This window comes from Phycodurus eques, chromosome 1, assembly GCF_024500275.1.
Source record: "Phycodurus eques isolate BA_2022a chromosome 1, UOR_Pequ_1.1, whole genome shotgun sequence".
NCBI lineage: Eukaryota > Metazoa > Chordata > Actinopteri > Syngnathiformes > Syngnathidae > Phycodurus > Phycodurus eques.
In genome coordinates, this window is record NC_084525.1 from 50,118,803 (window position 1) to 50,262,981 (window position 144,179).

Here is a 144,179-nt window from a genome sequence, read left to right on the forward strand (position 1 = left end):
ACCCTGAACTGGTTGCCAGCCAATCGCAGGGCACATACAAACAAACAACCATTCGCACTCACAGTCACACCTAGGGGCAATTGAGAGTTGTCAATGAACCTAGCATGCATGTTTTTGGGATGTAGGAGGAAACCGGAGAGCCTGGAGAAAACCCACGTAGGCACAGGAAGAACATGCAAACTCCACACAGGCGGGGCCGGGGATTGAACCCGGATCCTCAGAACTGTGAGGCTGATGCTCTAACCAGTCGTCCACCGTGCCGCCGCTGGGACGTTGTGTTAAACATAAATAAAAACAGAATACAATGATTTTCAAATCATGTTCAACCTATATTGAATTGAATACACTACAAAGGCAAGATCAGAATCAGAATCAGAATCATCTTTATTTGCCAAGTATGTCCAAAACACACAAGGAATTTGTCTCCGGTAGTTGGAGCCGCTCTAGTACAACAGACAGTCAATTTACAGAACACTTTGGAGACATAAAGACATTGACAAAAAACAATTGTGCAAAAAGAATCAGAGTCCTCTCGCACTTAGAGCAGTTCGAATGACTAATCTTGCAATAGTCCGGTGCAATGACCATTGTGCAAAGGGCGCTGAGACTTCAAGGAGTGTATGCGGTTTAAAGTGACGAGTAGTGTGATCATCTGGGACAATGTTGGTTGTGCAAATGTTACAGATACTCCTCAATCAGTGTGCAAATGGAGCAGATGCTACTCTGGCATGAGTGGCCAGTATATGCAAATAGTGCAGCATGGGGAGACAACAACAGTGAGTGCACGAGTAATACATAATTGGCCCCACAGAAATGTGACAACGAACTCAAGTCAAAAAATTGCCAGCTTATTGTAATGGAATTATAGGTTAGGTGTTTAAGAAGTTGATCGCAAGAGGGAAGAAGCTGTTGGAATGTCTACTAGTTCTAGTTTGCATTGATCAGTAGCGCCTACCTGAGGGAAGGAGCTGGAAGAGCTGCTGACCGGGGTGTGGTGGGTCCGAGAGGATTTTGGATGCCCTTGTCGTAGTTCTGGCAGCGTGCAAGTCCTCAAGGGTGGGTAGGGGGGTACCGACAATCCTTTCAGCAGTTTTGATTGTCCGTTGCAGTCGGAGTTTGTCCTTTTTTGGAGCAGCACCAAACCAGACTGTGGTTTATATTAACATATTTAATGTTCAAACTGAAAAACCAAGCCATAAAATTCTAAGTTTGCTAAAAACAATAAAGTTTATCAGTTTGAACGTTAAATATCTTGTCTTTGCAGTGTATTCAATTAAATATAGGTTGAACATGATTTGCAAATCATTGTATTCTGTTTTTGCTTATGTTTAACACAACGTCCCAACTTCATTGGAATTGGGGTTATACTTCTATCAGTTTCTAGTTATTAGACCACTGTGGGTTTTTCTTTTTTGCCATTTTTCAACCTTTTATGAACAATTTCATTTCCATTTTCTACCGCCTATCCGAGGTCGGCTCGCGGGGGCAGTAGCTTGTATCCGGGATCTGGGAACAATTTCATCTACTTGTAATTCTGTTCTGTCTATGGAATGTCATTTACTGTATCATGAACATCATCTTACTTCTAAATGGACTTACAAAAATGGAAAACCAGTGCACTTTTAAGTGCGTTGTCATATCATAAATAAAAAAAAAGCTCTCTCAACAACAAGAGTGTCACATAATGCAACATGACATTCTGCATTAGATTCAGGCCAAACCTCAGAAGTCAAATGTCAGCATTCTGGGTTATTAAGAGGTAGATTTTTCATGACTACTGGGTGCGTACTTAATGTTACGACATATCACTGTAAAAGTATATACAGTACTATGCCCCATAAAACTAGTAGTGATTTATTGTTACCGAAAAGAAGTGCTTAATCTTGATAACGCCACCCGTGAATGTGACCGTGACGAAACGTTGACAGTGTGGCCTTCACGTGAGGAACAGATCTCACTCACCGTCTCATTGTGTTTCTCTTCATTGCCTGTTGTGTCACTCTTGGTGATTTTGTTCAAGGACAATTTGTTGAGAATGACAATCCCAAGATTATTTTATATAAATGCTTGACAGAGAACATTTTAAACATTCAGTGATAAAACGTGCACATCTCTCAATTTATGTACGTAGCAGTAATGCTATTTATTCACACGCAATATTTTAATGGGACTCAAGTTGAACATGCAATACCCAGAACATCCATCCATCTATCCATCCATTATCTGAGCCGCTTATCCTCACAAGGGGTCGCGGGATCCCCAGAGCAGTCCAGCTCTATTTTAGCGGTAATGAAAGTTTGAAATGGTAAATGTGCTTCTGTATGCAAGAAAATGAGGTTGTGCTAATCTCTCAAACAAGAAGCTGAGTAACTTGTTCTCCTCTATCTATGGGCAACCACGTGGGTTTTGCAGCTGATCGCTACAGATAGAGGCCACTGACTTTAGCGATGCCGATGCATCGCAATCATGAATAAAGGCTGCTTAACATACATCACACACCTGTATACTTACAGGGCTCAACACAAGCAGGGGGGACGAGGGAGATTAGACCGGTGCTGGATACCAAAATGGAAACATGACAAATGCTGCTTTTCTTGAATTACTGTCAGTACCTGAGTGTTTATACTTTTTATCAGCACTAATAAATTTATCATGGGATACAATTGTTAAAGTTGTTGTTAGTGTGTACTGTAGTAGAACTAGACTATTGTACATCCTACTGAGAGATATTATCTAAATTGTTGCCGCTCTTGTGTGCCTAACCGAGGTTAAAATTTGGCAGCTGAACAAAGGCCCACATTCGAAATGCACCACTTCAACACTTCATTATGCAAACTGTAGTTGGCAGAGCAGTGTTTGGGACATGCCAAAATCATGTACATCCAATGAAAAAAAAAATTGAAAATGAAGGAAAAACATTTTAAGAGACTTATTCTTGTCCTGATATGTGTGCCAATGTTTAGCCACTTACAATAAGAGTTCAGAGTTGATTTTTCTCTGCTACATTTTCATAATAACGGAGTAATTTTGATGAGGACACCAGAGGGAATTTATAGTGATACTGATCCCCTTTGTGTTCAACTAAAAAGGCCCAGAATTCACACTGAATAAATATGTCTGTGACTATCTGTGTGGCTTAATAAAGGTTGGGAAACACTGCAGTACAGTGTACCGTGGCTCCTCTATCGATCACAAATTGTTGCCGTGATTTGTTGCCGTGAACATCCTCCTGGACAAGCAGCCTCTCACCTCTACTTAAAAACTGAACATAAAAGCAACAAGCAGACCACTCTGGCGTAAAATATCGATGTGCACCCCAATGCAAAGGTAGTCCGTAACATTTCCAAGATCTGGCATCAAAAATGTTGCAGATATTGAATTGTGTTATTGACTCAAGGTGCGAAGATTGAGCAGTACTTGAGATGCGCAGGTTTCAACCACGAGAAAAGCACGGAGAAACTCCAAAGTGCACGGATGGCCTGGAAATGTCAATAAGCATCCAAGACTTATGTAAACGAGGATCCGAGTACTAATATCTAATTAGCTCAAAAAACATGAACCTACAGGTGTATACAGGGTGCTATTGATTGCACTCATTGGCACTAACGACTTTATCCCTGCTGTTGCTGCTGAGTGTTCAATTTAACCCCATCACATTCACGACATGTTCTTCACGTTTGTCAGTTCATCCTTTTTACACACACGTGCGCAGACAAAGACTCACAAGCGTGTCTCAGGTGGACTGAAAAAAATGGCAATAAGACTGTTTTAAAAAAAAGGGAAAAAATGCAATGTTTTGCTCAACTTTTCACTTTGGGAAAAGTATGTAAAGTATGCATCAATCCTTGACAACACCATCAGTGAAGAAGAAAGGTTTGAGGAGAATGCAGACTTGGCTATCAAGAAAAATTCTGCTTCAAATGAGGCTGGTTCCAGTAGAATTTTTCCAAGGACCACATGAACCCTCTATAGCCTGAAGGATGAATAGGTTGTTTCTGAAAGCCTTCAGGGTTGCAGTTGAAAAGCTATTTGATGTGGACAGTCTTTCAATGGCTTTTTTATTTAAATAAAAATGAAAAAAGAACAGTACAAGTGGCAGAGATGGCCTCAATTCAAGCGCTTGTCAGACACCTTGCAGATTTTTTTTTCATGAAAAGTAGCCTGTATAAATGTTGGTGCCATGTAATCAGTGCCCTTTGCCCTTTGTAAGACCACATGATTAGGTATATTTTGCATCAAAAACGTCCATCTGTTCACTGGTATCACTGTGATCCAGTTTTAAAGTAACAACAGCTCTGTCGAGCCAATAATTTTTAAGCCTTTAAGCTCCTCTCCGTTTGTAAGGTATCGATAGACGATGTTTCCGCAAAGCTCTCAATGTCATCACAGTGTTTTGCTTATGCTGAAATCAACGTAAGTCATCGTTTAATGCCTAATTTAGAATTTTATACCGTGCATCACTCAGACTCAGCTCATCCATGTAGATGCTTTTGTAATTTTGTTTACACTTCTCTGGAGCCACTGTATCTATCACTGTGTTTGCATTTTAAAGACTATATTAAATTAAAAGATTTTCAGAGTTTGTTTGTCTAATAGCCATCCATCCATCCATTTTCTGTACCACTTTATCCTCACTTATATTTAAAAATGAATAGAATTTCTGCAAAAACAATGTTTACAATGTTGACCCTTTTCAGAACTTTTTATATATTTCTAACATCTCATTGCAGCAATATAGACAGCTTGATTCACAAACATGAAAACTGAATCAGATAAGTTAGAGTAAGACAAAAAATGGAAATTGAGGCAGGTGAGAACCACAAATTTCCATTTTCTCTTAAATGTGGGTCAACTTATCTGAATTAAAAGGTAAATGTTTGTTTACCTTACCTTTGTTTTCCCCGTTAACTCCGTGATGCGGTCTGCTCGGTGAAGATGAAAGCCAGGAAGCATGACGGCGCCATCGGGTATAGCCTCACAAACCCAAGTCTCCATAAAGCACATGGCGGCAGAACGTCCGAAGTCTTTACTGGTCTTTATCAGAAGAAACTGAGCGGATTTGCGAAAGTCGGTGAAAGAAAGTCCGGAGTAGCCTCCTTGATGGTTAGCAAGTCTCCCCTTGTGTAAGTGAGTCGTGTAATGTCTCCAAAGATAAACGAAAAACATCCATCCATCCATCCATTTTCTGAGCCACTTCTCCTCACTAGGGTCGCAGGCGTGCTGGAGCCTATCCCAGCTATCATCGGGCAGGAGGCGGGGTACACCCTGAACCGGTTGCCAGCCAATCGCAGGGCACATACAAACAAACAACCATTCGCACTCACATTCACACCTACGGGCAATTTAGAGTCTCCAATGCATGCATGTTTTTGGGATGTGGGAGGAAACCGGAGTGCCCGGAGAAAACCCACGCAAGCACGGGGAGAACATGCAAACTCCACACAGGCGAGGCTGGGGATTGAACCCCACACCTCAGAACTGTGAGGCTGACGCTCTAACCAGTCGGCCACCGTGCCGCCTAACGAAAAACGCAAAAACAAAAAAACATGGATGTTTATTGCAGAAAGTATGAGAATGGAAATCAGATAAGGGTGCGGGAGTGTGTTGCAAGGAAAGATCCCAGCAGGGTGCATGTGGAGGCTACAAAGAACAGATGTCGGAAAAGACAATGGCTGCGGGGGGTTGCTGTAAACATGAGGAGACCGCGTCTGGAGCCAGCAGCAAATGGCCATCATTCTGCAGAGCAATGATCACGTCAGATGGGACCATGGACCAATCAGACGACAGCGATTCCATAATTCCTCTTTTAAACATTGTATAAGTCGGGGGCAGGAACAGATAGCTTTGTTCAGTCTGCGCTGTCTCTGCTGAAGCTAGGATAAATGTAGCTGGTGACCCAGAGCTCTGTAAAATGCATAGACTCCTCTGTCAGGAATAAATTGGTTGACTTTTAACATGTCGTTATAATTGTAGTTCTTTCACGAAAACGAACACGTATGGAACCTCGAGAGTAATAGGTGATTATAAAATTCAGGTTCCTTCAAATGGTGACCCCCGTACGTGATCCTGGAAGGGCATTAGATAAAAAGAGGAGTGGACAACGATTCAGTTGGACTGCAAATCTCCCCGGTGCACCGGAAAAAAAAAAAAAAAAAGGTCAGCAGAAACCTGTTTGATTAAATCATGAATTCTGCACATTGGAAATTGTAAAATTTGGGAGACTTGTGGTACAGTTGTTTCATTGTCAATAGTTACTAGGACGTTGTGTTGTTATTGTTGTGCTAATCCAAAGTCAGGGTAACAAGGTTCCTGACACACCAGGATAATATAAGATCCTAGGAGAAAGCAGGGTAACAAGGTACCTGCTTGTCCCATCGTAGGCTGACTTGAAATCGGAGGCGGTTTCATATTGTAACGTTTCGGTAGACGTTGGGGATTTTGGGACCCCCAAAAAACGATTTAGAATAAGATGAGTGTGCCACCAAAACCCTGGGGTGTGTATTGGACAGTCGAGTGTAGAGGTAATGAATGCGATAGGTATCAGAGTGATTACCAGAAGTCATTGGAGGATTTGTGGATTGAAATAGAAGGTCAGTTGTTCGCTGACATTGACAGAAACAAGCAGGATTTAGAAGTGTGTGGCCAAAGTGGCAAAAGGAAAAGTTGGACGCTGCAGGGTGGATGGAGAAAAGAGATTTGAATAAGAAAATAGAAGAGAATGAAAAATTGAGTAGAAAAATGTATGAGATTTTTGTGGTGTCCACTGCCATGGCAGCTGTTCGGCAAAAAAAAAAAAAAAAAAAAAAAGAGCGACAAATTCCCCCACTAAATCCAATTACAGACCTTCCCAAACGCGGCACCCCAGTGGCTTCCCTTAAGCTTTGCCGGTCGAGGGAGCTGCTCAAATGACAGACCAGTTGTTGAGGGGAAATAAAACTCCCATCAATTCCACACACCAAAAATTTAAAAGATTTTGAGTTTTTACAGAAACGGCTTCCCGGACTGGGTGCTGGCGGTGAAATGTGGATCCAGGCGTTGAAAAAGTTGACAGACAGCATGAGCCTGGCATGTGGTGATGCAGTGAGATTGATTCGCGCCTGTTGCATTTCGGTTCATTAATCGGATGATATTTTGACACGGTCTGCTGTGAATAATGTAAAAACTGAAATTTTATTTGCCGCTGGTTCCTCCAGTGTTTGCTTCAAATCTCTCATGGATCCCAGTTCTCACTTCAATAATTGCATACGTATTTGGACAGATAAGACAGGGTCACATCCCTCCCGTTTAAGGGAGGCAAATTTTATTTATAAAATTGCTTTGCTTGACACATTGCCAGCTGAAGTTAGAACTGAACTTATTAAAGACCCTGATCTCATGGAAGGGGGAGATAGCTACTTTAATCGTCATGTGTCTCACCATTTGAAAAGTTTTGTCAACAGACAACACAAATCATCAGACGAGGTAAAGGGCATGCAGGAACAACTTTTGAAGTTGTAATTGGCCCAGGCCCGAAAAGTGGCCATTGACAACAAACAAAACAAATAAAATGGAAGCAGAAAAGCAGATGTGGATGGCACAGGGGTCAACGGGGAGACGAGGCGGGAGTCGTGACAGGGGATACACCAATGGGGGCAGGGGAAGCACTCGCCGACCTCCACCAGACCAAGCATGCTTCAACTGTGGTCAGTACGGACACTGGTATCGTCAATGTGCTGCTCCCCAACTGATGCAACAGAGACCTCCAGTGAGATCCGGAGAGGCCCCACCTCACAGAGGAAACTACAGAGCTCCACGCGGCAGAGGTGGACGCAGCCTGGCACTCAGGCAACAGCAACCGCAGCAGGCTCCACAGCAACAACAGCCATCTAGCCAGTTCTACTGCGATGAGGATCGGTCCGAATACCCAATGAGCCCGGAGCCAGGGGACGGAGGAAAGGCAGAGTCTCTTATCCCCGCTAAGGGAAGACGACCACCTTAATGAGCTTTGCATGAGTGCCCATGAGTCTGCCGATTTCGACACCATTAAAGACTGAAATTGCTGGACAGACACATGAACATCAGTTTGTCCTGATGAAAAAGGGGGGGGGGGGGGGCTCCAGTGAATCTGATGGGCAGAGATCTGCTTATCAAAACCAGGCCAACCATCCTTTGCAGCCCGGACGGACTGACGATACGGTTCCCACATGAGATCGTGATGAACTGAGAGTGGATAATTGTCCCCCGGGTGGAACATGGTGCGACATGAACTTCCGGAAGCGACCACTAACATATATTGACCTATATATTGACTTAAACCAGAAACAAAGGAAGGAGGCGGTGTCTACTCGGCCTTCCTGCGGTGGAAGCCCTGAATCAACTCTCTTGCCTTTTACAGCCCTCCGATCAATCCCCTCCATCTCACACTGTACTATGATAAAAATTAAGATTTTGTTTACAGAGAAGCCTTTGAGTCAATACAGGATGAAAACTGGATGCTCAATAGTATAGGTATACATAGGGAAGCAAGGTGTGACAGCTGTCTCCACCTTGACGCCAGAGCAGAGTTAGTGGTTTATGATGAGTTCGACATCTTTTCCACACATTTCACTTGCACTTGCACTAGGTCACGAAGCCTGAGAACTGGGACCCATGGTAAGGAAATGTTATTTGGCAAATGATTGGCAACAAGGTCAAATACCCAATGTGTTGTACTCTCCTAGTACTGAATGTTTTTGTATTCAGGGTGCCACAGTGGACGGGGAATGTTGGAGTATGTGACTTTGGCGCGATTTTATGGAAGAGAGCTCTCGGACCATGAGGACGCCACACAGCTGTTGAATTCGCTGCCGGATTCACTGTGGTCCAAGGGGCTTGCTGATGGGGGACTATATACATCCGTGACTCCGGTAACATTTGAGGTAGACCCAACTGCTTTTGTTAACGTGCCATAGTATCCCTGTAAACAAGAGGCCGTTGAAGACATCACGGAGACCCAAATTCTGAATTCCAAACGCTTTGGTCCACAAATGATTTTGTGAAAAAAATCAAGCCTGCTGGCAATGTGCAGGGCACTGGAGTTATCTGAAGGTCAGCGTCTTACTCTTTATTAATGGTGCGGCTGATGCCGTGGCTTAAAAAAAAAAAAGTAGTAGGCTATCAAATGGATGATGAAGGACAATATGTTGTTAAACATGATCAGTTGATTGAAGTAACAGTTGATGTAGTGCGACCTCCAAAAGGCGGCGCCAGAGGAAGACAAATGTGAGTGGCAAAAGAAAGATGCTGCGTATGACGACAAGGAGAAGCTGTGGTTTGGCCCTAGGAGAAGCCTTTGGAGACTGGTCTTAACTTCTGAAAAGTTCATGTGGTTAGTGGTTGAGGAAGCACACGCCCCGGCACATGAGAGTTATGTGTCAAAGCTGTACAAGCTGCGCTTTTGGTGGCACCTTGATCTTCTGCGTAAGGTAAAAGATTTTTGTGTTTTTTGTGATATATGTCAAGATTTCAGTGTTGGCCCTATAACGAAGAGGCAACTGCAACACACTGAGATGGGCCGATGCCTGAATGATGTGGTGGTAATGGACTGAACCGTCAATGGTGGTCCCAGTCCAAGGCATAAGGTACTTATTAATGATTGTCGACACTTTTTCTGGATGGCCCAAAGCCTATCCTTGTGCAAAAGAGGACGCGCGGTCTGTCGTCAAAGCACTGGGTAGCCATTGTATCCCGACACGTGAGTTTCCACGAGTAACACAAGTGGTTCTACGTGTCACAGACACGTCCTGCGCAAGCCTCTATTTTAGAGAAGAAACAAAAAATGTGGACAAAGTGTGAATGGTATAAATATTCTGTGTGATACATTTTATAAATTGTGTACACAATATAAAGTAAACCCAAGAACTATGATGAATATAATTATATGAATATATATGTAAATATTTATAAAGCGCTTTAAAGGGTACCCATTATATTTATTACATAAATAAATAAGGTATACGTATGGTGTGTATACATAGGTATGCATACAATATTCTGGAAGATTAATTAAATAATAGATAAATTAACGCGTGTGCGCAGCGGATGTGTTAACTTGTGTGTCAGAGGGAGTCATTTTTCATTTTCACGGAGTGGCACACAACTAAGCGGCTGGAAGACTGCAAATGGGAATATAAAGAGAGTCTGTAATTTTTGTAAGTAGATATACATAGAAGTTCCTGTTGGTGGGAAATCGGATTAAGAAAATTACACAAGGGACACCAGTCAACTAAAGACATCCTTACAATATTGAGTTGATACTGTATGGTGAATATTAATACAGCATAGCGAATCCAATCCTTTCCATTCACAAAAGTGGGCGGATTTGCCAGAGGTGTCAAGTGAGTTGCTACTTACGCTACATACGCCATGAGACTGTGCCTAATTTGCATCATGTACAAGGGAAATGATGTGGAGTACATGTCTTTGAGAATGACTAATATGGTATGAGGATTAATCTGTTTGATTGTCTCCCCAGATTCAGCATTAGCGCTGGGAGGACAAAGAGGATTTTTCATGTGTCAGGCAAGTAAATTTTGAGAAAGCTTTATTTATTTGCATTCTGTCTCCTAAGTCAGGTTGATAATTTGTGGACAAGCGGAGAGCTTGTGGACAAGCGGAGAGCTACTTTTTGAGTAAAAGGGTAATAGTAAAGCACAATATATAGATAAATAAGTACGAGTTAAGGCTTCTTCAAAAATAGCAGACAGAAGAATCTGGGAAGTCTTTCTGTGCCCCAGAGCTCTAAAATCACAGGAAACTGGCACCGAATTGTTTATGACAGGACACAGGCGTCCCAGCTGGGGGGGCCAGCTTCACGACTGGGCGCGTGTGTGAGGTTTACGATCGGGAGAGCATATGGTATTGCAAAGGCCAGGGAAAGATTTACAATAGGGTCGCTGAATTAATGCAATGGATAGAGGCCTGGGCTGGAGTAGTAGAGGGTGACATGATTTGATAATTTGCCAGATGTAATATTGGGAATTAGGGGACTTAGGCAAACAGTTAGTTACGACATATTACCGAAAGCAATGAAGGACACCTGTAGACTTGTAAAGATACCTGGGGAAAATGATGCACAGTAACGTGAGGTTAGCTGAGCGACATCTAAGCAAGCCACTTCTTTTACACTTGGATAGTGATACAAAGGAATCATTATTTGCCAGAGGTGTTTTTAAATTGTCACTTTAGCAGAAATATCGCTTTAGTGAGGAGGAAGACCTAGTGTAGTGATTGTAATATTTGTTTCAAACCTATCAACCTTCGAATACAAGCTGCATGTTTGCAGGGGATAAGTTAACTGTTTGCCCAAACAGGAACGAGGGAAGTTGGATATTAATTGCGTTACAGAAGCCTCAGCTGGCTGTACAAGTTTCATAACTCTCAAATTATGGATGCTTCAAAATGGGATGGTTAGGTGTTATGGTTCAACCAATAAGTGTTCTGTGTTCCGTTTTGTCTGTATGTTGTAAGTGGGAAGGGACATCCACTCCTGGGTCCAGGTCAATGTTATTGTCTGAGAAGTCTCGCTTGTCATGTCATGTTAATTGTTTATGTTTTGTGTTTAATGTTTGTGTCGTATTAATTAAAAGTAGAAATAGAGCACCAATGAAGCCGGTTAACAGAAGTAATGAAGGATGTGATCACGTGCAAGAGACTACAGACCTTTAGTTACCAAGGACAGTGTGACTGACAAGAGAATACGGTCTACACAGACTGTTGAATGACTGACCTTTGCGACTGTGTACATAATGACGAGGGTGTGACTGATTTGTTGAAATAACATTATTTTTCAGGACACCGAGGAGGATGCAGCTTGATAGTGTTGTTGTATTGCAGGTTGTTGGTGTGCTGACTTAACGCTGATTTCTATGTGATTCTTGGTCTATTGATATTAACACTTTTGTGAACCAGGTTAATGATTGATTGGGAAATAATATCACTGTTGGGTGACAATTGGGCGGCACGGTGGACGACTGGTTAGAGCGTCAGCCTCACAGTTCTGAGGACCTGGGTTCAATCCCCGGTCCCGCCTGTGTGGAGTTTGCATGTTCTCCCCGTGCCTGCGTGGGTTTTCTCCGGGCACTCTGGTTTCCTCCCACATCTCAACAACATGCATGAATTGGAGACTCTAAATTGCCCGTAGGTGTGACTGTGAGTGCGAATGATTGTTTGTTTGTATGTGCTCTGCGATTGGCTGGCAACCAGTTCAGGGTGTACCCCGCCTCCTGCCCGATGACAGCTGGGATGGGCGCCAGCACGCCCGCGACCCTAGTGAGGAGAAGCGGCTCAGAAAATGGATGGATGGATGGGTGACAATTGCAGACTTGTCCCTTCTCTGGAGTATGTATACAGGAATTATGTAGTCCACCCCTTTGGCAGGACTATCTTTTGCAGAGTTGTGATTAATTTATCAGAATCAGAATCATCTTTATTTGCCAAGTATGTCCAAAAACACACAAGGAATTTGTCTCCGGTAGTTGGAGCCGCTCGAGTACGACAACAGAACACTTTGGAGACATAAAGACATTGACAAAAAAACAGTCACTGAGCAGTAAAGGGTTGCTAGTTATCTGGTAATGCCGGTACATTTTTTTTTTTTTTTTTTTGACAATTGTGCAAAAAGATGCAGAGTCCTCTCGCACTTAGAGTAGTTCGAATGACTAATATTGCAATAGTCCGGTGCAATGACCATTGTGCAAAGGGCGCCGAGACTTCAAGGAGTGTATGCGGTTTAAAGTGACGAGTAGTGTGATAATCTGGGACAATGTTGGTTGTGCAAATGTTGCAGATACTCCTCAATCAGTGTATAAATGGAGCAGATGCTACTCGAGCATGAGTGGCCAGTATATGCAAATAGTGCAGCATGGCGAGACAACTACAGTGAGTGCACGAGTAATGTATGATTGGCCCCACAGAAATGTGACAACGAACTCAAGTCAAAAAATTGCCAGCATGTTGTAATGGAATTGTAGGTTAGGTGTTTAAGAAGTTGATCAAAAGAGGGAAGAAGCTGTTGGAATGTCTGCTAGTTCTAGTTTGCATTGATCGGTAGCACCTACCTGACGGAAGGAGCTGGAAGAGCTGGTGACCGGGATGCGGACGGTCCGAGAGGATTTTGCACGCTCTTGTCTTAGTTCTGGCAGCGTGCAAGTCATAAATGGTGGGTGGGGGGGTACCGACAATCCTTTCAGCAGTTTTGATTCTCCGTTGCAGTCTGAGTTTGTCCTTTTTTGTAGGAGCACCAAACCAGACTCTGATGGAAGAACACAGGACTGATTCGATGACCGCTGTGTAGAACTGTCTCAGCAGCTCCGGTGGCAGGCCGTGCTTTCTCAGAAGCCGCAGGAAGTACATCCTCTGCTGGGCCTTTTTGAGGACGGAGTTGATGTTGGTCGCCCACTTCAGGTCCTGAGAGACTGTCATTCCCAGGAACTTGAAGGTCTCGACGTTTGACACAAGGCAGCTGGACAACATGAGGGGCAGCTGTGGTGAAGGATGCCTCCTGAAGTCCACGATCATCTCTACAGTCTTGAGAGTGTTCAGCTCCAGGTTGTGTCGGCCGCACCACAGCTCCATCCGCTCCGCTTCCTGTCGATATGCAGACTCGTCACCGTCCTTGATGAGGCCGATGACAGTCGTGTCATCTGCAAACTTCAGGAGTTTGACAGTCGGGTGCGCTGAGGTGCAGTCGTTCGTGTAGAGAGAGAAGAGCAGCGGAGAGAGGACAGAACCTTGGGGCGCCCCAGTGCTGATGCTGCGTGTGGATGAGGTGGCATCCCCCAGCCTGACCTGCTGTGTCCTGCACGTCAGAAAGCTGTAAATCCACTGGCAGATGGCAGGTGAGACGCTGAGCTGGAGAAGCTTGGAGGAAAGGAGTTCAGGGATGATGGTGTTGAACGCTAAGCTGAAGGTCCCTGCACTGTCGAGGTGTTCTAGGATGAAGTGCAGTCCCATGTTGACTGCATCATCCGCAGACCTGTTCGCTCGGTAGGCAAACTGCAGGGGGTCCAGCAGGGGTCCTGTGACACTCTTGAGGTGGTCCAGCACGAGACGTTCAAAGGACTTCATGACCACAGATGTCAAAGCGACAGGCCTGTAGTCATTGAGAACCGAGATTGCAGGTTTCTTGGGGACTGGAATGATGGTGGAGCGTTTGAAACAGGATGGTACTTCGCACAGTTCCAGAGATCTGTTGAAGATCTGTGTGAAGACTGGAGTGACCTGTCCGCGCAGACTTTGAGGCAGGATGGGGACACATGGTCTGGGCCTGCCGCTTTGTTAATCTTTTGTTGTTTGAAGATGCGTCTCACATCCTGTTCATGGATGGGTAACGCAAAAGTCAGAGGTGTGATTGTGGTCGGGGTGCGGCCGGGTGGGTGTGTGGTGTGAAACTGTCCTTTTCAAATCTGCAGTCGAAGGTATTCAAGTCGTTGGCTAGTGTGCTTTTGTTCTCAGCTCGGGGGGATCGTCGCTTGTAATTAGTCAGCGATTGGAATACATGCCAGACTGATTTAGAGACGCTAGCGCTAAACTGTTTTTCCAACTTTGCTGCATAGTTCCTCTTTGCAATGTTAATTTCTTTAGTCAGCTGGTTTCTAGCTCGATTATACAGGGCCCTGCCCCCGCTCTGATATGCGTCCTTCTTAGCTTGCCGAAGCTGCTTAAGTTTAGCAGTGAACCACGGCTTGTTGTTGTTGAATGTGGAAAATGATTTTGTTGGTACACACACATCTTCACAGAAACTGATATAGGATGTAACAGTGTCCGTATATTCATCCAGGCTGCCAGCTGAATTTTCAAAGACACTCCAGTCTGTGCAGTCTAAACAGCTTTAAAGTTCCATCTTGGCTTCATTGGTCCACTTTTTCACTGTTTACACTGTAAGCTTCGCGCATTTAAGTTCTTGCCTGTACGTCGGTATTAAGTAAATTAAGCAGTGATCAGACGAGCCCAGGGCGGCACGAGGTATAGCACGGTATGCGGTTTTTAGCGTAGTATAGCAGTGGTCTAAAATGTTATTTTCCCTGGTAGGACAGTAGATGTGCTGCTTGTATTTAGGGAGTTCATGGTTGAGTTTATCTTTGTTAAAGTCCCCGAGAATAATGAGGGGTGAGTCCGGGTGTTTTTTTTCAATTTCGTTGACGTGTTCGGCGAGCGTTAGCAGTGCGGCGTTCGTGTTAGCTTAAGGTGGAATATAGGCGCCAGCGAGAATGAATTATGTGAACTCACGCGGCGATTAGAATGGCTTACAGTTCAAAAACAGCGACTCCAAATGCGGGCTGCAGTGTGTGCTGAGCTCCGTGACGTCCGTACACCATTTTTCGTTGATATCGAAGCATATCCCACCGCCCTTTGTTTTCCCCGATGATTCCATGTCGCGGTCCGCTCGATGAATATGGAAGCCGGAAAGCATGACGGCGCCATCGGGTACAGCGTCACAAAGCCAGGTCTCCGTGAAGCAAATGGCGGGTGAACGTCCGAATTCTTTACTGGTCTTTAACAGAAGATGAAGCTCATCCATTTTGTTGGGTAGGGAACGTATATTCGCGAGGTGGATCGACGGGAACGCCAATCTGTGTCCTCTCTTGCGGAGTTTCACCTGAATGCCGGCTCGCTTCCCTCTGTGGCGCCATTTCCGTCTCCATGCGCCGAAAACCGCAGACGCCGCCCCGGTAAGTAACTCGGGGAAAAAACTGAGCGGATTTGCGAAAGTTGGTGAAAGAAAGTCTGAGTAGCCTCCTTGATGGTTAGCAAGTCTGCCCTTGTGTAAGTGCGTCGTGTAATGTCTCCAAAGACGAACGAAAAACACAAAAACAAAAACAATACTAGAGAGTGCGTTACCGAGGCGACCACACTGGTAGGCGCCATCTTGGTCTCTGTATATATATATATATATATATATATATATATAAGTGTTTGTTTGCAGGTCTTGTCAGCTGGGCCTCTGCGACGGGGATGACGACCTGTTTAATTGTATATGGATATTGTGTTTTGGTGTTAAATTGGTCATTTAACATGGGGGAAATATGTACATCCTATATGTCTGGCCGAAGAAGGTCATAATCATGACTCTGGTGATCTCCCTGATTATAGTTACAGGAATCTATTTCAGAATGCTTTCAAAACAAGAAGAACAATAAGTGGAAAAGAGAGCCGTCAAGCCAACAGGGGCCCGAGAGTTGAATTACACGCTGGATGAAAGGACGCTGGAAGCAGGAAAATTTTAATGCTGCTACTAAGTTTGAGTCTACCTGTGCCTACCAGCTGATGCCTATTGACAATCTGGTGGGTGAGTGCCAGCGCTGGGACCACGTGTATCCTCTAACTAAGGTAAAAGGCGCTCCCTCCATGATTTCAAAATGGTCCCGTCCCTACCTTGTATCTCCCAATATAAGAGTGAGGTAACTTTTGGCCCCAATAACAAACTTTCCCGATCAATTTGCCACCCGGATCCACAGTTTTGTAAATTCACACTTTTTATTACCTATTATGATGCGGCCCGATTGAGTAAGATGAGGTCTGATTTGTGGTTGATGTGTGGTGATGGTCTGTTGTGGGTCTTGCTACCCAGTGGATGGACAGGCACTTGTGCATTGGTTTCTATGATAACCCCCACAGTGATCAAGCGTCTCTCTGAGCAGGAAATCAACCATATGGCAGATTTCACCTGGGAGCGTGACTGGTGTGGGGGGTGTATTATTCCTTTTCTCAGGAGTCTTGTCCTCAGGATTGCTCTCAAGGCCTTTGAAGGGAAGTATCCCCACGGCAAATATCTGCAGCTGCCACTGAAAGAGGACGTGGAGATCATGAACGCGCTCGCTCTGTTGAATGTCGCCTTTGTATCCTCTTCTTAAGTTTTTGAGATATTTGCTGTATTCAGTTTGGGCTTTATTGAGTATTGTCGTGAACTAGGCTGCATGTTTAGAGGATGTTGATCTCTGAAAAACAATGATAAAAAAGGGGCATTAAAGGGTTTTATTGTGAACTGGTCTAGGGGTAATCAGAATCAGAATAATCTTTATTTGCCAAGTATGTCCAAAAAACACACAAGGAATTTGTCTCCGGTAATTGGAGCCGCTCAAGTGCGACAACAGAACACTTTTGAGACATAAAGACATTGAGAATAACAGTCACTGAGCAATAAAGGGTTGCTAGTTATTTGGTGTTGCCGGTACATTTTTTTTTTTTCAACAATTGTGCAAATTGTCCTCTAGCACTTAGAGCAGTTTGAATGACTAATATTGCAATAGTCCAGTGCACTGACTATTGTACAAAGGGCGCCGAGACTTCACGAGTAGTACGATAATCTGGGACAATGTTGATTCTGCAAATGTTACAGATACTCCTCAGTCAGTGTGCAAATGGAGCAGATGCTGCTCTGGCATGAGTGGCCAGTATTGGTCAACAACAGATATGCAAATAGTGCAGCGTGGTGAGACTACTACAGTGAGTGCATGATTAACATATAATTGGCCCGACAGAAATGTGACAACAAACTCAAGATAAAAAGACAAAAGATTGCTAGCATGTTGCAATGGAATTGTAGGTTAGGTGTTTAAGAAGTTGATTGCAAGTGGGAAGAAGCTGTTGGAATGTCTGCTAGTTCTAGTTTGCATTGATCGGTAGAGCCTACCTGAGGGAAGGAGCTGGAAGAGCTGGTGACCGGGATGTGGAGGGTCCGAGAGGATTTTGCACGCTCTTGTCTTAGTTCTGGCAGCGTGCAAGTCCTCATGGGTGGGTAGGGGAGTACTGACAATCCTTTCAGAAGTTTTGATTGTCCGTTGCAGTCGGAGTTTGTCTTTTTTTGTAGCAGGACCAAACCAGACTGTGATGGAAGAACACAGGACTGATTCGATGACCGCCATGTAGAACTGCCTCAGCAGCTCCTGTAGCAGGCCGTGCTTTCGCAGAAGCCGCAGGAAGTATATCTTCTGCTGGGCCTTGTTGAGGACGTAGTTGAAGTTGATCGCCCACTTCAGGTCCTGAGAGTCTGTAATTCCCAGGAATTTGAAGGTCTCGACAGTTGACACAAGGCAGCTGGACAGCGTGAGGGGCAGCTGTGGCGAAGGATGCCTCCTGAAGTCCACGATCATCTCAACAGTCTTGAGAGTGTTCAGCTCCAGGTTGTGTCGGCCGCACCACAGCTTGAGCCGCTCCACTTCCTGTCGATATGCAAACTCGTCACCGTCCTTGATGAGGCCGATGACAGTGATCTCATCTGCAAACTTCAGGAATTTGACAGCCGGGTGCGTTGAGGTGCAGTCATTCGTTTAGAGAGAGAAGAGCAGCGGAGAGAGGACACAACCTTGGGGCGCCCCAGTGCTAATGCTGCATGTGGATGAGGTGGCCTCCCCCAGCCTCACCTGCTGTGTTCTGCCCGTCAGGAAGCTGTAAATCCACTGGTAGATGGCAGGTGAGACGCTGAGCTGGAGAAGCTTGAAGGAAAGGAGTTCAGGGATGATGGTGTTGAACGCTGAACTGAAGTCCACAGGATCCTCGCGTAGGTCCCTGCACTGCCGAGGTGTTCTAGGATGAAGTGCAGTCCCATGTTGACTGCATCATCCACAGACCTGTTTGCTCGGTAGACAAACTGCAGAGGGTCCAGCAGGGGACCTGTGACGCTCTTGAGGTGGTCCAGCATGAGACGTTCAAAGGACTTCATGACCACAGATGTCAATGCGACAGGCCTGTAGTCATTTAGACCCGAGATCGCAGGTTTCTTGGGGACTGGAATGATGGTGGAGCGTTTGAAACAGGATGGTACATTGCACAGTTCCAGAGATCTATTGAATATCTGAGTGAAGACTGGAGCGTGCTGGTCCGCGCAGACTTTGAGGCAGGATGGGGACACATAGTCTGGGCCTGCTGCTTTGTTAATCTTTTGTTGTTTGAAGATGCGTCTCACATCCTGTTCCCGGATTGTTAACGCAGAAGTCGGTGGTGTGATAGTGGTGTCCTTTTCAAATCTGCAGTAGAAAGTATTCAAATCATTGGCTAGTGTGCTATTGTTCTCAGCTTGAGGGGATCGTCGTTTGTAATTTGTCAGCGATTGGAATGCATGCCAGACTGATTTAGAGTCGTTTGCGCTGAACTGTTTTTCCAACTTTGCTGCATAGTTCCTCTTTGCAATGTTAATTTCTTTAGTCAGCTGGTTTCTAGCTTGATTATACAGGACCCTGTCCCCGCTTTAATATGCGTCCTCCTTAGCTTGGCGAAGCTGCTTAAGTTGTTGTTAAATGTGTGCAATGACTTTGTTGGTACACACACATCTTCACAGAAACTGATATAGGATGTGACAGTGTCCGTATATTCATCCAGGCTGCCAGCTGAATTTTCAAAGACACTCCAGTCTGTGCAGTCTAAACAGCTTTGAAGTTCCATCTTTGCTTCATTGGTCCACTTTTTCACTGTTTTCACTGTAGGCTTCGCACATTTAACTTCTTGCCTGTAATTAAGTGAATCGGACGAGCCCAGTGCTCCATGAGGTTTGGCACGGTATGCGTTTTTTAGCGTAGTATAGCAGTGGTCCAAAATTTTATTTTCCCTGGTAGGACAGTCGATGTGCTGCTTGTATTTAGGGAGTTCGTGGTTGAGTTTAGCTTTGTTAAAGTCCTCGAGAATAATGAGGGGTGAGTCTGGGTGTTTTTTTCAAGTTCGTTGATTTGTTTGGCGAGCATTAGCAGTGCGGCGTTCGTGTTAGCCTGAGGCGGAATGTACACGCCAGCCAGTATGAATGGTGCAAATTCACGCAGCAAGTAGAATGGCTTACAGTAATAAAACAGCGACTCCAAATGCGGGCTGCAGTGTGTGCTGAGCTCCGTGACGTCCGTACACCATTTTTAGTTGATATAGAAGCATATCCCGCCTCCCTTTGTTTTCCCCGTTAACTCCGTGATGCGGTCTGCTCGGTGAAGATGAAAGCTAGGAAGCATGACGGCGCCATCGGGTATAACCTCACAAAGCCAAGTCTCCATAAAGCACATGGCGGCAGAACGTACGAAGTCTTTACTGGTCTTTATCAGAAGATGAAGCTCGTCCATTTTGTTGGGTACGGAGCGTACATTCGCGCGGTGGATCGACGGGAACGCCAATCTGTATCCTCTCTTGCGGAGTTTCACCTGGATGCTGGTTCGCTTCCCTCTCTGGCATCGCCTTCGCCTCCATGCGCCAAAGACTGCGATCGCCGCTCCGGTGAGTAACTTGGGGGACAAAACTGACCGATTTGCGAAAGAAAGTCCAGAGTAGCCTCCTTGATTGTTAGCAAGTCTCCCCTTGTCTAAGTGAGTAGTGTAATGTCTCCAAAGACGAACGAAAAACACAAAAACAAAACACAAAAACAAACAAAACAAGGGTGTTTATTGCAGAAAGTATGAGAATGGAAATCAGATAAGGGTGTGGGAGTGTGTTGCAGGAAAGCTCCCAGCAGGGTGCATGTGCAGGCCACAAAGAACAGATGTCGGAGAAGACAATGGCTGCAGGGGGTTGCTGTAAACATGAGGAGACCGCGTCTGGAGCCAGTGGCAAAATGGCCATCATTCTGCAGAGCAATGATGACGTCAGATGGGACCATGGACCAATCAGACAACAGCGATTCCATACTTTCTCTTGTAAACATTAAAAAAGGAACAGATAGCTTTGTTCAGTCTGCGCTGTCTCTGCTGAGGCTAGGATAAGCGTAGCTGCTGACCCAGAGCTCTGTAAAATGTATAGACTCCTCTGTCAGGAATAAATTGGTTGACTTTTAACACGTCGTTATAATTGTAGTTCTTTCACGAAAACAAACACGCATGGAACCTCGAGAGTAATAGGTGATTATAAAATTCAGGTTCCTTCAATTGAAAATAAAAGGACCTTTATTTGAAACATGAGCATATTACCTTATTTTCGTGACCATAAGGCGCACTTCAAAATCTTAAATTTTCTCCAAAATGGACGGGGCGCCTTATAATGCGGCGCGCCTTATGTGTTCCAAAATCTGTAAATGTTGTCGTGTGACTTTGATGAGCGCTCCGACTGGGGGCATTTTCTGCCGACAAGGTGCTGATATAGAGGAAAGGCGGACGTGACTGAGGACAGCATGCGGACGTTAAAGGGGGAAGGGTGCTAAAGGCACGCCCCCAGTAGGTATATAGTGCCGATATGTGCAAACATCGCTTTGGCTCAGGACCCCCGAAAATGGCACCTACGAAAAGACACGCTTACGAAGCACAGTTTAAACTGCAAGCTATCAGTTACACAGAGGAACATGGGAATCGAGCAGCCGCGAGAGAATTCAACAAATCAACAAATCCATGGTTCACAAGTGGAGGAAGCAGGAAAACGCCAGCATCATTGCTGAACAACCCCCCGGCAACGAGACTGACGAGAGGAAACCAGACATGTTTGATGGAGAACTTGCCCAGCTGTTCATTTCGGATACAGAAGATGAGGACTTTGTTGGATTTGTGGATAAGGATTGATAAAAAAATAACGTGAGTACATTGTTAAATACTTCAATAAAGTCCGACCGAACTCAGTTTTGCTCCCACTGCCTTTTTAAAAACATACGATAGCATGCATGGTAGCGTATGTTTTAGCATGCATGCATGCTACCATATGTTTTAAGATAGCGTATGTTTTACCATGGCTGCGCCCAATAATACCTTATGTATGTGTTAAATACAGAAATAGACCCCGTAACTGAGACTGCGCCTTTTAATACGGTGCGCCTTATGGTCACGAATATACATTAAGTCTTTATTTTCGGAGTCCTCAAGCACTCTTTTGTCTCAATTTGGCCTGTCAGTGACACAGGGTGAGTGTGACTTAGGACCCAAATGGGTCCAACTTTCCCAGTGAGGATTTTAATAATCAATTTGAAATCACCTGTGTCAGGACATATCAAAACCAGCATACACTTCAGTTAAGTGCAGTCAACTTTAAAATTCACAGTTGAGAGGGCCAGGCTTTGAAGAACAGCCAAAGTGATGCAGGACCTTGTAATCCACACATAGCGGGTCAGGAAATGCTCAGATTTCACTGCTTTCTTAATCCACGATTCATGGGGAGCACAATGAGTACCTCACACTCTTAGCAGAATCCCCAACAGCCACGGGGACAGGAACAGGCAAATGTCAAACGGCAGAACTCTCACTGGGTCATGCTGTAGTGTTGTTTGTCGAACACTATAACACTGGCTGCATCATCAACAAGGCCTTAAATATGGAGGGGTCACTGACTCTGGCTAGTAGTACGTGATTGGCTCACAGATTGGCTGTCTAGTAGAACGCGATTGGCTGAGGTGACGGAAGAAATGGCACACTGTGACAGTTAGTATAAAACACACACCACTGACACTACATGCAGAGATTCTCATTGCAGGATTAATTTTAACAGAGGGCCAGAGGTGGGTAGTAACGAGCTACATTTACTCAGGTAAATTTACTTCAGTAACCTTATGGATTAATTGTACTTTTAGAGTACTTTTGAGGCAACATACGTTTTACTTTTGCTTAAACATATATTTTTTGAAAAACACTACTTTTTCTCCATTATATTGAGCTACATGCTGCTTGCTACTTGTAAGTTTTAATTATAGATATTTATTATTGCTTGCATGATCATTTTTGGTTTTTCAGTGAGACTTCTGTCACATGACTGTCATCAATCATCAAAGACTGTAACTACTAGTGACATTTGACTCCATTTCACATGATCGCACACAGAAGCAAAGTTTTCAAAAGTGACTTATTTATGTAAAACATGGCAGAAATGTATATTTTTCTTACAGACAAGCTTCAGCTAACCTGTGACCGGAGTGAGGGGAAATTGTGAGGAAAATGGATGGATGGACAAAGAAAAAGAACAACTACAGTATGTCATGAGCTGTCATCTGTGTCTGCCTAAAAATGGCAACATTTTAGCCTACAAGAACTCCACTTGGAACTTGAGAAACAGACAAGAGGCCGTCTCTATTTGTGTTTGTAAAATGGAATGGTCTATTTAATTAAACCAGCAGGTCAACCACAGCGTGTCAGAATCAGAATCAGAATCATCTTTATTTTGTCACGTATGTAAAAAAAAAAAAAAAAAAAAGGAATTTATCTCCGGTTGTTGGAGCTGCTCGTACAACAGCAGACAGTCAATTGACAGAGAATACTTTGGAGACATAAAGACATTAAGAAAAACAGTCACTGAGCAATAAAAGGTTGCTAATAATCTGGTAATTCCGGTACAATTTTTTAATTATTTTTTTTGACAATTGTGCAAAAAGATGCAGAGTCCTCTAGCAATTAGAGCAGTTTGAATGACTAATATAGCAATAGTCCGGTGCAATGACCGAGATTTCAAGGAATGTACGCAGTTTAAAGTGACGAGTAGTGCGATAATCTGGGACAATGTCGATTGTGCAAATGTTGCAGATACTCCTCAGTCAGTGTGCAAATGGAGCAGATGCTACTCTGGCATGAGTGGCCAGTATTGGTCAACAACAGATATGCAAATAGTCCAGCATGGCGAGACTACTACAGTGAGTGCACGAGTAATGTATAATTGACCCGACAGAAACGTGACAACAAACGCCAGACAAAAAATTGGCAGCAGGTTGCAATGGAATTGTTAGCTGATGTTAGCTAATGCAAATTGCAGTTCCTCCGACCCAATCAGACCTGTTGGAGTTCCTTGAAGTTCAACACTGTAAAATCAAATTTTACACGATTGATTATATGATGATTACAAGCGTATAATTAATCACTACAAAGCAGGTGGCAGCATTTTCTTCTGATTTCCTTTTTATTTTGAATTAGAAAACAAATACATGATTGGAAATTTCTACTCATCTGGTGAATGAAAGCTCTCCCAGGGCAGCAGGTTTCAATTCAGGCTTGTTCCTTGCTTAATTGCATTGCTTTGTGATTAGCATATTAATAATTGTCACGTCCAAGGAGTTCTCATTGATGTTTGCAAAATTATGCAAACACAGATTTGCTATATTTCCGTACTTGGCAGAGTGCCAGATCATGGGCCAAAGTAGAACCGATCGATTCACGCCATTGCAAGGGCATGTACTGGAATCGTATCCATTGAATAATGCATTCACAATTGTAAATTAATGAATATCCAGACGTTTTGGTGATGATTCCAAGAAAAGTAGAGTTCAGCCTTGGCGTGGGCTGCCACTGAATTCCATTATTGTCACCTCTGCCAAAGAAGTCTTTTTTTTTTTTTACCTTTGTGTGTGTGGGCGTTAAAGAAACATATCTTGACCAATCTCCGCAGAATGGTGTTGAGTTTGGCCATGGTATTTCTCCTCAATGTGTATTGATGTTATCCAGAACATTCTCTCTTATTCAAAAATAGAATTGCATTCCAGCAGAGAATGGAAGCAAATATGAATGGGACACGTTATTGAAAAAAAGTGAGCAGTGACTCACCATGTTGATGTTGTTCTGAGGTTCATGCTAGAAGGAACTTTTTTTTTTACTTTAATAACGTTCCATTATATTTGTTCAAGTCCCATAACTTGTTATTTTGGACCCGTCGTGCTAACTAGCACGCTAGAGCCGACACGATGAAGTGCCTTTTATGTCTTTGCCTTGAACAAGTGTCCAGATGCTCATTACTGCCTGTCTAAATTGCTGCAGGTCCAATGCTAAACAGTAACATTTGCTTTACATGCACTTTTTCATGGAAATACTGAACAAGTGCTTATAATAAGATGCTGTCAACACGTCAGCAAGTTACGGTATTAGATTCTCACATAATTCAGCCAACATACTGTTTGGAAGGGGATTGTTTGAACTCACTCGTTTCAATATAAGCCTGAAATGATTCAAACTCGTCAAATTTGAGTTGAAGTGAATTTCTATTTCTTATTTGTAGTTTCTTCCCCTCGGCCATCAGACTGACGAACACACAAATAAACCAGTATCACCCATTAAAACTCCACCTGATGCTTGTTGCACACTGTTTATACGTATTGCACATGGGTTATTTTTCTTCTTCTTAGTCTATTTATATTAGAATTTTTATTTTTGCCATCTATGTTTCATGTTCCACCATCGGACCGAGAAAGATTCCGACTTGTGAATGTACCTTTCACTGATAATGGCAATAAAACGATTGTGATTCTTATTTGTTAAAAATTATTCTTTTTTTTTTTTGCTGTAAATGATACAAGGGAGTGTCGAAAGAATGTACGTCATTTACCATTTTAGTTTTTTTTTTTACAGTTTGACAATATGGAGGAAAAAACTGCACCACTGAAAAGGATCTGGAAACCTCTTGCATAGTATAGCGCAGGGATGTCGTTTTCCACTGACGGCCACATTCAGAAACATGCAAGGGAGAAGGGAGGATACTTAACTTTGCGGTGACGTGATGACACAAAATAAATAAATAAATAAACAAGTGTGCTTGAGGTCAACATATGCTAAGCAGTTAAACAGAGAAGACAAAACAAAAACAAAAAATCTCTGTTTGGTGTGATTGGTGACAAAGCAAAAAGTTATTACCGATTGTGTGATGTCTGCATTGTTTTAATTAAAAAATGCATGATATCTTGTAATTTTGTCATTTATTTCAAATGTTCAATTTAACTGACTTTCTATTTACATTTTTAAAACACTACTTGTAGAGCCCTTTCAATCCCCGGCCCCGCCTGTGTGGAGTTTGCATGTTCTCCCCGTGCCTGCGTGGGTTTTCTCCGGGCACTCCGGTTTCCTCCCACATCCCAAAAACATGCATCAATTGGAGACTCTAAATTGGTGTGAATGGTTGTTTGTTTATATGTGCCCTGCCGTTGGCTGGCAACCAGTTCAGGATGTACCCCGCCTCCTGCCCGATGATGGCTGGGATAGGCTCCAGCACTCCCGCGACCCTTGTGAGGATAAGCGGCTCGGAAAATGGATGGATGGAAGGACATGTTGCTTCAAATTGGCGACTTATTCACGGCAGACTGGACAGTTTGCTGGCCCGGCTGGACATTTCCCATCTCGGCTGGAGCCCAACTTTGTGCCTTACACACTTTTGTTGACTCCCCAGACTTTGCCTTGTTTATCTGCGCTTCTCCAGAAGCACTTAAGTAGCACACCTGGAAGCACCAGTCCTCCTGTGGAGCATGGGGGTGAGGACCCTTTTTTTTTTTTTTTTTTTTTTTTAATAAATTCTCTTACCACATTTGGTTACTTTCTTAATTGTAGCTTTTTAATCACTCAACCTAAGACACTGTTTCCCTCCTCCTAGCAGAGATGGGATTCGTGATACAGTTCTGCTCCACATAGCATTGCATAGCATAACATATTTTGATTGTTACTCTAAGTTCTGCTTCATGTGGCTAAATTAAAGACCTTAAAAACGCAATATCTTTTCAGCTGACTGATTGCAGTTGGACTGCGTCATTCATTTCATTACATTTCACATCTGTGAGTTGTTGCATGCAAAACAAGGAGGTTATCAAGAAATATTGATGAAAATGATGAAGAATTACCGACCCAAACAAATACTGTGGCGTTGCTCGTCCATAGACCGATGCTGTGGATTTAGACTCCCCCTAACGGTCGCAAAAGTGCATTCCAAAGTGAAAGCTCAATACTGTATAGACTCACACACAGGGATACTCACAACACTCAAAACAGCAATAAACTTTCAATTTTGCGTTATTGTTTCTCAAGTCATTTTTTTTTTTTCATCCATAAACTAAATGAGGTCACAGTAGACGCATGGTTTGCACGCTTTGGTTAGTTCAGGTATATCAGATTTTGCCTCACTCAAACATATGTATAAATGGGGTTAACCTGTCGGATTGGTGCGAATTAAGTTTCTGCAATGAACCTTATACAATGTACAGGTGAATCTCAATTGAAATATCGAGGAAAACTTTTAATTTCGGTTCAATATATTATTATTTTTTTTAAATTAGAATCCTGGATTATTTGTTTCATAGTCTGATATCATTGTAGGTCAAATTAAAAACATTTCCTTGTGTTGTAGATGAAGTTCATGAGCTTCTCCTTCCTTTTCTTTGCGTTTCGAAAGTCCCTCAGTCTAAAGAGACATTATTGCCAGCAGAGGTGGGTAGAGTAGCCAAATATTGTACTCAAGTTTATATTTACTTGAGTAAGAGTAAGAAAGTACTCAATGAAAAAAACAACTCAAGTAGAGAGTAACTTGTGAGTAACTTCTAATTGTTTTTTTTTTTTTAAATGAATAAGAGCATGAACATCAAATAAAATAAAAAATAATAATATATGGGAGTCGGCACACACCTGCCACCATTTAAATTTTTAATTTTTCAATCCCCCCCTTAAAATAAGTCCTTTTGATTGGCTCGTGAAGGCTACCTACGCGGTCATGTGACTGCCTTGTGTCGTCTGATTGGTGAATTGGAGTCAAATGAAGTCAACGGGCGCCCTATGCTGAAGTCGAAAATGGAGTCTAAAAATAGACGCACACGCTAGAATGCATAAATAAAAGTAGCGAACGGCATGTCGATCATTGAAACTGAGTAAAAGTATTGATCCTTCTTCACATAAATACTCAAGTAAAAGTAAAAAGTACAATGCATTTAAAGTACTCAGACAAGTATAGTTTATCGAAAATGTTATTTGTAAAAAATGTGACGGAGTAATTGTAGGATACCGTCTCACCTCACACTTTACCTGCCTTTTTATGCTATCAGCAAAATTAAACATGTAAAACACTCGAGGCAGGATACCGTCTGCCTCACCTCACACTTTATCTGCCGTTTTATGTGATCAGCAAAATTAAACGTAAACCTCACCTCACACTTTATCTGCCGTTTTATGTGATCAGCAAAATTAAACGTAAAACACAAATTTCAAATACATTAGCCTGATTTTGGAAAATCAGAATTCATATTACACGAGGCTGATTATACTGGAGATGTCGAGACAACGTGCACTTGCCGATCAGCCTCCTGTTGTAGTACAGCAATTTGACCAATAGACTGTGCTGTTGTGCTGTGCGTGTTCTGCTTTTTTAGTGAGAGATTACACAATCTTGAGTTGAGGGTGTCTGCTCTTGCCACACTTCCTATCTGCCCCATGTATTTGAGCAGGAAATACAAAAAAAAAAAAAAAAAAAAAAAAAAAAGCTAATTGAACAATCATTGTTTTAAAAAAGAAAATGAATAGAAAAGAAAGATCACAGAACTAAAATGGGAATAATTTATGTAGGCCTTATCAGTTTATGAACGCCTCACATGCCTGCACATCCCAAAGCAATTCATGCAAAAGGAGTGCCAACCAAGTATTGACTGCATATGAATAAAAAAAAAAAATGTAGCAGGCATTTTTTCTATATTAAAAGTAATTTTGAATGGCTATGTAATACTGCTTTTTTTTTTTAGATGGTGTATTATGGTGAAAATCTAATAAAATCTTGCAGTATTCCACTGTGTAGTGAATCTTTTTAAACTTTGAACAACTGAAATAGTTTTCCACATTATAATGAAACAATCTGCAATATAAAACATTATTTATTGAGATGTACCTATGTACCGCATTGATGTTAAATAAGATCTTGTAAAATGTCTCTGTTACAAAAATAAACATTTGAGAACTCTTTACGACTTATGAGATGTTTTTCTCTCTCTCTCATTGCTTGAGGCGAATGTATAAAAGCATTGTACACACACACACACACACACAGAGAGACAAGATAAATAAATAAAAAGGAATTCATTGGTGTCAAAATCTACAGTAAAATCACCAGCAGCCACAATTCCAGTTGTATTTAACGCAGTGCAGTGACGGTAAGCTTGCCTGGGGATGCAAATAAACATTGAACATCCCATCTGGGAGCCAGACTCAGAAATGATTTTAGCTTCTGTAGTCTTCAGTTAGGTTGTTTTGTTGTTTTTTTTCTCTCTCGTGATTTTGTTGCCAAGGAGCTGGAGCGAAATATAGATTCACTGAAGTGATATTACTTCACATTCTTCACCTGGACACAAAGTAAACTTTCAAACATGGACCAGTGTAAAAAACAAAAAGGTACTCTTGTATTTCTTTACATTCAACAAGTCTGTCCCTTCAAGTGGCAAATGTACAGAACTTTCCATGTTCCGTCCAACATTAGTGATCAGATTCGTGCGCTTATTATACTGCAGACAATATGGCACTGAAGTAAGGAACAATCCTTTTTCACAGAAATATTTTGTCTCCAGTGCGGTTTTTCTGAAAATACCCCATGATACGATACTTCCCAGCAGACTCTTCACATAACCACGCTGGCAGCAAATCAACAAGTGCATGTGACTGACTTCCAAGTCTTTTGTGACTCTCACATGCCATGGCATGATGTGCACGATAGTATTAATGTGCTTAAAAAAGTGCACACATTTCACAGAAGTTCTGCCTCGTCGTCGTCATCCTCTGATCCTGAGGGACCCTGACGAACTTCTTCATACCACTTGTTGGTGAGCGTCTTCATCTGTATCCTTCCGTGCATCAGGTCCTGTTGGGAAAAAAAAAAGTTACAAGTTAGCTGATGTGTACATGTACATTATCCAAACAGGGCTGTCAAAATCCAGAAGGTTTTCAGTTGTATTATTAAAGCAGTGAAAATGTTTCATTTTCTAGTTTGGCAAATGTAAAAAAAAAAAAAAAATTCAGTTCCTTGCAAAGTCATCATCTCCACACATTGGGGCTAAACTACAAAAACTCTGGACATCTTTAGAATGTTCTCATGCATTCTGATACACAAGTGAACAACAGCACAATCATAACGTACAGTAGTTGCTCTCCCTCGTGGGGACATTCACAAATTACAGTTAACTTAAAAATGTCACAAATATATCACAACTGAAAAGGTGTGGAGATCTTATTCTTGATAGGAATGGATACAATTAAACAGCAGAAGACGAGTTTGGCTATATCAGAAAAAAAACAAAAAACATCTTCATAAATCATTTAGTAATTTCTAATAAGTTGCTTTGTACTTTTGGACAGGCACTTTTTTTTTTTTTTTTTTTTTTTTTTTTTACTGAATGCTGTGTATACTTATGCTTGAAAAATCCATCATTCAATCATACACAGAGTTCTTTAGTTGCCTTAAAGGATTGCAGGCAAAGTGATGAAGCAGCCTCCAATGTGATAGAGGATTTCTGTGTCTCTCGCCATCTCTTACCTCCTGGGTGAGCCTCCGGGTGAAGAAGGGGTTAAGGTACTTAGCATCAAGCCACATGAAGCCCTTCAGATCCTGCCTCTGGTATATGTGAGCCTCATATTCCTCCTCCGTCAGTTCTGATAGATGCTCCGACTCAACAGTATTCCCCTGGTGGTAGAGAGAAGTGGGTGAGGGGTGCAGATAAATATAGAGAAATGGAAGAGAGGCCGACTAACAAGCGAGAGGGAAAAAATTATGAAGGGCAGCAAGGTGGGCCATGAAAAAAATAAAAAATAAAGTCAAGATCACACACCGTCTCAAAGACAGTATTTTAGTTGAATAAGGAGGCAAGCTTCATTGATCTTGTTCCCCTGAAGAGGGCAGCATTCACACTAGAAGACCTCAAATAAGCAAATGCTGTACAAAATATATATACAGACCAACCACCCCAATGACTTGGAGCAGTCACACTGACTCATCAAACAAGTTGTTGGTGTTTACTTGTGATTTCACTCTGTGTAATGCGAGTGGTTTACACTGTGCTAATCTGGTACCCTTCACAAAAACCATCTCCAACCCTCTTTTTCCCTCTCAAGACAAAAGCCAATAGTCTGACGGCGGAAGAAGAAGCGGATGGCGCAGCTTGTATCAACAAGACACGTGCACATGGGTGTGGGTGTGTGTGTGTGTATGCGTTACCATTTTCTGTGTCTTGCTGAGATTGATGTCCTTCTTGTTCTTGCGCCGTGACTGGTTATCCTCAATGTCCATGATGCGGATGAGTGGCATGGTCCCGCCCCCGAGGAAGAGGATCGTAAAAAGGACGATGATGATGGTGGTGGTGCCAATGAGTTGCCGCTTCTCAATGGGCTCTAGGCCAAGATGGAGGCTCAAGGCATAGGGAATTGCTCCTCTCAAACCTCAAAGATGCAGGAATAAAGGAATAAAATAAAGAGGCCATTATTGTTGTTGTTTTTTGCACCAAATAGAACCTATAAAGTAGGGCTGGGCAATTATGGAAAAAATAATAATTAATAATAATGATTGTGATTCATATTGAAATCTTGATTGATGAACACAATTATTCAGTGATTTCAAAACTTACTATTTATTAACCTGCCAACCAGAAAATAAATTATCACGTAAAAAAAATAATAATAATAATACTAGCAATAATAAGAAAATCATATAAATAAATTTTTAAAAACTTGCTGCTGCTATGCATGCCTTGGCCTTTTAGGGGCAGTGTGGTGCACGAATTGATAAAAAAAAAAAAAAAAGAAAGGTACGTCAGATAAAAAGCCGAGGAACAAATTATCAACAACTTCATTAACTAGTTTGTCACATATTAGGATGTATAAATACCTCTCATTATTGTCATACTGCCTGTCTGTATGTGTTACTGCAGCATTTGTGTGTGAATATTCGTTATTTGAAGATATATCACTCCCATGAGTTAATGCTAATTTTTGTTAGCCCGTCAATACGGTTGTTCATTGTGTGCTAGCATTAAGATGGCGATTTTCAGGAATGAAGCTAAAACTAAGCATGTGTTGTACTTAAATATACAATATGTGTGCATTTCATTTTGTTGTTGTGTGTTTAGTTTTACAGTACACTCCAACTGGAGTGTCAATAAACAGCTTAACGCATGCTCAAGGAGGGCAGAATAACATGTCAAATGGTACATTCGGGGTGCTTTTTACCGTACCGTTCCAGCATGTTCATAATTTTTCTTCAATTATGTGTGATGATCGTGAGAAGCCCAAATTGAAAAATTTAAATTACATTTTGATCAATCCCCCAGCCCTACTTTCTACATCACCTCTCTGTGAAAATGTTCCATTCACTAAATTGTCTGTAGGTGAGATTGTGAACAGTCTGTCACCACATATCAGCTTTCCACGACACACTGAACTGGATAAGCAGGAAACAAAATTGATGGATGGATGTTGTATTATACATATGGTGTCAATTGGTTACATGAGCAACCAGTTCAGGGTGTACCCTGCCTCCTTCCCTAGCTGGGATAGGCTGAAGCACTACCCCGACCCGCTTGAGGATAAGCGGTTCAGAAAATGGATGGTTACATGAGTCAAAAATACTCACAACAGCTCTCAGTGTGATGCAGTGCAATTGTACACCAGTGCATATTACAACCAGAATAACAAATTTTGTTTTTTTTCAATAAATACCTCTTCAAATTTGAGCATAAGTATCTTTGTAAAGGCAGAATATTTGACAGACCACTAGTACTGGATCACCCAATGTTGTGCACAGCATAATCATGTTGTGGCTGGTCAGTGTGTAACAATAATCCCTAAACGTTTGAAGACTGGTTGAAAACCAAAAACCTGACCTCAGCTCAGGCCGGATCTGACAGGAGGTGGCCTAATTTGTCTTTGTGTGGTTGTTTTCGACACCAACACATTATGGCTTGACTCGCTGTTGTTCTTTTGGAAAAAGAAAAAAATGTTGACTGTCTCATCTCACCACTGAACCACATGATGAACATCATCTTGGGTGTGATCTTGTGATCTCTGCAAAAGTTAAGCAGGAATGACAGAGGGAAGATGTTGACGGCACGGCCCAGAAGAACCAGGACCTGGGGAGAGGCAAGCTATAGTTACGCTGGGGATAATGGGAGGCATAAACCACTGCCAGCAATGTCAAGATAACAAAAGCACTTACGATGCACCAAATGACAAACGATATTTCAAAGTTGTGAGGGAAGCTGAAGATGGATAGACCGAGAAAGGCAAACACACACGTCTCTGGGGGGAAAAGGAAAAAAAACAGTTAACGGCAACAATTGCGATTAGTGATGGGGAAATTATGGAAAGTGGTGGCTAATAACTGACCGCACATAAAGGCCACCGTGCGCAGTGTCTGTTGCATGAGGATCTGGGTGACAGGAGACAGGTTGTGATGGGTGTAATGAGACATCACGATTCCCGCGAACAGGATGGACATAATTCCTACGGATGGAGAGGGCCAAGGTCCAAATGAGATATTAAAACCATACATTAAAAAATTTTTTTTTTTGAAAGTTTATCAGTCATTTGCACCGACCAGACAGTTTAATACCCTCTGCCAGGCCGTAGGGAAGGTAAGCAAAGATTATCATCATGCCAAACTCCAGTGATGGTGTCTTTCTCAAGTCAAAGTGTTTTAGGAACTGGTTTGCAAGTTAGGGAACATCAATAAGACTGCTTGAAAATAGATGTTCATGTAGTAAATGTACAAAAACACAGCCAAAATATGTGGATACAAGAGCGGAGATGAGTCCAGTGAGGGTCCCCAAGGCAGCAGAACCAAAGAACATTTTGAGGAAATAACCCACTGCTTGCAAAAATGTCTCCCAGCCCGTTACCCTGGTTGTGTCTGAGCGGGAAAAGAAGCCCTCTGCAGTGCTGATAACGACAGACAGAGAGAAAACAAAATGTTGACAAAGACAAGTAATACCTTCGACTCACCCTAGAGGGTAGACAAGCGCCATTTTTCAACTGTGCAAACGCAAAGTGTGTCTAGATTAAAGTGGGCATAATCCCATCAAAATCATGTTTATTTAACTGAGATCAGCTGTAGCACATCAGGCTTTTAATGCCTTAAAAGGGGAGGGCAATGAAAGGATTTACAGTCAAGTGTATAGAATATTCCCACATTAAAACACTTCAATTAGCAAGTTGTGACAACATTCAAACCAAATAAAATATGTGATGTTTCACAACAGTTTTGCAAGTTAGCAAACAAAGTCTCATATTGTAATTATTGTTGAGACATATTTCACAGCATGAGTGGTGTTCTATTGCTATAAGTGATATTAGACTTCTTTCTAAACTCAAATCAAATACAGCTACCAAGACAACAGCGTGAACAGAACAATGTTACTGACTCGTGTTTGTAGTTCATTTACGTTCCAGGCAGGAAGAGACATTTCGTCACATTTTATGTTTAACTGTTTGTGATTAGAACATAGGGAGGCAGAACATATTTCTGTCATACTTGTCTATCATCTGGCGCGTGTGTGTGCGCGCGCGTGTGTGTGTGTGTGAGACAGAGTTGGTATGTCTTCAACATGGGGGAAAAAAAATCATCATTATCAATGGCTGTCAGGCATAGACCGTCAGGTGGAGATATAGCCAAAATAAATCACTTTATTTTGGGAGAAAATATATTATGTATATTGCACAAACTGAAATGTATCTTTTTTCTGCTCACACCTATTACATTTCTTTTAGTGAAAAACTGTCACATGAGCTTGGGCAAGTGCATATAATTTGCTGGTGTGTGGCAAAAGGTGAAACATTTGCTAAGCCAGAAGAGAAGTGAGAGGGGAATCTTACTTTGTGAGGACGATAGAGACTGCGTCGTTTAGGATGCTCTCACCGAATACCAACATGTTCAGGACGGGGTCTACGTTGAGGGCGTTAAAGATAGCTATGGTAGCAACTGGGTCAACGGCGGAGATGAGTGAGCCAAAGGCAAAACTACAGCAAAAGAAAGGTCATTTCAAGCAAACACATTTCATCGGCGATGTGTAAAAAAAAATAAAAAAAATAAAATAAAAATAAAAAAAAATAAAAAACACATTGATAGACCAGATACAGTTGAAGTAAGAAAATAAACTATTCCTATTTCAAAATATAAATTGAGTACAGAAATCTGAGTGCTGATATAACACGTCTGGTATTACTAGGAGATAAACTAGGTAAAGGCTGGCTTTTTGTAAATTATAGTGATGCAAAAAAGGCACGGGTGTGTTAAAAAAAAATAATAATAATAACTCACCTATCTGTCATGGTCATCTTGTAGATCACATCTGCCTGAGGGTGGAAAAGAATGCAACAAGGAAATAAAAATCTCACCATCTATACAGCCGGAAGGATTAATCACTGAGTAACACGAGTAATGAAGAAACACATCACCCTTTTGAGACCTTTTTCATTTTCTTTGACCAAATGTGGCCTGAGCACATTACCTGTCCAAGGAAGTAGATGCCTCCTCCAACTATAAAGGCGGAGATGGCCGTGCCAATCACAGCAAAAAGTGTGATGGAGCCAATGTTCTGGAAGAAGTTACCCTGAACACACATGGAGGCACAGTTTAAGTATTCCTGGTATGATTTCAACAGTGAGGCAATGTTGCAAGACAATACACGACACGTTTGGACAAATGCGTCACAATGCAACTATCAACAAATAACATCACTATGACTGGAACCATTTAAATTATCAGTTTGCGTTGTGTATGTGTGACTTGCATTGAAACAGCTTTGACATATGACAACAAACAAAAAAGTGATTTTTCTTTTTTTTTTCTGATCTTCACTGTTTAGCAAAACAAGAAAGAAGCAGTTTATTCTCCATCACTCCGGGTTACATACAGTATAACAGAGGCTTGTTTCTGGTTGTACACACTTTGAAGTTACACAATACATTACCTTATGTAAAGAGTATCCCGATTCAAAGATAATAGGTGGGAGGAGCAAAAGGAAGAACATATTGGGTCGGAACATTTCCTCCTCCTTTTGGAAAACAAAGAGAGGAAAATTCAAAATCAACATTTCAACTCATATAAGCAACAGCAAAAAGTCTAACCTATGTCAACATTTATAAATTAAGAGAAAATAAGTGAACACTACTAAGCTCTAGGGAAATTCAACATGCAAATTAGCATCAACATCTTGAAATTAAAAACCAACAAACTTAAAAGGAGAATAATGTGATAGAACATTTTGAGGAAGTTAATTCGATAGGATTTGTTACTTTACTGAACTGGTTTACTTCCGCACATTTGTCTGCATAAACACCTGCAAACATTGCTTTTATCAAAATAGTGATCTCGATTCGAATCAGCACAGAAAATTAATTAGACACGATTCTTTTAATACTTAATACAAAACCAGTATTTCTGATTTATTTCAATAGTGGCAACGATAGTCAGCTGACTTTATACTTGGCAGCTGATGGGGGCGGGGGGGGGGGGGGAATAGAGGAAGAGATTTATCTGACCGGGTATGTTGGTTGGCATGTTGGTTTCTGGACGACTGGCCTGTGCACGTATGTGCGTATTCATTCGCTCGCTCGCTCACTCACTCACTCACAAAAGTGAATGCCAGCGAATTCATGCATGCTTTAAACTGAACTACAAACAGATTCAAATACATATGCTATAAAAAGACACGTGAATTCTTCCCCTAAGAATAATACACACATACACAGTCCCCCCCTGACTTTAGCTTTCTGATTATTTTGGTGGTATAATGAAATCATTGTTGCATCTCAGCTAAATGGGCCAGCCTCCTAGGTCAGGCGTAGGCATCATCTGACCGTTGCATTGCTCTCTGCTTGTCAGTGAGTCTTTGCGTGATAGACCATGTGTTCTTGCATGAACAAGTTTACTGTATATGCACATATGTGAACACACACAGGCAAGATGATGTAATGCACATCCATTACGTTCACTATAAAGTGGATCTAAAAAGAAGCTATAAATTGAGCAAGAAGGGGGTGACCAACAAACTGTGCAGCAGAATGTCCATAATTCTTCTGAGTGCACATTAAACTCAATACACTGGCGTGCATTAGGCGCAAAAAAGGACCGATCTATTTCTGGGTGTTGGCTGACTGGACATTTGTATCAGTTTTCTGTCAGAAAGATCGAAGCCGGCCGGTCCATATTTAGTCCATCTAGTCAACAATCTCTCCCTTTGTGTACAGGCAGCAGTCTTGACAGCTTGTTCGAGCCTCTGTGCCCCAATGACCCGGCGAGCAGATGGAGGCGAACACAGTCTACAGTCATCAGCTCCAGGCACGGCACACCCATGAAGAACAGGGATAGAAAACAGACCCCTTCTGGGGAAGGCGGCCAATAGTTCTAGCTTTTGATACCTGCCAAAGCACACGTTGTGTGAGGTTATGTTTAAATTGTTTGTTTGTTCATCCGTTTTTGGGATTATGCCAAAACTAAATCCACTATACTCTGTAGAGAGGTGGCATGGAGGGCCAAAGAAGGACCCATTCAATTGCCATGCCACCAGGTAACTTCGACTAAAGCAGCTTTTTTTTTTTTGCAAACCTATATGAAAAAGGGAGCATCTCATTAAGAAAAATGAGAATAAACAATACAGTACATCTGGAAATTAGCAGGAGGCAATTTCTTGCAATTATTTTAAAATGATCTCCTAATGTTCAGCATTTCTTTCCCCATCTATTTTTCTCCATTTTATCACTCATTCAGGACTTAAACCCCAAAACAGCATGTGGACACAAATCAACGCTACTCTAACTACAAGCTGTTTAAAAGTAGGTCAAGCGCAGGGATTGCCTACAGAGAATGTATGCTACTCTTTTGCATACTTCCTTACTCAGACGCGACAAAAAGCGGGCATTCAGAGATTCTTGTAAATTACCACGCTACCGGAACTTTGCCTTTCAGGGAACGTGAAAGGTCAAATATGAATATTAACATCTGTGAATGAGGATGCATGCACAGCAGTTTGACAGCCATATTCTGGATGCATGCACGTTTAATAGAAAAATAAAGAATGTGTGCTGGAGTGACTAAGCACGCACATGTGCACGCACGCACACACACACACACACACACACACACACACACACACACGTAAAGATAATCTGCAACATTTGAAAGGTAAACCAAAATATTACTAAACAGAACTAAAAACGACAATGAAAAATAGATTAGATGACCGAGATTTTTTTTTATTTTATTTTTTTTTAAATTTTTTTTAAACTGTTCAAGATTATGTGAACACACTTCCAAGAGGACTTGTCCACAACAGAAAAACACCAGCAGGGACGATGAGATACTTTTGCACAGGTTCCCTTGAGGTTCAACTGTGATATCACTTCATGAGGAAAAACAGCCCTGAAACCACAATTAAAACTCCTCTGTCTGTGTTGGTCTCTTTTCTTGGTGTGGAAAAAAAAAATCCAATAAAAAAAATATGTACTTCCCTTCGGCACTTAAAACACACCACAATATTCACAGAGGAAAACCCATGAGCCCGCAACAAAGACACAACTAAATTAGGAGACGGGAGATTGTATTCAGTAATGTAAGTTGCTGTATGTGCTTTGCTCAAAAAGATAAACCGCTGCCAGAGATACTTTCTAGCAGCATTCCAGTTTTTTAGACCTCAAGGCAAATTTGAAAAAAAAAAAAAAAGTATTTTATTTTTTTTGTTTTTTTTGTTTTAAATGAGCTGGACAGTGGGGAGACAACTGCAGACTGGAGACTTTGTCGGAAAGGGCAACAAAAGCAGATCGGTAGTGAAAAGTAAGGGCAAAGCCTGCAATGCCAGGATGCGGCTGCCGCGGGGGTTTGTGCACCGTTGCTAGTTCGTGGAGCGATGCTGAAGGCTTGATAGATTAGTAAAATGGGGCAACTTTGGAAATGTACTCGCTGAGGGACAGAGAATGTCTGCTTTTAGGCATAAAAGAGAATCCACAACGCACATTTAACATAAAAATAAAAGATTTATTAAAAAAATAGTATTAAGTGATATGTTATCTTCATATAAATAGTGAAACAGGGTTCATTGTTTTGCAACATTTCAGAAGATTTTGTGACATAGTTTGACTGACCGGGTTACCAAGTGTGATTATATTGGTTAGGCGCATCTTGTTCTTTAAAGTGAACTCCATTTTATCAATGACGTGTTTGCTATATATGATCTCTTTTTACTTGAGTAACATAACAATAAGGTACAAGTTTGGAGAATCACTTCCTGATTTATAGAATTTTACGAAACATAATTTCAATTTAGGCCGCCATTGGTTTTTCGTCGCAGTGCATTCTGGGTAGTGACGTCAAATGGGGATGTGTCCGACACGCGGACTTTTTATCAGTAGCCACAGTAGCAGCCCCTGGCAATGCAGCCCTATGGGGGGCACAAGCCAGTGCAAACTGTAGGCCGGTCCCAAGCCCGGATAAATGCACAGGGTTGCGTCAGGAAGGGCATCCGTCTTAAAACTTTGGCAAACAAATATGAGCGTTCATCCAAAGAATTCCACACCGGATGGGTGTACAACAACGTCCGCCACAGGCATGACATGATGATCAGGAGAAAGGTTGATATATTGTGTGTCCAGGAGACGAGGTGGAAAGGCAGTAAGGCTAGAAGTTTAGGGGCAGGGTTTAAATTATTTTACCATGGTGTAGATGGGAAGAGAAATGGAGTCGGGGTTATTTTAAAAGAAGAGTTGGCTAAGAATCTCTCACAGGTGAAAAGAGTATCAGATTGAGTGATGAGGCTGAAAGTTGAAATTGAGGGTGTTATGTATAATGTGATTAGTGGCTATGCCCCACAGGTAGGATGTGACCTAGAGGTGAAAGAGAAATTCTGGAAGGAGCTAGACGAAGTAGTTCTGAGCATCCCAGACAGAGAGAGTGTCGTGATTGGTGCAGATTGTAATGGACATGTTGGTGAAGGAAACAGGGGTGACAAAGAAGTGATGGGTAAGTACGGCCTCCAGAAATGGAACTTGGAAGGACAGATGGTGGTAGACTTTGCAAAAAGGATGCAGATGGCTGTTGTGAACACTTTTTTCCAGAAGTGGCAGGAATATTGGGTGACCGACAAGAGCGGAGGTAGAAGCACGAAGGTGGATTACATCTTGTGCAGACGATGTAATCTGAAGGAGGTTACCGACTGTAAGGTTGTTGGTCGGGGAGAATGTGGCTAGACAGCATAGGATGGTGGTGTGTAACGATGACTCTGGTGGTGGGGAGGAAGATTAGGAAGACAAAGGCAGAGCAGAGAACCATGTGGTGGAAGCTGAGACAGGACGAGTGTTGTGCAGCTTTTTGGGAAGAGGTGAGACAGGCTCTCGGTGGACAGGAGGAGCTTCCAGAAGACTGGACCACTGCAGCCAAGGTGATCAGAGAGGCAGGCAGGAGAGTACTTGGTGTATCTTCTGGCAGGAAAGGAGAGAAGGAGACTTGGTGGTGGAACCTCACAGTACAGGAAATCATACAAGGAAAAAGGTTAGCTAAGAAGAAGTGGGACACTGAGAGGACCGAAGAGAGGCGAAAGGAATACATTGAGATGCGTCAGAGGGCAAAGGTAGAGGTGGCAAAGGCCAAACGAGGCATCTGATGACATGTAGGGCAGGTTGGACACTAAAGAAGGAGAAAATGATCTATACAGGCTGGCCAGACAGTGATAGAGATGGGAAGGATGTGCAGCAGGTTAGGGTGATTAAGGATAGAGATGGATACATGTTGACTGGTGCCAGCAGTGTGCTAGCTAGATGGAAAGAATACTTTGAAGAGTTGATGAATGAGGAAAATGATAGAGAAGGGAGAGTAGAAGAGGCAACTGTGGTGGACCAGGAAGTGGCAATGATTAGTAAGGGGGAAGTTAGAAAGGCCTTAAAGAGGATGAAAAATGGAAAGGCAGTTGGTCCTGATTTATATTCCTGTGGAGGTATGGAAGCATCTCGGAGAGGTGGCTGTGGAGTTTTGGACCAGCTTGTTCAATAGAATTCTAGCGTGTGAGAAGATGCCTGAGGAATGGAGGAAAAGTGTGCTGGTGCCCATTTTTAAGAACAAGGGTGATGTGCACATCAGTTATGGGAACTATAGAGGAATAAAGTTCATGAGCCACACAATGAAGTTATGGGAAAGAGTAGTGGAGGCTAGACTCAGGACAGAAGTGAGTATTTGCGAGCAACAGTATGGTTTCATGCCGAGAAAGAGTACCACAGATGCATTTTTTGCCTTGAGGATGTTGATGGAAAAGTACAGAGAAGGTCAGAAGGAGCTACATTTTGTCTTTGTAGATCTCGAGAAAGCCAGAGAGGAACTGTGGTACTGCATGCGCAAGTCTGGAGTGGCAGAGAAGTACGGTAGAATAATACAGGACATGTACGAGGGCAGCAGAACAGCAGTGAGGTGTGCTGTAGGTGTGACAGGCGAATTTAAGGTGGAGGTGGGACTGCATCAGGGATAAGCCCTGAGCCCCTTCCTGTTTGTAGTGGTGATGGATAGGCTGGCAGATGAGGTTAGACTGGTATCCCCGTGGACCATGATGTTTGCAGATGACATTGTGATCTGCAGCGAAAGCTGGGAGCAGGTGGAGGAACAGTTAGACAGATGGAGGCATGCACTGGAAAGCAGAGGAATGAAGATTAGCCGAAGTAAGACAAACTATATGTGCATGAATGAGAGGGGTGGTGGGGGAAGAGTGAAGCTACAGAGATAGCAAGGGGGGAGGACTTTAGATACTTGGGGTCAACCGTCCAGAACAATGGTGAGTGTGGTTAGGAAGTGAAGAAACGGGTCCAAGCAGGTTGGAACGGGTGGAGGAAGGTGTCAGGTGTGTTATGTGACAGAAGAGTCTCTGCTAGGATAAAGGGCAAAGTTTATAAAACAGTGGTGAGGCCAGCCATGATGTACGGATTAGAGACAGTGGCACTGAAGAGACAACAGGAAGCCGAGCTTGAGGTGGCGGAAATTAAGATGTTGAGGTTCGCTCTCGGAGTGACCAGGTTGGATAAAATTAGAAATGAGCTCATCAGAGGGACAGCCAAGGTTCGAAGCTTTGGAGACAAAGTTAGAGAGAGCAGACTTAGATGGTTTGGACACGTCCAGAGGAGAAATAGTGAGTATGTTGGTAGAAGGATGATGATAATGGAGCTGCCAGGCAAGAGAGCTAGAGGAATACCAAAGAGAAGGTTGATGGATGTGGTGAGGGAAGACATGAGGGCATTTGGTGTTCGAGAGGAGGATGCAGGGCATAGGCTTAACATGGAAAAGGATGCCGCGCTGTGGTGACCCCTAAAGGGACAAGCCGAAAGGAAAAGAAGACAGCAGCAGGCCCTGGCATCGATGAACGCTGTTCAGCCATTTAAGTTCGAGCCAGAGTGTCATCATGAAAATGAGGAGAGAGATGAAGAAACAAGAAATGAGGATGAAGATGACAGGTGTGAAGAAACTCGAGTTGGTCATTTTCAGTGGTGTATTTGTAGCTACTGCTTCCCAATGCCGACTGAGAACGAGAGTATCTGTTGTAAAGAGCTCCGTTTCATTTCTGCTGCTGCCCATGGTACTTGTTCGTTTTGCCCGATGTTACAAATGTATTCAGTAGTAACAGAGTAAAGTTATATGCATACCTATTTTCCTATTTTTCACTGCTAACTCAGTGTCCGGTGGCAATGGTTTGTTTACAACAGCTGCTGCTGTTAAAGTGAGCTGATCAATGTAAGCGGTCAGCGCCTCCCGTCTTGTGCGTCTTTTTGCTGGGCTTTTAATTGTCACATGCGGCTGTTTAGGCTCCTTGTGAGGAAAGATAGTCGGCACTGCAATGGACTTTAGCTGTGGTTTATACCCAGACACACCGGTGAGCTGGGGGCGATCAGAGGCTTCGAACAACCGTGGCTCTTTCGGCAGCTCTTCTGGCAGCTCTTCCGGCCACATCCTCCCACTGTTTCCTCAACTTGATATTTTGGGAAAGCTATTGAATGCTTACCTCCTTTTAAAATAATGATAAAAGTTGTTCGCATGTGGCTAGCTTAGCTCCGCAGAGAGCAGCAACGTAACAATGTTACAACAGCCTTTCTACGTCACCATTCCCAGAATTCTTTGCGCACGCTAAACATGGCGGCGACAGTGTATCTAAATTATGGTCTAAACAAAATAGTTTTTTTTTTTTTACTTATAGGAATAATTTCTAAATATATACCACTGTATTTCAGTAGTAGAGGTCAGTAGTTGTACAATTAAATTTGTCATTTCAATTGAAGTTTACATTAAGACTGTTTCAAAATCATACATGTTCAGGATAATAGAAATGCATCATGAGCCATGTACTTTTAGAGTCTTTAATGGCCAATAAAACCCCTTCGCAAAATCTGTGACTATGTAAAGACTTCATCATATAATTTGTTTTTTTCCAACTATGTTGTGGAGCAACAGTAAATGATGAAGCTCCTGCAAATACAGACAGGTGAGCGCAAATAAAGAGATACACAGTGGTAATATTTTTGGAGGTTCAGAACACAGGTTCTGAAGAGGGAATGGGCTCCAGGGGCTTATGTTACTGGGGTCAACGGCTACATAGAAGCCAGAGGGGCCCAAGGTTGCAATATAAAAAAATTAAAAAAAAAAAAACAATGGGTCTCTGTGTACAAAACGTTGACAAAACCTGTCCCCTCCCACCCCTCCCCCCATCCCCCTGTATTTCGCTCTTGTTCATTCATTCTTTCACTCAATGGTAGAGAATGAGGAATGTTAATTAAAGGCTGCAAGCACCAGAAGATAAACAACAGGGGGTACATTTGGGGCTCCAAGGGACAAACAGTGTGGGCAGGTAAGAAAAGCAGCGATCTAAGATTTATGACAAACACGCAAGACAAGGCTAAGTGAGCAAAAAGGAAAGGGACAGAAAAAGTTGGAAAAAAAGATGCAAATGAAAGGACAGACAAATACGGATATACTTATACAAACTGTACCTTCCAGTTGGCCAGTTCCTGGAACTCAATGATCTTAATAAATCCTCCCATTAGAATCCCTAAAAGGAACATAGAGGCAAGAGAAAATAAATACACTTTTACTATAAGAACATTTCTATCAAGCCACAATGCAGATGAAGCACGAAAGGAGCCCATTGAGTGGTTAAAACTAATAGACACCTAGTAGAACATGTTGAATTTAGTTACTGAATTATTTTTTATACACTCAAAATAGTGTTGCTTTTGTTTTAGTTTAATTACAGAAGGTTTCCGTGAGCTTTAGTGCTCATTACAAGGCTTGGCTTAGAAACGCATTCACTAAAAGAGTGGGGAAAACACTAATATGTGTAACGAGCACTGGAAGACCAGGATAATAGGGAAACCAGAAATAAAAGAATCAAACCACTAAGAGACTTACAGATATACAGGCAGGTTTGATGTATTGGGATGGTGAGAATAAGTGGAGGAGTGAGAAGAGCTAAGGAAAGAAAAGCTGTCTCTCCCTGATTTGTTGGCACATTGTTATCTCTCCTCAGCAGAGTCCTGCTCCAAAACACGCCAACGTCTCAATGCACTGAGGAGGCGAGGGAAACAAGAGGAACGCAAGAGGAAACTCTAGACCCTTTAGTTCTGGAAGCTCCTTAGACACAACAGTGTTTTCCAGATCTAAAAATGATGGCACCGATAACAAGCGATGTGAGTCACGACAGTGTGGCCACAAAAGACTAGGACAAAGCCTTTGTCACATTTTGGTGATGCCATGTACCAATAAAAGGAAACTCACCAAGGGACACAACAGCAACACTCTCCGGAAGAAAATGCAGCTTGAACTTGATAAGCAGATGGACCAAGATGATGCAGATTCCTTTGGCAAAGGGGAGAGCAAAAAGCATAAAATGAATGGAAAAACATCATCGAGCTCAACTATTTCGTATGAAATAAACATTATTAAGCAAGTTTGACATCATCTATTTGCCTATTGGTACCATACATATTCATGTTTGACATTTGGTCAATCACCATCTTGGGTATTTTAAGCTGGTGATTATTGTATTTGCCAAGAGGGTGAAGTTGTGGTGTATCCTGATTCTGCCAAACACAGGGCAGCCACACCCTAATGCATATCCTGCAAACTGCCTACACGAGAAGGAACCACAATTTACGAAACAAACACACTGCTTCACTGACATGTGTTTAGCATCCTAAAGAGCACGCAGTGCATGTTTACAAAGATTGGCAGGTAATCACGCATAAAAAAACTAATTTGGTGTGGTATAGAAAAAGTGGACTTGTTCACAACAGGCCATTGAAATGCAGAATGCAGTTTATACTGTCAACACAAGTGGGACAGATGCAATCAAGTTCATTCTCTTGATTTAAATTTGACAAAAGCATGCATTTGCTTTGAATTAACAAATGCTAGTTCTCAAGAAACGATTAGATACATTCAATTTACACCGACTTAAAATAGTTTTCTATGACAGTGCAAGTACACTGTTACTGAATACGTTTATTAGCCTAAGATGATTGTCAATAATGAATGTGTAATGGTCTAAAACTGCAGAAACTGTCAAAATAACATCCTAGACAGTACATATGTTGAAAGACAAAGTCTCACGCTCACTGACAACAATAAAAAGATTCTGTGCATCTGTATGTGGGGTGAAAATTTGGAACAGACTGAAAATGGACTTTCAACAATGCCATATCATACACCAGTTCAAAAAGAAGTATAAAATTAATATTTTGGAGAAGTACAGGGTACAGCACAAGGGCTTGTTAACGAGTTGAAGCAATGCTGGCTATAAAATACAATAATACATTATTAATCATTGGTGTAGGTAATATTATATGATATTGCTAACCATATGTTTTACATATTGGAATGGAAAAGCCCATTGAATAATTAATTAGTATATTAACTATCTTCACATCTAATAGTATACAGCAGTCTAACAGTATTCTATGCATAACTACATATGTATAAAAATGGTTAGCAAATATGAAAGTGTATTTCATGTATTATACAGTGCAGTGAAAAAGTATCGGCCCTCTTCTCAAATTCGTATATTTTTTCCCCTTTTTTTAAGATCATCAAATAAATTTAAATATCATAAAAATATAACCTAAGGGAACTTAAAATGCTGTTTTTAACTGGTGATCTCCTTTTTTAAAGAAAAAAAAATTTAATATTCAAAGTTACCTGGCCCTATGTGAAAAAGTAATTACCCCCCTTTGTTAAATCAGGAATTAACTGATAAGGGGGGCAATACTTTTACTAGATCTTATGGTATGGCAGTAGTACATGAAAATTATTAAATACTGTTGCAATATTGATAATGGAAGGAACATTAAAGGGGTAGGAACAGATACTGTATGTTTATACTTTTTCCCACTCCTTTTCAAACATGTATGTGTTCGTGGGTAATTTATTACAAATAATTGGGTTGACGACTGTTTTACTTTCACTTTTTGTCGTTTTCACTGGTGCATTGCTTTGCTTACATTTGTTTGTTTTGTCAATTTTTCCACAAGTATACTTTTAATAACAGTTCTTTTAATTTTATACTTTTAAAATAAACAAAAAAGATTACGCAGTTGGTGCATTAACAACCATCTTCCTCTTTTGTAAGACAATATATGTTCTTAATATACACAGCAAATTCTACTGAAGCCACGATTTGTGTCGCTTCCTTAAATCTAACTGCATTAAGAGTCAGAAGCAATGTGTTGAAAACCAGTTCTGTCATCAAAACTCTTAATCATAAATCATTATTTACAGATTTCATCTAGTGCATTAAGCACTTGCAACTCTAAATTGTACATTTCAAAGAATGTCATGACATGACGGACCGAATTAGTAATTCTTCTTTCCATGCTCCAAGTGGTTACCGACATCCTGTTTGGTGTGTGTGGTTGCTTGGAGATACTACAGAGATGAACACAATGGAAGACAACCTACCAATAACCAGGAGGCTAAAAAATATGGTCAAGCCATTAGACTGCTCTTCTTCTTGGGCCTCGACTCCCGTTTGCACGGGGAGAATGGCCTTGGGATTTGGGGGTGCCGGCATGGTTGGCTTGTTTGATAATGATGTGGAGCTGGTGGAATCATTCGTGTGGTTCTCTGTGTCATTAGTCTTGCTACAAGGAGAAAATCAAAGCAAATATGAGGGGCAGAGAATACACAAAATAGATTATGAAAAAGAACAGCTCTGTCATGTGTTGTCATATAAGACTGCCTAAACACGGCATCATTTTAGCCTACATGAACTTCACAAACATAACAGAGCCTGTCTCAATCTGTGTTTGCAAAATACAATGCTCTGTGGAATAAAGCCAGCAGGTCCAACCCAGCATGTGAATGCGAATTTCAGTTTCTTCCGTTCAACCACACTCAGACCCGTTTTAACTCTTTTGTGTTCCTTGCCGTAGAAAGGATTGAACGCGAAAGGAAGGAAGCAGGGAGAAAATGCAAGCCGCAATGTGTGCACAGCACTGAAAATGGAACTGATGTCTGCATTGCTGATAAATGTGAGGGAATCCACCTGTCGCATTTCAGCCACCCATCCATTTTCTGAACTGCTTAACCTATATAATTAATCATATTTGCCCGGTGAGCCTAGCCTATTGTGCTGTTTCACATGAAGGAATAACAATAAAATAATTAAAAAGTTTATTTAAGACCATTTGTCGTGGCAGAATTTGCCTTTTTGTTAATCTATAAAATATATACATGTATTGTTTTAAAGTGATATTTTCAGCAATATTGGAATTGATATTCCCATTTCATTTTAACATTAATGCGCTCGTTAAAAAATAAATCATTCATAAATTAGTCACCAATAACTCACTTACCCGAGTAGATTTTCCTCTAGTTATTGTTACTCAAGTAACTATTTAGATGACTACCGGTACTTTTTACTTTAGCCATATTATTGCAAAGTAACAGTATTCTTACTCGAATACAATTTTTGCCTACTGCACCCATTTCTGACAATATTGTTGTTTATCTGAAACAACAGAACGTGAATTTTCCCATTTGTAAAACAACGTCAGTTTGAATCACTGCATTACAGTACATCTACATGGTATTGCATTGTTAGCGACGATCGTCACTTGGATTAAGGTCATTATTATGTGTTTTCTAGAGGACGATCATTTTATTTCTTTTTTAACAAGTGAGTGACATTGATTGCCGAAATGCCAAGCGAGCCTTCGTCTTTGCAGTACGTCTGTGTATTGCTGCACTGTATTAGTAACATTGTAGCTAGCCTTCGTCACAAAGCACTTATATTGAAACCATCAGCTCATACCTGACAGTCGCGATGTCCTCGGCTCGGTCGAGTAAATCGCGTGCATCTCCAAAGTCGTGTTTGACTAACGCAACCTGTTTTTTCGACAGAGACTCATCCTTATGGAGAGCGCCCCTTCCGCTGTCCTCGCTCTCGTTCGCGTCCAAAGTATTTACCGTCTCAGTTCGCTCTGACACGCACGGGTAAAGGAACAACACGAAGCACAACAACAACAACACGTGAACTCGAGCGCTTTCCATTCCTGTAAACATAAGTTGAAAGGAAGAAAACGAATGTTTGTCCTTAAAAAGACAAGCAGCGCCGTATCGACAGCGCCATGTCTGTTTCAACGACACAATTGCACTTCCTGGGTGTGTGTTGCTGGGAGTTGAAGTTTTGTACTTCTACACGCATGTGCGCAACAAATACAGAACGATCAGTTTAATGCTTCCAGCTCTGAAAATACACATTTTGGGGATTTTTTTAGACTGGATGAGGGTTAACTTTAAGTGGTTAGTATTTGGCGGCGACAAATCGACGTGGTAGTTTGTTCGTAGATGGACTCAATTTCCCACAAAGCATTGCAATGGCGTCAGCTCAATTGTCAGGTGCGGTCGTTCGAAACTGGTGTACGCTGAAACACGTTATTGAATTGTAGCTTCATGTCCTGCTGGGAGGCAGAGGCACCTACGACCATACGGAGACGAAAACGCAGGACTGTACATAAAAGGAGCACCATTCGCGTGTTTTCGTTCGGCTTTTTTTTTTTTTTGCACAAATAACCAAAGAACCGCTATGACATGTACAGAAAGGCTTCACAAAGGGCCTGCATTACGGACAGAAACAAATTAAAATGTATATACTTAAGTGTACGATTCAAATGCGCGCCCATTCCCCTTCCCCTGCCCTCCCTTTCCCTCTCCCATTCGTAGGATCAAGCTAAAGGCGCGTTGCAGTGTTGCTTCGGCGTCTACGCCCACTTAGGTGCCGCTGCTCATTTTCCTGCGGGGAAAACCTAGCTCGTCGCAGCAAGGCAAGCCGGGAGGGAGAGCTCAGAAGCGGCCGAGTTTCGTCAGAGACGTCGTCGAGCGTGACAAACGATGGCCCCGCGCTGAAAACGACAAGGCCGCCGGGTTGCTTCGCTCTGTCACGGCCAACCGCGTCGTCATCATCGTCGTCGTCGTTGTTGTTGTGTGTGTGTGTGTGTGTGTTTTTTTTTTTTTTTTTTTTTTTTTTTTTTTTTTTTTTTATGACCTCGGACTTTAGTCGTCATTAGTCGCCGAAACAACCCCCCCCCCCCAGCCCCCCCTCCGCTAGGAATGGAATTCGTATGACTGGACTGATTAGCGGAGGTCCTCTCCTGTTGTCAACCTGCCGAGGAAATCGACGTGAGCTCTTGGCCGCCCGCTGCCGCAGAGAGCGACACCAGCACACCGCTCGGGATTGTTCCTCGCCGACCAGTGTCCGAGGCTTCCGGGCACCTGAACACACCGTAACCGCTGTGTCTGCTGCGTATCGATAAACGTGAAACGTTCCACCGTGTGCTTGCTTTTTTTTTTTTTTTTTTTTTTTTTTTTGGGCTGCCTGTATAATGCCGGCACATTTGCGTTTCCGGAGAAGGTCATACCTTGGGCTTTTATTCCTTTTCTCGCTCTCAACCTCGGCTCTTTATTTCATCTACTCCGCTCCTGGAATCGGTAAGTCAAATGAAACGTGGATGATGATGATTTTGCTTTTTTGTCTTGTGGGCTGGTTAAGTCATGTGTGACAGCCATTGGGAGTGGAGACATGCGCCTGGGCTGTGCCTTCATCAGCTCCCAAGCTCGATGATGATGATACCCGACTAGATGCAACTCAAATCCCATCATGATGATCATGACCACAATGAATAACAATGCGTACCTCACCGTGATGATATTGATCATAGAATTTGTGTATAATCCGGCTCATGTTAGCAGGCCTTACTTCTATGATTACACGGCTCCAAATGCTTTTGGGTTGCGATTGTGAGGCCCGCTGAATAGTCCAATTCGACCATGTGTGTATTAGGGAAATACCAACCGCGACTGACTGCCTATTGGTGTGAAAAAGGTTACACCATGAGTAATGAGCCCAAATTACGGTTCCCCCCCCCCCCCTTTCTTCTCTTTTTCAAACCAGTTAGAACACAGAGATAAGTGACAGTCAAGTGATTATCTCATCCATTTCATCATTTGCGGTTGCGAAGTCACATGCCTATACAATTCCTTGTTTTGTCCATTAACTGGCTCTTTTAAGTGAATAACCGCATGACATGCATCCCTTCTATGAAGCCATCTAAATCTTCAGGCATGGTCCAGCACTCTTGTTATCATCTGACATATGAAAGGCCAATCCCAGTTGCTGTTTTTTATGTGGATTATTACCCCGGTAAGGCCCAGACGCAGGACTATTGACGCTCAATGGTCAGATGGAGATCACACATGGCAAAGCTTTGACTTTCACCTGGTTCCCCCCTTCACTCTTCTTTGGAAATACGCTAAAACGCTTCCACAAAGTAAAACACTAGAAAAACACAATGTACATGCCAGTGGAGCCTTTTCCCATTTACTGCTTGAGTCAGCGTTGGTTGGACATCCTGTTGTGCTGGCTGAACAGGCACTCTTGCTAAAGCCGGGCTGCTTTCATTGGATGTCATTCATCTAAATGGAACTGAAAACAAAGGTTGACGGTTACCAAATTTTCAAGTACTGTATATTTGAAAATGTATAGCTCTAAGTCCCTTCTAAGTTAAAATGTCTTCTAAATTCAGAGCTGCCAAATGTTACGGAACGCCCATATTTTGGTACTGACTCGTTATGGCCGTAGCGCCGATTGTTCCGAATATTGGACGGGGGCCGGGGGGGAATTCATCGTCCGACATTACCAGCCAGTACGGTGCTGTGTCCTGCCACCGTGATGAAAATTTAAAACAAAATAACGAGCCAATCAATACGCGTCTACACATAATTCAGAGCCTCTCAACCGGAAATGAATTAATGTCACTGGAGACGTCATCTGAGAACAGGGTCAGATTAAAAGTATATCATTATTAATAATATGTATTTGTAATATAAGATAACCTTTTTTAGTCCCATAATGGGGAAATCTCCATCCTATCAGTAGCGATACTGGCTATAGGGACTATGAATATATAATATAAATAGCAAACAAGAGAAACCTAAAAACAAACTTAGAAATCTAAACCATTGTCCATGCATGAACTACCCAATTAAATCTATCAGTTATTATATTTTTTTTTTTTGCAAAATAGTGCTGAGTTGTAATTAACTTTTGAGATCTGGTTAATCTGATTGATGAGACTTGCTTTTTTTGGGTTTTTTTAAACCGCGGTTGAAAACCGAATTGTTAAAGGCGAATTAATCCATAGACACCGATATTTTTTACGATGGCATGTTGAAATCTCATATACGTTGTGTCCGCCATTACAAGGTCGATGCAATAAAAACAAAATAAATATCGAAGCTGTAATTTATCAATGATTAGGATTAAAGTATTGATAATGTTGTGCAGTTGGGTAGTATGCATAAATATGTTCATTATTTTACATAATATATAGAAATAACTGTCCCGCTGTAATGTTCTTGACAAAACTTTGAAAATATGGAAATTCAGACAAATTATAACAATTTCTATAGGTTGGCAAATCTGTAAATTCAACATATCACAGTGAAATGTGTTGCTAACATATATATATATATATATATATATATATGTATATAATAACAATAATATAAGATGACAATGAAAAATGAAGCTATTGTCTCTGCTCTCAAACGCTGTGGCCGTGTCCACTGAATTCATGAAACCACGCACAACTGAAAAAGGATACTATTTGTTCTAGCAAATTTCTTATGTCTACACATCCTAACATGTTTGAGTCACGAAAATATGTCCGATTAAAGCCTCAGGTGTCTGGAATAGCAATAGGGCTTTCCACGTCGCGACGAGAGTCGCTAGACACCAGCTCGCGAGCAAGCTAACAGGCATCATGGGCTCCTCTCGGCCAGCGGGCAGGTGACAAGCTCATCCTCGTCTCGTTGAGGAATTGAAAACATCAGTGAGCTGTTCTCTAAATTGTGGCATCCAGGGAAGATGCATATTCGGGGTGTAGCTATCTAACTGCATCATGCTGTAGTAGTAGAAATGGACCTTGCAGTAATAACAAAGTAACTCTCAATTGTACCGGATAACCACTGATGTGAAGAAAGGCGCTTAAGCGCTTATGTAGTGGGAGCAGGGCGACTCACAGCACTGGGTACTCGTTTTAGCCACGCCCCAAGAAAATCAGGAACTCAGAAATGGTGCAAAACAGTTTAAAGGTCAAAGTCCACAATTACAATACTATGGAGTTCTCAGTCTTGTCTTGTTTTCATCAGTTGTCTTCAAACGTAATTGGATTTGGAAACGCATCCAAATTCACGTTACAGGGTCTTTAAGATAATATAATTGTTGGAGCCGGGAGAGCTGTTTATTAGAACAAAGACAAGACCAAGGAAAGTTTTTGTCACTCTTACTTGTTAAAATGAATAGTCTTGCTTTTTACCTGCTGTGGATAACTCAATCAATAGTTGAATCGATTCTCATACGGAAGACACATTAGTGACATGAATATCCCGCGTAAGTCCCCACACCCATGGCCAATTCCCTCCTTGGGTGTTCAGTGCAAGACTGAAATGGTCACGTGGAGCACTGAGGGTTAGAGCAGAACCGAACAAAGACCAGCAGCACCGTTCGATTAATTATACATGGTAACCAGGAGCAATACTGCTTCTCCAGCTGTTACTAAAAGCTATTTGAGTTTTTAACACACAGGGTGCGAGGCGGGGCTCCATCAGAGAAATGAGCTGCAGTTTCAGAGGAGGTGCTTTAAAGCAACATCGTTTTCTTTCTTTAGGATTAAGGTGGCAAGGCTTACGTTTGATCATTAGTTGAGGTTTCTGACCATGTGGACAGATCTGCCCCAGTGAGCATCAGTGAATGGTTCTTGTTAAGGGAAACATTTTAAACCACAACACAGCATTAGCATTCAATATTACTGTATTTCTAGAAGAATGTCTTTGTGAAGCTCAAATTTAGTGCCAGTCCCTCATTGCCGTCACTGGACTCCCATTAGCTAAAGCAGCAGAATTCAGCATCACACATTTAGAGATTGACTCCTACGTCCTATTAGCTACTTGTCGTCTTGGGCCTCAGCTCATGTAAGAAAATAACCCCGTCCGACCTTCATCTTAGCAAGATTTCAAATTCGTCCCATTTCTGTTGGCGCATGACGGCGTCCTAGTGGACAAAGCAAGGTCCATAAGGGCTTGGTTGAATTAGTTTAGGTGTACCTTAGGTTCTCAGGCCCATGAGTCAAATGTGTAATGTTCCAGCATCAACCGTTTTATCCACCCAGCTGCACACTCCCATATAATATTTTATTCATTTGTATTTAACCTTGATTTATCAGGCAATGGTGGCACGGTGACCGACTGGTTAGCACATCTGCCTCACAGGTCTGAGGACCGTGGTTCAAATCCCGGCCCCACCTGTGTGGAGTTTGCATGTTCTCCCCGTGCCTGCATGGGTTTTCTCCGGTTTCCTCCCACATCCCAATGCATGGTAGGTAGATTGAAGACTCTAAATTGCCCTTAGGTGTGAATGTGCGCTCGAAAGGTTGTTTGATTCTATGTGCCCTGCGATTGGCTGGCGACCAGTTCGGGGTGTACCCCGCCTCTCGCCCGAAAATAGCTGGGATAGGCTCCAGCACGCCCACAACCCTGGTGAGGATAAAGCGGAACAGAAAATTGATGGATTATCAGGCAATTGAGGGCAGTTTCTCATTTGCAATGCCGACCTGGCTTTAGACAGCAGGTAGAATACAGGAAGTCCTCGATTTACGAACGAGTTCTGTTCCTACGCTGGCGACGGAACACGAATTTCCGCGTAAGTCGGATTTCACCGTTAAAGTCGAAATTTACGGCGAAATACTTCTGTTACGGTTATTGTCCCACATGATTGTGACAGCAAGCTCAGTGTGTGTGGGGGTGTGAGTGAGACGGGTGCGGGTGTCGTCCGGCGGGACTGTGAAGGAGGAAGGAGTGCGCACCGGTGCGAGTGTGTACAGTGGAAAGTGTAGTGACGTCGACCGCGTTCAGGTGACCGTAGCAGCAAAGGTTAACACTTCGTATAAAGAAACTAAGATACATTAAAATAAAAACTAAGATGCTGTACTTACCATTACTGCTGAGAGTGTGAAAAAAGGAGGGCGATAAAGGCAAAGTTACTCCCGGCGCACAAACACAGACAAGCACTATGCACTAGCTAAGCAGAAACACTATGGTGCTGGGACAAAATGGCGGACGAGGCACGGGCGTCGTAATGTAGAAACGTTGTAGGTCGAGTGCGTCGTAACTCGAGTGCGTCGTAACTCGAGGACTTCCTGTAGTGTACTTCTTCGCCACAAATTAATATTTTGTGCGCATGTCATGTTATGAAGCTATTGTGGCCACAATTTAGTATTTCTAACGCATGTTATACCTGATTCATGGCAGCAAGTGGTATTTTTTCGCAAAGAAAATAAGATTTTACACACATAGCTATTTCATTTTGGAGACTATTATGATTTTTACTTATTACAAATTTGATTTACTTATTAAAAATGGATTTTTACTTATTAAAAAAACAATAATGATCATTTGGGATGTTCTGTAGCATTACAGACAGTACTGTACATGCTATAAAATTTTGGCCATCTGGCAGATCTTTTCATTTTGGTGTAATATGATGTGGAAAAATCGGGGAGGGGCTTTTTTTTATTATTATTGTGTGCCAGTGGACATTGCAAAGTAAATCATAGTAAATAGGTAAAAATGCAAAAAGGACAAGGAAATGGATGCAGCCAAGAAAGATCTTTGGTTTGTACAAGAGGGAGTTCATTCCTGCAAACTGGGCTTGGCTTCTTATGTTAGTAAGGTAGCTTCAGTGCAGAATGCCCCATTTTCACATGCAGCTTAGTTCAATTGTCTCTCCCCTTTTTTACGGGCTGCCCCTGCCTTTTCCTATTTGTCTGCTGCCACACACACTAATACGCCGAAACCACCGCCTCTGCGTTGCCCCAGAGCCTGGATGCTGACTGATGCAGGCTGAGGATGCGGGCCACAGCTGAGCCCGATTGCAGCAGTTTATTTAATTAAAACATGAGAGAATCCCATTGGTGCGAAAGCCAGGGAAGACACAAATTCTATTTATAGTGTTGAACACAGATGCGTGCACACACACACACCTCCACATCCGGGGAAAGCAGAGCAGAGAAGACAGGCCAGGTGGCTTCCTTTTGTCTCTGGAGGCCAGGCTCATCTTTCCATTGAATGGCAGTGTGTCGGTGTGATCATCCCATCTGAATATGCAGTTTTAGATAACATTGTGCAGCGCCATATTTTGTCATAAATGTTGCCCACATCCGTTGAAGCCTGGCCATCTATGGTCCCTTCTTAAGATTTCTTCTTTTTTCCCCCAAATGGGGTTTTGAGTTTTTCCTTGCCAGGTTGGGAGGTTTAGATCAGGGATTGTCGCTGATCCTTGTCAACTGTTGGCCTGTGAAGCTCTTTTTTGTGTGTGTATGCGATTAAGAGCTATACAAACAAACTTGACTTGAATATGCTGCTGTATAAATGCTACTGCATTTATCTTGAGAGGGCCATAATTTTAGGGTTGGAACGGTTCACAAAATCCACGGTTCGGTTCATATCTTGGTTTTGTGGTCACGGTTCTCTGTTCGGTTCAGTATACATTGACACTTAGGAAAATCAACCTCCTTGTATCGTTTGTTTAAAATGAAAGGATGAGCACAGTATGTTCACAGCATTGTTATTATTTTTATTTTTGTTGTATTATTATTTACATTATTTTTACTAATCAGAAATATATATTTTTTCGTCTGTGTGTCCCAGCGATCTATAGTGACAGGCAGAACAATGAAATGCTCTTTCTTCCATTGGATGGCAAAGGGTACAATAAACCTATTGCCATTCATGCAACAGAATAAGTCATGGCCACCTGCAAGTATCAGCTTTGTGTTCCATTAAACATGGCCAGAATTCACACTGAGTGAGTAATTTGTGAGACGATTGAGACGGAATCATCATTATTTCAGTACTCATACCTTTTGTGAAATTTTTGTCAGGCGGTGTGCCATAAGATTTGTTTTTCAAATGTAAAATGGGCGCGTCGGCTCAGTAAAGTTTGGAAAACACTGCAGTAAAACATGCACGGCTGCAACTGCAAGTACCAGAATGCACAGCAATCGTTGGTGTGCTGTGTGTTGTTACCGCGTCTGTCTGTCGTAAAAACAGGCTAGTTTGCTATCATTACAGTATATGTACCGGTATATAACCAAGTAGGATGGTGACCTTTTAAAGAGCATTTTGGACCAATTTTGCCTCATGTGTTGGGCTGAAACCTTGTTAATTACTACCAGGTGCTTGTGGTCATTCAGGTCATCTGACCAGTTAACTTTCCAAATCACTTTGCGCTTAAATTGTACTAAATTGATTTGAGCTTTACAGAGGCAAAAAAAAAAAAGAAGAAATTTACGGATGCAGTGTGTTTACATGAAGCATTTTCCACTATTTTGTGGTTTCGTACTGTTTTTACCCACATTTTTAAGAAGTGTAGTTTCATTGTCAAGGAACTTTGTTTGACAATCCGATTTGGGGCTGAGCAGCTGTACACCCATCCTTTTATTCTACACCGCACACACCGGATTTATTTTCAGGTGTGACCTGTGGAGAAGCAGTTCAAAGTCTATTTTGGACTGTATACGGGTGTGTGTTTCAGGTTGCTCATATATACACTCGATATCGGAAGTCTACACAACCCTTTTCAAATGGCAGGTTTTTGTGATTTAAACAAAAAAAGAATAAGACCAAGACAAGTAATTTCAAGACCTTTGTCACCATTAACGTGACCTATAACGTCTATAGCTTAATTGGGGGGGGGGGGGTTTAAAAGAGGTGTTTGTGGAAGTGTGCCTGGGATGTGGCTGTGTTCAGAATCAACCAATCACATTCAAAGTCGTGTTAAAGGGAAGTCGGCACAGACTTGACAAGTTGATTGGTTTATAATTGGTTTTTAAGGAAAGGGAAAGCAACAACAACAACAAAATCATTCTGGCTGTGATAATGCATTCCTCTTAGGGAACAGGCAACAGTTTTTCAAGAACTTAACTGATGCACAACCGTTGTTTTTATCTTGGCAGTGAGATTTCACTTTGAGTTAACCTTAGATTTGCAGTTCCATTTACCCACTGTATACATAACTCATCTGTGTGTTACCCTGTGCTCAGAATAACTATCAAGGCAGGCGAGCAAAGGTGAATTAATGTCTCAGAAACATTATTAAACACAATTCCTCAAGGAAATAATCAAACTTTGTGCTTAAAAGGCAAAGGTATAACATTGGTTTTCAGTTGTAATACATGTTGAGGATTGTCGTGAAAATCAGCAAGTGCAGTCTCATCTTGCTCTGGATTTCCAGATTTGGAAAATGTGTTGGCCTCCATGTAGTATTTTGAGCCAATGTGATTACTCAGCTGGCAATATCTTATCATACATACATAATAGAGAATGCTCTTTGTGAAAACACATAATAGATTAATCAACCTAATTAGGGTTCAAAGTTTGCTGATGTTTGTGGCTTAATGTAATGATTTATAAAGCGCTATCAGCATGCACTGCTGTGGTCTTGCATGTTGTGATCGTGCCGCAGCATCGCTGTCCTCCTACATGGCCAAACCCTTCCGAAATCGCTGTCTACGCGGCATGTTTCATTTAAAGATATTATATAAAGATAAAGATATATGATGTTTTTCTGGTTATACGCACAAAGATGCGTGTTCGTTCTATGACTGGCTACCATGTAACCTCATGAAAACCATTTGAAGCCTAATTTGGGTAAGAACTGGCGCTCGAGGTGCACTGGTACTAAAAGAGAGAACGAGCAAGCTAATGAAGATCAGACAGCTATTGTATGTTCGGGGCAGTGCAGTTTGCACTTTGCAATCGAAGGAAATAAAACAAGTCTAGAAGTATTTACCCGCAGCGTTGATGCGACGAGCTTGTTATGAGGCTTTAGGATGACCCTGCCTTAGTTAATGACTGTAAATTATTAACTTTGAACTTTGACGCATCCTCGTTAGCTTTTATGAATGCCACTTGTTTAGATTTTTGACACTACTACTAAGGACATAAACCACCAGTTTGTACTCCAACCTCAATTCAAAGCCTTGTAAAGTTGCCATTCTTGTCGAGTTTATCGCCATCAGAGTTTAATTGTTGCTGCCTATTGGTGGGTCTCCGATTGGCATGGCTTAATGCACTTTGTTGGTCATAGTGGGCATTTGCAGTGGTTAGTGTTTACATGACACATTTTTTAAAACTAGTATGTTTATGATTAGATTTCTATGGAAAATTTGTGTTCACATGATGGCATACTAATGACTTTTCGCATTTAGCTAGCAGAACATATCTGGCACCGAGGCCTCGGGCCAAATGGCAGACCGAATAACAGAACATGCCATGAAAGGACAACAGAGAGAATTTAATGAATGTCACTTTAATCACTGTAATTCTTGCGGCTGGGGCATGAAAGGCTAATGTTTGACATTTTCACTACAGTTGCCATGGTTCCGACAGGGTTTATTCCCAATGTGGACTAACCTTTATTTATTGTCACAGCAACCATATAAACTTGCTGTCCTTGTTCCCATGATGACCTGGGCGACATAAAAAAAATCCACAAGGATACGGCAAGGGAAGTCATTTCTGGCAAATACCCAGTCTGTTGTTTGGGAGTGAAAAGTGGACCCTTATCAAAGTGTGTTCAAAGATATTATGATAACACCAGACTTATGCTATCTGGCACTCATTGACTGAAACACCATTAATAAACAAAACAAAACAAAAGTGGAACTCCATTCTACTTTCTGAGCCCAATTAGACAACAGCATGCTTGAGTAGTACACCTCGAATTCAAAATGTTTGTGCACAGACCAAGGACATGTGACTTCAAATTCCATTGTTAATAGTTTTTAGTTAAACATCAATAGCGCCGGAGTTCATTGCACTCTGAGTCAGTCCGAGGCATGAGCAATCCTCTTAAATAAAGCCTTTCATTGACATTGCGTGTGGGCACACACACACACACACACAAGACAGGAAGTACATGAGGTACAGAACCATTGTGGCTTGTAACTACTGCTTCTGCTCTGTGTAAGTTAGTTAGTTTCTTTTTCATGGTATACACAAAAAAAATGAGACCAAGATAAATCATTTCAAAACTTTGTCCACATTTAACGTAACCTGTACAACTCAATTGAAGAAAAAATGAATCGTTAAAGGGGAGTAATAAAGAAAAAAGAATGTACAATAATCTGGTTGCATATTTATGCACACCCTCAAACTAAGATTGTCACAGCACCTTTGGATTTTATTACAGGACTCAGTCTTTTTAGGAAGGAGTCTTATCAGTGTGGCAATATTTGCACTTTCTTTTTTGCAAAAAATGCTCCAATTCTGTCCGAGTGTGATAGCATCTCGTATGCTCAGCACTCTTCAGATCACACTGCAGATGTTCGATAGGATTCAGGTCTGGAACCTTAATCATCATCTTCTGGTGAAGCCATTCTTTTGTTGATTCAGATGTGTGTTGCGTGTCAATTTGCTCTTCATCTTTTGCGCTTAAACCTGAAGGTTTTGTGCTAACATTGACTATTTGGAACTGTTCATAATTCCCTCCACCTTGAGTTGAAGCTAAAGATAAACAGCTTTCACTTTAAGTATGGTGTCCTTTTGGTGATTAGCATTGTTGTGTTCGTGCCAAACATGGTGTACCTATTGGAATTATGGCCATAAAAGTTGAACCTTAGTTTCATGAGACCAGAACACGTTTTCTCAAGTGGTTGGGAGATTTCAAGTGATGTTTTTCTTTGTAACATAAGGCTTCCATCTTTTCATCCTACCCCATAGCACAGGCAGTGAAGAAGATGAGAGATTGCTGTCTCATGTACTAAACAAGCCAGTACTTGCCAGAAGTTTCTGCAGAAGCTCCTTCAATGTTGCTGTCAGCCTCTTTGCAGCTTTCCAGACCAATTTTATTGTTGTCTTTGACCAATTTAGGAGGGACTTCCAGTTCTTGGTATGGTCACTGCTATGCCACATATTGTCCACTTGATGATGACTGTCTCCATTGTGTTCCTTGTTATGTTTTTTAGGCCTCTGAAATTCTTTTGTACCCAGGGTTAGGGTTATCTGATGAATATCTTTCAACAATGAGAGCCAATGTCTTACCTGAAATTGTCCAAACCCTGTGATTTTAGCTTCTCACCAGTAAATATTCTGACTTTTGTAGTCCTTAGACTTATCTTTTGTGTTAAATCAAAATAAGACATTTGCAAACATCTGCTTTTACTTTGTAAAACAATGATAACCATTTTTGATTATTTGATGTTACGGACCAAACCAGTAGCTAAATCATAATCAATTTATGGACAAAAATAATACTCAGTTTCTAATCTAATGTGAAAATAATGTTTTTTTGCAGCCATAGTATGAATAACCTGTATTTGATATGTAGTGGAACCAGAAGCAGCCTCAGAAGTGAATATCAAACTAGTTGCCTTCACACATTAGTCTGTACACATGAAGTAGCTCTCAGTTTCAAAGAGGTTGGTGAGTGCAATATCACTCCCTCTCATGTAATATTGCTTAATTGTTGTTTTTTTAAATCGTTAAACAATACTTAAGTTAATAAACTGTAACGAGAAAATTATTTTGTTATCAACTTTATTGCAAAATATAGTTTTATCCAATAAATCAATGGAAGAATCGATACAATAATTGATTCTAAAAATATTCAATAGTGTCAGCCGTATTCTGAGCACAGCCACAGCCTCACTTAGAAGAGCATGTGCACATTTATGCTACCACATTATTTCAGTTTTTATATTTTTTTATTTGAAAATATATTTATATATATTTTTTTTCAGTTGAGTTGTACAAGTTATTGGCCACATTAATGGTGGAAACATGTTTATAAATATTTGGAGTTGATATACCTTTGCTGAAAATGTTTTAATAATAGTAACTCCAACACTTCATTTAATCTTAGACCGTAGACATCTTTGTTTTAAAATTCAAACAAAAAATGCAGGGAAATCCCAGGCTCAGCAATGTCATAAAGTTAAATGAAAACTTAAACAAAAACAAAAAAAAACTCCTTTAAGTTCTCTGTAATATTTAAAGTTTTCCCAAATTGCATTATAACTGAAATGTTAATCTTTTACTTGTCTTTATGAGTTTAATCAAAAAACAAAAAGTCCAGGGACTTCACAGGGTCAGCGGCAGCTCTAACAAATAAATACAAATAAATAAATAGTTCCCTAAAGTTTACACAGGTTTAAATTCAGCTATTATTGGCGCCGAGAATCGGCCTGGCTAATAATTGGTCTATCTCCCCCAAAAGCTAACTTTTCTTCATTATTTAACAATTTTTTTTTTTTATAGCTTTAGCAACAATGTATCATTCTCAAATGTTTCTGGCACATAACCTTTCACTCCTGTAATCTGCCTTTATTTAGCTAAATGTAACAACAAATGTGAAACTTCCTCCAGTTTCGTCATGGATTTTACAACCCAACTTCCTTAACTGTGTTCCAATATTACCTTGCAGCATCACTCCGTTCCTCATAGTAGACCTTGTCTTATATCTTTCTCGTGTCTGTAAAATGACCCTCGTCCAACCCCTATTGTCGGGACATCTTGCCGCAGACAGATGGCGAGGCTGAGTGCACTAGAGGTGATCCAGGGAGGGGACGGCCCACTATTTGTTCTGGTCCACATCGAGAGTTGTGAGTCAGCGCAGGGGTGGGCCGAAGCACTTGCTTTGCCGCACTAATCATTTATGTAACCTAATCATCCTGAGGAGATTCCCAGTCTTTGTTGACTTGGCCTGGCCCCACCTTTGTTACTGAGACTGTTACCATGGTTACGTTGGTCATGTGTTTGAGGACAAGCTGTAGCCCACAAATGAGCTGGCATATAGCCCAAGTGATGAGGCCAGTGATGCATAAACCTGATCACACACAGGTTAATAACAATGCGATGACCGTCTGTGTTGTTTTACAGTCCAGTTGATTAAAGACAAACCTCCAGAGATAAAATTAGCTTCTGAGCTCTCCGCTGGGGCCGTTGTTTGCACGTAGCACAGAGGAGCATCTCTTGATGTCAAGGAGCTCTGTGATGTCATTCAGCCACTGAGCTATTTAAGACTGTGGAACAAAACATGCAAAAGATCATCCACCTTCCGTATCCTGCTCTGCCTGCCCTCTCCCATTGTGTGTGGAATGTTTGGAACAGGTGCAGAGGCTTGACACCAATTCATGTAAATTAGAAGATTGTACAACCCTGCAAACCGTCAACAACAGTTGCATTTATTTTTTTTCTGAGAACAATGTTGTCGCTGAAGGTGTCACTTTTTTGGGCAATCAAAACCTTAGGTTGTCATGGCAGCAAACACAAATAATTAGTAGTGCTCTTGGAAGCTTCATTAGACTAGGCTTGTATAATATAATCTGGGGGCGGCCTGGATGATTCAAGAATAGTTCTGCCAAAAGATGATTTACAACTGCTCCATGGTGACATTCAAATTCAATAGCTGATCATTAGCACCCTTATTATTTTTATACTTGCATCCTCCACCTCCCACAAACAGCAAATGCTCCTATTGTACAGTAAAAAAAATTACTTAAGATATGATTTCCTGTTTTACCCTGATTTTATGTATGCGGAGGAAATGCAAAAGAGATCAGCCTCCCCCATAAAACAGAACCTACAGGCTGAATTTATGCTGACAGAGTAATGTTTTTGCTAAAATTTTATTATTTACCATTTTACTACCACTGAAGTGTAGGCATAGATTTCACTTTATTAAAAAACATTGGTGGGGATAGTTATAAATTACTTCACAATTGTGTCATACAAACTCAGATAAAAAAATCATACACCCAAAACAATTTTTACCATGGACAAATTTTGTGTATGGAATGGTATCGTCTGCCTGGCTTGACTTTTTTTGTTTGTTTGTTTTTACATTTGCAAAAATGGACCCAGGAAAAGTATGGCTGACAGACCAAAAAAATGGCATTTGAAAAGGGGTGTGTACACTTTTTGCATACAATGTATATATAATTTTAATATGTTATTTTATAATTTTAACCTTGTTTTTCTCATAAGCGGTATAAAAGAGGGATGGATGCTATCATATAACATATCTACAAAAGTACCATTTTATCAAAACAATACATTTTACTGCTTTCTATAAACACTGTAGATTTTAGATTAAATCCATGTCGAACACCACTGAGGTTAACATTTCCCACCACTGATCACGAGTCTTCTTCTTTTCCTTTCGGCTTGTCCCTTAAGGGTCGCCATCGCGCGTCATCCTTTTCCATGTAAGCCATCTTCTGCATCCTCCTCTCGAACACCAACTGCCCTCATGTCTTCCCTCACAACATCCATCAACCTTCTCTTTGGCCTTCCTCTAGCTCTCTTGCCTGGCAGCTCCATCCTCATCTTCCTTCTACCAATATACTCACTATTTCTCCTCTGGACATGTCCAAACCATCGAAGTCTGCTATCTCTAACTTTGTCTCCAAAACATTGAACCTTGGCTGTCCCTCTGATGAGCTCATTTCTAATTTTATCCAACCTGGTCACTACGAGAGCGAACCTCAACGTCTTCCTTTCCGCCACCTCCAGCTCTGCTTCCTGTTGTCTCTTCAGTGCCACTGTCTCTAATCCGTACATCATGGCTGGCCTCACCACTGTTTTATAAACTTTGCCCTTCATCCTAGCGGAGACAATATCATCTGCCAACATCATGGTCCACGGGGATTCCAGTCTAACCTCATCTGTCAGCCGATACATCACCACTCCAAACAGGAAGGGGCTCAGGGTTTATCCCTGATGCCGTACCACCTCCACCTTTAATTCGTCTGTCACACCTACAGCACACCTCACCACTGTTCTGCTGCCCTTGTACATGTCCTGTATTATTCTAACATACTTCTCTGCCACTCCAGACTTGCGCATGCAGTACCACAGTTCCTCTCTGGGTACTCTGTCATAGGCTTTCTCTAGATCTTCAAAGACACAATGTAGCTCCTTCTGACCTTCTCTGTACTTTTCCATCAACACCCTCAAGGCAAATAATGCATCTGTGGTACTCTTTCTCGGTATGAAACCATACTGTTGCTCGGAAATACTCACTTCTGTCCTGAGTCTAGCCTCCACTACTCTTTCCCATAACTTCATTGTTTGGCTCATCAACTTTATTCCTCTATAGTTCCCACGGCTCTGCACATCACCCTTGTTCTTAAAAATGGGCACAGTACACTTTTCCTCCATTCCCCTGATCTAGAGTATTCAAATCAATTATACATTTAGATCACTATATATACATTATAAACAGTAAAATGTGTAAAATAAATAAATATATGGCATTTTTTTTTGCTCCACATTTATTGCTTCATTTTCACCACCAAGGAAAGTCACAAATTAAACTTGGCCAGAGTATGAATGAAAAACCACGTGTGTTTTTTTTCCCGACACATTCATAGAGTATGTTGCAATTATGACGACATTGGGGGTTGACAAGCGGTAAAATAGACAGAGGCAATATCTGCATATATCAGATGTCATTCTTTACATTGTGTGTGCAGTGTGCGTCAGTCCTCGTGCATCTCGTGCACCGTAGCAGTAGACCAGCTATTACAATAATGTTGAGAATGTTCTGGGTAGCCGCCAAATACAAAAGCAGGCGGAAACCACCTGACAGCAGGGAGAGGCAGGGGCCCTGCAGGAATGAATCTACTATTTGGTGAACCCATTCCTACCTATCTGTCACCATCCTGTGAGATGGGAAACAGGGTTTGCTTCTTTTCAATAAGCAAAAACAAAGACCAGGACATGGAGTGCGGTGCAACCAAAATGTCATGTCTGAAATTGATCATTTGCAAAAGTTGCTTCTTTTTGTTTAATCTTAACAAGTGATGAAATTGCAGCAATTCAATATGTACTTATTTGACCACAAAATATTAACCTGACTTGAAATAAGGAAATGAGTATCCAAGTGATCTATAATTATGGCGGGCCTATTTTTATCAAAATGTTTTGTCAATGTTTGGAGTGGACATTCATTAGCTTGGCTTTTTTTAGCCTTTGCACGTGTTGTGTATATTTTAAATGCACACTGATTGTTGTGCTTAAAATTAGGCTTTACACGATCAGGATCTTTGGGACCGATCACTGATCCGATCACAAGATGGAGCAATGTGTCTATTTAAATGATTTGTTCATTTACTGTATATACTTGTGTACTGTATACTGAGTATCTTCAAAAGTCTCTAGTCCGGCTGGTCATGTATTCTAATCCGTCAGGTCAAACCAGCATTACAACGTGACAGAAATAATGGGTGCTAATTTACTGTAATTAAAATACTTTATTATAATTAATTTACTTCACACGCACTGAAATTTTAGACCGTGATTCGACAGAACGCTGGTACAATGCCGGTTAGTGCTAGCACTGGCTTGCTAGGTGACATAACGTTTGTTACCTACTTGCGAGCTGTATCATATTAAAAGTATGTGAACATACCTCAAGCAGTCCTTGAATTAAAGTCCTCTCCCGAGCACCGGTGACCACCACCACGTTTTTTCCTATTTTGTTCTTATCATACACTCGACACGATCAATTGTTGTTGTTACCATGGTAACGGTCACGTTTATATTGACGATAAAGCCCAGTGATCGTAAAAGACTGGATGCTGTGGGATCTGAATACAAGATTGTATTGCAGTAGTCTGACATAGAGCAAATTTGTCTTATAGTCTGATCCACGCATTACGTGTTCTCTGTCTCAGACGTGTTGTCTGTTTTAAATAACTTTATTGGCTGTCAGATTTTTACAGTACTACGTCAAAAGATAAAAATAAACTACCGGTAGCTTTTGGATTAAAATATACTGTACACTAGGCCGATGCGGAATAAATGTCTTGTGGAGCTGATCAATGACGTAATTGATCGGATCGGCGAATTATGGCATTAAAGCCAATCAACCGATCAGCATAAAATGGTACTTATCGGCCGATACCGATCAAGCCGATCAGATCAGTGAAGTCTACTTAAAATTACACTACAAAAGATAAAAGGAGGCTGGAGAAAAAAAAAGATGTATGGGACAGGTATATGAATGTATAATATCTTAATCTACTGTATATTGAATTTTGCACTGTTAGTAGATGGATTCTTTAACCTACTCTGTTGACCTTTAGTACTTCTCTACTGCATTTATAAAAATAGAAAGATTTACAATTTTGCTCAATTGTGATTTGACATCAAGAGAGAGAGCAGAAGAGCAGACTTAGCAAATAAACTCTTACGCAAGACGAGTCTGAAGCTGTGGCATGACGAAGTGGATTGGACTCATTTAGGTCCGAAACTGAAATGAACCTCTGCAGATTAAATTAGTATTATTATCGTAATTATAGTAAACTAAATGATTCACAGTACATTTACCTTTTACAGACTGCCGCCTTTACTTCACAACCAGCATCAATCAATTCATCCATTTTCTATGCCACCCGCATGTTGTTATTTGGGCCGCTGGTAACTGGAGCCGATCCCGGCTGGCTTTGGGCGAGAGGCGGGACTGGTCACAATCAAGCAAAAGTTACATATCGACAAACAACCATTCACAGTCCCATTCCAACCTGGACAATTTAGTCTTCAGTTATCCTAAGAAGCATGGTTTTGTGACGTGGAATTAAGTTGAAGCACCCCAGCAAAAACTCACACAAGCATGGGGAGAACTAAGATGTTCCAAATGAGCGTTGAACTCCGATTTCTTGTGAAGCAGACAAGGTAACCACTATCGCCTCGTGTCATTTAATAGCCATCCGTTATCCAAATAGTCCTGAGAGACACCCTATTTCGAACATGTTTCTCCAATGTAAAAAAAAAAATCTCTATAAACGAAAACCATGATTGTGATTAAAACGCTCATCTGACACACATGCAGTTCACTTTAGCACCGAACACCATTTATTAATATCTATTATTTAGATGGATATTTCTATATAAAGAGTGTGTGTGCCTGGTTGTGTGTGCGATTTTCTTTTGTCTGTTTTCAGTGGGTGCAGAAGGACCAAGTGAGTGTTGCGACTTGTCAGTTCTGTTAACCTCGTGTTTATTTTATTTTTTAATCTCTCAATGCAGGCTATTTTTTGCTCGTTGATGCAGTCAGTAGCGACAACCGAAAAGATAAAGTGAGTTTGTGCTTGGAAAAGTGAGTGCATTTCTCTGTCTCCCGCTCTATCTCACTCACCCTCACACACACACACACACACACACATGCACACACACACACACACAAATAGTTACAGTCTGTCTGCCTTCTTTACGCCATATTTCACACTCCCTCATCAGATGTGTTTTTCCCTATGCAGCAGAGTTAAAAAAAAAAAATGAAAAAAAAAACAAACAAGGGGTCCTGGCACCTCTGCAGTGTCCGTGAGCATGCTTTCTGCGCATCTGGTCTTTGTGCAATGTAATGTCTCAGCAGACCATGACTCAGGGGAGGATCTCAAATGCACACAAGCTCGCTGATAAGCACACATGGACTGTGGTGCAGCAGAGCATGTGTAGGGGGGTAGAGTGGTTAGTCCCAGTTAAAGTAAATCAACGCTGAGGAGACCCTTATGGTCCCTGCTCTGTATAGATGTACCATGTGTGCTTCTTATTTATCACACTGCAGTCTATATTTTATCGCACTGCATACAGTATTTTTGGTCAGCGTAATGCCATGCAGAACATACAACTGCCATAACTGCAAATGTCCAGTTTCATATGTGTGACTTGTGTTTTACAGCTAGATGCTAACTAAAGATGAAATCAAATATATGATGACAGCGTCAGGGAGTTCAGCTTGGTCGTCAAGTATATTCCCACATGCGAAAATGGGAGACAAAACTACGGAGCCCCCCTGGTGCCAAGGTATGAGGAAAAATAAAATTCATTGATAATCTGTTCCCTCAGTTTAGTAATCCGTTCCCTCAGTTTAGTAAACTGTACCCTCAGTTTAGTAAACCGTACCCTCAGTTTAGTAAACCCTACCCTCAGTTTAGTAAACCGTACCCTCAGTTTAGTAATCCGTACCCTCAATTTAATACTGTTGAGGAAACACGCAGGCTAATTGTAGCCAGTCCTGCTAGTACTGCTATATAATGATCAACCCCCTCGAACTACAGCAATATTGCCTTTCAGTTGAAAAAATGGGATGTAGGATATATCACGACATGACAATTTATACACAGAATTCACACGAGTAAGAATATAACATACAAATAGAATTTACTTCACTTGACAGATACGTAGGTATACGGAGCCCCAGGCGTTTGCTAAACCGAGGGAACGGATTGCTAAACTGAGGGAATGGATTACTAAACTGAGGGTACAGTTTACTAAATTGAGGGTACGGATTACTAAACTGAGGGTACAGTTTACTAAATTGAGGGAACAGATTACTAAACTGAGGGAACAGATTATCAATGAATTTTATTTTTCTCATACCTTGGCACCAGGGGGGCTCCGTACAAAACAGTACAAGTTCCATTTTATTTGGCCAAGTCTCTGTAAAAGTGTTGCTGTTATTGCCACGACAACCCTGAAAGCAATTTACACGCATGTGAGGGACGCATGTGAGGGTCACATAGCCGCTCATTGGCTCATGCCCCTCAGCAGTTTGGGGGTCCGATACTTTGCGCAGCACAAAAATGCTCAGGAAGTAGACAAGCATCCTCTACGACAACCAGTTCAAATGTCCTTTTTATTTTTGCGGGGGTCTGCGACATTAATCAAAGCTTTGATTGTGGTCCAAAAACTAGATTCTTAAGTAGACAAGTTCATGATTATCTACTTTGAAGTATCAATAAGATGCCTCCACCATTGCTTTTAATTTACAGTTCGAGTATGTCTCACAAGAGAAGTAGTACAAAACAGTTATTAAGTATTATGCTTGAACAAAAAGAACAAAAAGCATAATTGAGTCAGAGCATTTACCGTACTACTAGAGACTCTGTGATCGTAATGGTTGATTTTGAATAGACAATGAGGAGAAAGGGCGACGGAAGGCTAGATCCTTTAGATAAATTAAAATTGTGTTAATGAATGAAGGTGACTGGCCAAGAGGAAATGGGAAGCGGAAAAAGAAGGGGAATGTGAGTATTTTGGAGGCTCTCAGGAAACAGGCCTGACGCCAGAGACTGTGATAAGTGCTGATGTCATTTCTGGACTTTCAAAACTGTCAAAGGGACATCTGCTCACAGTATCCGTATCTCTGTTGTTTTCTCTTCCATCGCCTGTATATATTACCCAGCCAACGTTTTTATGATTGCTGTGTCCTTTGAATATCTTTGCCCATCGGGCAGCTATGTTTTTTCCAGTCATTGTTTTTCCACCCACTCCTGTTATTTTGAGTGCGAGCAGCACACATTAATTGGAATTGCTCTCGTCATGTCCCCCCCCCCACGCTTTTCTTTGAAGTCCCAGATGCATGCACTCGGTCAAGTTTGATCAAGCTACAGGTACATCTCAATAACCTATGGTAGAAAAGTCCTTTTTTTTTTTTTTCAGTACTCATACAGAAATTCATGAAACACTCGGGGGGGGGAAATACTTTTCAGAGGGCAAATTCCTGCCTCATTTCTACATTAATAATCACTTCCATTGTTTCTTGACTGTTTGTTACATAATATTGTGAATTTTTTGTTTGTTTGCTATAAGCTATAATGATCCAAATTATATAAATGTTTTTAAAAAAATCATGAAATATTTCACTTCGAGTGTGTGTTAGTGCATCTCTATAATATGATAAGTTGAATTTTTTAGACAATTCTAATTTATTGAAATAAACCTGTATATCCACCTATAAATTCTGGGCGGTGATGATGCTTCTTTCCTGGTGATTTGTGGGTTGCTACGTGCTAGTTGCTAACTAGTGGAAACAGAGTTGTTAAAAAGGATAACTTTACAGCTCTGTACTTCCTGTTTGTGAGTGAATGTTTTAATCGGTAGTTTTGATGGCACTTAAACGCCCTGACATTTGATTAAACAGATATGGGCTAATTCTCATGGCTTGTTTTTGCAATCTGTCATAGCCATCCGTTCATTTTCCGGAGTGCTTGTTGTTGTGAGAGCTGGAGCCCATCCCAGCTGACTTTTGGCGAGAAGCAGGGTACATCCTGGAATGGTCGCCAGTCAATCACAGGGCACATTATCAAACATTTTCTCTTTTTTTTTTTTTTTTTTTTTTAACATTTTCCTGGACTAGTTTAAATTGTAAAATTAAGAGTTGGCTCTTATGCGCTTAGGTTAGCACTTGTTCGCGCCCAGGCCGGGCAGCAAGTGTATGAATCTGTTTATTACACTACGTTCTAACTAGCGGTGGGATGCTACTATATGAAATTAGCTAATGATGTTTACATTACTTTGTGTGACGAATTGTAGCTGTGACATTGTGTAAGACAATTCTGCTTTGCAGTAGACACGATTGGGCTTTCATTTTTTTTGTGTGTGAAATGATCCCCAACTTTGAACATTGTCTTTGTCGAACTCTTTCCATCTGGTTCAGCGCCATCGCACCAACTTATTTCTACCTGAGTCTAAGTAAAATTGTTGGTTTTTTTTGTATTTGAATTATTCCAGTTACTCAAATAATTGTTGCAGCCCTATCTGTCATCATGTCAGATTTTCATCAACGTTCCACCATTTTTTTAAACTTTTTTTTTTTTTTTTTTTTTTTTTTTTTTAAATATATCAACTTCTTTTAGCTGATGTAGCATACATTTATTTCCTTGTTGAAATAGGAACGGGTCTTGAATGTTGTTAGGGACAGCCACGGTGACGGGAGCGTGAGCCAATATTCAATAAATTGAGGCATTTATGCACAACAAATGTGTTTTCCAATCTGATAGTTGTTAATCCAAGATTTAAAGAGGTCAATAAGAAGTTAGGTTTAGATCAATTTTATGCCTTTGTTTTCTTTAGTACATGTAAACGTAATGACTGTGTGTGCCCATGTGCCTAGGTTTGCCAGGGGGCTCAGAGGAACTCTCATGATCCACTTATGACTGCCATGGGAATATTAATACTTCCTTTGTTATGTCAGATAAAGAAATAATTACTATTACTGGCTTTTGTTTGTGAATCTTGTGATTAATTCCATCAGTGGCGCCCTGTTCTCGACTCAACTCAAGTTTTCCTAACCATGGACAAACAAATTATTGTTTGCATGCATATAAGGCAAGGAAAGGAGTCATAGGGGTTGAACCATAAATCTCATTGCTAGCTTGACATCAACTTGTTGAGTGGAGAGGATAGCTCAGTGTAACACTGAAACCCTAAAATGTTTCCCCAGGTGTTACAAGTGGCCCTGATTACAACATTGGTAAATTCATCAATAAACGTATACCATTGTATAGATTCGTGTAAGCGCTGTATCCTGAAGTGTAAATCAATCAGTACAGTATTTTTTGATTCATTCAACCAAAATGAACAATCATTTTTAAGAGGCAGTTTTACACAAATCCCAAATTTTAAGAAAACACAGTAGGTTGTGGTAGAGTCAATATTAATTTGCCCTCCTGATTATTGAATGATATTTTTCTTTTGAGCTTTTAGCGTTATTTTTTTCCCCTCTGAACTGGGTGTATTAATTGTTTTTTTTGTTTTGTTTTTTACGCCTGAAGCAAATTTGACGCCTTAATACCATTTCATGCACGTCTCCCAAAGTGTGCGTAGAATGCCCCCTTGGGGGAAAGCATTATCTGCACAGTAAATGCTTACATAACCTTTAAGTTACTCGTGACAGTGGTAGTGGGCGGGGGTGGTGAGGTTGGTGCTTTTAAAATTTAAGAGGTGACAAAAGGCCAGAATGAAGGTAAAAGACAGCGAGTGGGATGGGCAAACAATTCTATTAAAAGGAAAGAATTTCCCCCTCATAGCGCACTGATTTGTGGAATTAATTAAAATCTTTTCCTATCAAGTAGAAGACAGAAGTCCTCATACCTGAATGGCATAAGTTACCATAGTAACATTAGGATCACATGCCATTCTGAACCTGCCATTTGAAAGAAATACATTTGTACATATTACAGTGGTGTGGAAAAGTATTAGTCGCCTTTTCAAAGTCTTATATTTTTGCATAGTTTACCCACTTAAATGTTTAAGATCAAAACATTTATTTATCAGACAACAATAGCCCAAGTAAATGTAAAATGCGATTTTAAAATGACTTTATTAAGGGGAAAAAAACTACAACGGACCCCCACGTACTCGTGGATCGGCACCCGTGAGTTCATCTCGTCGCATTTTTTTTTTTTGTTTTTGTTTTTCCATTTGTTTTCAATATTCTTCTTTTTTTCTTGGTTTTTCCTTTTTGGGGGGAACCAACTCGGAAAACACTTATTGTCGGTTTATCCCTTTTTTTCCACTGCAGTTAAAATAGGCATCAGTTATCTATGGATTTTTGGTATTTGTGATGCGGCCGTCCCTAGCCCCACTGTATTCAGAGCTACCTGACCCTGTGTGAGAAAGTAATGTCATGAGTTCACCGTTGCTAATCACATTTTTTGGTTTATTTTCACTGACCACAACCATAGTCTGATTACTTTGAGGCCTGTTCAATCAATAAATCACTTAACCATAACCTGTTCTGACAAAATTAGGTCAGCCAAAAGATCTCATCAAAAAGCTGCAACAAAATGACACGATCCATGCACATTCATGAACAGATGGGAAATTAAGTAATTAACATCTATTACTCTGGAAAGGGTTACAAAGTAATTTCTAAATCTTCAGGACTTTAGAACACCAAACCATGGTGAGAGCCATTATCCACAAATGGAGAAACCTAGGAACAGTGAGGAACCTTCCCAGGAGTGGCCGGCCTCCCAAAATTACCCCAACAGCAAAGTGACGACACATCCAGGAGGTCACAAAGGAAGCCAGGATAACTTCTAAAGAACTGCTGGCGTCGCTTCCCTCATTTAATCTCAGTGTTCATGACACAACAATAAAGAAGAGACTTGGGCAACTACAGCATCCATGGCAGCGTTCCAAGGTGAAAAGAACATCAAGGCCCCTCTTACTTTTGCAAAAAATGTAATGAAAAAAAAAAAACATCTGAATGATTGGAGAATATTCTATGGACTAACGAGACGAAAGTTCAACTTTTTGGTCTGGGCCTGCTTTGCTCCTTCAGGCCTTGGACAAGTTGCTGTGATTAACAGTACCATAAATTCTGCCCTTTACCAGAAAATCATGAAGAAGAATGTTCAGCCATCGGTTTGTGACCTCAAGCTGGAGCGCACTCTGGCTCGGCAGCAGTGCAACGATCCAAAACACACCAGAAAGTCTACTTAAGTCCAGACTTGAATCCGAGTGAAATGCTGTGGCATGACCTTAAAAGGGCCGTTCATGCCCGAAAACCCTCCAGTGTTGCTAAATTAAAACAATTCTGCAAGGAAGAGTGGGCCAAAATATCTCCACAGAGATGTGAAATACTCATTGCCAGTTCTGGAAAACGCTTGATTTCAGTTGTTGGTGCTGAGGGTGGCCCAACCAGTTAGTAGGTTTGGGGGGCGATTACTTTTTCATGAAGTATAGAATTTGTTTTTGTTTTTTGCCTTAATAAATAAAATCGTCATTTAAAAACTGCTTTGTATGTTTAGTTGGATTATCGTTGTCTAATATTTTTTTGATGGTCTTGAAGTGGGGAAACGATGTAAAAAAAACAATAATTTGAGAAGGCAGTCCAGACTTTTTCATAGCACTGTAAATTATGAGTATACACTGGTTGTACAGGCTGCAAAAGAATGTTTGAAAATGTGTGCATTTTTACATCGATCTACGTGTGTGCGCGGCCATGTGTGTGTGTATTTCGATCCACTCCAGCCTCAGGGTTTCTCAACATCACTTACAGAAGGTTAAAGGAGGCAATAACATGCTCGTCCCTTTAAGCATGATTAATAATGGTTCAGTTGTTCCCAATGGTGGCATATTTCACGTGTTAGTTTAAAAACAAGCTTTTACCAGAAATGCATAACCTTCAACATACCCTAGGCATCCTCTGGACGTCAATACATTCAAATTAGTATTGCAGTTAAATGTGAGGGCTTTTGTGCCAATGTCTTGCTTCATCAACTGTTTACTTTCTATTACGGTGTTGAAATGGGCTGTAGCCAATTAAGAGAGAGTGGTACCTCGCTGATGGCTGTCATTAATTTAGTTTTTACTCTGACATAACATGCATTCAGTATTCACTCAGGACATTGACGCTCGTTTTGCTCCACTTCCTGGGCATCTGTGGGCATCACTGATACGCAGTGGCAGTAAAAATGGCCCTTTTCTCAACGTGACAGCTTTAATCCCTGAAAGCTAGTGTGTATGTATCGGGAGAATGCTTGTGTCACTGCGTGTGTGCACGCAGGGAGGAAAACTGCCTTTCAGCTCTTATCAGTGAGCCAACAGAGTGGGGCCGATCACTGAACACTGCTGAGCTATCAGTATGGAGTTAATTGCCTTTCAGAGGCGAGGTGGAGGTGGGGTATTTTTTTTCCCCTGGTGTTTTGGCATTTTTTTATTTTGCTTGTTGCAGTGTAACTTGCCGTCACTCTGCCTTTAGTTGTTTCCGTAAGATAGCGGCTAATCATTTTAGATTATCTGATGAAACAATGGGTGCGTACAGATTTTACACACATTGGAAATGACATTACACAGAGCGAGAGAGAGAGAGAGAGAGAGATGAAGAGAGGGGATGAAGAAGGAAAGAGCAGATAGGTGGAGAGAGGAGGTTATGGGCAGTCAAGAGAATGAGCGAGAGGTAGGCGGGACATGGCAAGTGGACTGCATGTTCTGTCCGAGCTATAGCATACAAGGTCGTTCAAGGTCTGCTTTCATGCTTGATAGGATACTCTTTATTTTATTTTATGAGCGGTGAGGACGGAAGTGTGGATTGCTTTCTAATCTGGTGTAATCAACCAACGTGTAGCAGAGCAGAGCCGCGGGTTTCGTGATTAATCAGTTCGAAGAGGCTCCTGCAAACCAAATCGTACCAAAAAAAATACAATTTTTATTGAGAATAACTATAGTTTAGCATAAATAAAACAATGTGAAATAAATGTAAATGTTAAATGAAATGGAAAAATTTACATTTAACAGCGCCTTTACCTTGATTGGCGAGGATGAGAAAGGGAAACAAGTTTTTCATTCATCCACACCAACATCATCACATTTACCACATTTGCAAAATCAGGATCCTTGATTTATTTTTTTCTCCGCCAGGATGAAACTGTTGATATTGTACGGAAATGACGGCATACAAAAACTGAGGTTCCATTGTATATGCTTTGACCATGTCACTTCAATGACATGTCAGCAATCTCTGTGCAGAACACGCATGTGCATCCCTTTATGTCTGGCACAAGTGGCCTTGTGTTGTAGGCTGCTGCAGTTGCTTCCTCTAAACGCCGGCAGATCTCCTGTGTCTAAATTGAATTTGTCACTGTTTGTAGCCTCCAGTGTCTTGCACTTACCATTCCTTCGTTCCATGGAGTTGCATTCCTGCTGCTTTCCTGTATACTGTAGATCAAATGTTGACATTATCTGTCACCTGTATGAGTATTTCCCAGAAGCTCAACCCCTTGAAACAATATACATTGCCCGTCTTTTTTTTGAAGAGGGGAGCCAACAATGTTTCAATAAAAACATAACAATGACCAGCTCTTTTTTGCTTTGCTTACAGTGCGCTGGAGTGATGCAGTATAACACTATAGTCACAAGGAAAGGACATTGTGTTGTTTATGATTTTGTGGGATTTTTTTGGTTATTAATCACAACTTTAAACATCCGAAAGATTCTCCAATCTCTTGAAAGCAACCCTATACGTTGATCGGCTGTGAGTAGAGTGACCTCACCTCAATAAGTTAGCACGTCATTGCATCTGCACCCTGGACTGGTTGCCAGCCAATTGCAATAGTCTGGTTGTTCCTCAGCCTGGTGTTCCTTTTTCTAAAAAAACAAAAAAAAAATATTATTTAATTTAATATTTGAACTGAACACTCACACTGTTATATCTGCAGTCGTGGGGGAAATTTCTTTTTTACCCTGTATATTACATGAAAAAAATGCAGCTTTTGTCCTATTTGACATGCTTAAGCTTAAGCTGTTCCCAGTAATTTTGGTTATTATCAAGAAAATCAAGGAAAAATGCTAAATATCAGCTCCCATCCATTTTATTCGCGTATCCGGAATCGGATCACAAGGCAGCAGCAGCCCAGACTTCCCTATCCCGAGAAACTTCCGAGTTCTTCCAGCATGTCCTGGGTCGTCCCCGGGACCTCCTCCTGGAGGGACCTGGGAGCCATCCAGGGGGCATCCTAACCAAATGCCCTAGGCACCTTATCATCATCATTATTATATTTGTCCAAACAAATGTTCCTTTAGTTGTACCAAGTGTTGAAAATGAGTAAAGAAACTGAAGAAACAAGGGTGGTCTAATAATCTTTTTCCCCATGACTGTATATCTGTATTCATCATTTTTAACCTTAAGAACATGTTTTCAAGAGCCCATGCCTGGTATTCACATGTATGTAGTGGCAAGTGTATGCTATCTCCATATGTTTGGCAGGCATGGGAAGGACACGCCAGAGGGGCTGGGTCACACGCCAGAAGTCTCGGAGCAATTTTCCATCATATGGCTCCACAGAGGGTCATCAGCTCGAGAGATTGTGTTCGTGTGTGTGTGTGTGTGTGTGTGTGTGTGTGTGTGTGTATGTGTGTGCGCGTGTGTACATGTGAGAGAGAGCACCACCGACGGCGTCAGACATTTTAACTGTGATGCTCAAGGAGGTATTTTCAGGAAGTATACGTTGGTTGGGCTGAGTTTGTCATGAGTGACATATTAGTCACGTTCTTTGGTTCCCTTTATAATGCTAACTTTCGGTGCGTTCCAATTATTCCGTAGTTGTATTTGTGAGTTACTGTACAAAGGTAAAATGATAAATTTGTTCAAGTCACTGTACGACCACGGGTGTCTAGTCCTGCAAGCCCGGCACTTTGTGCTGAACAAGATGAATGTGATGGAAACTGTAATACAATTACCGATGACAAATCACATCCAGTGGATTTGTAGCTCAGAGGTATTACTCACACGCGCATGCACAAACACATGGACGTGCATTCATCGAGGGGTGTGCATCATGTTGGGATTGCTTGGTCTGGATTAGTGGTAGAGGGATTGTGCTGAGTTGCAGGTTCACAGAGGAAGCAATTCAACTGTAGCAGCACATTTTCCTAGCAGGTTGCTCCTATTTAAAGAACAAATGTAGACATCAAAATATTATTCAAGGAGCTGTGGACAAAAGGTCTTGTCCCCCATCGTCACTTTTTCCGTGGGATCCTGTTGAGCTGATTATTGAGATTCAGAAAACCAGAGACAAAAAAAATAAAAAATAAAAAAGAAGTGATCACTTTGCTGTGCCTTTTGACTTGAACGATTTTCCACGATTATTTTCACTGACAGTCAAGTGACGTTCCAGTAACATGAACATAATCATTGTTGTTACTTCAAAACAATATGATGAACCTGTAAAAGGGTCAAGGGAGGTGTCCTTTAACTCCCCTCTTTGTAAAGGATTCACTGCTTGTGAATTCACCTCCCTTGTTCACATTCACATTCGCCTTTTCAGCCACTTCCCTGACCTCATTGTTCCGGTATTCGCTTAACTATCGAAAATATGTGTTCTTTGCTAACACTTGCCCAATCAGTCTGTCAGTGTGTCTGCGTGAATACAATATTGTCATAAACGTATGATAAATGATCCCTATCTAGCATTCCATGAACTGCTACAACTTCAACATCTGATGTACCTTTATCCTGCTAGTTCTTGTTTTTCCCCCAAAACAACTCCTCATCTGTGAATCGCGGTCAGTTGATGAATTTGTGTCGCCTAACAAGGGCGCACATTGCGATTACCTTCCATTATGGAGAGGAACCAATCACTCAATTTAAGTTCATCATTTTGTTCTGGTTAGGGTTGTTTCCTCCATCTCGTGCCCCCCTGCCCGCTTCATCACTCATTAACATTCCAGTTGTTGACTTCTTTGGTATGAAAGCCTGGATGTGTTGTCAGGAAATTCTCCCCCCCCCAGTGAGTCACCAAGGCAGAAAACCATTTCAGGGGCAGTTTTCGATCGGCTGGAGGGCGGATATTACACTAGCCTTTTTATTCTCTAGGTTCATGGTAATGTTGGTGCTGCTCTGTTTAACACAGAGTAAGAATGTGAGGAATGAAATGTCACCAAGCTGTCAGACCTAAGCGTTGATGGACTATTGAGTGCTTTTACATCTTCTTTGAATCTGCTAGGACAAAACACTTGAACTGGGACCAGAACCTTAAAGTCCCTCTCCGTCTCTTTTCACAGTGAATGAGTATGTGTTCATGGTCCAAGCCCGAGGGATCCAGATCAGAGAAAATGTGAAGAATATCGGTGCTCAGGTCCTGGAGCAGGTGGTGAGAGGTGCCTACAGCAATGGCACAGGTAAAACACGAAATCTTGCTACACTGAGGCCCATCAGGAGTGGGTGGCTCATGCACAAATAATAGTTTACAAGATATGAACTGATATGAGTGCCTGTTTCCAGATTACTCTTATGACTTCAACATGAGCGAAAGTGATTCTCCTCCCACTGCATACCTTCCTGAGGGCTTCACGTACCTCCCTTCACAAGTTTGCCCTGACAAGCTACCCTCCATGAGTAAGTTTTTTTTTTTTCTTTTTTTCTTTTTTTTTTTTCTTCTTCCTTCAAACATTTGTTGTCCAAATTCTCTTGTGTTGCCACGTATAATATGCCCAAGTCCTGCTTTCATCCATAAACATATTTTTAATACTATGTGGTGTTAGTTGGGTTGTGAATTTGTTACGAGAGTAGGGATGGGAAACGAAAAGAATTAAGCGATTCCAATTCTATCATCGATACTGCTTATCGAGTCGCTTATCGATTCTCATTTGTTGAGGGAATGAAATATACAAATGATATATTATTGATGTCATTATCATTATATGTCATAAGCTATGATAATACAAAAGATGTTTCTGCTTAGTGCTGTGCAAAAAGGACAAAATGTTATATTCTAAGAAAGGTAATTTAATATCCCAATAACAAAATATTTTTCCAATATGTAGTTTACCTTGAAATGAATGATCTTTTTTGATTCGTAAAACACATTTAGTATTAAAAAAAAGAATAAATGGATATAAGATGAATAAAATACAAGAAAACAGCTTGTCAGTGGAAAAATACCATTCCAAAAAATCTAATAGTACAACACATTTTCAAGGAATGTACATTGTTGTTGTGAACATAATAATATATAAAGTTGTTTACATAAAAGCTCCTCGATCAGTGCCATTAACGAGTATTTGCGGGTGATGTAGTAGTGTTGCCAAAGTTACATTAACCATTTATTGTTCATACAATGTTAGCTTAATATCTGAGGTGTAGGGCTGAAATGACTCTTGTCACACAAAAACGTATGAGATCATTCTACTTTGGAGCACATATTCAAGGGTGTTGGTCAGCCACTATCCCTCTGGTTGAGAGGAGTCGTCTAACCAGCAGGTTACGAGCCCGGGCTGCTAACCCACCAGCTGACACTACTGAGGTTGGACTAACGTAGCTTTTGCACAGCGTGAGCTGGCATCCATTACACATGGACAGTGAACAGACTCCGTTTATTGCCCTCACAAATGACCAACGTAACTCACACTTTTTAGCACGTCATCCCCGCTCCCAACTCTCCAGTCATGGCTAATTAAGTCGCGCTCAATCCAACGGTTACACTAGTGTATCAGTTGGATTAAGAATGGCTGGACTGGTCATGAGGCACAAACTTAATAGAAAAGCGACTTTTGTTGTGTTCCCGTCTCAAAGGTGACATTAGGGTCGCAACAGGGCTAACACAATACCCCACACATCAAAATAACGTCATAAACAATAGAGGGTTATATCGTACAGACTGACTACATAAAAAGATCAGATTTAACCCCAAAAAATCCGAATTTGGTATTATACTTTGCAGTGTAAACGTAACCAGTCTTTCAAAAGAAAAGACAAAAAAAAAACTGGTACACAGGTATTATGTTCTCCTATTGGTTTGAGGTTGTGGCATTTTAATTTCAGCTTTGAGTGATTATTTATACAAATGTTGAGTCATTGCACAGAATACATTAATGTGCCTAATTATGGTCCTGATTGCTCAACTGTTAAAGCGTTTCACTCGCATTGCTCTTTTTCCACTCCTACGTGCTCGTTCTCCACCCACGTTTTGTAATCATTAACACAGATTGCTTTTTGTCATTTTCTTCCCACTGTTTTATATTACACAAACCGTGTTTTTGTTGTTGTTGTTATTTTTCCTGCAAACACAGAGGGTAGGTTGGAGGTGAATATGAGTGAAGTGTCACTGGAGGATGTGGAGAGATCACTGCTGCAGGAAGAGTCTACTCTAGCCCCAGGAGGCCACTGGAAGCCCAAAGACTGTTTACCTCGCTGGAAGGTAATGCATGCATTAAATAGTCGGCCCCTGATGAGCACACTCTTGATTTTGTCAGTATGATATTGGAAATCTGAACTCTAGAAATGCTAGAAAAGGGGATGCCTGTGAATATTCTCAGTAATCCAATCCAGGTTATTGTATTCTCAGGGCATTGAATCGATGGCAACTGGACTGTTCTGGTTCTCTAAGAAGATTTTTTTTCATTGATGAACCCAACAGTCATGCATGCCAACTGTCTGTCTCATGCATTCATTTGCCCCGAGAGTCTGCGCTGACAAACAAATCTTTATATTCGCTTTCCTATAGACCACGCTTCCCCATCGCAACTAACAATAGTCTCTCTGCGTATGCTTTGTTGTTCCTTTGACTTTTGTGCGCTTTACAATCACTTTCAAAGGCAGCTCAAAATACGGTTTTGAATAGCTGCAACTCGGGTGTAAAAACAACAACACACCTTTCAACTGACATTGAGTGCCCCGCTTCACCCGACTGAATGTCACGTCATTGCACAAATGAGATTTCAACTTTTGTTTTCTTTCCTCTATTCCAAGTGCACATGCCTGTCAGATCATGTCTCTTTTACTACCTTTTGTCGCCTTAGGTGGCAATCTTAGTCCCGTTCAGGAACCGACACGAGCACTTGCCCATCCTCCTGAGACATCTGGTGCCAGTGCTACAGAAACAGCGGCTCCAGTTTGGCATTTATGTCATAGAGCAGGTATTCACACTATTAGCTATTGCCAGTTTCACCTTTGTAACCAGCAAGCATTGAAAGTGACCCCCCCCCACCACCACACACACACACACACACACACACATATACACACACACAATAATTGGACACATATGTTTCTTCATCACTTAAATATATCAAATCTCCTGTCCAGGCCGGCACGGAGCCATTTAACCGAGCCATGTTGTTTAACGTGGGCTACAAGGAGGCCATCAGGGATCTGGACTGGGACTGCCTGGTCTTCCATGATGTAGACCACCTCATGGAGAACGACAGGAACTACTACGGCTGCACGGACATGCCCAGACACTTTGCGGTCAAGCTTGACAAGTACTCGTACATGTGAGTCCTGCTACTGCCTCAATGTGGGTCTGTAGTAAGTATAGTTCATGCCTAATATTCATTTAATATACGTCTAATTATTCCTCCCAGGCTTCCGTATAATGAGTTCTTTGGCGGTGTCAGCGGCCTAAGAGTGGGACAATTCAATAAGATTAATGGATTTCCTAATGCGTTCTGGGGCTGGGGAGGAGAGGACGATGACCTTTGGAACAGGTGAGAATACAGACACAAACACGTACATACTCAGATTTTGTCCTATCAAACAGCACAACTGCGGGCAAGCTGTCAATATGACATGAAGTATGTCCAAGAGATTGCTCCCATTCACTTTATGTCACACAGCTTTATCTTTCCACCTGCTTTGATCGCATGAAGCTGTGCAGTGTGCACATGCGGCACTTGGTATACACACATACTCTTTTATTACCGATTTAATAGAGTACTGTACTTGTATGTTCATATCATGTTCCAGGCCGAGCGAGTAGCCTGCCAGGCTATGAACATACGGCATTTAGTGTCACCAACGGAACAGACTAGACTTCATGCACCAATGAGCACAAAATCTGTTTGTAGGGTGCTGTACGCCAATTACACCGTAAGCAGACCACAGGGAGAGCTGGGGCGCTACATGTCCATTGCACACCACCATCGCGGAGAAGTCCAGTTCCTGGGCAGGTCAGTGCCACTGCATGCAAAACTCAAGTCACACGTGGACTTGCACTCTCTGCGATTGGAATGAAGCTTAGACTCATGTGAGCCGGTCACATGAAAAGCCCCAGCCGTGACTTTAAGGGAATTCAAACTTGTTTAAAGACTTTGCATGTGACATCCTTGAAAACCGCTCAGGGACAGTCCTCAGGTTGCATTCATTGCATAAAATTCTGTGTCAATGTCATTTTATTCATCAATTTACGCTTTTAACACTACAAATGCAGTGGTACCTTGAGATACAAGTTGAAGTAAAGCCTATTTTTTTAAACACTTATAGTAATATCATAATTAGGGTGGGCATCGTTTGAATTTGAGCGATTCCGATTCTTTTGGGGGGCTGAGTCAAAAAAGGATTGAATGGTTTAAATAAAGGGTGTCCAAAATAATTAACATCCTTTTTCTTTGCTTGCCTGCAGCATAAACTAAAATGAACATTTGACTCAGGTGTTCTTTATAACCAGTATCAATATAAAACCCAGGAACTAAAATGCAATGTGTGTGGAACTAACCCAATTGACCTAATATTCATTAATTATTGTTTCGGCTAAAAGTTAAATATAGCATTGTTAAAATAGTTATTTGCGACTGTTTTATCGCGTCAAATGGTTCATATGTGCAGATTTCAACTTGACTTCCTGCTTTAAGCATGTAACCTTTTATTTTGAAGGGTAGACACCAAAATTCGGCATTTTAGCACGAAAAATTGCTTGAAACGCCACCGGTAAAAACGAAAGTAAAACGAGACTCAAGGAAAAGAGTAATGAATTGAACCAAATGCTCTATAAAATGTTTATTCTTTTACCTACCCACAGATTAGACACAAGGTTAGTGTTTGTGATACTGTGAGACAACGTTTTTGTGAATTTTGTCCCAATTCATTGTGAGGTAAAATTGCTAGTTTTGACCTTTGAGGCTCGGAGCGGGACTACACATCGTGAAAGTCTCCTATGAACAATGTAATCTTAATCCAAGTGTCGCACTGAGGTGACTGGTCATAGTTAAGGCACACTTTTGTTCGCCGCTGCCGTTGAGCACAAGCACGTCTTCGTGTGCGTTCTTCTTCATTGGTTTTCGCCACTTTCTTCTTCAGGTTCGGCAGACTGGAGGCATCAAAACTGGGAACCGAAATGTTTTCATTTGAACGATTCCGGGAGCACCGGAATATTAGTCCCGGTTCCAGTCGGTTCTCCATTCTCGATGCCAGTCCGTAATCATCATTAAATAGAATGTAAAGAATTACACAGTTTGTGCATCATGACTAATTCATTGCAGCTCCTTCTGGTGTGTGCGACTTGGCCACCAGGGAGCAGTATAATAGTAATACAGAAAAAAATAGAAGAAGAGTTTCAAAGCTGCTGTGAGTGATTCGGTAAACCGCACTAATATTGGTCGCTTTTTTGCGGAGGATAAAGAACATTTGCCTGTGAGTGTTGTTATTGTCTGTCTACCTGTGTTGATGCAGAGGTTTGTGTTGCTGTTTGTTAGCCTCTCTATGGCAGTTTGTTAGTATTAAGCTAAGCAGACTTTAGTAAGCTAAGTTTGTCCACTTTCTACCAAACTACTTGTTGTGAAGTGAGTTGACTTCGCTGCCACAGTACAGTGCTTATCTGTAACATTTTTGCTTGCAAGTCAAAACAAAAGAATCGTCCAAACGACAGTTCGTATCTCGAAGATCTCGTAAGCCAGGTCGCTCGTATCTCAAGGCACCACTCTCATAGTTGAACAGAGATCTATGGCAAAACAACAAAGCTAATGAATTGTCTGATTGCCCTCACAGGTATAGTCTTCTCCGCCACTCAAAGGAGAGGCAGAAAGTGGATGGTCTGAACAACTTAAACTACTCCCCCCTAGTGTCCACAAGGCCTCTCTACACCAACGTCACGGTCAGCTTGAGCAGAAATCTTGCACCTGTAGCCGACTACTGATGTAGGCATAGCTGGACTGAGAACCACCTGGGAATCAAAAGTCCTCTGGGACATCAGCCATATCTCACCAGTTGCGGCACTGCTGAAAAGCTTTTTATTTTATTTGTGCTTTATTTCTTTTGTGGGTATGCAAAAAGAAAAAAAGAAAAAAAAGGAGACTCAAAATATGCGTGTTGGCTAAATCATACAAGAAAATAGGGATAAATGCTGCACTTGTTTGTGCCACAGTCCACCACTCCACTCATCTGGGATTATCTAGTCTTCAGTGTCCACATGCCTTTTGCACCATTTTGGCCTTCAGCACCCATCAAGTCATTAATTTCCTTCATTGAGTCTGCGATTAACTCATCCCTGCACTTCAGTTTACATTAGTTCTATAAAATAGGCCGTGAGACACGCCAGTCTTGCACGCGCGCAGCAGTTTGACTTAAAAGGTGATGATGTGGTCTCTTATTTTGCTTTTGCACTTCTTACAGGAATGCAGTAGTCCTGTGAAAACATTTGCATGTACACACACACACGCACACAACTTTTACCGCATAGAAGCTTGCAGCTGGTTCTGCAAAAGGTATGCCAAAATCTACAAATGAAAAGAACTATGAAGGGTGTTTTCAATCATCTATATGTGAGCTAGTTTATGCTAAATTTAGAGTTTATCAATACCGTGCTAATTTCTTACATCTGTATTTTACCCTGTGAACATCCCATTTGAAGACTGGGATATTTTCTGTTTGCGTTGTTGCTTTGGTTGCACGTGGCTGCCAGCGAGCGGCTACGGGTGGGAGAGAGTGTTGCTCATCATGTTAGCAATAAGCTGTTATATCACAGAGACGACTTTAGGACCCGCCTGCCTCACGATACAGATGCAATAGCACAGGTGCTAGCATATGCTCGCATTGGACTACAGAGAGGGAACGAGTGCGTATGTAAATGTTGCGTTCGACGCACCTTTGCCTGAGTCAACATGCCACCCAAACGAAGAACAATGTCTTCTCAGAACCTCTGCATGGCCGCGTGCCTGTCTGAGTATGTTAGCGAGGGAGAGCCTATGCAAACGGCTTGTATGGATCATGTTGTCGTGTCATCAGAGTCAGAGTGGCAGGATTGACTTCAGACCCCACTTTGTTTGCGGTGTGTAATCACAGACCCTTTTCTTTTTTTTTTTTTTTTAAATGCGATCGCCTCTGTTTTCACACGAGTGAACTGGAGGTAGAGATACTTGATTGCTGTCGCTATCCAGATGGTGTTTACAGAAGCTTTAGATTTGTTATTTGTCAGATTGCATAGTGTTTGAAAATGTGAGCCCCTCCAAACCCGCCTGCTGTAAATCTCTTTAACAATATATAGTTGCCTGCCTTTAGTGATATTATTTTAAAGCTAAAATCTCTTTCTCGCTGACCATAATATTTAGGCATCAGCTTCTATACCATCGATTGTCAACCCTGTCAGGTTGTTTTGTCGAGTGGCGTGCAGTCCAACATTGTGCTTTAAAACACTAGCTGATGCTCTGCAAGCACACAGCAGTCAAATAATCGCCCTTCTTTGATTTGTGTGCGCTTTACATTTACCATCTCAACCGAAATATTGGGTCCTTGAATACAAAATATATATAATACAGACATCCTGTTCACTGTCTGTCCTCTAGTCACAAAGCTACTCCATTTCACATAAATCGCCTTGTATGCTTTTCAGATGTATGTGTTTCTTTTGTGAGGGGGAGGGGGGTGAATTACTTTTGTTCCCACAATGAGGCTGGACCTCTTTTTATTTATTTGATCTCATATGGATTATTTTCTATAATTGTTTCAGTTTTTGTTTTTCTAATTTCTAATAATGACGTGACGTTATGACAGGCTGTGTTAGATGCACTGAATCGCGTAGTCGTGTGTGTATTTGTGTGGGGTTGTGAGGTTCGGATCCTGTGTTCAAACCTGGGAGCTGCTTTATTTCATGCAGATGCGAGGTCTGATGAAATAGACCGGGACCCGTTTAAGATGGTGTGCGTTAATCTGCTCAGCAGACACGTCTGAGGACGCCATTTTGTGTGACAACCGCAGGAAGAGCAAGAAAGCAAATTAAGTGTTAGCTGTCCATGTCTTTCAGTGAGCACCTCCATTTAAACAAAGTAATATAATCAGTGGCGCTGACCTATTTGAAAGCTTCTTCCTCACAAGTGTCCGTTGTGCTTATTCCAACTAATTCCAAGCACTCGTGGCAACCAGTACCAACAGTATAATCATCCGTATCCAACTGTCTCACATCAACAAATCTACCCACATCTACAAGTGTATGGGGGGGGGCTATTTGGCAGTAGAATGGAACCTCAGGTTTATTTGATAAATCCACAAAGTCTGACTAAAATCGAATTATACAAAAACCAAAGCAATATTTACCATAGGAAATAATGTAAATCCAATTAATTCATTCCAGCCATCCAAAAGTATTTACAACCAAAAAAAATATGGATTAACTACAGCATTATGTACAAAAACTGTTAAATACATATAAATAACTAATGAAGTGGATAAATGGACATTTAACATCACTTTTACCTTTAGTGAAGATGCTTGATGGCGTAAACCGCAAGGAGGGGAGTTTCTGGCCTTCTTTAGCAAATGGCTGGCACTCAGAAATTAATCTTGTGCTGTGGAAAAAAGGGTTCAACAGACGTCATTGCGTAGTCCACAATGCAAGCTTTTATTAACAAGTCTCCCGGTCTGCTTGGCAACACTCAGCGTAACATCCTGTCAAAAATATGGCATTCAAAATAAAAGCACAACCGTATAATAACAGTTACGTCACACTTTATTTGACCCTGTGGTGGCTTATTTAGCAGTCACACTCAAACTATTTTGTGCTTATTGAGTGTGGCGGTTAAGAAAATGCGGTAAAACTGTTATTATACTCCTCGCTTTTATTTTGAAGGTCTGACTTACGACAGCACAGATGTTCCCTGATTGTTGCAGAGCAAACCGGGAGGGTTGTTAAAATAAGCTTGCATTATGGAATACAATACACCTTGGCCTCCGTTGAACGCGTCACATACAACTTACAAAATCAGAAGAACCTGCATCAATTCCAGGAACTAAATGGCCAAAGTCAAAGCACGTCTTAACCCAGCGCTAAAGAAGTGCTCAGTGGCAGTCATGGATAGTCCCAGCATTTGTGTAAAACATCAAAGCTTCTCCATGCGTGTTTGAGTGAAATGGCAAAACCCTTCAGAGGTGCAACTGCACTATTTCTAGAGTTGCGGTTTTCGTAGTTTTCTTTTCCTGCACTGATAATGATTTATAGGAGCCTGGTAGTTCGCAAACTCAGCAGGTTCTTTTTTTTTTCCTCGACACTTACATGATACATTGTATATCTTTTACTTTATCATTGCTTGAAATTAAAAGCTCAATGGACATGTAGAAAGAGCCAAATGGTTGTTAGGAGCATTCACATGAAGATTTGACACTGATATTGCTCGCTATAGGAAGAGACCCGATTGGTCATATAGTCAGTATTGGGCTTTATCTTCCACAATGTAGAACAAGCAGCTTCATCCGCCTGCTGATGATATAAACATGTTTGGGGTTTTTTTTCCCCCATGACAGCTAGACTGGCTTTTAAACTCTAAATCAGTCTGAACTCTCATGCTTTTGTCCAAAGCAGGAAATTGATTGTTTTCAGTTGGCGATAGGAGCATGCTGGCCAGTCATGTACCTCTTTTATATATATATATATATATATATATATTGGCGAGAGGAGCATGCTGGCCAGTCATGTACCTCTTTTATATATATATATATATATATATATATATATATATATATATATATATATTTACATATGAGACTATATATATATATATATATATATATATATATATATATAGTCTCATATGTAAATGGTCTCAGTCCAGACCGAATCCTGCTGCTCATGGTACCATAACCTCACCTGTTCTGATCCATTCTATGCTGGTTTAAATGAAGGAACCATACTTGGGGATCTGACAAAACTGGCAGCCTTAAAAGCTTCTTAATTTATTGCAGTGTTTTTCACTCAAAATGTTTATTTCCGTTTTATTTTTATTATTTTTTTTTTACAAGCAAAAATATTTAAATTCAATAAGTGCATATCAAGTCATAGATCACTGTAAATATTGTTGTGTGTAGTGTTTTAGAAAAATCTATAAGGTCTTAAATTTACTACAGATGGTAGCATAAAGAACAAGGATTTGGAGTGGGTTTGGCTGGTACGGGTGCCATTTAAGTGAAGCTTACACAGCGACATCAATGTTTTTACATCACTGCTTCCCAGCACAGCATTTTTTAAACAAAAGAAAATGACTATGTCCTCGCTCCCCCCCCCCCCCAAATTTTGATTCCTCTCACATTTGCAGATGCGTTCTGCTTTCAAGTGGCCTCCCCACTCTTAAGATGTTGATTTCGACGAGATGCATCATGGCAGAAGTGGGCACCTGCCTGCGTATCAGGGCCGGTGTCTTTTTTTTCTTTTATATTTTTTCTTTTTTTTTTTTTTTTTTTTTTGCTTGCGACGTCTTCGAGGGTGACAGCAGTTGGGGTGTAGATGAGTGGGCAGAGAGGCGTCTGCCAAAAACACCGTGTGCTTTAAAATGCGACAAAAATACTGGCACCCAAACCAGCAACGCAATCTGCTCCAAAATCTGCATCGATTTATTTTCTATGGACCAATGTGAACCAATAAAGACAAGAAAACAGACTCCACTAAATTATTATTGAATACATTATTGACATTATATTGGCCCGGATTGTAAAGAGGGGCATGCTCCTTGAGTTAGAGTCACGCTAAGCCTAAGCCACTTGTCAAAACTTGATGTCAGCCTTATGTGGATCTGTTTGTGTATTGGCATATTTATCTTTTGATTATTGAAATTTGTATGATGGGGATTTTCTTTTATACCATCATTGTTATTGTCAAAAGTACACCAATAAAAAAAACTTGTAAAGATGCAGTCTCTGTGTCCGTGTTTCTGTTGCGCGCCGCTCGCCATTTACTGGCAACGCCCAGTAAATGTGTGTGGTTTTGGCTCCATTTTTAAATATTCATAATAATATTGTGATTACGTTGTACTGCGATTGTTAGCGTGTACGCTGGATGGCCACTGAAGAGTTGATGTCGGTGTTTTAAGAAATCACAGGCCAGCCTGTAGCCCAAGTTCGAGCATGACATTCCAGTGTATAAGGGCTGGATTGTCAATCTTAGCCAGTGATAAAATCTATTTGTGTTTGGTTGCTACTCTAAAATAACCTTGTTGGGAATCTAACTTTATTTTCTAGTCCTCTGAAAGCTACAAGCCTGCGGAGCAACAATGATGGCACGTGTTCATTCTTAAAAACCCAAACAGAATTATTTACTCTGCTACTGAGACTGGACCTCTTGTGGGCCACCGTTAAGAAAACACGCAGCACAGAATATTTCCACAACTATCTCACTTCTCTCGCTCTCCACTCTCATAGAGCCCAGTCGTTGGAAAGTTCATGTTTGCCAGAATGGTCCAGTGCGGGCACAAGATTGATGCAGGGTGGCTGGTGTATCCACATTCATGGCTTTTTCGAAACAAAAGCATTTAGTATGCTAACACCACGGACACGCACACACACACACACACACACACACACACAGGGCAGCTCTTCACATCTCAAGACTCATCTTGACAAGTGTGTTTATATCGATATGTATACAACACAAGCCTGCTCATTCACACACATCCAGACCTCTGTTAATAATGCAGCCGCATGCAGCCCCTCAAGTGCCGTACCACTCGATCGCTTTGATGTCACTGAAAGCGCCGCCGTCGCCTGTGCGTCTGATCCAGTGCACGTCTCCCTACAGAGAGCCTTAGACTAGAATCTACGTCAGCAATCAGAATAGAAACAACTGGATTTTTGGCCTTCAGTAGTGCAGAATGGGATCACCGTCTCTCTTCACCCGTGCCTCCTCTGCCGTTAGTTTGTGAGGGCACAAGCTTGTGTGTTCCTCCTCCAAACATGGCCTCAGTGCTGCACAACAAACACACACACACACACACACACAGATGCCCTTTAGCTTGTGACAATTTGTAGCACTGTGTGTACCTTCCATATGAACCGCTGACATCATGCACTGAAGGGCGCATTCGTTCGTATCCGGTTAAATCACAAACAGTGCCTTACAGGAAAATGTGTGTGGGTGCGTGCGTGCGTGCAACAGACGAGTATACGTTATTTCGTGCATGTGTTGAAAGCAAATGGACAACATTGCCCATGTACATGCCACACGAGCACAAAACATCAATAGATACCACAGACCAGAACTGTGCAAAAGTCTTCGGCCACCATTCAATTTGTTTCTCTCGCAATGCCATAATGACCAGAAATAAATAGTACAGTACAGAACAGACCACTGCCAAGGCTGATCTGGTAACTCAGGTAAGCTTTTCCCTGCACACCGAAGCAGTGGCGATTCCTGGTATGTGTGACATGTTGGGCTTCATATTATTATTATTATTATTTGTGAGGGCAATTTGCTTTAGGCTTTCAAGGATTTTGCAAATTCATGAAATGAGTGGTTATCGATGTCAAAGAATCTGGACATAGTTGGCCTGGTACAAATAAGGATTTTTTATTTTGTTTTATTTTAAGATACCTGTTAAAGACCTCACACATGAAGATAAAAAAAATCTGCCATTTAACACTTTTGATCGTACTGTGTGTGGTGTGCTCCACACGCACAAAGATTCAGTTCCACCACCGATCTGGAATGTAGACAGAAATCTCGCGTGATCTAACAAAAACGAAGTAACATAGCAACAACTCGGAAACACAAGACGGAACATAGAAGAGGACACACGAGGGAATGGTGGTGGTTTTGGGACTATGTTTTTACGGAAAAATCTGGAACTAAAAAAAAAAAAAAAAAACGAGAAAAACCCTAGAAAATATCCTGGAGACAGCGTGAAAGCGGACTTTAAAGTCTACTGAGCGAGCTAGAGGTGAGTTTCCAAATTCAGTTTTACTATTCTAGTAAAACGGCTAGGATGTTTGTTTTTAATCAGGTCCACTTCTTTGTTCCTCAGACAGGTTACTTCTTGGTCAACGACATTCCATTTCATGTCACGATTCACGGATTCATGGCTCCGAGTCGTCAGCCTTGCCCAAACACATGAAGATTCTTCGTCGTACACATTGAACGTTGAATATTTAAGATTGTCGGCCGCAAACCGTTTCGGACCCTATTATCGAGACAATTCACTCTTAACACACATCAGACCACAGAATAATTTTATAGGATTATTTTATAAAACGAAATAATCTGCTAATCTCCAATTAAGGTATGTATCTCTCTTCGGTTTTCCCCTGGTCACAAATAGGACAGAGTTGTCCTGTGCAGCGCACCTAGTGACACTTTTAACATCGCCTCGTGTATTAGGAGGCAGCAACATGTAAAACTTCACAGCTTTGTTGTGACTCTGACCTTCTTTCGCTTGTAAACACATGCGCTTCGTCTTCATCTTGCGTGACGTGCCCGTCTGTGTCCATCCTTGACTCTTCTGGCCGGCCTGCCCTTGTCATGTCTCTGCCTATCAGCGCCAGTGTTCCTCCTCAACGAGCTGCGCTCTCAGTTGGCTTCCTCCCAATACAACCTCTGTCAAAGCCTCTTTCATCCATTTACTTTTTTTTTTTATATATATATATATATATATATATCTCCCCGACGCCATCTCACTGTCCTGTTTTTACAAGGCTTTATTTGTCCTATCTTACGATTAACTCTGTGTGCTTATACTCTCATACGAGTTCAAAAGTGCAAAAGCCGACAAGCGCCATTTAGACAAAAATAGAGCCACGCCTGCTAGCAGACTGCCTATGGCAGCATTGTTCTTTTGGGCATTTCCTAACCCAGTGAAACCAAACAACTGCTTTTGAAAAACTCCAAACGTTGGAGGCACATTTGGCTTTCGGGGGAAATTCGAGGATGAACTTAAAATGAACAACAGGAGTGATTCTCAAAGTCTAGTACGACTACCACTGATGGTACACTGGTTCCCTCCAGGGGTAAGAAATCACTGCCTAAGTACAGTTCAGTTGTATTTGACTTTTAAGTACAAAACTTTTGCATTTAATCTTTAGGAACAGTTGGTTTTTAAACATTTAATTAATGCTGAAAGGTACATATGACTTTGGAGCAACATATGCTGCCATCCAAGCGACGTCTTTTTCAGGGACATCCCTGCTTATCTCAGCAAGACAATGACAAACAGTCAGCATGTGTTCCAATAGCGTGGCTTCTTAGTAAAAGACGAATACTAAACTGGCCTGCCAGCAGTTCAGATTTGTCTCCCATTGAAAATGTGTGGCGCAATATGTAGCGCAAAATGCGAAAACAGAGATGACAACAATTGAAGCTGTACATCAAGCAAGAATGGGAAACAATTCCACTATAGAATGCTTCAACAATTAGTATGCTCATTTCCTGAACGCTTGTTGTGTGTTGTTAAAAGGAAAGGTGATGTAACACACTGGTAAACATGCCCCTGTCCCAGCTTTTTGGGAACATGTTGCAAGGTTCAAATTCAAAAGGAGAAGAATAGTTAAAAAAATAATGGTTACAAGTTTGAACATAATAATAATTGAATATCTTGTCTTTGTAGCATGTTCAATTGAACCATAGGTTGAAAAGGATTTGCAAATCACTGTATTCTGTTTATATTTACATGTTGATACAACATCTCAACTTCATCGGAATTGGGGTTGGTAGTATATACACTACATTTTCAGAAGTATTTACTCACCTGCCTTGACTCACATATGATCTGAAGTGACATCCCCTTCTTAATCAAGAGGGTTTACTATGACATCAGTCCACCTTTTACAGCTATAACAGCTTTAACTCTTATGAAAAATGAATTGTCCCAAAGCTCTTGGTATGCTGAATCCTTCAGCCTTCCTTTCACCTGAACAAAGGAGCCAATATTTTGGACAATTCCATGCTCCCAACTTTGTGGGAACAGTTCTTCCATTACTAACATGGCTGTGCACCAGTGCACAAAGCAAGGTCCGTAAAGACATGGATGAGAGAATTTGGTGTGGATCAACTTGGACTGGCCTGCACAGAGTACTGCCTTCAACCCGTAGGGGCCAGGTCCCCGTCTGGCAGTCACTGGCGCTACCCCTTGAATAAGTGGCCCATGAGTGGTGTAGTGCATTCAAATCTGGAGTAGTGCCCTACAGCCAACCCCCCTCCCCCCCCCGACCCAAATCCCACCGCCCCCACCGGAGATCAGTGTATGCAGTGGATTAAAAAAAGGGGATGGGTGCGTGTAATGCATGAAAAGACCTGGGGGGCAGGCAGGGTGGAAAAGCAAAGCGTCTAGACTGGGATTCAGTATGTCAGTGCTGGTTCCCGACTAGTTCATTTTTGGAACGGTTAACTGAACTTTGAACTAGTTTGCGTAGAAAATGAACTTTCTCTACGCTTTCTGTAGCCCTCGACCGCTTTGCATCCACTCTCTGTTGCTCATGCAGCATTTTTATTTTTGTATCCAGCCTCTGGTTTTCATCACGACTGGATGACTTCTGTGTCCGAGAGAGTTTCTGATCTGATCTGAGACGATGTCCTGATGCTAAACAGAAGACAGGCTGACGGTGCACTTGCGTTGGCAGGTCAGAGCCACCCCCCCCCCCCTGCCCCCGATGGTTCATTCCATGGTCTCACCTAACCTCTGACTCCACCAACACTTTAATATTGTGCATGGCCTCACCTCATGACCCCTACAGTTTTGTGAGCTGCATGTTTTGCAAATCAAGCTTTTTTTTTTTTTTTTTTTTTTTTTTTTTTTTTTTTTTTTTTTTTTACACAAGGACGCATCATTTTTGTATGCAATAAACTTAATTGCTTTCTCTGGGCAAACTTCCTTCCAATTAACTTTTAACAAATATCAACTGCGCTGTATATCATTTTCTCACATCTAATAAGATGGTAATGGGTGAAATGTTTGGACATCAGCAAAACCACAAAAAAGCTGACCTTCATAACCATGAAATCTGATCGTCCCGACTTTGGCCTTCACTTTCATTATTTGCTGTGTACTTGTCTTTGTATGAAAACCAAAGCAACCTGCCTGTGCCTGTGAATATTTTCATTCATCCGGCTCCTTTCATTCTCAGGGCATTGAATAGAATGCAAGTGGACTGTTTTGGTTGTCTTGGATGAGAGGCGTAACGTCTTCTAAAACAACCAAAACAGTCCAGTTACGATCGATTCAATGCCTTGTGAACCTGAAGAGTACCATTAGTAATATAGCATTATAGTATAATACATAAATAGGCTAACTGCTTGCTTTATCACGCTGGTGTTTTAAGACTACCATTATGGTAATTGAAAAGTAATAACTTGTTTTCTGTAATATTGTAATATTTTATCAATATTTTATCTATCTCTTCTTGATACTCCTTTGTTGCCCTGCAATATTTTTTGTGTTTCATCTTCAGTTCTTTTTTTAGCTTTAGATTTGTTGGAGGTTTTCATCCAAGATTTTACAGTACATTCAGCCACTCAATGCGGTCATCCTGTAATCTTTGGAGATAAACAGCCCCAAAACATAATGTTTCCACTTTCCACCGCTATGCGTGACTGTGGGGGTCTTTCACTCATACATTTTATCTTTTTTTTTTTTTTAAACCTCCAAAACAAGGCAGGCCGAGTTGATGCCAAACAAGTCAATTTTGCTTTGATCTAACCACAACACTTTCTCCCAAGCCTTCTCTTATTCATTTAGATGTTCACTGTCACATTTAAGGCTGGCTTGTACATCTTCTTCTTGAGCAGGGGAGAACATTTGGGAACTGCAAGATTTCAGTCCAATATGCCACAGTGTGTTACCAACCGCTTTCCCGCTGACAGAGGTCTAATTTCCTTCTAATAAGTTCCTGTTGTGTATTTTGATGCTCCCTTACCTTTCCCCTGATCATTCTCACTACACGAGGCAAGCAAGCACTTGTACGGAATGCCAAACTGAGTGCAATTTGTAGTCATTTTGTGTGTCACTCACTTTCAAATATGGCACCAATAGTTCTCACTTTCTCACCAATTCCTTTGCTGATGGATTCGTGACCCATTCGGGGTTTGCGCAACTCTGCGAGCTTGTTTCTGACATCTTTGACAGCTCTTTATTCTTGTCCATGGTGTCCCTGTTCGGTAAGAAATTGATTCGTAGAACGTGTGATTTATACATGAGGAGTTGAGATCAGGAGTAGGGCTCGGGGGGAAAATTCAAATAACTCAGCTAACTCGACTTCAAAAATAGGTAGACGCAAAATGTCTGCCTCGAAGCTCCGCAGGGACCAAAAAATAAATAAATAAAGTGCCCAGAACCATGTTTACGCCACCTGGAATCCATGTTTCACAAGGACATTTATTAGAGACGGACGCAGTGTTGGGACAGTGATAAGCTTTGCTAAAAATGACAGGGTAGGATCTTTTATGACACTGTTGTATGTGTAATGTGCATATAACATGACGCATGAGTGAGCTGAAGCTGGTATTTGCATGATTTTTTTTTGATTTTTTTTTACCTATAATGGTAATCGGTAGCGCGTTGTTGCTAATCGCGATTGCTAACAATTTAGCGTTTTGCTGTCTCAAATTCTGAACACCGAATTTGGAGCCTGTTCGCATCTTACAAACTCATAAATTAGCAGAGGATCAAATAATTGTGTCACTGTATCACCTTGGTTTTATAGATGTTGTGAGACTTGAAGAGGAATTTCACCTTATGACCCCAAGTGTTCATCCTAATCAACAAGAAGTCCTACACAAGTAGAAGAGGTAAATTAAAGTTTGGGATTGGCCCAGCCAGAGCTGAGAAAAAGATAGGACCCGAAGAGGGCTGTGTACAGGGATGTCCTCAGCATTTAACTCTTTTGGAGCATTTTTGCAAGGAAGAATATGATCAAATGTGCTTCAACAGAGTTTTAGGTTGCCTACCCAGCTGTAACCAACATATATATATATATATATATATATATATATATATATATATATATTAAAAACTATTTACCCCCGAACAACAATTTAAATCCAATTTAGCATTTTATAATGAATCAGATTATTTTTTTGCAAGCAGTCATATTTTTGTCTTTGCGATAACTTTGCAGGCAGGTTTTGGTGAGATTTTGTTCCATTCTATTATTACTTGTTGTCGGCGTTTAACCCGTCCCTGAAGAGACAGTGGACAGCAACCATGTCCAGTCACGATCTTGTCTGTGTCTTCTTCAAAGAACTGCCTGGAAATTGAACATCATGTTATTGTGTTGTGACGGCCAAACCAGAGCACTTGGAGAAAACGGCATGTAAACTAGAAAGGCCCTAAAGTCAGGTGTTAAGTGTTTCAGTACTGTAATAAACAAAACAAATGTTAATAGAGCACTAAAAAAATGTGCATCATAGTGGGGTAGTTTGTGTTATATAGAATAACACATCAATAAATACCCATCCGCCGATCAAATTTCTCTACCGCTTGTCCCGGTCAGGTTTGTGCATTAAAAATGCTCCTCAAACCAACACAATAAGACATGGCAAACCACCCCCCAAAAATCTAATATAAACTCAATATCTGCTTTGTCGCATAACTATTGGCCTTAGGGATAAATAAAAATGCAATTAATTAAATAGCGTAACTATTGCCTGCCTTTTGCTGCTTGTGATTACTATTATTAATCAGAAAATAACACTTAGAGGTCCAACATTCTTAAAATGCACAACACTGGGGAGTTTGGGATTTTATTTCTCAGCCAATTTGTTGTCTCCGATTCTTTTGTTGCAGAAGTTCATTAAAACCTGAAGCAACCAAAACAAATACGTACAACTACCAGTGGAGAAATGCACATTTTTTAACGTGTACAAGCAGACGTTTACAAACATGTAAATAGCACCACATTGATATAAAGACCACACAATTGTCCACACAGAAGGTATTGAGTGTGCTTGTCAAGAAAAACCCGTAGCGACATTTTAGTCCCAGGCCGTTCATTTTGAATATCATTCTCACACAAATATCTCTAATCCAAACATACCATAACAATATGCACTTCATATAAGTTAAAAAGATGAGAAAGGTGGTGGCGAAAAGCCCCATAGATTCGAACTAAGTCCAGTTCCACAGCCAAAGTTGTGTCTTTGAAATGTGTGTGTGCCTGTCCTCATTTGGCGGGAACTTCATGAAGCAGGTCATGTGGAGGCACTACGGTGGCGGATTTATGGTTAATGGCTCTCACCGCTCCAATTCATTTGCATGTGTGCAGAGGGAAATTGGGAGAGAAGCAGAAGACGTCAACTGAGGCTTTTTTTTTTTTTTTTTTTTTCTCTCTCTCTCTCATTTCTTTGTTTCATTTGAGCTGTTGTGTCTCCGATGCTAGTGGTCTACTTTTGGGCTCGCTCGATGCTTTGGCACAATGTCTTTGACGTCCCCTTTCAGCTCAGCAAGTCGCTCTGACTGGACGGCGAGGGTTCCGTTCACCTGGGCCAGGTAGGAGTCCGAGTGTCTCTCGAGCTCCGCCCTGATCCTCTCCAGGTGCTCTGCCAGCTCGCCCAAGCTGCTGCATTGGCCCTCCACGTGGCTCACCCTGCTATCAACGTCCTGAACCTCCTTCTGAACTTCTTTGGTTGTGCTCTGGCAGCCTTGAAGCCCACCGGTGAGCTGTTTTTTCAAGGCCGCAAGTTCGCCCTTGAGCTGGGCCAGACGCCGCTCCCCGGCCCCCAGGAGAGAGGCCTGGTGGCCCACTAGTTTGGTGATTCCTTGCACCTGATTGACTATATGCTGTTCCCGCTGTTCCCATGTGGAGTTGGCGTGGCCCACTTCACTTGCAATGAAACTAATTGAGTCCTTTAGTCCCTTGAGAGTGTGGTTCACTGAGTTGATGTTGACCTTCAGCAGGGTGATCTCACCGTAGACGGAGTCGCCTGCCTCTTCTTGGGCGATCCGCAAGAGTAGGTTCTTCAGTGTGCTGTTCAGAAGGTCCAGCTGGCCTGAATGAGTGTCCAGACGATTGATCATCTTATTCTCTATGTCCTCACACTTCCCCTCCACTTCACTGCCTCCGACACCCCCTGCTGGAGGAGTGGAAGGTGAGCAGGAGGAGGTGCACAGGAGCTCCAGGCCGGCTAGGCGTTTTTCAATGCCATTCAGATTTCCATCTAATCTTCTTCTCACAGACTCGAGATCTGTTTCCAGTGGCGGGACCACCTGGCCCTCTAAAAGCGCTGGTGCCGTGGTGTTGCTCAGCTCCTCCACAGCCACAAACACCCTCTCCTCCAGGGTCTTCAACTTGTCCTCCAGCATGTTCTTGAAGCCATCTAGGCCACCGGGGAATCCCGACGACACGCTGTCCGCGCCACCTTCTGTTGAATTTAGGCGGCCTTCGAGTTCCACCAAGCGGGTCTCAATCAGCGTCTCCACGTGGATGCTCTGCTCGCTGAGCGCTGATTGGAGCTGTCGCTGTGACTCTGTGAGACCTTTAACCGACTCCTCCAGTAGCAGCACACGCTGAGAGAGGCTGTTCGCCTGCAGTGATCAAGGAACTGTTTAGCTCAAGTCAAAAACCTTATGAAATTTCAACCTGAGGTAGTTCTTAAAGTTCACATTTATGTACAGTATTTGATGCGAAGGCTATTATTTCCTGGCTCTAGCTTAACGTCCCTGTGAATTGAAAATAAATGTCTTCTAAATTTGACACACCACAAAGAAGAGTATTGTAAAGAACCCTCCCAAATTTGAAAAAGTGTATAAAACGAGGCTTCAGAATCGTGAACGATCAAGCCGCCGTCTCTGCTCTTAAATGCTGAGGGCGTGTCGGCTGAACACCCTAAAAATCAGGAAAACTGAAATGGTGCAAATCTGTTTATCACTATATCTCCACAATTGAGTACTATGTAGTTCTCAATCTTTGCTCGTTTTCAGATATTTTTTTGTCAAACGTGTAAGGTACAAAACATAATGTCAATTCTTTATGAGAACGTTCTCCTTGAGAAATGCCATCTCATTTTAAAGGGGATCCTAACAACACCAAAGCTTGTCCAACATGTCCTTATGGGTTTGACTTTTCTTTCTTTTTTTAGTACCTGTCCACAGCAGCTCTCTGTGAGTGTGAGGCCTTGGATCTGAGCCTGCAACGAGCCCAACTCCGCCCTCAGCCCAGTTTCTCTTCCATCAAGGGACTGCTGCATCTGTTCTTGGCCATCCATCTGCTCCCTGTGGCACTGTCGCTGCACGGCCCCGATCTTCTCCTCGCACTGGTTCTCCAGACGAGAGAGTCTGCGTTCAAATCCGTCCAGGATCTCAGCCTGGATGCCGGCTAGCTTGGCCTCGAGGACGCTGTCCAGATGAGCCGCAACGCCAGGGATTGGCCTTCCACTTGCTCCTTCCAGCAGTCTCTTGAGCTGCCCGTCATGGCCTAAGACCATTCCCTAAAGAGGCATACAGTATATTTCAATGAGGAAGGGGAAAGCCATTGCAGTGTTCAACTATTTCACGTGTGCCAAACCTGAATCTCCTGTAATATGTGAGTCTTAGCTTGTAGCTCATCCTTCACTTCGGTCACCCTTCCTGCGAGATCCCCAAATCTGTTGAAGCTCTCTTCTCCAAGTCCGCCAGGATTCCCGATTGGGATGGCCGCAAATCCCGCAGCTGAGTCAGGCCCCCGTGGCATGTTGGGCAGCAGCGACACCAGGATCTTGTTGGTGTCTTCCCGAAGAGACGTGCGCAGTCGCTCCTCCAGACCAGCCACCACCCCATTGAGCGTGTCGAAGCCCTGAGTGAGACGCCGTAGGTCGTCCTCCATACGGTCCAAACGTTCCCCACTCACTCCAGAAACCCCAAATGTGTCCCCTGTTTTTCAATTGAATGAAGGACAATAGAAGAGACTGGATTCTTTACTTCTCATTTACACCACGCAGCAGGATGTTCTCACCAGAATTTGGTTTGCCATTTCCCACAGGCAGCTGTTCACTGGGTATTGGTCTACGATCGTGCAGATTGGGGTAGACTTTGCCCGGCTCCAGCTGCGCTCCTCCAGGCCTCTGGTCAACGGAGACTCTCGGACCATGGGGAACGCCGTTTATCCCGGGGCGATTTGGCAAAGCTGCTCCCTTGAAAGGAGGTATCAGGTCAGGCAGTGAGGTGGGTCCGTCGTAGCAGTTGTCTCCAGAGTAGCCAGGGCAACACCTCCACTCCAGCTCAGTCACTATTTTATAACCCACTTTGTATGTTGGTTTGTAATATGTCCTGTACCTGAAAGGGAAAACATGTTCACCTTCAGGGATTGTTTATGTTGTCGTGTTGTTTTAAACCACTAATTTAGTCTTTGTTTTAACTAATTACGACAGATGAGTCATTGGAGAGGACAGGGAGACGGGAAGGGCAGGCCAAAGATAACGGGATGTAGTCATTGTCTGCGGGATTAAACACGGATTAGAGGGAGATTAGGAGATTAGTCTGAAGTGTAATGTAAATGATGTGGCATCAGGATCGAGGGATTCAACCGGGGTCATTTTTGGACGTTCGTGTCACCTTTTTCCCCAAGCTTGGATTTCTTTTTGATTGTGTGATTTGGAATCAAATCTATCTCGTCACACACTCACAAACACACGTACGCGCGCACACTGAAGTGAGTCATCTTTTTTGGGAGGGAAAACCCACTCCCTTTAATTTCCCTTGTGAGAGACTGAATGTTATTACAAATGCGCCTTTGGAAGGCAAATCAAAGACTGAATCTTGATGTGCGCCCGTATGCGGACACATTCAGACATTGCTTTTCCTTCTAATTTGTTCAATGTCCATATGTAGAACAAGCAAGTAAGCAAGCATTGAGAATCAATTCAGATGAGTCAGTCTCTTTTTTTTTTAAATATAAAAACCCACAGTTCTATCATCAGTTTGTTCAAAAGGGACACGATGAAACGACGACTGTCTCTACTTTTAAATAACAACAATAATAATAAGTAATTGAAACCGGAATTCAATTGCCACTCAACTGCTCTCTGTGGAGGAATACCATTTTAACACTAGAGGGCAGCCTTGATACGGTATAAACCCAACAAGCCCCCCACGCCCCCGATTCATGTTTACAAGCCACGTTCGGCCTCACAGGGGCACATTTATCTACGTTAGTGTGTAAACGTACATCACAACAGGACACTTCTGTCCCCAGATGCACTTGGTTGTATATTCCGCCTTCACATACGTCGCCAGTCCATCCTGCATGGTGCACGTGATGTTCTTCTGGACCACATAGGCACAGTGGTTTCTGCAGGGAGAGGAAAGGGAAATTAGAATTTCATGTTGTATAATGCGAGTCATCCAAAGAGCCTTTGCTTGTCCAGCTGCACGGGATGACAATATTTCTTCCTGATGCATTTGTCATCCAAAATGAAACCTTCATGAGTTCATAATTCTTCAGTATTCCCGTTTCCAGCTGTTTTTGCTTTTTGTGTTGTTCAGTGATAAAGCATTTCTAATGCCTTCGTTGTACTGTATACATTGCTGAGATGGGTAGTGTGTAGTAACTTTCTATACATGTTTGCCTGTGTTCTTCTAATCCATTTATGAGATTTGCCCATTTTGGTTTCATTTTGTGCAATTACTTCAACTAATAGCAGAGGCTGCTCATCAATACAATTTTTAGAGTCTTGCCCAGGGAAACAATCCATGGGCACGTCGGCACGCCGCTTAATGTACGCAAAATGAGAATAGGCACAAGTACAGTATACAAGTCAGCTCTTCCAGTGCCGAGCCCCATTAGCAGAGTAATTACCCGTAAAGTACTTCAAGTAGTTTTTGCCGGACTTGAAAATTCTCTCCTTCCCTCGTCATTACCATAAGGACGACTGCAACACCAAAATGTTTCACCGTGCAGCACAGGAAATGATTATCTGCACTGGTCTTCGGACTCTCATATGAACAGTTTCTCTCATTCAGCAAGGGAGTATTAAGCAACACACGCGGCCCTTCGTATTGCTCTGCAGCTGCTCCAGACAAGTCAAAAGTTTTTTTAGAGAAGCAGGGAGGAACACTGGAGCCGAGCTGGCCCAACATGTTCCGGTTTAACAGGTTAACAGGGTGAACAGACAGGATGGCCTTTTACGATCTATGGGAAACTTTTCCCTTCTAATCACTGAGTGTGTTGACAGTGTTTGTGTGTCCTCCCCTCATCTCGTGTGCAGGAGTCACAACGACTCGTGCAAACTGCTGCCAGGTCAGGCATTGCGGGGGAAGCTGCGATTGCCGCGACTGAGCAGGCAACCCAGGCAGCTGCCTAAGGCCTCGAGTTCAAGGGCCCTGCGAGAGACTGCTGACATTGGCCCCGTATCAATGACAAAACAGTGGGACCGCTTGAGGAGACTGCAATGTCTACACGTCGGGAATACCCCGCATAGGGCCCCTTACTACCTGCTGCTGGTTGGCGCCAAGTAGAGGGGCCACGAGAGACGTATCGACGACACAACTGGAAAACCCCGATAACGTTGTAATTGCACGTCGAGATTTGGGAATCTCCCATGAATGATATAGCGTCAATATTCTTATCGATTGTCATTGGGTAAGCGAATGAAATATTACAAATGGGCTTGTTTTCTTTAACGGTTTAATATCTTCAACTTTGGACATAAGATACAACGTAGCCTGTGTGCACTCGTATTCTCTAATGAGATTTAAAAGCTTCATGCAGTTTTTGCATATACTGTACCTTACAGGATAGAGTATCTTGGGAAATTGCCCGATTGCACTCTTAATGGTCTCAACTTTAAACGTTGAAAGGAGAGATTCTATTTTATATCATTCCTGACAGGTACAGACTTTTTTCACTGGATACGTTTCGCCAAGATATGACATTTTGACTGCTAACATTTGGGAATATTGACAGTGTTCCTTTTGCATTCGACTTCATCCAAAACTAACTCCGATATAAAACAGAGAATTGTTGCGGGAAAAGAACATTTGACCTGGTTTTGATAAATACCTTCCGCATGATTATACACAGCCCGCTTTTCGAAACTGCCACCTCCAGAGAGAGTCAAATGAGCCTCACCAGAGGCCCAACGGGTAGAGGTGAGCGTCAGAGCAGCCTCGCCAGCAGCAAGACCCTCCGTGGACGGCTGGGTCTCAACACTTTAGATTCCCCCCCCCCCCTGCTTTCTCGCTCTTCTGTCATTCTCGCCATCACGTGAGCCCAATAACGACCAAACACGAGGTGCTTTAACCGGCCTCACCAGTGGCCGAGCACCAGTCCAAGTGCTGCTTCTTCTCTTTCCCTAAGATTTGTATTTTTTTGCTTTGGTGTAGCAAACAAAGATTGCAAACTTCAGCTGACCTCACGTGGTGCAACCTTTCCCGAAATCGTCCAAAAATAATACGCTCTCTTTTTATACTTATTTTGAATGTTGCTATTGAAACGGATGAAATGCATAAACGCTGCGCATACACTGTACATACAGTATTTACAATCCCTAAAGGAGATTAACACTGATCATTTCCTCTGCTCTCATGATCTAAGCATGATTTGTTGAAGACGTTTGACCTAAAATAAATAAATAAAAAAATCTCATATTTCGACGTGATAAATCCGGAACCAGCATTCTTGTGCAAGATCACGTTAAACACAGTTTTACAGTGATGGCCACAGGCGCAGTAAATGGAAGATTATCCATGTAAATTCCAAACAAATACGTCTGATGCCCTTGTTAGATTTACAGCAACGATAAGCATTGCGATGTGTGTTCAATTGTTTCCAAGGTTGCATTTGCACTTTAATTTTCATTACAAGTGTCCCTAATCACGATAATCAAGCTGCCTAACTAACCATTACAATTCGACCCACCAGGATACATTGCAAGTACAGCGGTGCATTCCGTGACCACGCTTGTAAATCTCAAATCATCTTTGCCTATTGAAATGAATGGAAATGGCCATTAATGTGTTCCGGCCCCCCCCAAATTTTGCAATTTTTTTTATGAAGGAAATTTGTTTTACTTAGTAAAACATATCGGAATGACAATTAAATAAAATGTAAACAATTGAACAGTTTGGGTATCATGATTCATTCATTTGCGACTCCTTCTGGTATGTGCAACTTAGCCACCAGGGGGCAGTATAATACAGTCATTAAGACACAAATGAAGAAGACTCAGTAACTTGCAAGAATATTAGCTGTTTGAAAAAATTGAAAAAATATGTCTGTGAGTATTGTTACATTGTCTGTCTAAATTTTTTAATGCAGCATTTCTGTTTCGATATCCATTGCTTATAGGGTTATAACACTGCAAATATCGATGCTATTTGTTATCCCGTCTACGGGGTTTTGCATTATGTGTTAGCATTAAGCTAGCAGACAGCAAAATTGTTTGATTGTTTTACATACGCAAAATGTAATTCTCTTTGTTTTATGTTTAGTTTGACAGTAAACTTCAAATGGGAGTGGTATTAAACATTTTTTGAAAAATTGTTCACTATCTGCCAAACTTCTGCATTTTTGTGAAGTGAGTGGAGTTCACTGCCCATGCACTGATTGTATCTCTTTTTTTTTTTTTTTTTTTTTAAATTAATTTATTTATTTATTTTTTTCTCAAAAGTCAGAACATGTATCTCGGAAACCTTCGGGTCCCTTGTAACTCAAGGCACCACTTAAGTCTGCACATTCTTTGCAACATGATATCATTTGAGAGGTCGGGCTTTCCTGTGCATTTCACTCATGTAGAATGTGGCGATACCTCCCAATATATTAAAAACACCAGGTCCACATTGTATCAGAACCACCCATCTGATCTCATGCTAAAACCTAATTCTCGAGCCAGTGAAACGGTCGCCCCGATCACAAAAGCACGCCTTACCCGCTCCAACTGCAATCAACAGCAAAACACTCCTCACCCTCCTCTGCCACGTCATTTCCCACAGCTCTGCAGGCCCACACAAAAATATTGTCCTTTGTCACTTTGCCTTTTTTTTTTTTTTTTCACCACGAGCCCCATCCCACTGTAAATATTTCCAGTCTAGCATTACACTTGTAAGCTGGCTTGCCGCGTTTCCCGGGGGGAGAGCAGAATTCCTATCTTGAATTTTCACGTGCAGTCTTTTTGGCAAAAAAAAAAAAAAAATCATTGGCGAGACCTTCTCCCTCCGCGAGGCCCAAAACAACTCACCTTCAACAGGCCGCCCCTTTTAACACACCCCCTTTCTCTTGTCCCTCTTAAAAATCTGCATACAATCTTCTTTTAATCATGGCCACATCTACGTTGTCCTGCTTTACGCCAGTGTTTCACATTTTCCTCCTCTGATGAGTGTTTGAGAAATTCCTGTCTGTTCTCTTGTCATCTTTGGTGATATTCTCTCTCAGCTTGTGCTTTGACTGATTGGCACCAAAGAGCTCACCTTCCGCGTTATTTCCTTGCCCCTCACTTGCAGCGTTCTTGACTCCATGAGTGAACCCTGACAATCTATGACAGGAGTGGGCTTGATCACATTTAACAGGGGGGGGGGGGGGGAAACAAATCTTTATTTCACCCTTTAAGAAACAATTCTATGAACTAGACCTGAGTGACTCGTGAAGCTACTGATTAGGGTTATCACATTTCATCCATCCAGCTTAAAGGTTAGGTTTTCGTTTCCACCTGTTCTCGTCATGCCTGTCCCTTGTCTACCAATCAACTCCTTCCACCCACTCGTGTCTTGTCCATGTGTGCCTCGGTGTCTCGTCAGTTTGCTTGTTTTTAGTTTCCTGCTTTCTTTCAGCCTGTGTTGGTGCATTGTCCTTATATCCCATTTTTCTTTAAAGCTGTCATGTTTCTTAGTGAATGTTTTATAGTAGATAGTTGGACTTTGTTAATTTAGTGTTTCCTTCCATGATCCTTGTTTGCATTTTTATTATTTTTTGAAATTCAATACCTTTTTGAGACTCCTGTCTTGGCTCCCTGCTTCCCTGCACTTGGCTCCTCCACATTTTGCCTCCACGCCAACACAACCAAAATCAAAATCTTGACAGCAGATTGTCTTTATGCCTCGTAACAGCTAGGCTATCTTGCGGATAATGTATGTTCCACTTTTTTCTTATGTTTCTCAATTTACATGATTACATTTGATGAGTCATGAAAGTTTTTTTCCCATTTGTGTGCTCTACTATACACTATGATGCTTAAACACCACACACCTTTGACTTTTTTTTTTTTTTAACTATCCTCAGGCATTTGGCAAAGCACATAATCTTCTTAGAGTAAGAATACTTCTCAGTGTTTTGTAGAAAAAGAGGTTACAAATTGGACTTGCTAATAAGGATTACTGCTTTGTGTTGGCTGTGGGAGTGAAACCAAAACCGGTGCAATTCGCTGCTTTAAATTCTTATGTGGTACTGAATAAAGCAACACGGCACTTGTAGATAGAAAGTATCATGCAGAAAATGGATATACAAAGGATTTGTACTTTTGAAAAATGTACTTTTGATACTTTGTCATCTTTCCCAAGTTTTGATTGTTGTTCAACTTTTATATTATGCCTTGTAATGTAACAAAGTCATAATTGTTATTGAACTGTACATGTGTTAAATATATATTTGCTTAGCTTGCATTAGTATTATGGACGATTTTTGAGAAAGGAAGATGTCTCTCCTTCAAGAAGATGACTCAGCAGGAATCATCCGATAGAAGGGCGCCTTGACCAAGGACGTGGCCGGGGATGTGGCAGGTGTTGGTCCCATGTCTTCACCTTGAAACCCTCCACTTAGTGTGTTATGTCTTGTAAGCTTAGTATGTTATGTCTTGTAAACTCAGAAACCTCCCTATTTCAAATAAATACAGGACCGACGGGAGAGATTGTTTAGAGCGTGATGAGAGGCTGTAATCTGAACAATCTCCCATACGCCCTCCTCATGAGGAAAAGAAACCAGCGTCTTCATTCCTTTTGTGCATTTTTATAGGTGTTGGGTGAGAGAAATCCAACATTAAATTGGTCCTTCGAGCCGGATGTCATAATTAAAAAAAAAATAAAAATAAAAATTAATGATTAAAAAAAAAAGACATTTATTGTTATGAATTTCTGAATGTTTTACCTCTGTACTCGCTGACTGGACTAGCTCATAGTGAGCCACGTAGCATACATTTTCTTATGTTTAAGTTACCAAATATGTTGCATTGTGCTAAAATGGGGGTTGTTACCAATTGTAGTTAAATGTGTTATTTGTTTGAAACATAGAGTCCCCTCCAAAAGTATTGGAAGGGCAAGGTCAATTCCTTTGTTTTTGTTGTAGACTGAAGACATTTGGGTTTCAGATCAAACGATGAATATGAGAAAAGTTCAGAATTCCAGCTTTTATTTCATGGTATTTACATCTAGATGTCTTAATCAACTCAGGACAGAGCACCTCTTGTTTGAATCCACCCACTTTTCAAGTGAGCAAAAGTATTGGAACAGGCATTAAATGAACTCAAAGTAAATAACATTTAATATTTGGTGGCATAGCCCTTACTTGCAATAGTTGCATCAAGCCTGCAAGCCATTGACTTCACCAGACTGTTGCCTTCTTCATTTGAAATGCTTTTCCAGGCCTTTACTGCAGCCTCTTTCAGTTCTTGTTTGTTTCTGGGAGTTTCTCCCTTCTGTCTCCTCTTCAGCAGGTAAAATGCATGCTCTATTGGGTCAAGGTCCGGAGATTGACATGGCCAGTCTAAGACCTTCCACTTTTTCCCCTTGATGAAGTCCTTTGTTGTGTTGGCAGTGTGTTTTGGGTCATTGTTTGTTGCAGGATGAAGCTTCTCCTGATTAGTTTGGATGCATTTTTCTGTAAACTGCAAGACGAAATGGTTTTGTAGACTTCAGAGTTCTTTCTGCTGCTACCATCATGAGTTCCGTCATCAATAAAGACTAGTGAGCCCGTTCCTGAAGCAGCTATGCAAGCCCAAACCACGACATAATCTCCACCAGTGGTGGGCAAACTATGGCCCGCGGACCACATTAGGCCCGTTGATCATTTCAATCTGGCCCGCCAAAGATTGGTACAGAATCGCCCAAATCATATAAAAATCAGGACTACATTCATTTGACCTTGACCTGTAATGCCGAGTGGTTCCACCAGGTACCGCAGAGTAGGTACAGTGATACATTGACTTGACTTTGGCTGTTCTGTTTTTACTCTGCTACTGCTCTGAAACTTTCTTCAACCATGAGTGGGCGAAAGAAAATAAAAGTTGACAGTGAGTGTCCAGTGTTTAATATAGAATAGACTACTAAATACCTTTTAACTGAAGTCCAGTCAAAGGCTGTATGTCTAATTTGTTAAGAAACCATTGCGGTTTTAGAGGAATATAACATCAGCCGTCACTTTTCTACCAAGCATGCTGATTATGCTAACAGCCAATCAACGCAGGAACTGATGCTAGCTCAGCTCAGCGGTTAAAATCAAGCTTGCAGGCTCAGGAAAACACCTTTATCTGACAAAATGCCATCCAGGATTCAGTCACACAAGACCCTGAAACAGCGCCACGGGAGTTGCAAATGGAACTGATTGATCTCCAATGTGATACTGTCATAAAAAATAAGTTCAACTCTCAAACTGGATGAGTTTTAGGCTTCATTAAGGTCAGACAAATTTCCCAAAATCCAGAAGATGGCACAGAGGATGCGTCTCTGGATGTGTTCGTCGACCAGTGGATTGTGATACCTTCACCCTTGCCCTGTGGAGGTTTGCAGTGATGTCACTGACTGTTGTCTTTGGGCGTTTCTTCACAGCTCTCACAATGTTTCTGTCATCAACTGCTGTTGATACCCTTGGCCGACCTGTTCGATGTCTGTTGCTCAGTACACCAGTAGCTTCTTTATTTTTCAGGACATTCCAAATTGTTGTATTGATAGCTCTGATCGATTTTCCCTCTTCTCAGCTTCAAAATTGTTTACTTTTCTCCCATAGACAGCTCTCTGGTCTTAACAGCTTAACAGCAAATGCAGTTTTCACAGGTGAAACCCAAAGCCAAAAAACAAGCTACAAAGGCAACACCTGAGCAACTAGAAACACCCATCAGTCACGTTCCAATACTTTTGCTCATTTGAAAAGAGGGTGGCTTCAAACAAAAGGTGCTCTGTCCTGAGTTGTTTAACACATCTAGATGCAAATACCATGAAATAAAAGCTGTAATTCTGAACTTTTGTCTCATATTCATCTTTCTATCTGAAACGCAAATGTCTTCAGTATACAAAAAAACAAACAAAGGAATTGACCTTGCCGTTCCAATACTTTTGGAGGGAACTGTATTTGGTATTCCGATGAATGCATTCTGTGTGCAAGTGTCGTGTATTTCAATGACACAGTTTACTTGTCAACGGGGGTGCTGCTACGGATTTTCCTGTGGAAAAAATGCCGCAAATTAAAAATGCTTTTTCTAGAATGGGGTGGACTGACTGGGTTATCAGCCATTGACATTTAGAATACTCATCACTTTCTCCCCCTGACGACGCCACTGCCTGTCAAGAAAGTAATGTATTGGTTGTTGTTCTGATTGGTCCATAAAGAAAGTCAATGGTAGTTTATTCACTCTATAACCTGTGCCATCCATTTTTCAATATGTTTCGATCTGCTCTTTCCCACATAGATTTATGAAACAAACCTCCCGGTGTGTCAGATGAATAAATGACTGTTCGATGAGAAGGTCACCTCTTTCATGTCGGTCGTAGGCTGAATTCAAAGATACAGTGAGCAGGCGAGGAGCTTAGGCGTAACAACTGCAGTGAGGGCGAAATATTAGCCTAGCTCCGTTCAAAGGTAACTAACTTTTCCTCGCCACATCGGTGCAGCGCACGGATCTGCACTTTAGCCTTTGTTTATTTATGTAAAGCTGAGCTCTGATCCACAGATTCATATTTAAAGGAAACCTATGTGAGTGACATTAGTAGGAACTCACCAAAAGGGCAGCTTTTCCCACACTCCTGCGGCTTTAAATAGCCTATTTGTCCCAGTGGCTTGAAACTGAAATTGATGAATCAGTAACCTACTGTAATGTTGGCATACGTCCATGACAGCATGTCCATCATCACTTGTAAGCAAACAGCAAAGCTCATTCAAATGCTAAATGTGTTTTCAACACAGAGGTCAGTGAAAGTAGAACGTTTGATGAAATAGCTGCGAGGTGAGCCTTGGATTTACCAACCAGCCTTTGTGACCCCTCGCTTTGAGACTGGCTCCATTCTTGCTCTCCACTGGACACTCAACACAAACTTACAACAACAGCTCATAACCCTTGACCTTCACCACCTCTGTGGCCTTTAGCCCCTGATCTCTGTCCCATCCATCATTGAAAAGCCCTTGGCTAGGATCTCTGAGCCGATCAGTGATGGCATGTGGCATCTGCTGGGATGCTAATTGTCCACAATACCCACTTTCCAGCTAGGGACAGTGTTCCACCTGTTGTGTATTTTGTATTTTGTGGTCCACTGGTGTGTCATCTTGATGATAGATGCACGTGAGGTGCTGCATCAAAAAAAAATTCAGCTGCATTCTTCCTGTCAGTAGTAAGTGGTTGTAAAGATAACTTTTAACTTTACAGTATCAGATGTGTTTAATCTGTATGACCATGGTCTTTTAATGGAACAATGTAACCTATAAAAGCACAGGTTAGAGCCATGATACACATAAACACACAACTACATTGGCATACACTTTCACACGCATACAGTGGATACAGGTTATTTCTAAGCACTGTACTGTATCTCTTTCCATTGGCGGCAGCACAGCTGATTTATTTCTAGAGGTGGTCTTACTCCGATGTGTCCTCAGGGCCCAACTATGGCCAAGGTAGGTCAACACCTCTTTTATAAAGGCTATAGTTAGACTCGCAACCACATGTCGAGGATTATCACACTGACAGCAAGCAATTACTGACTATTATAGATCAACAAAACTATCTAGAAAGTTTGGTATTTCTGTCAAACAAGGGTGACGAGCTCGGAAAGGTACAAGGTGAGAAATATAAACCATGCACATGCAGGCTCAAGAAATTAAGGAGTCTATTCTCATATGAGTTTAATAATATTCAAATGTCACCTCTGGCAGGGAAGGAGCCTGAGCTTGTGTGCAAAGTTGAGAGGTTATGACTAGATGTAGTCGGACTCGCCCCAATACATAGCTTGGGCTCTGGAACCAGTCCTCTTAAGAGGGACTCTATTCCACTCTTGAGTTTCCCATGGTGAGAGGTGCCGAGCAAGTGTGCATTTGGGTTCAGGATGTTGGAAAATCAGGTGGAAGAAACTTCAAAGGGATCCTCAATTAAACTGACATGCCCTCTTATGAAGATGCAGAGTCTAGGGACTCTGAGATGGGCTGTCCCCTATTTCAAGGGTTGAGATCACCGAGGTGGTTAAAAAGTTTCTTGGTGGCAGGGCCCCGGGGGTGGATGAGAGCCCGGAGTTTCTACAGATTCTGGAGGGTTTGGGACTGTCCTGGTTGACACAATTTTGCAACATGGTGTGGACATCGGGGACAGTGCCTCTGGATTGGCAGATCGGGGTGGTGGTCCCTGTTTTTAAGAACCAGGACAAGAGGGTGTATTCCAACTTCAGGGGGATCAAACTCCTCCACCCACTGTAGGTAAGGTCTATTTGGGGGTTCTAGAGAGGGCAGTCCATCAGGAAGTCCAATCTCAGATTCAGGAGAAGCAGTGTGGTTTTTGTCCCAGCTGTGGAACAGTGGACCAGCTCTAGGTACATTGTGAGTTCTCCCAACTAGTCCAAGCAGTTGTGGACTTGGAGAAGGTGTTCGACTGTGTCACGAGGGGTGCTTTGGGAGTACGGTGTACATGACCCCCTAATACAGGCTGTTGGGTCCTTGTACGACCGTTTTCTGAGTTTGGTCCGCCTTGCCAGCAGTAAGTTGCATTTATTTCCAGTGAGGGTGGGACTCCGCCAAGCCTGCCCGTTGTCACCGATTCTGTTCAGAACGTCTATGGTCAGAATTTCTAGGTGCAGCCAAAGCATTGAGGGGTCCGGTTTGGTGACCTCAGTATTACGTCTCTACTTTTTGCAGCTGATGTGGTGCTGTTGGCTTCATCAAGCCGTGACCTTCAATTCTAGCTCGAGCTCTTCGCAGCCGTGTACGAAGCGGCTGGGATGAGAATCAGCATGTCTAACTCGTTCCCTTAGGAGATAGGGTTGAGAGGCTTTGTTATCCGGGAGGGGCTTAGAGTAGAGCCTCTGCTCCTCACCATAAAGAGAGGCCAGGTGAGGTGGCTTGGGCATTACCTCCTGGATGCTGCCCTGGGGAGGGGCTCCGGGCACGTCCCACCAGAAGGAACACCTGGGGCAAGCTAGAGAGACTCTGTCTCTTGGCTGGCCTTAAAACGCCTTGGGATCCCCCCTGGAAGAGCTGGACGAAGTGCCTGAGGGGAGCGAAGGCTGGGCTTCCTTGTTCCCTTGTACTTATTTTAGGTTGTATTGTTGAAATATATTGTTAATTAGAGTGCTTGACCTTTCGGAAGGTCTCCTGCTAGATTCAGGATGCAAGTGCAATACAATCATGGCAATGGGCCATTTCAAATGTGTAAACCAAGTTGTCCCTTTTGTTAATTGAGTTATTTTGTGGTATTTTGTGCCCTTAGGCTGTTTTAGCACTTGCATGATACTGCACTACATTTCACCATATGGATTTTTGATTCCCTAAATTATGGCCTGTTCTGAATCCTATGTGATTAACCTGTAAAGAAAAGATGAATGAGCATTGGCATATTAGAGGCTGCTGACTTGTGGGTGTGTGATTCTAGGGAATCCCATTTAGTAAGAGGTGAGTGCGCAAGGCAAGACAATGCAGTATTTTGAGGGAGTTTGAGTGAAGCAGCAGGTAGCTGGGGTGCTGTCCAAAGCCATAACCGCTCTCGAGGGAAGCCAAGCAAGAGAGACAGGAAGGGGAGGGAAAAAACAAAGCCCTGCAGACCTCACTTCAGCTGTCTCTTTCCAGCAAAAACATATATCACAGCTCTGTTGCAGTTCACAACTTCGCGTGAGCATGTCACAGGGTTATTATTCTTCTCAGCTCATGTGCTGTAACCGTCCAACATATAACAGCCCGGAATTTAAGGCAACTAGAAGTGATAACATCTGTGATTGGAAGAATGTCCCTTGCCTCATTTTAATGATAGGGAACTAATGCAGGGACACTAATAATCATTCTGCAGTTATTTCTATCGATTGGCCATTAGTTGCACCACTCCCTTCTGGCAGTGGGTGCCATGCTATACTGTAAAATCTAATGGAGTCCACCCAGCACACAAACACAGTGAGATAACAGTCCACTTGTCATCATCTCGTAAGCCCCAGAAAACAAAACAAAAGTTTTCTTTGTCATTGTTGCTCTCAAAGATCTCTCCACAAATACAGCTGGTTTTAGGTGCGTACCACAAAAAAAAAAAAAAAAAAATAAGAGGCTGAAACAGAGCGTCAATTCAAGGATCAATTACAAAGCCGATGCCCTAACTAAAACCATATTTCTGCAAAGGAATACTCAAAGTGACCTGGTGAGTTTCAGGGGAGCAACAGTGGGACAGCCCTTCAGTTGGTCATAATAACACTCGGCATACAGAATTCTGGATACAGATCAATGACACCTACATACATCTGAAGGAGAGCACTTACTTGTGTCGTGTCATTGGCTTGTTTGGAGTGTGCTGAGGGTTGAGTCCAGCCTTGAACATATTGTATCTGTGTCCATAAAAAGGGTTGACAGGTCCTCCATAGAAAGTTCCTTTGCTGTCCACCACAGAGATCAACACTCCAAGGAGACAGACTGGTGCGAGCACCTGCCGCAATTTGGCATTCATTGTTTTAGTCTACTTTACTACTAATCCCACAGTCTGGAAAATGAAGGCTGATGTGTGAAAGCTTTGTGGACTCCTCGAGGTCCTGTGCTGGAGTTCCTCAGACCTCGTGCACTCTTCTTTGGCGAGCCCTGAAGGAGTTATGGAGTCCAAACTGATGTCACATCCGCAGCATCGCCTGTGTCGCCTTCAGCTCGTACGCTAACCACACTGTACGCACATCGGACGGAGTGGAGAGGAGGCTTGTGAGGCTCAAGAGGGAGGTGGGAGAACAGCACAAAGGTGTGCTCGAGGAGGGCAGAGGAGAGAGAGTGAAGGTCTCTCCAGAAAACGTTTCGGCTCCAGACACACGTGTGTGTGTGTGTGTGTGTGTTTGTGTGTGGAGCTCAGCCCAGCCCACCTTGTACGCAGCACCATGCATGAATGAGTGGGTGTGAGCAAGAAGCAGCGTCTGCAGGGGGAAGGCAAAAACATTTGCATATCCCACCCCAAGTCCGGCGTTGGCTGCACCGCAGGAGGAATTTATGTTCTTTTTCTGTTTTTTTTTTGTCCCCCCCACCATAATTCTATATTTACTCACACTTTCCCTTAGTCCATCAATGTTTAATCCTAGTGTGCCCTGCCATGTGTGAGAATCAAACAACGGACCTCATCCTACCTTCAGCGCAGTCACTCACTCATGAACAATCCAGCCCTTGCCTCACTCATGTCACACTGCACTTTCATGCCATTCTCGCCCAGATGCATTCCATTTCTTTCTAAAATGCGCTCTACGGGGAATTCTATAAGAGCTTTAAGCTATTGAATGATTTACCTAAATTGCCTGGTTATGACATACGTCTTGGAATTAACTGATCATTTTGGTGTGCATATAGGCACACCAATGTGACATCAAAAACAATTCTGAAGTTGTTATCCTGGTGTTTAATCATATCTGATTGTGACTTCAATAACAAAATTCAGTAGGAAGCTAGCATGAGCGGTAACGAGCTGGTGTTAGCCATGCTAGTTAGCTACTTATTTGCCTCTGTATCAACTCTTTAGTGTTTATTTCACCAAGTGCAGACACACTAACTCTCGTAGATGGTTGCAAAGTTTAATTTGAAGACAGCGTTATGTTAATATATTAACGTTACCTTGAATTTGCTGAAGAGAATATGTTACAGTACATCGTGTTGGAAGCATTGCCTCCTCTAGCAGCAACTCTCGCACGTTTTGCAAATAATTCCTCCACCAAGCGACAGATTAATACCTGAACAATTCCCAAGAGCCCTACTTTTTTGACAGTGGAAAAAGTCGCAGGGGCCACTGATTGCTTGGACCAACAACCTAAGGGGTAATGTCACTTTGCCTTCGCTGAAGACTTTAAAAAAACAAAACAAAAACAAGTATAGCTCATACCACTGATGGAATGTTGGAGCGGTTTTGAAATTATGACTTTTTAAACCCGCTGTCTACCTTAAAACCGCTAATCCATTGATTGATTCGAGGCAACTGGACTCTTTTTATTTGTTGAATTCAATTCTGTGGGGTTTATTTTTTTTTTTCGTTTTCCCAAAATGTTCAAATATGACTTTGGCAACTAGGCTAACGATTTGGGACAACTACTAATTAATGGCAGCCGTTTCAAACTCAAACCTCATTTTGTCACTGTAAAGACTGTCACGCACACATCGAAAGACTACTATTAACTGGACACATTTAAGATAGGAAGTAATGTAATAATTGCACTCTTCCGTCAATGCATTTCTGATGTTTCAATCCAAATGCAGTTTGGAAATGTTAAACTCCTCCGTCCTGAATTTCAATTTGAATCCAAGAGTGACTGAATATGTCTGCCTTCAGCAAAGCTCATTGGCCCATGCAGGAGCTTGATTCCACGGCTGAGTTCCTCAATCGTGACTGTGAAGACTCTGTTTCCAATTGCGTCACATGCCTCATTATGGCACTAGCCTTTGCCAGGATATCTGGCTTCATTTGTGCACAATGGCAGGAAGTAGAGACAGGCTTTCAACGTTATAAAAATATAGTTTCGGGATGACATTTGAAATGTGAATAGCTGCGTAACTACATCTGCCGTAACTACTGCTCATCTAGGCTTTAAAAGTATTTATTCATCAAAATTCCAACAACATATTGAAACAAATAGCTGATTTCACAGTTTTCTTTTTGCCTTCCTCTTCATTTATTTTTTTTGTCCCAAATTTGGTCTCCAGTTGGTGTATTTTTACTGAATAATCTCAAAAAAGGCACACCGCCAACTTTTGTTTGACTCTGTTCATGCATTTTCTAACACACAAAATGCCTTTTTTTTTTTTTATTTCTAGAGAATGTCATTCTTCAATAATGAAACATCAAACTCACATTGAACTTGGATTGCACTTGTTAGGAGCAGCGGGATAGGAGAACAACACATCGTGTTTAAGAAGTCCAAGCCTGACGTAAAACAGAAATGGAAAAGAAAACCCTGAGAGGGTCAGAAGCAGGTGTCAGAAATGACCTTTTTGTTTGAACAGTTGGTTTACCAGGTCTTTCTCACCTGACTGTGGTCTGTGCTCCATTTAACCAACTCTATTTACCCTCCATTTACAGGTCAGTGTGAAAGGAAAACACCGCATCAAAAGGGCACATCACGTAAGTGTCGGAGAATTTCCGAGAGCATTCACTTAAAGCACTCAGAAAAAGCAACACACTCTATATTAAGGCTGTCACGACCAAATCTTTTTATAATCGCTTATTCTATATGTATTTCGTCAAATACTCGAGTAAATGCTGACCCCTCCCCCAATAAATAAATAACATGCATTTCATTCTCATTTACGAGGGTATAATCTGATACTGGTATAAACGGAACAGAAATTGAGAATTTGGTGGCCTCAGAATTGCATCTCTGCTTTTTGCAGATGATGTGGTTCCGTTGGCTTCATCGAGCCGTGATCTCCAACTCTCACTGGAGCGTTTTGCAGCCGAGTGTGAAGCGGTTGGGATGAGAATCAGCACATCTAAATCTGAGACTGTGGTCCTTTGTCGGAAAAGGGTGGGGTGCTCCCTTCAGGTCGGGGATGAGCTCCTGCCCCAAGTGGAGGAGTGCAAATATCTTGGGGTCTTGTTCACGAGTGAAGGAAGAATGGAAGGGGAGATCGACAGGCGGATCGGTGCAGCGTCTGCAGTGGACTTTGTATCGGTCCGTTGTGGTGAAGAAGGAGCTAAGCTGAAAGGCGAAGCCATCTATTTCCCGGTCGATCTACGTTCCTACCCTCACCTATGGTCACGAGCTGTGGGGGTCGTGCCCGAAAGAACAAAATCCCGGATACCAGCTGCTGAAATGAGTTTCCTCCGCAGGGTGTCCGGGCTCTCCCTTAGAGAGAGGGTGAGAAGCTCGGTCATCCGGGAGGGGCTCAGAGTAGAGCCGCTGCTCTTCCACATTGAGAGGAGCCAGATGAGGTGGCTCGGGCATCTGTTTAGGATGCATCCCGAACGCCTCCCTGGTGAGATGTTCCGGGCACGTTCCACCGGGAGGAGACCCCTGGGACGACCCAGGACACGCTGGAGAGACTACGTCTCTCGGCTTGCCTGGGAACGCCTCGGGATCCTCCCAGAAGAGCTGGAGGAAGTGGCTGGGGAGAGGAAAGTCTGGGCGTCCCTGCTAAAGCTACTGTCCCCGTGACATGACCTCAGATAAGCGGAATAAAATGAATGAATGAATTTGAGACAACAAAATCAGCCTTTGCTAAATGGTTAGCATTTGCAATTAGCATTTGCGCAAGATCCATCCATTTTCTGAGCCGCTTCTCCTCACTAGGGTCGCGGGCGTGCTGGAGCCTATCCCAGCCGTCATCGGGCAGGAGGCGGCGTACACCCTGACCTAGTTGCCAGCCAATCGCAGGGCACATAGAAACAAACAACCATTCGCACTCACAGTCACACCTACGGGCAATTTAGAGTCTCCAATTAATGCATGTTTTTGGGATGTGGAGGAAACCGGAGTGCTCGGAGAAAACCCACGCAGGCACGGGGAGAACATGAAAACTCCACACGGGCGGGGCCGGGGATTGAACCCGGGTCCTCAGAACTGTGAGGCTGACGCTCTAACCAGTCGGCCACCGTGCCGCCCATTTGCGCGCTAGTGGGGAAAAAAAAAAAAACGCTAACTACATTCAGCTCACTGATGTTATATGTACATTACACATCTAATAGTATCTTAAAAATCACTTACAGATGCTCTTCTGTCGTTTTTGGCAAAGGTGGTCCAACACTGCGTCCATCTGCAGTAAATGTCCGTGTGAAACACTAGTTCCGGCGGAACTTTTTTCTTCTCTCTTTTTTGGGTCCCGGGGGAGCTTCGAGGCAGTAATTCTGATTTGACCTATTCTTGAAGTCGACTCCGTCGAGTTATTTTAGTAAATTTGTTTCCCCCAGCTCTATTTTATATATACCTTATGTACTATAGGGGAATGAACTCAGATCTAGTTAAAATATATCCTTCAAAGCATTTTTGGGAACTTTACATCCTTTCATCTTCTCGCACATAGTGTGCCTTATACTGTGGGATTACGTTGATTGATGCTGTTCATTTTCTCAGATTGTGCTGCATGAGCTTCAGGAGAGAATTTGCGGAGCTTCTGAGATGTTCATAAGTTTCCTCGTGAAGGTTCATTCTGACATTCCAGCAGCTGTCACAGCGTCAGTAGACAATAAATGATTCTTTTTGTCTTTTCCTTTTTTTTTTTTTAGGGAAGTGAGGATTACAGTGTCACACATTCACATGTTGTCCAGATGTGAAGGAAAACAGTCAAATCTGTGTCATCTCGTCAATGAATATTATGTAAATGTTCTTTTGTTTATTCCGTATGTTGCCAGAAATATGCATAAAGTAAAGCTGTGTTGGTGCAGAGTACAGTTGTACATGGAAAATGACTTTTCAAACCCCAAATATGGAGCCATCATCTGAAACAAATGGCTTGATGCGGCCAACGTGTATCATTTCTGTTCAAACCTTTTGTAAACAGCACAAATTTATTGACCTAACCCTTCCATGACCCTTCATTGTTCACTGACCCATCTGTGGGTTACACATCACACTTGCTGGAATTTCACTGCGAAACATCAAAGGTTTCTGTGAAAGATAGAGAGACCTATACACATATACTGTATTTTTAACTTACCGGGTGTGTTGATTCCAAGGTAGTGTAACCCTTTGATAATTCTACCATAACATTGACTTGTTAACATGGGACTGGCAGTAAAGTAAAATGAAACATTTCAAGATGGGCAATCACGAAGTAATCAGAGGAGATTGGCATTGAGCTATCTTGACATATAATGGAAAATAAGGATGAAACATGGGCTTTTCACAGAGGTCATAAATGGCTTCCTGTCATGGAAACAGCTTCTCTTTTCCACAATGGGACCAGGAGGATATGAACTCATAAAGATGAAGGTGTGGGAATGGAATGGCATTTAAGAGTACACACACACACACACACACACACCTGCGCACAAAAGGCTACTTCATGTCTTGGTCCGCACGCGTTCCCGGGAATATCTCCATGTTGTTAATGGGTATGTGCCAGTGTTTACTCGTGTCTGCTGCTCTTCAAATAGGAGCGTACGCAGGTGAATGGACAACTAGCCTTCTGGCTAATTCTGGCTTTTTTAACCATGTGTACTTCATGTGTTTTATGAAATTTCATTGTCCCCTTTCAAAAATAAACTGAAACTGAAACAAAGAGGAGGTCGCATGTGTTTTGAGACAAAGAGGCGCCTCGCTCTCCGTCCTTGTGGCCTCAGCAGCATCTTGGCTGCGAGGACATGGCAACTGTTGCTGCTCATCATAAAGCTTTCTGGACGGACGGACGTAAGTTCAAATTGAGAACACTTGTCGTTGTCGCCCAGTGACGAGTCAGGCTGGATATGTCATTTTAAGTTGAACCCTTTTCGGGTTTTTCAGTGTCCAGAATTGGGAGACGAGTGGTGGAAGGATGAATGCAGCAATGTACAGATACTGTTAAACCTAACTCACTTCTTTGGATAAATTGTACTTGTCAGCATAGTTTTAATGCAACATCCTTTGTGCTTTTGTTGCTTTTTCTTCATGCTGCTCTTTACTTTTGTTTTTATCTATTATCGCTTGCGCGATGTATTTGTTTTGGTTCGTCAGAGACCCACTTCACCACTAGGGACGTTTGACTCCATTTAACTAATCACATAGAGCCAGACAGTCACATGACCTGATAGAAGGTCTCTCCGACCCACACAAGAAGTTGTTTTCTTATTGCTGGGCAATATATGAAGCATATTCCTATTCCTGATTTAAAAACAATAATTCAGACGTTACTCACCACTTACTCAGTACTCAGTACTTTATTCAGTCTTACTCAATTATTTGGAGGACTACTTTTTACTTTTACTTGAGTCATATTATTCTAAAGTAACAGTTTAAGTAACACTTTAAGCAACTCTTGTATGGAAACATCCTGGATGAAAACCTGCTCCAGACCGCCCTGGACCTCAGACTGGGTCGACAGTTCATCTTTCAGCAGGACGACGACCTTAAAGCGCGCAGCTGAGATACGAAAGTGGGAGTGGCTTCAGGACAACTCTGGAAATGTCCTCGAGTGACCCAGCCAGAGTCCAGATTTGAACATCTCTAAGGTGTATAGCCAAAAAGACTTCAGGCTGTCATTTATTCCTAAGGTCAAGCAACAAGATACATGTGATTTCTTCATGCATTTACAAACATTTTAAATTATTATTATTTTTTTAATATATAAACGTTGGCATTAGTGGGTGTTGTGTGTCAAAATTTGAGGGGCAAATATTAATTTATTCCATTTTGGAAAAAGGCTGTAACAAATGTGGAAAAACTGAAGTGCTATGAATAGTCTAAATCAGTGGTTTCAAACGTATGGGCCGCGGGCCACAACAAACCCGCTAAGGCAAGGGTGTCAAACTCATTTGTGCCTCGGGCCGCATTGTAGTTATGATTTCCCTCAGAGGGCCGTTAGAACAGTGAAATGTTTAATCGCCAAATCATAATATTACCATTACACAACAAATTGAGGGATAACTAGTTTTGAAATCAGAAGACAAGGATAATAGTTTGTTCAAGTATTCTTTAAGTTTCTGTTGAAGAAGAAAAAAATGCACTCTCACAACATTATTGTTTATTATTATGACAGTTTGGAATTTGGGTACAGATTTGAGCAAAAATCACAGAAGTTGACGAGCATGATTTGCTTTCGTGGGCCACATAAAATGATGTGCCGGGCCGCATTTGGTCCCCGGGCCTTGAGTTTGACACCAATACGCTAAGGGCTACAATCCGGCACGCAGGATGGATTTGAAAAGTGACAAAATAGATGGATAGCTTGAGACAGTGCGCAATGTAGAATGACTGTTAAAAACATGAGGTATGGTTTTAACATGTTAGATACTGTACATACTCTTAGATATTGATACCGTTTTTATTAATTCCTCAAAGTATAACTAACATTGAATTATACTCACATGCATATATACACACTCACACACACAATGTACTCAAATTGCACATGCACAGGTTTATTCCATTTACAAATGCAGAAGTCCTGCAAAAAATCTTTTAATAAAATCAGCTCAAAGGACAGACTGTCTTTTTATTGAATTACATGTATTATTTTTTTTCGACTGGTAACAAAAGTGACCATTGTGAGAGACATTTAACTGACCTCATCATCGTTCCTGCAGTTTAATCTTTATATCAATGGAAATTCAATACACTCAGGTTTAAAATGTTAAACAGAGTCACCATGTATTAAGAGCGTTTATCTAACTACACGTACAAAAAAAACAGCACCGTTCTCCAACCTCTGAACCCTCCAACAGCGCCTGCTTTATGCGGCCTATATGATTTACGGCTCGTGTGAAGCATGAGCTCATTCCGACTTATTCACGCTTTGCCAAATGTGGTGGATGCAAAATTACATTGGCGCTGTAATCAATGCTGGCGCGCACACAGGCATCGTTCTCCCTAAAGTGGGTACGATAGGCTTCATCCACTCCACATCTGGTTTACATCTAAGCAAAACCACCACCAACAGCACCCACAGCAGATCTGTCATGATACACACACACACACACACACTTTACTTTTACTTGATTTTTTTTTTTTTTTAATACTGTACCACATCATGCATACTGCAACATGCTTACCCAGTGTAACACAGAAGCACAATATGTATTCCCCCCACCAACATCTCAGTTGTCTTAACCAGGTGTTGAGCTATATAAAGGCGTATCAAAGTGTTTTCGCATGTGTACACAGCATCTGAATGGGAGGATTGCACGCAAACACTTTAGTTAAATTACTCTCGTTGTGTTTTATTGTCAGTGCGGGGAGGGAGGGCGGAAGGGCAGCGGCCTGCAGAAAATATGAGGTGTGCTGAGATGAACACGCGCTCACAGTGAGGCTTTGTTTCCTCTGCAAATGTGTTTCCAGTTGCAAGACAATTAAAGGCAAATTTACTGGCCAGCAGTGCGGTGTTCTCTGGCACTGGCACAATGCTGCGGATTTACCCATCACTGAGATGGGCATGGCATGCATATGGCACCGTCAAGTACAAACGCAGGGATATGTGCACATGCTCTCACAAGCAGCGGAAAACAGGTGCATGAGTGTGGGAGCATATGAGCTGAACGCATTCTAATACTGCACGTGTACCGCGTGAAGATCACAATTTAACAGCGGTGGGCGGTCTTTGAACCTCAATTTTTAATATTTGTTTCATGAAATTGTATTCATCATTTCTAGTCATATATATATATATATATATATATATATATATATATATATATTTTTACCAAATTCTTAAATAAGCAGGGATAAACTGCTACTAAGCATTTCCAGGGTTGGTTCCCCTTCAATAGTTTGTCCATTAAGTTTACTGTACAAAACTTTAACTACTGCAATATCGATGGTAGTTTCATTAGCCTGTTTAGTTCTTTTCCGTTATTTGTTAGCAATAAGCTAGTAGACTTTTGTAAAACAAAGTTAATGTGGTTTGGTTGAATCCAGAATGTCTAATTGTCTTTATTTATTTATTTTTGTTTGACAATAAACTTCAGCATTAAACAGCTTGAAGCCTCTCTTTAAAAAATAAAAATAAAAATTGTTGACTATGTGCCAAACTGCTAGTGCCATTTATCACTCGTTATCTTGAAATCAAAAAAACGCACAAAAACGTCAAGGTACCACTCTATTTTATAAAAATGTTTAGTTTTCATCACGTTATTGAGCTAAATACTGTTTCTGATCTACTCAAGATGATGTATGCAGCACAGTTGTGTGCCGTTATATTGTGTTTTGTATACTGTTGAGGGTTTCTAGAATTCCAACATGATCGTGGTGTAAATAACAGGTAGGTTAAGTCGGATACTGCACTTTAAGTTCCTAGCAATGATGAAACCACGGTAGTGAAGTCAGTCAGCATAAGATTGGTCAAAATTCAGTTTTCTTTATTTTGGGGGTTATAACTGCATGTCGCAACCAGAATCCTTTACATTTTTAACCCATTTTCAAACTTACGTCGACTAAAACAAGCCAACATACTTTTTTTTGCTGTTGGACAAAAAAAGGGGAAATGTGCACCTTAATGCTGCCAAGAGCCTCCTGCATGAACAGTTAGCAATGACCAAAGATACCAATGGTTCTTTTTTAACCTCTGTTGTATGTTGCTGCTTTATGAGGCATCAACACAAAAACTCTCAAGTGCTGCAGCTGCACAACCGAGCGAAACAAGACTTGTCGGCTACTGTGACGTAAATGAAGGAAAGGCCGTATTCAGCAAGTCAGTCAGTGTAACACAGATGGCCATTGTTCATTAAACATGCAAAAAAAAGTGTTTGACAGCCAATCGGTTTGAAATATTGCAGGGAGCAATCGAAGAAGAGCCTGCGACCGCAAGGAGCTGTGAGATGAGGCGCCGCAGGAGACGGGCTGCAACCTCACGGCGAGGATGCCTATGTGGTTCATATGAATACGCAAGACGCTGAGGTGAAACCAACCAGGCAGTAATCCCTTTTCCATGTCAGAACATCAATAATAATAATAAAAAAATGGTAAAGAAGTGTATTTTTATCCTGTCTGGATGATAGGCAAGAGGCACTGTTAGATTGATGTCTACCTATCTAGCTAATAAGCCATCTCGCTAGCTAGCTAGCGAGCCATCCATCAATTACCGAATAATCATTTCTGTGTTCCTGGGGCTGTGAGGCAGCTCCACTACCATTTTACAACAGAATCGAATATTAATGAGCCAGTTACCACCTCATGACTCTTGTTGACGGACATCGGCCTCTCTGCCAGGTTTCCTAACGACTAGGGGTGTAACGACTCATTTGAGCAACGATTCGATTCGTATTACGATTCATGGTTGCTGATTTGATTCGAGGATGATATTGGTTCATTTAGAACGATACGATTCAGTGGCTGGAAATCGATTTAGTCACGTTTTAGCCATAAATTCATTCAGTGTGACTCTGAAATAAATATCTGCATACTGGACAGTACAGGGGAAATTTCTTGGATGCTTGCTGTTTTCTTGTTAGGTCAATTAATATGAATATTCCCCTCATGTACTTTCGTTCTATGTGTTATTGTGTACCGCACTCTATGCGTTTTCTAAATGGACGATGAATCAGCTTGATAAAAGTTGATTGATTGTATCTCTTTTGCAATAAAACAAAGGGGAAAACAGAAACGTATTGCTATTCATATAATTTTAGTAGTGATTTTACTTGTTGGGCCATTTTTTTTTTCCAAGAAAAGAGATGTTTAATTGTTAATTGGTGTTAGAATTATGAGAGGGTCCTCGGAAAAATGTCTTCACTGTGGGGAGTTCCTAGATAGACCCAGTCTGAGAATCCCTGTTCTAAACAGTTGAATCATACTAATGGCTAAGATGAAGCACTGTGAGGTTTTCATGAGGAGACTCTTTTAGAAATAGTGTTAATAATATATAGAGAGCTAAATAAATGCGCAAACCTGCTCTTTGTAGCACAAACGTGAGCCTGAAATATTCTCGCTAGCGTCCTCCTCATCTGCCATCCACCAGACAGAAAAACAACACACACGCACGTACTGTGGTGTCTTATCCAACCACTAGGGGTCACTACAGAAAGGCGGGACTATATTTGGGGCGTAGGAAAGGAAACAAAGAAGAAAAGAGACTATGAAGAAGAAAGTAGCCCTGACATACTAACTGCCGTGTGCTAACTGAAACATCATGAGAAGTAAGAGAAGTACTAGCGTTTTTTTTATTGGGAATACAACACATACACACCTTCAAATGAAGTCTGCCCTGCTTAAATCCAGTGCCTTATCGATACAATCGATTGATTACCTTTGAAAACATTTTAAATTGATATATTTGCATCCGTGAGGCTAACGTGCCAAGCACAGATCGATCCGGTTGGATCGTACAAATAGAAATTTAATCATCGATATAATAAATGAATCGCTACACCACTAACAACGACCCTTTCAGCATTTCAAATGAATGATATCATTTGTGGTTTGGGGCGTGCAGAAATGGTTTTTTTTTTTTGCCACACCTACACAGGCTAGTGCTGTCATAACTAAGCCTTGTTGCGTGAACTGATGAAGCCTGCTCGGAAGAGAGGCGAAACGTCTTCTAAGACAACCAGAACAGTGCAATTGCGATTGATTCAATGCCCTGCAAGTGAAACGAATCAGAAAAAAATGAGAATAATAACAGGCTGGATTTCAAACAGTCGACCCATCGATCAGTGACGGCCCGCTCTACCAAGTGAGACACAGCCCCCCTTGACCGGATGTTTTCAACTATGCCATTCTAAAGTAAGCCTGGTTAAACCTAAATTGTTTTTTTTTTTTTTTTCTTTTTCAAACATTACTTTTTACAACAGCTCTCAGAGTGTGCAGACCTCAGCCACACCAAACTGTTTTAACATGCACACCTTTTATCGAGATCCACACCACAATGCAAGTTCTTTCTTTTCCCAGCCTTTCACATTTGGTGGAAATCAACTAAAACACACTCGACACTCAACATGACGTGCTTAGCAGAGGTAGTATACAGTAGTTATAACAAAGTGCAGCCATTTTAAGCAATACCATTAAGATGCACAGTGTATCATTAATTTTCGTGATTAAGCCATTACAAAAAGTCTGAAAAAAACCAAGCAATATATCCAATAGGAAATAATGTAAATCCAATTAATGCCTTCCAGACAACTGAAAATATTAACAAAAAGTAGCTTTTATAGAGAATAACTATAGTTTAACATACAGATACATTGTGAAATGTGAATGACTAATGAAATGGATAAATGAACATTAAACATCACTTATACCTATACAGAAGACTTGATGGAGTATGTAAAATGGTGGGGAGGGTAGCTGGAGGAGAGAGAGGTAATGGTTATTCCGCTATTTTCGTACTTTGCTTCAGATTCTTTCTTGAAGTCTTTGGTGTTTCTCGTATTTATAATTTTTTTTTTTAATCAAACCAGCTTGAAAGTCACTTGACTCCTGCGGCACAAATATATGTCATCGATGAGGACGTCCCGTACATCCTGGCAAGATCGGCCACATCAAAACCATCTTCGTACGTCAAGTTCTTTGTTGAATTCTATGGTGTTTCTCATCTTTGTCAAACATGAACTTACACGGGGTGACGCGCAGGTTACCCTGTAACACAACAACGTCAAAGCATACTTAAATTCGTCTGACAAAAAAAATTAAGGATAACAGAACTACAGATAGAGGAAAACAACGAGAAAGGGCACAACCATTTTCAACCGAGCGGCTGTACGATAACTGGGACAAGTTTTGGGCCGAAAAAATAGGTACCTACATCTAAAAGTGAATGCCAAGAAAAACTTGGGCATACGAAAACAGAGGTTTATGCTATGTGCTGCAGAGAGATTTGTCTCATGATGGCGTACAGTGTGCGTGGACGGACATAAGTGCCTCCATGTGTGAAAGAAGTGGTCGACACCTTTACTTCATTTTCCCTGGAACCATTCCAGCAACAGAAAACGGCACACATGATGAAGGATTATTGTTATTTGGATAGACTTAAAAGGGGGGTCCACAGTATTTGGCCTGCACGGGGTCAGCAGGTTTAAGAGTCCTTCACGTGGCTTCACGCGCAGGGTTGATGACGACTTGGCAATTGCATCAATTTTCTCGGGATGTTCACGCCTGACTGAAAAAAATTGGTGCCTCCAAACCACCACTCAAAATAGTGTTAGAACAAGTGCCCTATGTTATTTCAGTTGGAGTTATCACCCAAGAAAGTACATAAATCAATCAAATACGGGTAGTTTCTAGGTAACCGCTCATGTTGCCCTTATCTTATCTGTGGATAACATTGTAAAGTACAATAGTAGCCTTGTGTGCCTGTGTTTGTTGTCTTTCCTGTCGCTGTGCTGCACACAATTGGACCAGGCAATCACTCTTACAACTTTGTGTGCTTCTTGCGGAAGTGTATGTGCATCCTTATTTGTGTAAATGGCGGTAGATGTTTTTTCCCCACACACACTGGGCGGTCCTTAGTGGTTCACATGAGGTCAACGGGAAAACAGGCCAAGATACTAAAAAGCCTCATAACACGATTGCTTCATTCCCTGCACAGAGATGACGGTCATTTTTCTCTTTCGTGCCACCTAACCTTTATCAGCCCAAATTCTTTCATCATTCTAACATCAAGAAATAATTTCATTGTAACGATTGACTCGTGTTGCAACTTGACTCCCCTTTTCAGCTAATTCCACAGCCTGTCAATGGCCATGGTTGCTGGTGTCACCCTTTCTGAAAATTTTGGACACGGTCCAAATCGCACTCACTGCAACTCACAATAAGCTTTCCGCAACATCCATGACTGTTGCCGACAGTCATGGATGTGAGCCTTTTCAACTGAAAAGGCTCTCAACGTGCATATCAGTCACGAAAAACTCAACACCCCCAAGCCAATTACTGCCAGTCGTCGTGCAAAAACAGTGAATTTAAAATCTCTTTTTTGATGAACAAATAAACGACACCTGTTGTCCAACATCCAATTTCTATTTCCTATCCGGAGCTATTTAAGATTACACGTACCAACACAAAGGCAAAGTCTGAGAAAAGTTGTACAAGAGTATGATTTATTGCAGAGGGAATCCCAACAATCTGAGTTTTGGCCATTGTCTGATTCAGTCAACATGATTTAAACCACGTCAAGCTCAGTTTGTATGAACAACATATAAATCAAAGTTGCAGTTGCAGGGAGCTTAAAATGAGAATAACTATTTCCCACTTAATGCAAAAAAGAAACCAAAGTAAAGAAAACCTGTAAGAAATGAGCCCACCTCCTTTTTTAGTTTTGCTAGTGGAGGGTTCTATTGCAACATGTCATAATGAAGAGCGTCAGTGATAAATCATGGTGTGATGGAATTTCAATCCTTGCCAACTTTAGTCACATCAAGAGAAAAAAATGAACTACGCAGATCTTTCTTCAGGCAGCCTTGAACTAGCTTGAATGGTTTAGCCACCTAATACCCTCATTAAATACAATCCCCAATTCCAGTGATGTTGTGTCAAACATCAATTAAAACAGAATACAATGATTTGCAAATCATTTTCAACCTATATTCAATTGAATATACTACAAAGAAAAGTACGTTAACGTTCAAACAGATAAAGTTTATTGTTTTTTTTGCACATATTTACTCATTTTGAATTTTTAGCCTGCAACGTGTTAGACCAAAGCTGGGACACAGGTATGTTTACCACTGTGTTACACACCTTTCATTTTAACAACACTCAATAAGCGTGTAAGAGCTGAGGGCACTAATTGTTGATATATATGTGGAATTCTTCCCCATTCTTGCTTGATGTACAACTTCAGTTGCTCAACAGTGTCCATTGTCTTATTTTGCGCTTTATAATACGCCACACATTTTCACTGGGAGACAGGGCTAGACTCCTGGCAGGCCAGTCTTGTACTCGTACTCTTTTATCGCAAAGCCACACTGTTGTAACATGTGTCTTGGCATTGTCTTGCTGAAATAAGCAGGGACATCCCTGAAAAAGACATTGCTTGGATGGCAGCATATGTTGCTCCAAAACCTGTATGTATCTTTCAGCATTAATGGTGCCTTCACAGATGTGCAAGTTACCCATGCCATGGGCACTAACACACCCCCATACCATCACAGATGTTGGCTTTTGAACTTCCAGAATCCTGGCGGTCCTTTTTCCTCTTTGGCCCGGGGGACACGACGTTCATGATTCCCAAAAACTATTTGAAATGTTGACTTGTCAGACCACAGTACACATTTCCACTTTGCGTCAGTCCATCTCAGATGAGCTCAGGCCCAGAGAAGCCAGCAGTTGATATGGTAGAGTTTTAATTTGTATTTGTAGATGTAGCGACAAACTGTCTTAACTGACAATGGTTTTCGGAAGTGTTCATGAGCCCACAGGGCAAGATCCTTTACACAATGATGACGTTTTTTAATGCAGTTCCTCGTGAGGGATCGGAGGTCACAGGCATTCAATGTTGGTTTGCAGCTTTGCCGCTTGAATCTTTTGATGATATTATTGACCTTAGATGATGAAATCCCTAAATTCCTTGCAATTATAAGTTGAGAAACATTGTTCTTAAATGTTGGACTATTTGCTTACGCAGTGGTGAACCTCGCCCCGTCCTTGCTTGGGAACAACAGAACATTTTGGGGGTGCTCCTTTTATACCCAATCATGACACTCACCTGTTACCAATTAACCTGCTCACCTGTGGAATGTTCCCAACAGGTGTTTTTCGAGCATTCCTCATTTTTTCCAGTCTTTGCTGCCGTCTCCCTGCTTTTTTGGAACATGTTGCAGGCATCAAATTCAAAATGAGAGAATATTTGCAAAAAAAAACAAAAATGTATGAGTTTGAACACTAAATACCTTGTCTTCGTAATTTATTGAATTGAATTTCGTTTGAAAAAGATTTGCAAATCATCGTAGTCTGTTTTCATTTACATTTCACAAAATGTCCCACCTCCATTGGAATTGGGGTTTGCATTTAATAAGTTCAATGCTTTGATTCTCATCCAATCACACATAATGTAGGTCTGTTGAATGCTAACGAAGGCCAGAAAATAAAACACTTTGGTGGTCCAAAAATGACATGAAAGTCATTTTCACCATGTTATTACATCGCTTTTAAAAACACTGTGAGGTGAAGACCACATTTTAGACTTTCCAATAATTCACAGGAGAAAAATACTGATTGTTTATTTTCAACAAATCAACATTTTGGACCACTCTTGCAATAAGTGTAACATGATCCGTTTTTTTCCCCTCTAAAATTGGAAAAAGTCCCAGTTATAGACAGTACATATGCAGTATCTATATTAATCTCCAAATTCGAATCGTGTCTCACAGTTTAATCCTTGTGTTTTAGTCCCCAATTTCCTGTGCACGGTGCGCACCAGGGCACAAAGTGAAGCCGGGCTCATCTGGGCTGCATTGTCAAAGCGCTCCAGGGGCAGGAACCGGCTGGGCGGCACACATGAAGGCAGTAAGAAGATGGACAAAGGGATGCGGCGAGCACCGCCCACTGCAGATATGAGTTATTGTCTCATGTCTATGTTTTAAATGATACGCTGCTGGCTCTCTACATCAGAAAATCTTCTCAAGAGACTTATCACAGACATTGGAAATTGGAAATTCAGCCAAATGCAGTAAAAGTTGAGATTCACATAATAATGTGGCAACGGTTACATTAATGTAACAGTTGGATTAAGCATGGGTTGATCAGTCATGCCTGGAGAGTGAGGCACAAGGTTGACATAATAGAGAGTCGACTCGGATGTTACATTAGTGTAGCAACAGAGCTAACACAATACCCCACACATCAAAATAATAAAAACAATATATCATACATGCTGTGAAAGTTATGAACGCAAATAGACTTCTTGCAATGTGACATCATCACACATTTGCGACATACGAGGAATGGATAAGCAACAGGCAGACCAACAATTCCTAGGAAACAAATACTGGGAATTGGTTCTAAGAAAGAACTGGTTTTCCATTGTCATGCCTAGTCCCAGCTGCCTTAGGGTGGGAAGTGGGGTACACTGTGGACTGATCGGACATGCAGTAATGGACCAAAAAGAGAAACAGCAGGAGTGGTTATTGGCTCTCTTCTTTAGTACCAAGTTAATGTGTCCTTTGAGCAAGACTCCCAACCTTCGAGTGTTTCCCAGGTGAAGTTTGGCTGTCGCATGGAACATGTCATGACTGTAAAATTAATTTCCCTCTGAGGGTTTTGAAATGCAGCTTCCAGAGGTCATACAAATACTGTAAAAGAAAATGAATTTGCATTTATAAAAATTAAACTGGATACAAGTGTTTGCAAGGTGATACGGTGTCGGACTGGTTAGCACATCCGACTGACGGTTCAGACGTCATGGGTTCAAATCTGGGCTCCGGCCTTCCTTTGTGGGGTTGGTTTGCGTGTTGTCCCCGTGCCTGCGTGTTTTTTTTTCGGGTTGTCTGGTTTCGGCATACATGTACAGTATATACAGTACATTGTGTGCTTCTAAAACAACTTGCTACTGCACCTGACTGAAACAGCTCATACTTAATGGCTCACATGTGCTGCCACATTCTGGATTGGCATTTGGCCACATGCTGACTCCCCGGTCTATTAGAAAAGCTTCTATAAGTCAGGCCAAATGTTTCTGTGCGCCACATAAATCTTGGAGAGGTGTGTCTTTCTCTGCTGTGGCAACCGGTACGATTTGTCACATATGCGGTGAGCCGTTGGGTATAAAAGAAAACCAGAAAACCCAGCAGAGGCCACACTAAATGTGCCAGCAACCATTGCCATGATATACTACTACCACAATTTAGAGAGTCTAATGGTGTATGAGCGAAAGAAAAAAAAAAACTGGGACTGGATACAAAACACGGGAGTCAGAAGTGACATTGTTGCATTTTAAGTGAAATCTGTGGCTTCGGTTACGACATGTTAATGTCCACCATAAAGCAATTTTAGGCTAGGATTGTAACCGACAAATTAAAGTTAGCCTCTCCCAAATGAGAAGCTGGCTATAGGTCCCCAGTCAATTGCAGGGCACATACAGTACAGTATATTCAGGTACAAACAATCATTGACTCAAATTGACACCAATAGACAATTTAGTCTTCAATTAACCCCATCCAAGCACAGGGAAAACATGCAAAGTACACACCAACACCGGAGCTGAGACTCAAATCCCAAACTTCACAACTGTGAGGCAGATGTGATATCATTCCCCCATCAAAGTTAACAACGTACCATGAGAAATGAATGACCGGACTTAAGACTTTTTTGAGATATGAGCCATCGTTCGACCGATTTTTTTGCTTTGATTAAATTCAAAGGGGGGGGGGGGGGGGGGGGAGAGAGGGAGCATGCTGTGACAACGCGAGAGATTGCGTGATTTCCGAAGATGAAAAACATGGCGGCGCCCTTTGCACAGTCTTGGGAAAAAAAAAAAAAAAAAAAACTCCTACAAAATAAAAAAAGTATTTGCGTACCACAAACCACCACCACACACCATATTATCCCCTTGTCACGGTTTGTTTCCGATGTTCAGTGTTTGCTCGTTACCCTTCTATGTACCCTTGCTTTGCAGTACTTAAATATAGCATCTCTATCACCCTCTCTAAATAACATTCGTCAACACAATACCAAATAATCTCCCGAAAACTGTCAAAAAAACAACAACAACAAAGAATGCATAGTACCAAATCTATTTAAAATTATGATACACACACCCATTATATGTCACACTTAACATTCGTGTCTTGGAATGTCAATGGCATTCGATCATAGGCAAAGAGAATTAAGGTTATGGATTATACCGCTAAATTTAAAACAGACCTCCTCCTATTACAAGAAACACACCTTACTAAGTCAGAAGAAAAATGCCTCATTGACTCTAATTTCACTCAGGTTATCTCGGCCTTTTATAACTGTACACAAAGAGGAGTCTCAATACTAGCCCATAAAAGTGTCATGGGTGTGTGTTCCGGTTTTTGTCTTCCCCCTGTTTCATACACACCTGCTCCTGAGAGCATCTGCACCACCTGTGCCTCGTTCACCCTAATTACACCTTACATTTAACCTCGTGTCTCATTCTTTCTCGTGGCCATTTTTGTTGTACCTTGTCGTCGCGTTCCAGCATTCCTTGTTTCCACGTCACCGACTCACAGTAAGACTAGACCCTGTTCTGATTATCGACCTTGCCTTTTTGCCTCACGTTTTTGGATACTGTTGCCTTTTCGGGTTGCCTGCCTGTGTACCGACCTCTGTCCGCATATTAAACCTCTCTTTTTGAAACTGTCCATTTGTTTTGAAGTCGTGCATTTTTGGGTCCTATACTCTGTTCCGTTCATGACTGAACGAACTGGCCATAACATGGACCCAGCAGACTCCGAAAAGCCAAGCGCAGGGTCAACGCCTCTCGAAGCAGGCTGAGCAGCTTGCTGCCCTCCTTCTTCATCTAGAGGGACTGTCAGAGCATCAGGACAAAATGATGAGACAGGTGGCCTCACAGTTCTTATGAAAATTATTCAGAAAAAGGAACAAGTTGCACAACACCCGATACCGCCACGGTACCAACATTTCCAGATGAAGCAGTCACCATGCAGCCACCTGCCACCTCCGCTGCTGTCTGCCCACAGCTCTCTCGACCGGAGAGGTTCTCTGGAGATTCTGGAATGATTAAGCCGTTCATCACTCAGAGCGAACTCCACTTTGAATTGCAGGCAGCTGCCTTCCCCACCGAGCGGGCAAAAATCGCTTTCGTCATTTCCCACCTGACAGGTTGTGCGGAGGCATGGGCTACTGTTGAATGGAGCCGCAATTCCACTGCGTGTCATTCGTGGTCTTTGTTCGTAAAGACTATGGAGTAAATTTTTCAGTTTTCCACACCAGATCGTGAGGCAGCTCACTCCTTTGTCACCTTACAAGGCAAGCGCAGGGTGTAAGATTACGCAATTGAGTTTCGCATTCTAGCAGCTGAGAGTCAGTGGAATAATAGGGCACTACTCGATGCATTTTTTCAAGGACTATCCACCGCCGTCAAGGATCATTTGGTCCCGCTTGACCTGCCGACCGACTTGGACACTCATAGATCTCACCGTAAAAATCGACAAGAGGCTTTTGGATCGCAAGCTGGATGGAGTTTGGCGGAGGGCTGCGTCACCCCGCACTTGGTGGACGAGCCTCGGTGACCAACCAAACCAAGGCAGATCCCCTGTTTCCGGTCTCAACCCACTGGCTAGCCTCACCACAGATGAACCCATGCAACTGGGCAGGTTTCGTCTCTCCCCTGAGGAACGTCAACGCCAGCTGAGGGAAGGGCTGTGCTTCTACTGCGGGCAGTTGGGTCATTCCGTGAGCAACTGTCACGTCAAGGTTGCCGGTCCCGGTAGCAAGGGCACGGGAGAGGTGAGTCTGAATTTCATAAAGGAAGACCCTGCCTGGGTTCTTCCTAAAGTGACACTATGCTCTCCTAATCAAGAAATTCATCCACCTGTATTAATTGACTCTGGTTCTGACGCAAACTTTCTCAACTCCCTCCTTGTTAGACGGATGCACCTTCGAACCTTTCAAATAAAAAGCCACCGCAACATCTATGTTGCAGATGGCAGTTTTTTGGGCAAGATCACTCACCGCACCCAAACATTCACATTGACATTTCCTGATTCTCACTCGGAACGCATTATTTTCCTATGAAGGAGTATGTGGATGAATCACTGGCAGCCGGGATCATTTGCCCATCTTCATCCCCTGCGAGAGCAGGATTTTTCTTTGTGGACAAGAAAGACAAGACCCTGCGACCCTGTATCAATTACCGGGGTCTCAATGACATAACGGTGAAAAACAGGTACCCGCTTCCTCTCATCTCCACCGCCTTTGAGTTCCTGGAGGGAGCCAAGGTTTTCACCAAACTTGACTTAAGAAATGCATATCATTTAGTCAGGATAAGGGAGGGGGATGAATGGAAAACAGCATTCAACACACCAACGGGACATTACGAGTATTTGGTCATGTCTTTTGGACTAACTAACGCGCCAGCTGTTTTCCAGAACCTTGTCAATGATGTCCTGCGTGACATGTTGAATGTGCATGTCTTTGTCTATTTGGACGACATTGTGATATTCTCCCCGGATGAGGAGACTCACATCATTCATGTCCGCTCTGTGTTGTAGCAGTTACTGCAGAATGAACTATACGTCAAGGCTGAGAAAATTAAAATAAATGTACCGGAATTACCAGATAACTAGAAACCCTTTATTGCTCAGTGACTGTTTTTTGTCAATGTCTTTATGTCTCAAAAGTGTTCTGTCAATTGACTGTCTGTTGTCGTACTAGAGCAGCTCCAACTACCGGAGACAAATTCATTGTGTGCTTTTTGGACATACTTGGCAAATAAAGATGATTCTGATTCTGATTTGTAGTGGAGTTGTGCATTTTTGGGTCCTATCCTCTGTTCCGTTCTTGACATATACAATATAAAGTGCTTCATAGAACACACTTAACTCAGAACACTATGCATAAATTGGGCTTCTCTCCATCTAATATATGCGTGCAATGCAGCAAACATACCCCAGATGCCAATTTTCATTCTATATGGGCATGTACACCAATTCAATGCTTTTGGTCTTCGGTTATACAACAACTCTCATATATTTTAAACTGCAGGATCCCACTTTCCCCAAGATTGTGCATACTTGACGACTTACGCATAATAGAGCTCCCTAATAAATATTCACAATTATTACTCGTCACGTCAGCTACCGCTAAGAAAACAATTCTTTTAAACTGGAAAAACAAACAAGCTATTAACATCAACATCAGGCCAAATCTCATCATAGAATATATTGCATTAGAAAAAGTATCAGCAGAACGAAAAAAATCAATGATACATATGAGGGGGGGAGGTGGCATTGGGTCCCTGCGGCCCCCGCTGGGTGGCCAGTTGTCGAGTCGCCTCGGTGGGGCCGGTGGGTCACCCTGAGTCCCTCGGTGTGGGACGTGTCCCGTCCGCCGGGCTGCTCTTGGGTGGACCCCTGGGCCTGATCCTGCCCCTCGATTGATTGAGTGGGGTCCTCAGCCGCCACGGTGCAGCCACAGCAATTACAGGACACTTCTGTCAGTCTTTGTGCATGTAAAACGGTCTCAATTCACTTGCTTGTATCTGCAGGCACACACACCTTACTGCAACAAATAACTCATGAATATCCAAATCGCTTGTGTATCCCCCTTACTTATACTCTCGTCCTGTACATTTTTGTAATTTACATAATTAATGCCACCACACTTCAGTTGTACAGCCGGGTTCACGACCCTGGTCCTGCATGCTTCTTCTCCTCTCCTTGTCCTGTTCTACCTTTTCCTGTCTTTCCCTAACAGGGTGTCGCACTACAGCCCCATGCAACAGTCATATTTAAGGTTTCATTGTTGTAGATAATGTAATGATTTACTTCACTCATCCTGTTTACAATTAGTGGTTTGTCTTTGTTTCTTTCTCTCCCTTCTGGAAACTTTGTTCTGGTCGACTGATCAAGTCTGATTCTCAATAAACCTCAATTATAATACCACAGCGGAACCTTAAAAACTCCACTGTGACACAGTAAAACTGTTTCAGCATAAAAGGGGTAGAGATTTTCCATTCTGCTTGACCTAACAGCCGAACAGGACAATAATAATAATAATAATAATAATAATAATAATAATAAAATTAAAGATATGAGCCCTGTATGGTGGAAGTGATCTCATTTCAACTCACTTCAGATTGTGAACAACTCTTCTAAAAAGAAGTTTCTACATGTTGACAACCACTTAACTTTGCATGGATGTCTGCTAGCTTAATGCTAACACTTAATGGGAAACACCATATATGGGCTAACCCATAGCATCGATGTGCCAGTGTTATAACGCTTTAAGCAACCGATATTTGAACACAAATGGTGCAACAACACACAGATAATTTAACCATACTCACCTTGCATATATTCTTTATCCTCTGCAAAGAATGACTGAGTATTACTGAAGCTTACTGAGTTAGCTTGTCTCTGCATGACTATATTATACTGCCCCTCAGTGGCCAAGTTTCTCACACCAGAAGGAGCCGCAATGAATTAATCATGATGCACAAACTGTTTAATTCTTCACAATCTATTCTATTATGTTATTACCATATGTTTTAAGTACAGCATCATAGAGTGCTCTTTTTGATTTAAAAAACATCGGGGAGTCTGGAATGGATCAATGGCCTTTCTATTCATTTCAATGGGGAAAGATGATTTGAAGTCTTTTGATTTATGAGCGTGGTCGCGGCAAAAATTAAACTCGTATCTCAGGGCACCACTGTGACGGCTGACAGTAGGAAGAATATCCCTAACCCTAACCCTAACCTAACCCTATGGTCTTAAACCATTAAGACCATAAATAATCTTGCAAAGTACTCACTCTTTAACCTCTGCTTGGCTTCACTCTTCTATCAGCACTAAAGGATGTCTGCCAAGGCACTGTCAAGCACCATGTACCTGATAAACTCTCACCATCTTCAGTCTGACATTTTCTCACAAGATCACGTAAAAATGGTGGCAGGGAGAGCGCTTGAAAGGAAGTGTTTCATGTAATTAAAATCAACAAAATTCCTCAAAAGAAGTTTGAAAAACAACAGTGAGTGGGTATAGTGCATAGAGGCCAAATCCTTCACTGCATTTTTATTTAGCAGGGAATACAATTATCGTATTGGGATTTTTTTTTTTTGCGTCTCTAATTTAAAACGCAGTCGTGCTTTGGCTACAAATACTTTGCTGCTCATGTACCACACAAACCCTAAAGGAGTTCAATCCCTGCGTCTGATTCCTTTCACAATCTAACCACAAGTCAGAACCTCATCATTAGACTCAGCAATTACTGCGGCCAGAGCAGGACACAAGTCAGCCTTGTGGTTGAAAATAATTTCACACAATCATTAATTCGCCATACGCTGATGCATAAAACTTTACTGGCAGAATAAATAGGATTCAAAGCTCAACTATGGATTCTAAAATCCCATGTCGACTCCATCTGGTGTAGATAAAACATGCAAGTCAACCTTTCCACTGGTCCACGGCTTTTCTTTCATCAAAATTCCTCCCGCTTCTCTTGACTTCCTGATCTGGCGTCTTCAAAGTCGCGCACTGTTGCCGCTGCATGCACCTGTGCCAATAAACATAAAAGCGCTGCACCACCGCTTATGGATAAAAAGAGAAATCCCTTTTCTGTTTTTTTTTTTTTCAACGAAAGCATTGCGCTTATTCTTCAAATGTTAACACGTGACAGGATGCTGATGCTGATGCTGATGCCTACAATTTGTGTGCTGATTCACATTCGTTCAGCGTTCATTGAAAACAGAACTCGGTCACTGTCTATAACAAGCATTAAATGCGATGTGTGTGCCGACCTTCCTGAGACAACACTGTGTTCTACAGTATGTCTATAGGATTTAAGTTCAATAAAAAACAAAAAGTTTTCCCATATGTTGTCTCTCTGAGCTCTCTTAGGGCGGACGGCAGTTGACCTCCATAGAGCAACGGTTACCAGCAGAAACTATCCAAGGACTTCCAAATTCCACGGGTGAAAGAGTTCTTGAGCACGCTCTAAAGTGAATTCATAGATTTGTTTCTAAATGCATGATACATGCTGAAAATGTATGCAAAGACTGAAAATTATGGAGAACTGAATTGTGGAGCTACAGCATTAGACTGTTTTCCGCCAATACAGTTTTCCTGATTTTTGGGGAGCGTGGCTAAAGCGGCACCCGGTGACGCACTAAGGTGTGCAATCACCCCTCCTCAACCACATAAATATTTGAGCATCTTCAGTCGCATCAGTAGTTACAGTAATTGGCGCGATTGCGCTTTAGTTATTATAAGGCCCGTTTCCTCCACTACAGCGTGCAGTTAGCTAACTGGCTACAAAAATCCGGAGACAAATTCCTTGTGTGTTTTGGACATACTTGGCAAATAAAGATGATTCTGATTCTGATTCTGAAAAACATCGCAATATTAGTATTATGGAACATAATGTATGAGAGCCCTAACTAACAGAAAGTACTAGATCCTTTTTTAAGTGTCTTCTTAAGTGTCTTCTTACTTCCAGAGTAAACACTAAACAGTCAGAAAATGCTCTCTCATCTTCCCAGTGGGAAAGCGCCTTTCAATGGCAGACTCGTATGGAGAGAGTGAAGACTGGAATCAGTGATGCATATTAAGTTATCACTTCTGAACCCATAAAGCCTTTAACTGCTCTCCAAAGCCTGCAGTTCCCGCCCAGAACCATCCTCAACATTCCTTCACCTTCTTGCCCTCTCTTTGCATCCCTTTTCTTTGCCTCTTTCATTCCTGCTTTTCTTTCTGGGTCACGCAGCAACACCGATCGTGGAATGCCATTCACAAAAAAAAAAAAATGTCTCTTAGGGTCAACAGCCAAGAATGCGTTGCAGTATGGCGTCAAGTCGAGGCTGGCTCTTGAAGATTATTTGGAATAAATCATTGCTGACAGCTAAAGAGCATTTTATAGACAAATTGTATCATTATTTTGCAAAAGATAATGATATATATTTTGAATTTGGATTAAGGTTGCGGATTAACCACACTGTAAAAATGAATTTGGTTTTTTTTTTGTTACCTCAACTCATTTTTCTGAATCGGTCCAACTAAAACTACCTAAATCATTGGGTCAACTTGAAATATTAAGTTTTAATATTGTCAACTCATCAGTTAAATCAGAGCAGTCCTGGTAACTCAGAGTTGACGCCATTAAATAGGAGTAGCCCCTGCAAAACTCCCCAGGACAACCAACACAAGCAAACATGTCAAGACCGGTCAAGACTGACCACTGGAAAGGAGGCCATTTTCTTTTACAAGGAGGCGCAGACAGAGTATCAGGAGTCGACATAAAGGAGGTAAGTAAAGATTTTTGTAAATTATATAGGTGCAGTTCGCCATTCTATGCAATGTTAAAACGGTTGCCAAACCAGATTCCTTAAGCTATTATCCGAAATATTACCCTTGTTAGGTCCCTGTAAGTTATATAGCCGATTAGCGAACTATCTGAATTCAGCAAGGGCATTTTGATATCAGGATTTTCGCACCTTCTAAGGCAATTTTGGTCTCAAAACAAAAAAAACTAAAAAAATAAAAAAATAAAAAAAACAGGTAAATCCTGGATATGTAAAGCAATTATACTTTTTGTGTTCACAAGTCTGTTGGAACAATGTCTATTACCGTTCTAGGAAGTATTTGTTTGACGAAATAGCTGAATACTTTGAAATTATGGAGTTAAATGTGTGACAATGAACGAGAGCGGATCCCTCGAAGTTCTTTTAAGTCTGTGAGGTGTGTCATACATATGCATAACACTTTTTAACGGCACACTAAGAAAGGCATATAGACAGAATTTTTCCCTTACATGTTAAATATGTAAGGGATAATGTATAGTTCGGAGCTTGTTTATAACCAAATGTATAACCAAACAGCTTTTGGTGTCCCATAATGCAGCATTTCATGTAGCTTGGAGAGACAATGCATTTTCAGGCAGCTAATGATGTGCAAAAACCTCCCACCACATACTCAGAAATTCTTGATAATCTAGTTTACATCCGGGAATCTCTCCCATACTGTACAGAGTGAAGATCACATACTCAATTTGACATCATACTTAGTATTAATAGTATGTTGGCATGACATTCCGAACACAGCCATAGAGGGGAAATACATTCCCTCTGGGTGGCTGCAAAAAGGACTTACAACCCATCATGGCTGCCATTAAAAGGACTACAAAACCCATCGTCAATAGGTCAGTCAGGGTAAAGGTTGCTGTCCAGCTAAAGCAGATGAGCTGGTTGCTCTGGTGAGAAAGGTGTGTGTTAACAACAGCAGTGCGGGCAGCAGCAGTCTAGAATCTTTCAATGTGGATACCTGATTCTTGTGTTTTCACCTTCTGTCTTCAGGTTTCCGATCCGGAGAAGGAAATAGCAAGAGGGGTCGATGTTGGCCTACTCTTCGTGACCGGAGAAGCTGAGGATGGCGACATGCTCACAGACATTCTGGATGTTACAGTGATACTGGAGGACAAAATCATCCGTCAGCTAAAAAGTGTTCCAAATGCCTTTGCTGTCCTAATTGGCCTCTTGCGTAGTCTCAACATTGACTATTTTAAGGGACTGAAATACAGCTTTGAGATAATCCAGAAAGTTTTCCGTTGGCAGTCTGACTTGTTCATCCAGAATTCTTGCACAAGAACAAGATTCTGCAACAAACAGTGAGATCAGATCTCTTCAAGTGATCCGTCTTGCATTGTTTATGGATAAAGACAGGTGGGATCACTTCGAATGTTATCCATTTTTGGACTGCAATTGTTAAAGACCTGACTCAGTTCAAGTCTTGTTCTACACGTCTGTTGAAAGCTCCTGTGACCTCTGCAGTCTCCTCTTGTTTTTTTTTTTTTCATTGTAAGATTCAGATACTTCTAAAAAATCTTCACCATTTTTGGAGTGCAGCTGTTCAAAGCACCTCTAAATGTTTCTGTTATGTTTCTAATTATATTTTCACTGTTTTATTAATTTATAGATTTGTGATCAAATGTTATTTGTAAAAAAAAAAAAAAAAAAAAAAAAAAAAAAAACTCAGTCATTTTAGAAAGTAAATGATTTAGTTGACCTGACAAATTATGCGAGTTGGAGGTATTGATCACACTTAAGATTGTCAGTGAGGCCAACTTTTACTGAGAAAGTAACCTGGCTGCCTTAAAATTTTATGTTGATTCAACCAATCGGCTTAGTTGGGAAAACATATGTTTCCTTGTTTGCGAAACAAATGTAGAAATAGATGTTTGTTGGTTGGACTTGTAATGTAATGTCACCTCAACTAGGCATTTAGTTCATACAACAGCAAGGTTACTTGTTTTTTTTTTTTTTTTTAAATTGAGCCAACAAATTCGTTTTTACAGTGCAAAACTGCATATTACTCAGTTTGCTTAACCGGGGATAAACCTAAAGAGTCAAACAAATGTCATACGCTCATGTTAAAAGACTTGACCTTTGACTGCTGCCTCTAAGACTCAGCCTGTGAAGACCGGTTCAAAATGGTCACAGTACATCCCAGAGGTATTATTGGTATTACTGTAAAAAGGATTACTATTTGTTTGTGTGTCTATCCATGCATAAAATACAATTTCTAGGACGTAACCACACAAGCTCGCTGGCTGATATTTTGGCGGATCTGCGAGCTCGCACTTCACCAGAGCAACATAATGACTATAAATTAGACAAAGCACAAAGCAGCTTCTGTTGCTACAATGAAACATACTCTTCTCTGTTCCCAAAGGCACATCTCAAAAATCATGAACAGATGTCTAAAAGAGTTTCTTTCAGCCAGCGTACCAACAAGCAGCTCAGTCTCACCACGGTACTCTCGGGCGCCCATTCCGCCTCTGCCCGCTCACGTGCCGATCCAGCCGGGCCACAAACACATGCGAGTACACAACATGTTCAGACACGACCTCACGCATATTCACCTCTGTGCGCCAGAATCATTATTTGTTTTGCACTAAGCCATGATCACCGCAAACACAATCGTCTTTGTGCAGTGATCAACACTCTCAGGCGGTGTATTACTTCTCTTTCTGTTGTCATGCATCGTAAAATAACCTAAAATATTTTTGGATTTCTTTTCATTGAGGCTTTACCACACATTGGGCCTCTCTTTGCTTGTTAAGCCGCATGCCTTTCAAGTAAAATCGACTGCATAAGCTATGGGCCCGGACTTTCCCCACCACAACCAGTGCAGCCTTTAGCAACATAATACTTATCGCCTCATGATTAGTGCCCCAGGTTTCATGATTAAGAAAACAGAAAGTGTCAAGGGTCTGCCAGGGCGAGCCTTTGCCAGGCAGTTACATTCGGAGAAAACTACAAGCGACTCAGGAATTTATTGTGGCTCTCATAAAGACAATGAAAAGCAGAAGTTTTAAACAGCGAGCATGGTCCTCAGATGGACAACACTGCGGCAAAGACGGTTGGAGGTTCTGCAGGGAACCTTCAGAGGGACAAAATCTTTTATCACTTATACTGACCTACCGTGAACACTCGCTATTAGGGAGCAAGCCCCATAGCGAATAGCGAAAATTCTCGTAAAAGGGATATTTTTTTCTTCATAGGGTAATTATTTATAATTGCCTATAATAAAAAATTATTTACACCCTAAATATACTGTAAAATATGATTATGAACCTCCTTTTGAAGCATTACCCCTAAAAATAAATAACTTACAGATGATTTGATTGAGGAAAAAATGCTGTGGAAGTGCCAGGACGTTGGTGGTGTGTATGACGTCGCTTTGCAACGTCTAAAAATATCAATTACGACTTTCCGATTAGCAATTTTGTTACGTTTATAAATCAATGATACGTAGTTGCTCGAATTTCTTTGGTACTAGCCGTTAGCAGCTGTAACAACTTCTACTTCTGCCACCCAGAACTTTCTTGGCATCATCTTGAGACGTTTACCGCATCAATCCCACTGGGAGCTTCGCCTGCCTGTCAAGCCTTTACTGGAATCTTCCATCATGCTGGTGTTCGCTGTCAAGCTAGCATGCTATCATCTAGTCGCTAAGGCAAAAAAAAAAAAAAAAAAAAAAAAAGCCTCCGCTGACGTGGCAGCTTAGAAGGAGCTGGGCATTTGAGTTATAGGAAGTGCAAATAGTTGTTAAGCCATGATTATACGATTTTCACAAAGGCCATGGCAGCGCAATTTCAGTCCATCTTGGACAAAACAGGTCAAGATAACGCGTGGGTACGGGATGGGCAAACATGCCAGGTCGTGATTGCTGTAGATGCCTGGTAAGATCTTTAGATGATCAAAACATTTGCCA

General features: G+C 41.7%; 3 protein-coding genes across 5 annotated transcripts; 1 reads left to right on the forward strand and 2 right to left on the reverse strand.

Moving 5' to 3' along the window:
• Window positions 1–28,474: 28,474 nt before the first annotated feature.
• Window positions 28,475–48,805, reverse strand: slc9a8 (solute carrier family 9 member 8). The gene is made up of 16 exons (XM_061697992.1): window positions 47,918–48,805; window positions 46,564–46,745; window positions 44,386–44,466; window positions 43,602–43,660; window positions 35,564–35,647; window positions 35,102–35,203; window positions 34,912–34,946; window positions 34,467–34,610; window positions 33,392–33,533; window positions 33,193–33,298; window positions 32,982–33,098; window positions 32,812–32,894; window positions 32,614–32,725; window positions 30,820–31,040; window positions 30,142–30,288; window positions 28,475–29,469 (listed from the first exon to the last, which is right to left on the reverse strand). Exons 1-16 carry the CDS (start codon window positions 48,166–48,168, stop codon window positions 29,356–29,358), a joined length of 1,980 nt encoding a protein of 659 aa, XP_061553976.1. The 5' UTR covers window positions 48,169–48,805; the 3' UTR covers window positions 28,475–29,355.
• A 421-nt stretch (window positions 48,806–49,226) lies between these two features.
• Window positions 49,227–102,997, forward strand: b4galt5 (UDP-Gal:betaGlcNAc beta 1,4- galactosyltransferase, polypeptide 5). Of its 3 annotated transcripts, XR_009769889.1 has the most exons (10): window positions 49,227–49,593; window positions 78,520–78,636; window positions 78,740–78,853; window positions 80,527–80,654; window positions 81,256–81,372; window positions 81,542–81,729; window positions 81,820–81,942; window positions 82,303–82,404; window positions 93,917–94,033; window positions 102,588–102,598. XR_009769889.1 is itself a non-coding variant. In XM_061698013.1 (9 exons), exons 1-9 carry the CDS (start codon window positions 49,488–49,490, stop codon window positions 102,835–102,837), a joined length of 1,245 nt encoding a protein of 414 aa, XP_061553997.1. In that variant the 5' UTR covers window positions 49,227–49,487; the 3' UTR covers window positions 102,838–102,997. The 3 variants fall into 3 exon arrangements, 2 of the variants coding, with proteins under 2 accessions (XP_061553997.1, XP_061554003.1); XM_061698013.1 differs by lacking the exon at window positions 93,917–94,033 and having other exon boundaries at window positions 102,588–102,997; XM_061698019.1 differs by lacking the exons at window positions 93,917–94,033; window positions 102,588–102,598 and adding an exon at window positions 84,218–88,092.
• Window positions 97,181–114,440, reverse strand: LOC133413506 (EMILIN-3). The gene is made up of 6 exons (XM_061698004.1): window positions 114,016–114,440; window positions 101,549–101,671; window positions 100,337–100,656; window positions 99,911–100,254; window positions 99,489–99,833; window positions 97,181–98,931 (listed from the first exon to the last, which is right to left on the reverse strand). The coding sequence occupies exons 1-6, from the start codon at window positions 114,198–114,200 to the stop codon at window positions 97,783–97,785; spliced, it is 2,466 nt and encodes an 821-aa protein (XP_061553988.1). The 5' UTR covers window positions 114,201–114,440; the 3' UTR covers window positions 97,181–97,782.
• Between the last annotated feature and the right edge of the window lie 29,739 nt (window positions 114,441–144,179).

What these genes read in the sequence shown, in the direction of transcription:
- slc9a8 (XM_061697992.1), bottom strand. Translation starts at nt 48,168, where the DNA reads ATGTTTACAGGAATGGAAAGCGCTCGAGTTCACGTGTTGTTGTTGTTG. An exon ending in AGGAACTGGCCAACTGGAAG is followed by an intron (nt 35,648 to 43,601) that starts GTACAGTTTGTA and finishes GTTTTCCAAAAG; the next exon opens with GAGGAGGAAATGTTCCGACC. An exon ending in GTTCATCATGTGGTTCAGTG is followed by an intron (nt 31,041 to 32,613) that starts GTGAGATGAGAC and finishes TGCATCTTTGAG; the next exon opens with GTTTGAGAGGAGCAATTCCC.
- b4galt5 (XM_061698013.1), top strand. Translation starts at nt 49,488, where the DNA reads ATGCCGGCACATTTGCGTTTCCGGAGAAGGTCATACCTTGGGCTTTTA. An exon ending in CTTGACAAGTACTCGTACAT is followed by an intron (nt 81,730 to 81,819) that starts GTGAGTCCTGCT and finishes TATTCCTCCCAG; the next exon opens with GCTTCCGTATAATGAGTTCT. An exon ending in GAAGTCCAGTTCCTGGGCAG is followed by an intron (nt 82,405 to 102,587) that starts GTCAGTGCCACT and finishes TCTCGTGTGCAG; the next exon opens with GAGTCACAACGACTCGTGCA.
- LOC133413506 (XM_061698004.1), bottom strand. Translation starts at nt 114,200, where the DNA reads ATGAATGCCAAATTGCGGCAGGTGCTCGCACCAGTCTGTCTCCTTGGA. An exon ending in CAGAAGTGTCCTGTTGTGAT is followed by an intron (nt 100,657 to 101,548) that starts GTACGTTTACAC and finishes TTTCCCTTTCAG; the next exon opens with GTACAGGACATATTACAAAC. An exon ending in ACATATTACAGGAGATTCAG is followed by an intron (nt 99,834 to 99,910) that starts GTTTGGCACACG and finishes ATGCCTCTTTAG; the next exon opens with GGAATGGTCTTAGGCCATGA.